Source organism: Amphiura filiformis, chromosome 3 (genome assembly GCF_039555335.1).
Source record: "Amphiura filiformis chromosome 3, Afil_fr2py, whole genome shotgun sequence".
Classification (NCBI taxonomy): Eukaryota; Metazoa; Echinodermata; class Ophiuroidea; order Amphilepidida; family Amphiuridae; genus Amphiura; species Amphiura filiformis.
Genome location: NC_092630.1, coordinates 3,392,802 through 3,504,180, shown reverse-complemented (window position 1 = coordinate 3,504,180; position 111,379 = coordinate 3,392,802). Strand labels below are relative to the sequence as shown.

The window sequence follows — 111,379 nt, the reverse complement described above, 5'->3', positions numbered from 1 at the left end:
TTCTCTGTAATGACGGCACATGAGTACATACACAAATGGATTTATCATCGAATTAAACAGGAGAAATACGTTCCCGACAACCAAAACGAATGTCTTCTGATAACCATTCAGTAATCCAGCTCCGAAATAATCAAGAAAGTCCTCCAAACAGTACAAACAATATGGAAATTGGCTGAGAAAAAACAGAGGGCTCGGGCGACTTGATTCCGGATGCGGATTGGCGATGACATCTGAGCAATATCGCCAACTTCACGATGGCTACGGGCGAAAACGATCCGGGTGTAAAGGATGACATTTATAATCATCGTAAGGCTTACGAAAGCCGATATGAAGGCTTACGAAAGCCGATATGAAGGCTTACGAAAGCCGATATGAAGGCTTACGAAAGCCGATATGTTGTGATAGTTGTCAGCAATAGGGCCAAGATTATGGCACCGAGCGATTGTGCTTGGTAAGCCTTGAAAGTCTTCTCGATCCGGCCACAATATGCAGTATTGTTTGAAGTCAATATATTGTACAATTAAACTTGCACTTGCTGCCAAACTATTAACCATAAATATCGCTGATAGCAGTTTAAATATTACGCTTCAAGCCTTTCAACGTCATAGCTTTGAGAGGTTTGCAAATGACAAAGTATCGCTCTATCGAGATCAGAGTAAACAATCCCAAAGACGCAAAATACCAAAGACGCAAAATACCAGATATTACCGAAATGCACGCGCCCGCACATCCCCACACGGAGTTGTCATAGTATGCTATGTTAACCGGCCCAATAATTTATAACCACCAGATACATACTATCGCAAAATGCAAGGACAACGAGGTATATCGTCAGCGTGGAACGCATTTCTAGGTAAACGAAATACCGCGAATAGAAAGGCCAAATTCGCTAGCCATCCTATGGATGAAATAAGAGGCACCAGGACTTTGAGCAAAAATATGTCGCTACTGGTGTACAAGTACAAGGAGGCGTATGGTGAATATCGAAGATCGTAGGTACCGTCCAGAGGACAGATGAACGTATCGTTATTAAAACTTGCGTTGGTATTCATTATGGCTAGTCAAGATATTTTTCTGTTATTTCGACAAATTAAGCAAGACATGAAATCCGTGTTAGAGCATGTGAGTAACTTCACATCAGGTCTCGAAGGCCGAGGCTTTCCGTTATTTTGTCTGATGTTTCTTCTGCTTTCTTTTATAGACCTAATCCAGAGACTGTGTATGATTGTCTGATTCTAACTGGTGTTCATTGTCAAATAAGCTGACAAGGTTGTAACTTTTCGCACTAGGTCACTACTTTTTAGTGGAAGTCATTGTTTACTGCTTTAAATGTGTGATTATACCGGTTTCAACATCACCCAAGGTTTGTCACTATGATGCAATGTTGATTGACATGTTGAAGATCGTTTAGGCGAATGAAGCAACTTTGTCCAGTCGGTTATTAACTCACTTGGACATTGTTGGAATTGACAGGTAACCTTAACGTACATACTGCACTATGTCCTTGCACTTGAATATACATGTTGAACACATATGATAGTCGTTAGCTAGCGTCTTGAGAAAGAAGCTTGCGTCTTGGCTCAAAAACTGACAATAATTCTGATTTTATATGTGCAGAATTATATAGCGCAGTGTATAGGTCAATCGTGGAGGTAGTCTAAAAGCAGTGACCTATGGCGTACCATGCTAACTCACACCATAGATTTTTGATAATCTATGCTCGAGGTCAGTCACCGGGCTATTGTCAGTAGCCTTAGTCGGATGTCCTTCGGCCCATTATGCGTCTCAGAACTATTAAACAGGTCGGAACAAAATGGCCATGCGTGGCGGTGGATTCAACCTACCATGGCGATTTCTGCCATGAAGATATTGGGGCGATGACACTGTGTGAATTAAACCACGTTTTGTCCAGATCCTTTCCAGACACAAATTATAATTCAAACAATTGAGGTTTGGGGCGTACACGTTAATGGTGATCTGTGTGCAACTGATGTAAAGCAACGAAGATGGGAGTTTCTTATCTCTCGATGATGATTACCGCTTTCCTTGATCAATGTATGTGTGGCCCAGTTCGATGATCTCTAAGCCTGTAATGAGGGATCGATCCCCATTGGCTCCAATCTTTACGCTCCCATAATTATAATTTATTATACGTCAGTTCGCATGGGCTGTTCGTTCTATTTAAATAATACACTTATAATATTAAAAGCTGATCTGCAGGTACTTTCTTAATGATGTCACTTTGAGACTGTCGCAAGAGACGATGATTGTTTGTTATCGTCGGGTTTTTGAGAACGTCGACTACAAGACAGACCGAACGCCTTCATCATGCTGCGCCTGTAATGTTGAGAGAGGACGTAGATGAATGGGTTTATTATCGAGTTGAGCAGGAGAAAGAAATTCCCAACAACCAAGAGGATTGTCTTCTGATAATTATCAAGTATTCCAACTCTGAAATTATCAAGAAAGTCTTCAAGATTGTACAACCGATATGGAGTTTGACAAATGAAAAACACAACGCCGTTGCATATGAGGGTTCGAGCGACTTGATTGCGAACGCGAATTGCCGATGACATCTGAGCATTATCGCCAACTTCACGATGGCTAAGTGCATAGATTATCCGGATGTAAAAGAAGCTGTTGATCACCATCATTGATAGTAGGCTTAAGAAAGCCACCATATTATTAAAGTTGTCAGCGGCAGGGCCAAGATTATGGCACCGAGCGATCGTGTTGGGTAAGCCTTGAAATTCTTCTCGATCAGGCCACAATATGCAGTATTGTTTGAAGTCAATATATTGTACAATTAAACTTGCACTTGCTGCCATACTAACAATAAATATTGCTGAGAGCAGTTTAAGATTGCGCTTCAAACCTTTCAACATCATAGCTTTGAGAGGTTTGCAAATGGCAAAGTATCGCTCAATCGAGATCAGAGTAAATAGTCCCAAAGATGAAAAATACCAGATATTTACTGAAATGCATGCGCCTGCACATCCCCACACGGAATTGACATAGTATGCTATGTTAACCGGCCCTTCAACACCATACCAATAATTGATAACCACCAGATACATAATATCGCAAAATGCAAGGACAACGAGGTATATCGTCAGCGTGGAACGCATTTCTGGTACACGTAATACCGCGAATAGAAAGGCCATATTCGCTAGCCATCCTATGGATGAAATAAGAGGTACCACGACTTTGAGCAAAAATATGTCGCTACTGGTGTACAAGTACAAGGAGGCGTATGGTGAATATCGAAGATCGTAGGTACCGTCCAGAGGACAGATGAACGTGTCGTTGCTAGATGATGCGTCGGTATCCATGAAGAGTTAGCAGGTTCCGTTATAATATGATATTCTATTAAATGTTACAAGATCTGTATGTCTTTTAGAAATATGTTCGACGGGAGGACGACTGTTTGGTGACGCACTAACGCTTTGCTCATCTGAAGTTTACTTTAAATGTTTTCCTCTCTCTATCTCTGTCTTTCGCTCTTATTTCATTTTAATATACGGGAAACGCATGAATAGTTTGCACGATGGTTGAATTAAATGTAGTTGAATTGAAACATCGATATATCTAGGCAACTAGTTCTATACTGACTTAAAATTGACTGTGTTTTCCCTAACTGACGCTTTGCTTATCTGAAGTTTACTTCATATGTATATGTTTTCCTCTTTCTCTTTGATTTATCATGTTTTAATATAGGGGAAACGCATGAATAGCTACGTGATTTTGCGTGATTATTGGTTTTAATAATTTTGCTAAATCTTAAATTTGAGCACCATTTAATTATTTACTAATTCTTCTATTTCAAAGGAACCATTGAACAATATTATGAATGTGAATGATAAGTTAGAACCTCTTTTTGTGGCGCCCTCTACGGAGGGGCCACAATATAGGCATGACTTTGTGAACGGCTTCTAATTTCACTCTTGCTAGATTGCCTTCGCAATTGTTTTGCTAAAATTATGCCCAGCTCAGAAATAAAACCACAATTTGCTTGGATTTTATTTTATTATTGTTTTCTGATATGCACGGGATAAAATGGTGAGCGTATATTCTTTGTTTAAAATACAAAATTAGGATTTATAAAAACACCAAATAAATCCTGACCTTTGTATGCGTTCAACCAGTTTACCGTGTGCCTTAGAACCCGATAGACGGTGACATTTGACCACATACTAGGATCCACAACATGCTCATCTATCATGGGAACAGTTCTTAAACCCTAATACATTTGTACATTCATCCTTTGTACACAAACTCATACTCTGCAACTTGAGGTCAAATTTTGCACTATGATTATGTAATTGAGGTTATTGGACTATGCCATTGGGATGAGACTCTTATGGTCCATAGTGTTAAGATCAATTAACGAGCTTTCTTAAACTGATGGCTTTTGTTTGCTAATTACCATAGAATCTATATAGCGGTTACTCCATGATTGGATTAAGTAAATAACTAAATCCTGTTATCTATCCAGCAATGTTTGCTTATCTTAATTATTGTAACAAACTGTAGTGTACTAAATGGCACAAGACAGAAAAGGCAAACAGACTGAAATTTAAAGTTTTAAATTAGAGAGTTGACAGGAAGTTGTAAGAGTTAAATTGTTATGGATATATGATTGGTGTAAGCGCGAAAATGTTGAATGTCATATCAAAGTCATCCGAGGTGAATTAAGTAATGTCAATCACAAATTGTTACAGGTCATTTGAGGTGGACTAAGTTTATATTTGGATTGTCAGAACACCTTCCCCAATCAAACACATTTCTCTTGCATTTGATCATCTTCTACTCTTCCCTAGAAAAATCATTATAATACCAAATCTACACACCATGGAATTCACCATATCACGTCCAAGTTCACATTGGGCACCACATTCCTTTTTTAAAGGAATTTTTATTAATCACTGTGCTGGGCCCTAGTTTATCGTCACTATTGAACAATATTTTAATTATTTACTAATTGTTCCACTCAAGTTCCCAATTAACAGTAAATATTTACTTGCTTTTGTCAAGGAAAATGGAAACGTATATACTGTATTTAATCAGGAAACCTAATGAATCTGTTCAACGAATATTATTAGGAGAAGTGTAAACGCTAGGCCCTAGTTCATGTGTCACTAATTAACACTATTTTAATTAACTTTACTTCATAAATTCTTCCTAAAATGTAGTCAAACAATCGATATATCGAGGCACCCAAGTTCTACTGACTATACATGAAAATTTACTTTATTACATATTTTATTTTATAGCCACTCATACAAACTACAATCCCGGGGAAATGTATGATATTCTTTTCTTTTTTTTTAATGTCAAAAGTACTTGCAATGTAAAATTATGAAACATGATCTGCATCCATGGCGTTGTCTTTTTAAAGACATTTCTTGTTTAATGTCAAACATGCATTTCTAGACATTGACAGCTGAAGCCGGGGAAATGACGCTGACGGAAACAACCAGGCCATTTCACCCGGGGTCGCCGGGTCAGGGCATTTTTAGCGGACAGGTAGTTGTAGCCGACAATCGGGCGTTATCCTGATCGGAACCGACTGTAACGAGGTCTTTATCATGGGTCATCTACCCTGCCTTTTCCAGATGAGCCATGCGGATAGCGGATTTGATTTGATTTTGTTTTGGTGCTGTGGAACTTTTGAATCCGTGGAACCTCTCGCACCAAAGGCAAATACTTTATCCAGTGTGGCACGCTGCACTATCGACGTTACATAATTGATTTCTGTTGGCGCCTTAAGTGCCTTACCTTTGTGAACTGGATTCAATTACAGTATACGAACTAACTTAAAGTCCGAAGAAAACAAAACAAAAACAAAAACAACAAAAACTTCAAGTCCGAAGAAAAAGTATAAGTTGTTTCCAAAACATGGATCACAGATCTGACATGATGCAAGTCCTAAATGTACAGCTTTGATTTTCATTTGCTCTACAACTTAATCGTTCTCCGAAGTTGAACACTATCAACAATCACGCGGTTAAACTTTTGGCCAATACGGAGGAATATATACGAAGACCTGGAAAATGACATCAAATTCAATTACTTATTGATGGTCACGAGAATACCTGGGGGAATCAATTAATGTACTACTCACTAGTAAATATTATGTCTATTTTGAGATCAAATAATATATATCGCAATATATATGTCGATACGGATTCTTTCTACTGCGTTACACCCAATAAGAAAAACAGCGGGTTTTACAGGGGGAATTGGGTCTACACATTATTCTCGTGTAATTCAAGGCAAGTCTATAACATCATAGACGCAAGTTGCAACTATGGTGTTTTGTAACTCGGAAAAGATGTTGGCGTTTTAAGGGCTGGGGTATGAACGTTTGGACAGTATTTATTGTGGGACATTAGAGCACATCAGACATATCGAATTGCATTCTGAATATGAAGAATGTCATTCTGATATCAAATAATTTTGATTTTTTGAAATTCGCAATGTAATACACATTTTATGGCAAATCATTAAAAATTGATATTTTTGATATTTAACAGTACTCAAGTAAACTTTATAAATCTGATGATTTGTACTTAAAGTGTATGTAGGTGGGATGAAAAGCCGACGATCAATTGAAAAATTTGACCTTTCGTATTGAAGATATGGATTTTTTCCCAAAACACACAAAAAATTAGGTCTTTTGGGAAAAAATCCATATCTTCAATATAAAAGGTCAACATTTTCAATTGATCGTCGGCTTTTCCTCCCAGCTACATACACTTTAAGAATATATCATTAGATTTATAAAATTTACTTCGAGGACTGTTATATATCAAAATTTGAAAAATATCAAATTTTAATAATTTGTCATAAAATTTGTATTATATCGTGAATTTCATAAAATGAAAATTATTTGATATCAGAAAGACATGCTTCGTATTCTATTCAGAATGCAATTCGATACGTCTGAGGTGCTCTCATGTCCCACAAAAAATACTCTCGAAACACCATAAACGCTCATTCTAGATCCCTTAATACCATGCGAGTTTAGTGTGAATCTCACCAGTTTTGTACGAACATTTAAATAACGACCCGTTTCGTCACGTTGTCAAGCGATGTTGGATGTGTGTATAGACCTTTTTCCCTCTTTCCCATCATGCACTATTCCAGGGGGGTATGAGTGTCGCAAACTACATCATCTCCCCGGGGGAGTACAGAGTTAAGTTCATTACATTCTGGAATACGGACATTTCGGCTGGTGCCTTCATCACAAAAAAGGAATTCCCGATAATCACGATAATGGCGCCGCCATCACTAATACCTTTCGGGGGCAAAAAACAACATTTTTATGCCTTATGGACATGGTGCCATCAGCCAAAAAAGTTTCCTGCTATTGATACCTAACTTTGTATACATTTTATAGACCTAATGGTAATAAACTAATGACGGGACACGCCGTGATATTTTGTCGGTGTCCGTTTCACTTTTTTTTCGGAGATGAAAATAAAATGTAAACACAATCTCTTACACAGATGTTCTGCATCGCTCCGTAACTGCATCACTCGTGTATTCAATAATTGCATAATTAGTAACATCGATGGCCTTCACGATAATCCGCATATATGGGATCAGTATGCCCATATTAAGACAAAATAATTGCAAAGGTATGGCAAAGACCATCGGATGCACACGATCTATGAGGTTGATGAACTACGTCATACCCCCCTGGAATAGTGCATTGTGGGATAGAGGGAAAAAGGTCTATTGATGGGAGGGGGTTGGCTGGATGTATCTACAGTGTGGGAGGTGATGTAGGAGAGCAGGCGGGAGGGGGAGGCTGGAGGTGGTGGTGTATAAACATTTTGTCGCTATCTATAACGGGTATTTTTGTGTGGCGATCCGCAGCAAGGAACGTAAACATTAGAACTAGCCCTGTTCCACAAACTGCGACGCCTCTCGAATAGCGAGCGAATATCTTGGGTTATCATAGGTAGAAGAGTACAGCACAGAGCCTGTGCTAGTAAACATTAGAAGCATCAGGTGCTGTTTTGTAAATCGGGAAAGATGTTGGAGTTCACCGTGCGAGTTTAAAGTGTGTCAGATGATGTTTGGGGTATGTGTAGGGGTGTTGGCGGTCCGGTTGGCGGGTGGACCCCGGGCCCGGGGGGGGTACTCAAGTTTGGTTTTGGTAGGGTGTCGCTGAGAATTTGAAAGTGGACCCATAAATATACCAATTTTTCAAGAAATTTGGACCCATTGATGTACCAAAATTCAAAATTTTTGGCCAAATTTAACCCAAATTTTCCCAAAATTGTGGGAAAATTTTGAACATTTTGCCTAGATTAAGGAAAAATTGGGCTATTTTCCAAAAAATTCAGAAAATTTTGAAAAAATGACCCATTCATATCATAGGCTTTGAAAAAGGGGATCATTGATATACCAAAAGGCTGAAAATGCTACACATATTTGCGGCACGTCCCCGTATGGTCATTTGTACTGAGTCCCCCCCCCCGGGGCCCCGGATGGAAGCTGATGGACGTGGTCTGTGAGACTGTGCATTGTTTATAAACTCTATAACGGGTGTTTTGTGTGGCGATCTCAAGTAAGGAAAGTCTACATTATGATTTTGTCATGACATTTATCATGCCATAGTGCACTTACGTCCACGGCGAATTCACCGTGACCTTTCCAGCCATAAACCCGCTTATTGAAGATTAAACCGATATATGCAGTACTAAACTATTGTATAGTAATCTATTGTCCAAAGCACATTTACCACCTGATAATATTGATCCAATGAGCGACCGAATTGTCCGCTACGGACGACTAATCCAATCGATAATGACTCTATTGACATGTACAAACGGAGCCCCACTGACCGAGTTTTGAGATATTTTTCACTGGTTTGCAGCTGTTTGCTGTCATTTACTCATCAAGGCGGAGTACCGTTATTATAAGGACTATGCCAATTATTTAAAGATTGACATGTAGAGAATAAGCCATAATTGATTGACAGAAAGTACTAAATTTGTATCTATGACGGTTTTATGACGAATCTTCAAAATACGATCAAAAAATGGCTGCCCGGTGAAGTAAAATGTGCATTGGAATAACACGGCGAGTTTGGATAGATGGTAGGATTTCTTTTTAATAAAAATGTATGTTCCCCCGTTATTAAAGCTTGTACCGGGTTGAAGATTCAGATATTTGGAAAAGAATAAGTAATTGAAACAGAGAGAAAGTACTAAAATCATAGGTTTTATACTTTTTGATATATGATACTAACTAGTTCATCCCCAATAGCTACGATACAGCGCTACCAGTAGGGTTCAATTGCCTATTGTGAGTGCCCCTGTGTTGTGTGCATACATGTAGTTAACAATAACTGCATGATGCGAGTTTAGTGTGTAAGGTGATATGGCGTGCATCCTTCAGTAAAATCAAATCAGAGCTAATCTTTTTCTGCATCGATACAGTTACGGAATAAAGTCTGACACAGAATCATGAATGCCGCCGCCGCTTTTATATTTTAGGACAGCGCTCATATGCTTTGCCATGCACAGGCGCTAATACAATAATTCCGGGCAATAATTTCGTTCAAGTGTTTGATTTTTCGTTTGTTTTTATCATTTGCAATTCCATTGAATGTGATTTGCAGCTAGCGTAAGTATCACATTCCGAACGACACTTTCATAAGCATGTAAACAGTTTGGTCTGACAACTAATATAGTCTGGAATTTGTAAGCCCTGCGTTTTACTTAAAAACATAAAAACATTGTGCTAGGGAATTGAAAAAAATCCATTGATTATTATTTTTGTTCACGGAGTGAACTATATTATAATGCCATTTGAACGCATATCTCATTAGGCATAGTTTATCTCTTAGGCCTACATACCATGTGTCTTGAATAGTTATTGTAGCCAACCAAGAGGTTAGTAAATAATTCTTATATCTCATACACGGTTGTTTGATGTGATCATTATAAATTTTTCTAACAAAAACATTATATTGTTCAATTCTAGACTTGGACAATACCAACAGCTATCACACTAATACACATATATTTTATAGCAATTTTTAACATAGATTTTCGTTTCTATATCAAATTATTCAAAAATTTTTTTGGTTTTTTTGTGATAATTTTTATTCTAGAAACTGTACATTTGTGTGAAAATTGAGGGCGCTATTTACATAAATTTTTAATTTAAATTAGGCAAATGATATGGGTTGTACCTTTTAATTTCATGATAAAAAGTTTTACAAAACAAGTTTCTAAACAAGAGATTTTTTCACGAAAGAGACGAGAGGCAAACACCCGCCACCAAAACATTATTTGGAGTTTAAACAAGTACGGTATATGTGACCCGGCAGCACAAATGAGCCGTAAATTCCCTAAATTGTATTCTGAGTTACGGTGTAAAATGTGTACGAAGGTCATATTCATCGGAAACTTAAGCTGGCCCGACATCCGTCTCATTTCGATAGTCAAAAACTAATCAATAATCCTATTGTTGAAGTGGATAATAAGCTTCTACCTTAGATAGTTACCAGGCATTGTATTTTGTACAGGTATGCATAACCAACAATTAACAATGAGAGAACTTTCTTAAACCTCGTTGACTTGGGGATGATTTGAAATGACCGCCAATTATGACTGTTTGATATTTATTGCCAACAATGTGGAAAAAGAGACACATGTAAAAACGTAAAAAGGTATAATTTTGTTGAAAGAGCAAAGTTTAACAAACCATAACCCCGCTTCTGGATATCGTTTGAAGTCAAATGATATACCATTTTTAAGTTTATGATGTTTATTTTTAAACACGAAATAAAACAAAATTGACCGGGGAGGAATTTACGGCTCATTCGCCGTGGACGGTCACATATTACTGATACAAGCCGCTGTACAAACACGTGTTGTAAGAACAATATATTGTGATGTTTTTGTGGAGGGTATTTCATTCGCCTGTTTGTTACAGTACGAATTTGAACGGCAAGGTATGCAGCACAATGCACTATATTGTTCATGAACACGATGTTGCTTGATAGCCCTTTTGTGGAAAGCTGAATAAATTACAAAAATCTTGGTTATTTATATTATGCAAATTACTTAAGACTTGAACCGAACCTATTATTTTGCTTATGATCTGTTGCGATGATCTTCATAGTTTGAAACTATATGTAATACAATGTGTTGTCAGTGGTTGTTGTTGGGGCGACAACTTTATTTTTAATCATTACAGGCGTAATTAGTAAGTGTGAGACACAGGCATGATGCAGACCTGGGGATCCAAAACATCGTTCCTTGTAACACCTTTGTAATGTGCCCTGAATAATTTGATTTGATCATTTATCTTTGTTTACAATTAAAATCTATTTCATGAGACATTTTAGGGATTTCCCTTTCATGCATCAAGTTGAGCAACAACAAACTGAATCATTTCTAATTTTGGATAGTTGGGAATTCCCCTGAGATTGTAAACTGAAATGACATCATGTTGGGAAAAACCCGTAGGAAGTGATGTAATGTGAAAGGTTAATTGTTATAACTATTCTTGGGAATTTCCCAGATTACATCATAATTGTGAAGGTAGTAATAAAATATTGGCTATTAACAGAATGGGATTTTTCAATGCTTGGTATATAAGAAAATGTAAACATAATGCGACAGTTGAATGTTGTTGTGGGCTAGCTAATATGCTTACAGGCAATTTCCTTCAAAGAAAGGAAATCGCGAACCAGAAATATTTTATGTAGTCAATGTACTACTAGCCAGTAATGTTGGAAAAGATCTAGTTTACGTCAAACGTCAAAGTGCGTACCTCTTCCAAGAAAGGAAATTGAATTCTTCTGTCGACTTGCTGAAGTCTGGTTTATGACACAACACATCTGTCAATGTAAGTGGAAGCAGGGGGACTGTGTGCGACACGGGCCTGTTTCCTGAAGAAATTGTGTGAAAGGTGAAAATAGCACCATTTTGGAGATAGTCAATTGTGCGAGGATTTTATGCAAAGGATATGAAAGTCTTCAGTGAACTCGCTGAACAGTGATCTTCGCAGGACAAGTGAATCATGATATACATCAAGAATAATAGAACTTGAACTTGGTAACCAACAACAAGAAGAAGGCTGCTGGATAAGTAACATTGTGATGTGCCCTGAGTAATTTAATTTAATTTAATTATTTAACTTTGTTTACAAGCTGAAAGTATTTCATGAGATGGGAAACCCCTTGTATTTTGGAATTCCCCAAATTATTGTAAACAAAGTCAGAGCTATGTTTGGAACTTGGAAAGCCCCAGTTCATTATTGCACCATCAGGAAAACCCCCAGGAAGTGATGTAATGTGAATGTGTATAATTAATCTTGGGAAATCCCAAGATTGCAGCAATGTTGTGAAAATGTGATTGAAGTAATGGTTTATTAATAGATGATGGGTTTTTGCATGAGTACTGATATAAAAAGCTGGAGGTTTTTGTTGGGACTTTACAGAATGCCATGGGAGATTGAAAACTCCACATGTGTGTGATGGTCTTCGTGCTTCAAAAAAGAAGTACATTCTAACCAGTTTATATAGCCAATAATTGAGCTAATTTTAATACAGCAACGAAGAAGACAGCGAGCACACAAAAGTGCTCTTCCTCATCAAAGGATTAAAAGTTCTTCTGTCAAATTGCTGGAGTTTGCTGGGTTTGTGAAGGCCACGCATCTGTCAAAAAACAGCGGAGCTGTGTTAAAGAAACCTGTTCCCTGGAGAAAGAGAGAATGGTGAAAGAAACACCATTTTTGGAGAAAGCAGCGCAAGGAGATATATTTGTGGAGAATGCAGCGCAAGGAGATATATTTGTGGAGATAGCAGCGCAAAGGAGATTGGAGGAAGCATCATCATTTTCGTATGAGGATTTTATACGCAAGGATTTATAAATGCAAGTGTACTATGGACTTCGCTGATTTTCGCAGGACAAGTGAATAAGGATATATTACATCAGTCGTCCAGAACATTGCAAGAACTCTAGGATCACCAACAAGAAGACAGCTGGTTAAGTACTGATATAGTAAAACTGTCATTGTGTGATTTTATTGTATATGCGATTCTGTTATTATATGTACCAATCATACTCTGTTTTCAATTAAAGACTTAGATTTTGTTAGCTTAAACAAACAGTGTATTTGTGTTGTGCATTCGTGTGAGTTCGGGAAAAAGGTGATTTTGGCCTTGAGTCAAGTTCGACTCGTAACAAAAATTGGGGGCTCGTCGTCCGGGATATACACTGTAAAAAAGTTAACATTAATTTACTAAAGTCTTGAACGTGAAAGTACAGTATGGCAGAGTTTAAAGCAGAAGAGTTTCTTGAAACTATAAATTGGGAGAAGTTTGATGAGTTGAAGAAGCCTGATTTATTAGCATTCGCCAAACATTATAACTTGAAAGTAAAGCAAGCTACAAGAAAGCAAATAATCAAAAATGCATTGATTGATGTTTTGGTCAGGGAGGACATTTTGATGAATCCTATTTGGCAGAGAAACTTGACGTAGAAACTGAAATTGGTGGGGACTCAGCATTTAAATTGAAAGAGTTGGAAATTCAATTAGAACTGAGGAAAATGGAAATGGACCACAAGAAAATAGAAATGGACCAAAAAGAAAAACTGGAAATGATCAAGTTAGAGAATGAAAATAAAGAAAAACAAGAACGGCTAGACATTGAAAAACAAAAACTAGCAATGGAAGAAAAAGCACGCCAAGAAAAGATGGCGCTTGAGCACCACAAATTAGAAATGGAAGAAAAGGAAAAACTAGCAAAAATTCAAATGGAAGCACATTTAAAAGAAAAAAGAAATTGAGTTTGAACAAGAGAAGTTGGCTAAGCTAGGTGACAAATACTCATCAAGTTTCTCCTCAAAGTCAAAGTCAGGCTTTGATGTTACAAAGTATGTAAAGCTTGTGCCTAAATTCAAAGAGAAAGAAGTTGACGAGTACTTTCAACATTTTGAAAAGGTAGCTACAAATTTGAAATGGCCTCCAGAGCATTGGACCCTACTGTTACAAAGTAGTTTTGTGGGGAAGGCCAGGACAACTTACTCAGCTCTACCAATAGAGAAGTGTAATGATTATGAAGAAGTCAAACAGGCAGTTCTCAAGGCCTATGAGCTGGTGCCTGAAGCATACAGACAAAAGTTCAGAGATTCAAGAAAGCAATCAGATCAAACCCATGTAGAATTTGCTAGAGTAAAAGAACAAATGTTTGACAGGTGGCTTGGTTCAAAAGAAGTCAAAGATGATTTCGGCCAACTTAAGCAATTGGTTCTTATAGAAGAGTTCAAGAAATGTGTCCACGTTGACATTAAAACCCATTTGGATGAAAGCGCTAGCAAAATTAAGACGCTAAATGAGGCGGCGACAATGGCGGACGACTATGGCTTAACTCACAAATTGAATGGGAGTAGATTTGGTCATAACAGAAGTTATTCAAACAGGTTCAGCCATAACCAACCTAGAATAAATCAGGGTGGTACACAAGAAGGGAGAACTCAGTCTAATTCACAGCATAGTGCTGGTGGTAGAGGGACCCCAGGGAGTTCAGGTAACAAAGCAAAATTTGGGACTGAATTTAAATCCAAAGTAACTTGTACTCATTGCAAGAGACCAGGGCATACGATGACCCAGTGTTATTTCTTGAAAGGCAGACAAGACGCACAAAAACAGCAGCAAACTGCTAGTAATACTGTGGGATGTGCAGTGTCACTTGAGTCAAAGAAAAAAGTCAGTCAAATCAAGAAACAAGAATTCCCACAAAAGGGAGGTGAGACAGACAAGGTGTGTGAAGAATTTGAACCATTTGTGTTAGAGGGAGTAGTATCACTTGGTGAGAATGGTAGTCCAAAGCCCATTAAGATTGTGCGAGATACGTGTTGTGCACGGTCTATGATTCTGGAAGGAACTTTGCCCTTTAATGAGGATAGTTCAGCAGGTAATGCTTTGATCCAGGGTATTGGGATGGAAATAATTAGTGTACCTCTCCACAAAGTTAACTTGACATCTGACTTGGTTTCTGGTCCGGTAACCATAGGAGTTAGACATGAATTGCCAGTCAAAGGAGTGTCCATGTTGCTAGGAAATGATTTGGCAGGGGGAAGGTGTTTCCTGACCCAATAGTTACAGATAAGCCCTGTTTACAGGATGATAATAGTGAGGAAGAGGAGATATTTCCTGCATGTGCAGTGACACGGGCAATGAGTAAGAGAGCCTCATTAGAAACAATTGAGGACAACCAAATTGATGACGGCTACAATTTGGAAGACACATTTGTGTCACAGTTGAATGAGAAAGAAGATAAACTTCCTTCTCCAGGGGATAAGAAGACCCCTCAAAATGACACAGCCTCTGAGCATGAACAAATTGGGGAAACCATGAGAGACCCATTAAGTCATGACAAGCTGATTCTGGAGCAACAAAATGACCCAGAACTCAAAGAGATCAATCAAAGGGCATTGACCCTAGAAGAAGCAGAACAAAATTCTGTCTGTTTTTACAAACAAGATGGTGTGCTAATGAGAAAATGGCGCCCCTTGATGCACCTGCCGATGAAGAGTGGAAGGTAGTGCACCAAATTGTGGTACCAAAAGTCTACCACACTGAAGTTATTAACATAGCACATGATAGTCCCATGGCAGGGCATTTGGGTGTTAAGAAAACTCATGAAAGAATTCTGAGACATTTCTGGTGGCCCACTCTCAGAAAAGATGTTTCTGAATATTGCAAAACATGTCACATATGCCAAGTAGTAGGGAAGCCAAATCAGAAAATACCTCCTGCTCCATTGAAGCCAATTCCAGCCTTTGATGAACCATTTAGTAGGGTTATTATTGATTGTGTAGGCCCCTACCAAAGACTAAGTCAGGTAATCAATACCTTCTGACAATTATGTGCGCGTCAACACGCTTTCCTGAAGCCATACCCTTGAGAAATATTAAAGCAGTGACTATAGTGAAAGCTTTAACCAAGTTCTTCACATTTGTGGGGCTCCCCAAGTCCATACAGTCAGACCAAGGATCAAACTTTACTTCTGGAGTATTTCAGCAGGTCATGTATCAATTAGGTATAGAACAGTATACCTCAAGTGCTTACCATCCAGAATCACAAGGTGCACTAGAAAGGTTCCACCAAACATTGAAAAACATGATCAGGACATACTGTTTGGAATTTCAGAGGGACTGGGATGAGGGAGTACACTTGTTGTTGTTTGCTGCTAGGGAAGCTGTTCAGGAAACTTTAGGATTTAGTCCTTTTGAGTTAGTGTTTGGACACACAGTGCGCGGGCCCTTAAAGTTGTTGAAAGAAAAGTGGCTCAATGAGAAATCAGATATCAATTTATTGGATTATGTCTCCAATTTTAAGCATAGGCTTAACAGAGCAACTGATATCGCCAAGGAAAACTTGAAACAGGGTCAGGCCAAAATGAAGCAATGGTATGATAAACATGCCAAAGAGAGAGTGTTCAAACCAGGTGGCAAAGTTCTAGTACTGTTTCAAATTCCAGGACACCCATTACAAGCCAGATATCATGGCCCATGTGAGGTAGAGTCAAAAGTGGGTGAAGTAGATTATATTATCAAGACTCCTGGTAGACGCAACAGCAGGCAGGTATGCCACATAAATATGCTCAAAGAGTATGTTGAAAGAAGTGACAGTGGCATTCCAAAACCTGTGTGTACAGTAAAACATGCTGATAATGTAGACAAACATGCCGATGTAGACAAAATCGCCAATGTAGACAAGAGTAAAGATGACAATTCTGATGTCACATTTGACCAGGATAAAGAGCTGGAGCACAAAGAGTATAATGTAAAATTGAACAATTCTGATGTGCTCACTAATTTGGACTCAAAGTTAGGTCATCTTTCTCAAGATCAACAAAGTCAAATTGCAAATTTGATTCATAAATTTGACAATATATTTCCTGATACGCCAAGTAGAACAAATGCTGCATTTCATGATGTAGATGTTGGTGATACAAAACCAATCAAGCAGCATCCTTACAGAGTCAATCCATTGAAAATGGAACATCTCAAGAATGAGATCAATTATATGCTAGACAATGATATCATAGAACCAAGTAGTAGTGAATGGAGTTCACCGTGTATACTTGTTCCCAAGCCTGATGGTTCATACCGATTGGTCGCAGACATGAGAGCTGCAAATGTTCATTCAAAGACAGACTCGTACCCAATTCCAAGAATTGATGATTGCATAGACAAAATTGGGAATGCAAAATTTGTTAGCAAATTTGATCTTTTGAAAGATTTCTGCTTTTTGTACACCATTTGGTCTTTACCAATACAAAGTTATGCCATTCGGGTTGAAAAATGCGCCAGCAACATTTCAGAGAATGGTGAACCAAATTGTGGCAGACATAGAGGGATGTGAAGCGTATGTAGATGATTTGATTGTTTACAGTCAAACTTGGGAACAACACATGGAACAACTCCATCAATTGAGAAGCTGTCTGAAGTACAATTGACAGTCAATCTGGTAAAAAGTGAGTTTTGCCATGCCACAGTCACATACTTAGGATATGTTGTAGGTCAAGGTCAGGCGAAACCTATCAAAGCCAAAGTTGAAGCAATTGAGCAATACCCCACACCTGTAAACAAGAAGGCACTCATGAGATTTCTAGTAATGGTTGGCTATTATAGAAAGTTCTGTCCAAACTTTTCAGAGATAGCAAGTCCTTTGACTGATTTGTTAAAGAAAGATGCAAAATTCATTTGGTCAGAACAGTGTGAAAATGCTTTTCACAAAGTCAAATCTATACTCATGAGTTCACCAGTACTTACTGCACCTGATTTTCAGAAGCAGTTCAAGTTGACTGTTGATGCCAGTAACATAGGCTGTGGAGGTGTTGTGATGCAAGAGGGTGAAGATCAAATAGATCACCCCATTTGTTACTTTTCAAGGAAATTCAACAAGCACCAGAGAAATTACTCCACAATTGAGAAGGAGTGTCTAGCATTGCTATTAGCATTGCTACATTTTGATGTGTATTTGGGTACCACAGTATACCCTGTGCTTGTTTTCACAGATCACAATCCCCTCACCTTCATCAACAGGATGAAGAACAAAAACCAAAGACTGGTGAGGTGGAGTTTGACCTTGCAAGAGTACAATCTGGACATCAAACATATTAAGGGAAAAGACAATGTAATGGCTCATGCCCTGTCCAGAATTGCATAAGAAAACCTGACAAACAAAAATTTCCTTTAAAAGGGAAGTTGTATGTGACAAGTAGTCACTGTGTATGATGAGTTAAATACTCAAAGTTGATAATATGTTGAAGTTGATGTAAAAGAAGAAAACATTTAAGAAAGTTTTCATTACATTCGAACTTTCTTCTTTTAAGGGGAGGTGTGATGTGCCCTGAGTAATTTAATTTAATTTAATTATTTAACTTTGTTTACAAGCTGAAAGTATTTCATGAGATGGGAAACCCCTTGTATTTTGGAATTCCCCAAATTATTGTAAACAAAGTCAGAGCTATGTTTGGAACTTGGAAAGCCCCAGTTCATTATTGCACCATCAGGAAAACCCCCAGGAAGTGATGTAATGTGAATGTGTATAATTAATCTTGGGAAATCCCAAGATTGCAGCAATGTTGTGAAAATGTGATTGAAGTAATGGTTTATTAATAGATGATGGGTTTTTTGTATGAGTACTGATATAAAAAGCTGGAGGTTTTTGTTGGGACTTTACAGAATGCCATGGGAGATTGAAAACTCCACATGTGTGTGATGGTCTTCGTGCTTCAAAAAAGAAGTACATTCTACCCAGTTTATATAGCCAATAATTGAGCTAATTTTAATACAGCAACGAAGAAGACAGCGAGCACACAAAAGTGCTCTTCCTCATCAAAGGATTAAAAGTTCTTCTGTCAAATTGCTGGAGTTTGCTGGGTTTGTGAAGGCCACGCATCTGTCAAAAAACAGCGGAGCTGTGTTAAAGAAACCTGTTCCCTGGAGAAAGAGAGAATGGTGAAAGAAACACCATTTTTGGAGAAAGCAGCGCAAGGAGATATATTTGTGGAGAATGCAGCGCAAGGAGATATATTTGTGGAGATAGCAGCGCAAAGGAGATTGGAGGAAGCATCATCATTTTCGTATGAGGATTTTATACGCAAGGATTTATAAATGCAAGTGTACTATGGACTTCGCTGATTTTCGCAGGACAAGTGAATAAGGATATATTACATCAGTCGTCCAGAACATTGCAAGAACTCTAGGATCACCAACAAGAAGACAGCTGGTTAAGTACTGATATAGTAAAACTGTCATTGTGTGATTTTATTGTATATGCGATTCTGTTATTATATGTACCAATCATACTCTGTTTTCAATTAAAGACTTAGATTTTGTTAGCTTAAACAAACAGTGTATTTGTGTTGTGCATTCGTGTGAGTTCGGGAAAAAGGTGATTTTGGCCTTGAGTCAAGTTCGACTCGTAACAACATTCATAATAGATGTATTTGATTGTGCATGTATTTAATGTTTATGTATCAAATCATAATAAATCATATTTTACTTTTGATTAAAGACTTAGATATTGTTAACTTAATCATACAGTGTGTTTTGTTGTGCATTCTGAAGTGAATTTGGGAAAAGGATATTTTGGCCTTGAGTCATTGAGCGACTCGTAACACCTTACAAAATGATAATTAAAATGCATTTGAAATGTCACGTGTCAGTAAAGCTGCAACTTTCATTTTTGGATTTTAGAAAATTCTAGAATATGATATAAGCTATGATACAAGCACAGGAAAAAAACAAAACCAGTGAATTCATGCAGCTATAAAGAGAACACGACGTGTCGGACGTGTTCATATAGTGCTCGCGAGAGGTATAGTATGCTGCTATATATTTTTAAGTCACTGTGCGTATCCACAAGTCAGAACATCGAGTTGTATATAATGCGTGTCGTGAAGATAATTAACTCCCGCTCCGTAGTTCACTTGGTTGGATGACTGAATGGCAATTTGCTTGGATGTAATAGTCATCCCATCATTTACATTATTGTTTTCCTGCTTGCAACAGTGCAGTGGTTCCATTAGAAGCTACTTATATCATCATCATCAATCGTGAGGAATAATATATAAATTCCTGTGTGTGATGCAACATGGAAATGTTTGCTAAATGTGCAGTTCGTATAACAGATTTATTTTCTGTCGAAGACAATGCAGCTAATGAGTGGCGACGACAGAACGCTGCTTTTGATACCAATCCGATGTATCAGCTTATATATCTAGCTGGAAAAGGACGTCTTGTAGAAGCGTATGAAAAAAGAGCTAATGATGCCGAATTTAGAGAGGAAATAAGAAAAGCTGTACCGGAGTTTTTATATAATGGTGGTGAAGGGAAACTTATTACGAGAGTGGAATTTGCTCACTTTAGAAAGCACTTTGGCGCAGGTGTCGAGGTAAGAAGTTGACAACTTTCTGTTAATTTTGCGTTTGTTTAATGATTTTATACGTGTTTCATACATTAAAAGTTCAGCATAATATCCTTCATGTATTGAACATTTGTAAATTTCTTCTACGGTGCTTTTTAAAACGATTGAAACTATTGAAAGGAGGAAGGAAGAAGCAACACATCTGACATTGTATTATTCATATACTGATTTTATGTTATAGGGAGTTTGTCGCGCTAATTAGTATCAAGTTAGCGCAAGTAATCAAGTTAGCGCAAGTAGTCAAGTTTGCGCAAGTAGTTAAGTTTGCACATGTAGTTAGGATTGCGCAAATAGTCAAGTTTGTACAAGTAGTCAAGTTTGTACAAGTAGTCAAGTCAAGTTAGCGCAAGTAGTAAAGTCAAGTTAGTGCAAGTAGTCAAGTACTCGCAAGCAGTCAAGTTTGCGCGCAAGTCAAGTTTGGAGCCGGGGGGGGGGGTTCTTCGAAAAATTTTGTACGGGGGTATGCCACGCATACTTTCGGATGCTGACTTTCTCTATACCTACTTTTTGCTGTTTTTGCTACCCATCAGTATACCAATTTTCAAGAAAAAACACCCAAAAAGCACCCAAATTTGCCATTATTGGGCGCTTTGGTCTCCACTAAAAACCCACCCATTGATATACCAAAATCGCTGAAAAGGTACCCCAAAACCGAGGCACATCCCCGTATACCTTCAACCAGGAAGAACCCCCCCCCCCCGGGGTTTGGAGTTTGCGCAAGTGGTCTAGTTTGGGCAAGGGTCAAGTTTACGTAAGTAGTAAAGTTTGCGCAAGTACGAATTTATAGCACGCATCATATTCAGTGCGAGAGGTCCCACGAATTCGAGCCCCGGTATGGTTGGGAATAGTCTCGTGAAAATAATTACGCTTATCTTAAAATGAACTAGCTACATAGTTGTCTCGGCTTATACCCGTATACGTTATTTGGGGAGCTGACCCTGGTTGCAATGGTTATATAATGTGGTAGACTGCGTCAGTGCGCCTATATTGAGCTGCGTCCCTGAATGTTTCATGATGGTTTATCAGGTGTATCATGGGCTACATTGGTCAGCAAAAATCCGGAAAGTGTCCAGAGCTAGAGACTGGGAAAGAGGCTTGTGGGTTGGTATCACGCACTACAAAACCCCAAATTTATTTATTCCGATCGTAATCGTTATTAATGCACTCTATATTTATTTCATTATAACAGATGAAAGAAAGGTGTGACAAAATGACAACGCAACAACTACTACGTGAATTCAACCGCATGCAAACTAGTGATATTCAACAGTTTCGTGAACATGAAGCATGCTGGGATCTTGGTAAACGAGGCGAAGCTGGGGAGACAATCCTACACATATGTTATCTGAATAATACGGAGCCATACTTTGAAATTGCACGACTCTTATTAGAAGAATTCCCTAAATTGGCACTCGATATCTATGAGGGAAGGGAATATTACGGTAGGTTGAACTCGCTAACACTCACCACTCGGCACCCCCCCACCACACACACCTTCAGACATTGACTTTTACTGGAAACACCAACGCTTTTGCATCTTTTCTACCACCTGGGCCCATTCAGTGATTTCTCATCGGAGGATCATAAAAATCATCAAACTTCAGGTTTTGGCACATTTTTACTGATTACAATTTGCAAAACACCATGAGTACAGCTTTTACTCTAATTGCAAACTTTCCTTGTTTCGACCTCCACACAAAATGTCAAAACACACAAACTCAATTTCTCTTCTGCCATGCAATTTTGGCCTGAGTAGCATACTGCAGTTACTGTCCGTTTTCCTATACACAATACACAGTGCTCTTTCCCATTGACGCGTGACCTCTACAAATAGCCCTACGTTAAAAGTATGGGGATATGCCTAGTTAACGTCGCTGTGTGAAAAATAACCGGCCAATATTAAAAGTACTCTTCTAAAGTTCTAGACAATATAGTTTTGTAACATGTCCTACATTTTTAGCTAATTTAGATGTTTGGAAATATGCGTACTTTGGTGTTTTAGTTAATGTTATAGGTAATAGTACATTGCCTAGTTAACGTCGCTGTGTGAAAAATAACCGGCCAATATTAAAAGTACTCTTCTAAAATTCTAGACAATATAGTTTTGTAACATGTCCTAAATTTTTAGCTAATTTAGGTGTTTGGAGAGGGTCGCACTTTTGTGTTTTAGGAAGGATATGTAAACGACAGATAACACCAAAAATATGAAGAAATTATTTCCAAACCGTGTTAAGTCAACAATCATTATGTTGCTCATTTTCAAGAATGCTGGTTTACAAAAAGCAGGCCATTGTCTCATTTCGTGAACAAAGGTACACATACCATTGTTTCCTTTCGTTTCCTTTATAATCGGTTACCCAACTGAAGCTATAATACCAGCTTTATTGCGATATCGCACATGAAAACAGACACATGTGCACAACCAGAGAAGATCCGATTTAATCAGTTGAGCTGTTTCAATGAGTGTTATCTTGGTTTAATAGCTTTTAATGGGGTTTAAGCCCTGCAAAGGTCGAGATGAATTCTACTGTAGACATGACTGCATCATGGCCTGCCTTTTCGGAATAATGTAAGAAACAGTTTGCTGACATTCTGTATGATCTTACGCCTCGAGTAGTATACATGTGACAGCGTATACCCAATTAGCTCATTTAATTAAATAATTTAAAGACAAATCATATTAAAAGCCATCAGCCTGTTGCGCTTCACTCAGTCGTGACAACATTGATCAGAACCGGCAACTTTTAGATTGATGAACTCAAGAAGCTGACTGAGAGAGCAACATTTTGGAGAATGCAATTCTTATTCTTGGTAACTACATTACACTCTAGGCATTTAAGGCGAGTCAGTGGCGTAGATTTCTTTTTGACATTGGGGGGATGGAGTTGGAAAAACATTCTTGTATATTGAATGAAGCATCTTTTGACGACATATAAGTTTATTTTATATTATGTTAGATTATATTATGTTTTAGGGGATGATTATGTTTTAGGGGATGATCACGTCTGGCCTTCATGGCCTTTTGATCATCTCCTCCATGTCATATTCTTGCTTGTTGTTTAATGTTGTTGTTAATGTAGATGATGTGGAAAATAAAGACTTATTATTATAATGTAAATGTGCGCGAAAATGTTTGGCATATTGAAACTAAACTGGTAAAATATGGTACAAAAGTGGAATAAATATGCGTAAAGCGCGAAAACAAATGACACTTATTTGGCTAAAATGGCTAAATATGAGGTTGATTTGGTCAGAAACCCACATACAGGCGTCAACAACTCGCCTTAAGGTAATACACTATTTTAAAGTGTTGCGATTTGGTAGTTCACAACATCTTGCGAATGGTAGTGAGCTTTGGCAAAAATTGCATCACTCATTTCCCTGCGAGCGTGTAGAACTGTAGAAGAATTCAAATTTCACAGAAATACTTTTGTAGGTCCTGTGGTTCTTGAGTTATGTTGTAATGAGGGCTGAAACAACAACACTTTTTGTAAAATGTACATAACTCATTAACAACAATAAATTAAGCAAGTTTTCAAAGTATATGATTTGTAGAATGAACTTTTGCAAAACATCAAAGTGTTATTTTTCAATAATATATTGATTTAGACAATAAAAATCGATTTTCGGCTGCTTCGACCAACAATACCGCATCTACCCTTAAAAAGTTATAATAACACGAAACTAAATACAATCATAGTTACAATTTGGATAATTGGTGATGGTACATGTATATATTGTAAGTCATTGTTTACCATCATAGGTTCACCATCACTCAAACTCAAAGGTCAGCTGGATAAGTGTCAACCCTTTTTCACAAGAGTTCCTTTTATAGTTATATTTAAAAAAAATCTTGTAATGTTCACGTATCCTGCATATTTACATACGCACATTATTAAATATGCCAAGATTGGTTCGTAAAAAGAAATGTTAAAATCTTTAATCTGTATGTTTTCTTCCATTTCTGCTCAAATTACCAGAAACATAAGTTCAACAAATCTGAAATTATGGTGCCGCAATATCCCCGGGGCAATTTCATAACAGAAATATACTACTTTACTGTCATTTAATTTCAATACTCAAAACCATCGATTTTACGTAAGAAGTGTTTATAAAGAAAACCTGACCCAACTGCTAAATTCGACACGAAACTGTTTTCTTCATACATTTTAAAATGAAAAAAGAGAGAAAAAAGCTGTATCAAAATAATTGGAACCGGCTTGTCATTTTTACAACCATACCAGTTTTAGGCTCATGTTTTTATATTTGAAATTGTAGAAATTTTATCTTCTGTAAGAATTTTAGGTCATAAAGACAAATTCCTTTCAGAAGGTACATGCTTTTAAGGAATATGATAGCAACGTTAGCACAGTATTTTTTGTGAGACCCGAGAGCACAATACTAGACACCAAATTGCATTTTGAATACTCGGAATGTCCTTTTGATCAAATAATTTTGATTTTTTTAAAATTCGCGATGTAATACAAATTTGATGGCAAATTGATTGATATTTTTATATTTTTTACATTTAAAAGTCCTCGAGGTAAACATTATAAATCTAATGATAATGGGAGGGCGAGTTAGCGCAGCGGTAATTCCCTCGCTTTGCACCACTGAGGTCCCGGGTTCAAGCCCGGCGCGGCCCAAGGACTCATGTGCACTTGGTTTATCCCGATTCCATGCTCGCTCTCGCAGGTTTTCTCCGGGATCTCCGGTTTCCTCCTGTATCGCAAAAATCGGTGATTAGTTGTTTGGTTATCAAAAACATCCTTCACCCAATGGAATTTGGGGAGCTGCACAGATAATTGGTGGATGTTACAATCTAAATGCGGATAGGTGTGCGCCGTTCGGCAGCAACCTAGTTGATGCGATCTGATTGTGATGATTCACCATTGCAGCGAAATTACAGCGCTTTGAGTCCTCTAAGATCTGGAGAAAGGCGCTTTATAAATCCAAAATTTATTTATTATTTAATGTACTTAAAGTGTATGTAGCTGGGAGGAAAAGCCGAACATCATTTAAAAATTTTGACCTTTCGTATTGAAGATATAGACCCCCTACATTTTGCCCCAAAGATCTAAAATATTTAGGTTTTAAAAGCTTTTCAATAAAATTTGAATCTATTTTGCTGGTAAAATGACTGCATATCCCTTTAATATTTTGATTTTATTTCACACAATGACAATGAATGCATGTCATAGGCGTAGATCCCGGGGCGGCGGGGCGGGAAAAAAAACACCCAATATTTTGCCAGGAAGGGATGGTCCATACAATCATCCCCCCAATGTTGACGCCTGTATATGGGTTTCTGACCCCATATTTGGCCATTTTAACCTAAAAAGTGCCAAATTTTTTCTCGCATTTGTACCATAACCTTATTTTGTCGCCAATAGGTGCTGACTTCAAGAAATTTTTTCCAACCCATCCCCCCACCCAATGGCGAAAAAAATCTACGCCACTGATGCATGTGCATCCTGGTTGGTGACATGATACTCGATGCGTTCTGGTTGCTGTATTCCATACTTGTAACTTGTAATTGCCTAATAGGTGATCCAACACCAAACTCATTTGTTATAGAAACCACTTAATGTCAGGACTAATTAGCGATGCAATAAGTACAGTATTTCCTGCGTGATAACGTTATTTCACGTCCATAGCTCGCCTTTTAAAGGTATCATATTGAGCTCAAGCATATATATAGATGCTAACCTTCAATTAACTTTGCAGGTTACGTGCACTTTGCTGACAGGTGTGTGATGGGTGTGGTGTGGGTGGTGGGGTGTGTGGGTGTGCGCAATGGTGCCAAAATGGGTGTGTGTGGGTGGGACGGGCTGTGGCTGTATGAGCCTGTATGTACTGGGGGGGTGATTACGTGTAGAAAGCAACGTGCTATTGTTTTATGACCCATCATTGAAAATAAATACGTTTCCTCAACGATTTGACCATTTGGATCATTTTTGACAAGCATATAAACATTGCCTTGTCTGTGCTCGTCTATTTAGTGTATTGTGGTTTGTACCGTATCTCGCCCTTGATCTGTTTATGTAATGTAATGTAATTCTGGGGTGCCATAAACAACACGCACTGAGTTTATTATAGCATCCTCATCTCTTCTAAAATAATTCTATATTTCAGTTCTCATTGTATCATGATGATCTTATTACCATTTTCTTATACCTGATATCATGTGCATTGTATGAGATGATAACAAATACATTGAATTGAATTGAATACTGTTACTCGACCACTAACTAGGTGAATGGTTCATAATGCATACCGCAGCTGGAAGTGGAAAGACTACCTTAGATCAGGCCTGCCTAGAATCATGAGAATCGCGTATAATTATTGTACCGTCTTTCGGTTTGCAAATCCTCATTTCTCGAAAAAGGGTCAGATTTTGTGCAAATGTAATAAATTCCAATTATCTGAATTCAAACCACCTAATACGCCCTACACAGCAAACAAATTATTTTACACAATTCGGGTTGTACAAGTTGTTTAGCTGTCACTTACACAACCCGAGTTGTTTAAAATTTTCAAATGTCAGTTGTTTCAAATATTTTTTGCAGTGTACATAGGTGTGCAACTGGCCAGTTAGACTATCATGAAATTGTCAATGAAAATATATTTTCTTTTCACTTATTTATTTATGTGCTTATTTATTTATGTGGATCGGATTGCAACGTTTGCACAGTAATTTTATGGGACCTGAGAGCACATCACATCAGACATACCAAATTTGCATTCTGAATACGAAGAATCTCAATAGGTCTTTTGAGGGGGAAATGTATATCTCAATACAAAAGGTCAAAACTTTAAAATGATGGACGGCTTTTCCTCCCAGCTACATACACTTTAAGTAGGCCTACGTATTATTAGATTTATAAAGTTTACTTGGAGGACTGTTAAATATCAACGGTAAAAAATATCAATTTTTATATAGGGGCCTAAAAAATATCAATTTTTAATAACTTTCCATAAAATTTGTATTGTATCGCGAATTTCAAATAAATCAAAATTATTTGATATCATCAGGACGTTCCTCGTATTCAGAATACAATTTGTTTTGTCTGAAGTGCTCCCAGGTCCGACAAAAAATACGGTGCAAACGTTGCTATCCGTCCCCTTAAAGAGCGGAATATAATTAGAACTAACCTTTACATTTTGGATTAGTATATTATATAGATACCTGTAATTTATGATACGTCAAGTAGATATATGGTTAAAACATGTAAAAATAGAATAGAAATAGGTTTATGGATTCTAGGTACCACGCATAACTAATAAATTTAACATGATTTCTACTTCAGGCGAGAGTGCACTACATTTTGCTATTATCAACAATAACCTAGACGTAGTTAAGCTATTGGTAGATCGTTTCAACGCTAAGCTGGATCAACGAGCTACGGGGAAGTTCTTCCGTCCATGCAATCAAGAATACATTGAAACGGACTCAGGTAAGTTGAAGCTCCCTTAAACAAATGGTCATTTTTCACCGTCAGTTGTTGCTGGTATAGGCCTACTGCTTTAACATTGAGACTGATGAGCTGCTTTTTAAATAGGACAACTATAAGTTGCTTTGATTGAGATTATAAAGGACAGAGGATACCTTACAAAACATCAACTGAATGAGTAACCCAGGCAAAAGAAGAAATAAAACAAACAAACAAAAATAACGCCATGACGTAATGTTGCATCTGTCCTGGTAAAATAAGGGAAATATTAAAAGACATTTAAAATGCATTTAACTTTTAATTTTTTTACACACGCACATACCCTCAAAACAAGATGTTTATGAAGGTGCAATACAAAAGCAATTTAAGAAAAGCAAATCTTCGTATTATTAAAGATAAAATAAAGATAAAATAAAATATAAAATAATTTCAAAAAGAAAGTAGACAGTAGCTCATCACTATACTTCAAAATTCTGCAAGAAAGAAAATTTTTAATTCAAAAATGTTAACTCTCTCCATGCCCGTGGGTGTCGACTGTTTTTTTTAAATCAAAATTCAAAAATTTCATAATTGTACATTTTCATGACCATGTTTGGAATCAGCATGAAAAACGCATTACAATGAGTACAAACAAGCCTAGTATTGGTTCAGTGGTTCTTAAGATAGCTCTTGATATGTGAGAAAATAGCTCAAAACTGTATGAAAAACATCAAAGTATATGATATTGCATTACATTTAAAGTGTTCACCTCATTTTTAAATGTTCACTGTACATCATAGATTTGATCATTAGGTAATACATATACAGGGGCGTAGCAAGCGGGGGACAGGGTGGACGAAGTCCATGGGCCCCGCGGGTCCAGGGGCCCCGAGCACTAAAGCAAAAATTAAATAAGGGCTGATAATGGAGATGATAAAAGCAGACCCAGATTTACCATTGGGCCAGATGGGCCCGGGTCCAGGAGCCCCTAACATTTTGGAGCCCCAAACTTGTTCTATGCATCTTTCTTTTAAACCAAATAACAGCATGTTTTTTGGCCAAAATTGTCCGCGCTTCGCGTGCATAGGTCATTCAAATAGCAAAATTCATGTTGATGGGGCTAATAGTCTGATATTTAATTTTTTTTTGCGTGCTTGGCCTCTAACTTTCCAGGTCCCCCCAAAGGGTAAATCCCACCCTGGTGCTTGTCCATGGGCCCACGATGCTCTTGCTACGCCCCTGTACATATATAGTACATCGACAAATAATGCGTAGGCAAGGATGGGTGAGCTATTACAAATAAATGCAACTTCAGCTTCATTCTGATATTCGAATTAAACCCACGTAAAAAGCAGCTAAAAGCGTAGAGTTCCTTTATGCATTATCGTAGTTACTTAAAATGCTTTAACAAAATACACGATGTCCTTTTCCATGATAGATATATACTTTAATACATCAACAGCAAAATATCACTTACAACTAATCAATCTATTAAAACCCTTCGGCCATCAGGCCATAAACTACTCGGACTGTACTGAATCGCTTATCTAAATGTTGACCTGGTTGTCGCTTAAAGACACAAACATGAAAACATAATTGTCCTCTAGACATGTAGGGGCCACAGCTCTAAAAAAAAAAACCTGCAACAGTTCTCTCATTTTTCTGTGAGTTGAGTTACAACCTCGTAATTAATTAGAAATGTTTGACATGAGATTTAAGCGATCCATTGGGACCTAGCAGTTTTCACGACTTTATCTTTTAGTCTTAACAACAGCGCAATATGTCCCCGTGCGATTTCGTTTTTTTTGCGCGCAATGAATTTTCTCATGCTAAATTCCAGCAAGTTTTTATAACACAAATACGTAATCTCAATGCAAAATATCTTGTAAAAAAAAATTAGAGTGTTTGCGGTGTCTGTACGTATTACGACAATTTGACATAACATACCCATTGGTGACCAATCCCCTCGCTTGAATGGAGATCTGTGCTATCTACTGATGATAGCAGTGTACAATCTATCTAATTGTTGATATCAATGTGGTCTTTACTGATGATAGCAATGTGCTATCTACTGATGATAGCAATGTGCTATCTACTGATGATAGCAATGTGGTCTTTACTGATGATAGCAATGTGCTATCTACTGATGATAGCAATGTGCTATCTACTGATGATAGCATTGTGCTATCTACTGATGATAGCATTGTGCTATAGCAATGTGCTATCTACAATGTTTGTCGAACTGTTTATTTCGCCATAATGATACTTTAAAATTATTTACAGTTCTCCCGAAAGAAATTACTCGGGTTACATTTAATGTCATTTCGTACATGGCACTTAAACATTAAGGAATAGTAATGCATTTTATATCAAAGGGAAGAAAGAGTAATTGGTTCTCGCCAGCAAGCTTTATTTCTAGAGCATTAAATAATGTACTATCACCTAATGCATTTGACGAACACTAGAAAGGTGTTAAACTCAATCCGTGCCTGAGTCGTTCTCATACCTTTGTCTGCAGCCGTCTATAGATGAATTATTAATAATACTGGCAATGGTCCACACATGTTACTGCTGTGGTAGATTACGAATTACGCGGAAAAGACGCAGAAGGCGTGTATTATTGTTACTGATATCTTTCTTATTCATGTATTTGACAAAAAAATTTCTCCATCAAATTGAGATTTTAGTATGAATCACGGTGGAAAGCCCATATTTTTCTCATTGGACTGAAAGATGTTTTGTTTGAATTTTGTGAGGCAAAATGTGTCCTGAGTGGGTTAAAGCGGCCCACGATACACGTTCAATTTTCTTGGGCAATATCAAAGACCCTAAAATCTACCATTGTGCACTATTAATGATCGTATGTACAGATTTTGTATCTATGGTCTTTGATATCGCCCAATAACGACAACTTTACCCACTTATTAATAACAGTATTCTGTGGGTTCTTTGTTATATCAAAAAGGATTGATAAAACTTCGTATGTATAGGGAGTGGGGAGGGGTGAAAATATCATATGATGAAATTAGACCATCCTCTCAACCTTTTCACATAATCAGTAATTATAGGCCATTTCGGACATTTTTAATATTCTGTTTGTTTATTTACCCTTACGAGTTTCGTCCTCATTTCCTTACCCTGGTTACCTCTAGGTAAAATATTTAACCTCGGGTAACCCCGTTTTTACACACCGTTGGAGAAGTATTATATGTGACCCCTCGGCACAACTGAGCCCTGAAGTCGCCAATCATCATTTTGGAGATATTCAACCAAAATATTCTGCTTGAAATTAGCTTTAAAATGATGTATATCATGTCTATAGTACTTGACATTTAAGTAGTGAAAAATCAATAAAACAGTCAATAAATCCTTTGTTTCCTATTGTTTATTGTTAAGTTCGATGGAGCATATCTCAATAGTGGCACTGGCGACATCCGGGCTCAGTTGTGCCGAGGGTCACATATGATATCGTATTAGAGAGCTTGCGAAATGACGTTACTTTAACTTTAACTTTAACGTCTAGAGGATTATAGAGGATTATGTATTCAAAACCACCTTGGTTTTGAATACATAATCCTCTATAATCCTCGAAAGTTAAAGTTAAAGTAACGTCATTTCGCAAGCTCTCTATTATTATGAAAATGACGTCCTTGGCTTGGCAGAGCACCCTTTTTTTGGTCTATATATAGAAATTTGCTTTGAGAGACAACGGTCCCCAAGTAGTCCCGGTTCGATCCTCTATGCGGTCCTTTTTGAATATAACTTTATATGTTTTCTTATTTTTTTTTCATAAAAGATCCCAAGATTTTAGTTCTATTGGCGTTTATATCACATCATAAACAACCTTTGAAAGATAATTGGGTTTATCCATTGCTGCAAATTCATTTTTGTATTTGAATGTCGTATCAGCTCAACAAGTGCAATCCGTTTAAACGTTTTATAATAATATTCCATGCATTAACCATTACAACATAATATCCGTATAGTCAGCTGTACATTTCCGATTGGACTCAAAGTCAGCAATGCAATTACATTAGTTTCAAGATGCTCAATGCAAACATATCTTGTTTTCATAGTTTTCATATAACGTTTTACATTTTAGCCTTAATGATGATATTATTTACTTAATGCCTTGTAGCAAAATGAATCGCTATCCTCTAGTCTATGCATGTTGAATACAAAATATTTGTTGCTTTATCAGCAGTATTTACTAACCGAGAGGCCTTACCCGATTAGCAAGGAAAAAACTTTATTTTGATTGTCAGAGTTTGCAAGAATATGAATGAAGATTATTTATTAAAGAGAGTGCAGGGCAATGAAATGAAATGAAGTTTTGTAGAGCAATAATATTACAGTCTATATACAGGCTGTAAACTTTGAAACGATAAATTATATTTTGGTCTAAACATTTTAACTATTGAACTTTATATAAGCTATAAAGTGTATTTCCCCAAGTAATATTTTAATGCACTTTATAATCAAAGGGGTTGTCGTACATATAGGTTGTCACAGAATAATTATAACGGTCGATGGCTAATATTTTTACACAACGATGAAACCTGGGATATTTGACAACTGTACTGTAAAAAGGAATTATCAAGCTTTAATATAAACTTATACTTCATTTCAATCGGGGGTAAAAACAAAATATATTCTTCGTCAAACAAAAGCTCCAAAATCGACTTGGGGATTCTTCATTCAAAGGGACAGATGCATCAATTAAAAGAACTATAACTTCCTAATTATTCATGCAAGATGTGTAAAAGTTTATAAATGTATTTTGGGGAAAGGAATTAGTCAAGAAATCTTAATATAAGCACAGATTTTATATAAAAACAATCAATTTTAGAGAACATCACAAAAAACGATGAAAAAAAATCGGGAACTTTTATGACAAGTGACAGATCGCGATCCTGTTATTATGAGGAAGCACATTCGATCTTTATAATACTGTCGCCTGTAGATGTTGTGTCATGACTGTCATCCGTGCTTCAGGAAAAGGTGTTGAAATTACACCCTGTCATACTTTCGTGAATAATGCTTACATGAATTCATTATAAATGAAACCACATCAACTCATCATGTAATTTGGATACAACAAGTTGCATCTGTGATTATGCATGTTTTGATTGAAGTTATAAGGTAAAATCACTTCACTTTAGCAGGCTGTATTAAATTGATTAAAATATTGAAATCTTCCGATTTCAGAAACACAATAAGAATATTTACATCGATTCTTTACGTGCTTTTTCAACATAAGAAGTATAAGTTTAGAGATATTTTCTCAAAATATCAAGAGTTATCTCAAGAACCACCAAACCCAATACCAGGATTGTTTGTACGCATTACAAAATACATTACAATTCGTACAAACAATACCAGGATTGTTTGTACGCACTGTAATATATTTTTCATGCTGATTCCAAATATGATCATGTAAACGTAGGCCTATATTATGAATTTTTTAATTTTTGAAGAAAAAAAATTAACGTCTGCATTCGACACCCGCGTGGGGAGGGTAAATAATGCAATTAAGTTAGTATCATGCTTTCATGCTTTGTTAATTATACATGGACTTAATCATGTTAATTTCTTTTGTTTTAGCAATTTGGTGTTAACATTGATTTAATGACAATCAAAGGAAACGTAAGCTTATTATCTGCCATCAGGAATAAGTACTCTATGTCAGGCGGATGCCAGCGAGACTTAATTTTTGAACATATTATTGTATGGTTTATATTACATGATTTTTCATTAAGGCGAGTGAGATGACAGTTTGACCCATTTAACTAAAAAACTGCAGTGTAGGCTATGTCTACCTCTTAATATGAATACACTGACCTCATAATGACATTATTATTTGAAAAAATGACAGCTCCTTGTAATATAACAACAGCGATTACTTTCCTGTACCGGGGTCCCGGTCCCCGCATTCCGTGCATCCGCGGGTATTCATGCTCGTCGAAAATTTCGCGAAATAAGGTGTGTTTTCAGATGAATAAACGCGATTCGCGAAACACACAAAAAAGAGGGGTTTTTTTTCAAACCACGTGTTCTCGAAATTGAAAAAAAAAGGGTATTTTCATCGAGCAGCCTACGCGTTTTTGCCAGAAAAGGGCAATTAGAAACATCGTTCGTGTTTTAGCGAAAATAGGGGTATTTTCGAAGGGCAAATAATTCGCGAAATCGCTAAAAAAGGGGTGATTTTCCCTAAAAACTTCGCGAAATGAGATGCAAAAGGGGGTGTTTTTAAAGTTCACCGACAAGCATGAATACCCGCGGATGCACGGAGTGCGGGGACCGGGACCGGGGTATACCTTCATTATACGATTCCATAGCACTGAGTCCACCCCGTCAGAAATTTGGCTCTTGGAATGAAACATACTGAATTTATCAGGATTGTGCGAAAAATAGCATGATTAGGCCTATCTGAGAACATTCAAAACCATTACAATCACGAGGAAAGTGAAATTATACTTTTGTCTATAATCAAGGTCGATTTAAGGGGGTACTACACCCCTGACCAATTTTGTGCCTATTTTTGCATTTTTCTCAAAAAATTATAGCGCATTGGTGACAAGTAAGATATGTATATTATAAGGGCACAGACTACAACTACATGAAAATTCAGTAACTCAAGGCAAGTAGTTAGTGATTTATTGATCAAATATTGGTTTTCCCTCATTTTTGACTGTAACTCCACAACTGTTGTCTGTGCTGAAATAAAATATCCAGTGCAGTAGTTGTAGTCCTTGCCCCTATAATATACATATCTTACTTGTCACCAATATGGTATAATTTTTGAGAAAAATGCAAAAATAGGCACAAAATTGGGCAGGGGTGTAGTACCCCCTTAAAGTAATTTGATTTTGATTTTACGTGGTCAAACTCCCCGCCAAAACAGTTAGATAGAAGTAGGACATTTTGCGGAATTAAGCTTAAGTAGATAAATGCATTTCGCGAAAAAACTGACAAATTTTGTTGAGCATGAAGTAATGGGTATAATGGTTGGTCGTTGAACATTATTGACTCTCTGGCTATGTCAAGCACACCAATTTGACTCTACGAAGTGTTCCTTGCGCCTCAAACCAGAGATTTCAAGTAGCAAAAAACATAACCGGCGTCAAAATATACTAGCCTTATACTGGAGCCATACATCTTATGATATCCCAGTAAACACAAAACGTTTTCGACATCATTCGCAAAAGGTTATAAAAGGTTGTCAGAAAACGTTTAAATGTCGGGTTATATGAAGGGTATATTAAGAGTATAAAACGTTTTCATAACCTTAAAAAACATTGTTTGATAATCTACTGCTCAGCAAACAAAAATGTTTTACAGAAAACGTTTAAATGTCGGGTTATATAAAGGGTATAAAAACGTTTTAATAACATTCCAAAAACATTCTTGAAAACTTGATACAAAACATTCTAAACAAAATGTTATTTTGGGGTTGAAAAAATATTTTGCGAAAAATGTTTGACCAAAATATTTTCAATAACGTTTTAAAAACGTTTTCATGACCTTTATATAACCCGACATTTAAATGTTATTAAAAGGTTTTGAAAAAAACATTTAAAAAACATTTCTGTGTTTGCTGGGTTCAAACATTTTAACATAATGTTATTTAAGTATTGACACAATATTTGGCAAAAATGTTTGCAAAAATAGTTTACAATAACATTTTTGAAAACATTTAAAAATATAGTGTGTTTTCATACAAAACGTTTTAAAACATTATCATGACCTTTATATAACCCGACATTTTAATGTTATTAAAACCTTTTTACCTAAACCAAAAGCCAAAATATAACTTATTTAAAACGTTTTTAAAACGTTTTTGTGTTTGCTGGGATGCTATTTCAAGGTCTCGATTAACCTTACGCCTTCTTCTTACTTTCAGAAATGCAGCAAAAAGTCAAATTAATAAAAGCATATTAAATATTTAACAAGTAAAAATATTTAATATGCTTTTATATGTTCGGACTATAATGTTCCTTCCAGTATAGAGAGTAGCTCTATAGTAGAAAAGAAAATCATTCATATCCATTACTCATTTCATGTAAAAGATTCAACACACACAACAAAGATACACATAATATATTCCATTACTTCAATCAAATAATACTGATATAGAGACTATTTTTTTCCAACTTACATATTTCTTCTACATTATAATGTGGTTGACTTTCATAAAAGGAACTACCAACGATGCCAGCGAAAACGTAAAACAAATGTGAATAATTATAGCTTAAAGGAGCTTGTTTATATTACGTTAATAGCGCTTTTTGAAAACAAATAGTGCTTTTAAACACAAATAGCGTTTTTAAACACAAATAATGTTTTTAAATGCGCTTTTCAAACTCGCTTTTCAAACATATTTTTGTGTTTGCTAGCAAACACAAAAATGTTTAAAAAATATTTTTGTTTTTGCTGGGCATTCACCATTAGGCCTACAAAAGTGTGAAAATATGATTTTTTAATGATTGTTAGATTCTCTGATTTAACGAATGATAGTGCCTTTAACTTTATGCAGCCTTATAGGCCACAGGGAGGATATGTAAGGTAAGGATGTATTAGACTAGTCACGTGTATTATCATTTATTCCAAGATGAGAAAATGTGCAATGTCGCTATTTGCTTTTAATCTACAACAAGTGTTGTAATATTGTTTGTTTTTCTCAGAGACACCCAGCAATGAGAGCCATTCTTACTATGGCGAGTACCCCCTGGCATTTGCAGCTAGCATGGGCAATACAGAAATATACGACTACTTGATAGAGCAGAGTCTAGGTCTACTCACAAATGGTGGTGCCGAGTCATCCCGGGGGAGCGTAGATCCCAATGCACAGGACTCCTATGGCAATACTGTGGTGCATATGGTCATTATACATAATCAAAAGGTGGGTCATCATTACCCCGGGTTGGTCCGTCGAGAATGGACCCACGAGCGCGTTGGATTGTTGTTTATCTCGTGGGTCCTTCTAGATGGACTACCCTGAGTACGTGATACCAAAGTTATCTATATTTGGTTAAGATTTTATCCAATTAACCAGTATTATTAAGAATGCAAGAAAGTAATAAATATGATTGTGTTATATAGCCTTGCTTAACTTAATAAAAATTCCTTTAAAAGGAATAGGGTGGGCAAATGAAAAATTGTCAAGAGAAATGAAAGGATGAGTAAGTCAAGTTCACAATTAAAAACAGGGAAAATATGACACAACATCGATTTCCAATAGGGGAATAACACAAAACGTATAAACAAAGTTAAAAGAGTTTTATCTTTATACGTTTATACGTTTGTTATTCCCCCATTGGAGGTTGTGTCATATTTTCCCTGATTTTAATCTGATCTATTGCTTATCCTTTGTTCTCTGCTGGTCAGTTGGAACAGATTTTCCCTGTTTTTATATTAACCCTTCACATCATAACACAAGACGTTTTATGTTAACATTTTATATAAAACATGGTTATAAAACTTTTGTAGATAATAGTTATATTAGTTAAAACATTTTCGTAATCATACCTAGAGTGTGTTTTTTTTTTCTTCAGATAGAAAGACTTCTGCTCATATTCTCTGGTGAGACAACAGGGCTGGGGTATCTTTTCATATCAAAGTTTAAAAATCTGTCATATCAATTTCCTCAATATGTTGTATTGCAACTTATGAGGGGAAATGTTTGATTTTACAATATTTCGATATTATTTTTTAACTTTGTAACTTTATTATGATTAACATAACTGTATTTCAAGGCGTCAAACTATATCATTATTTTGTCCCAACAAAAATAATCCAGGGAATAAAATATTCATTCATATGTTTATTTATTTTATTCAACCTGGGCCATTTCTACTGGTGCACATGCATTCTAATAATTTGTCTATACTACCTTATACAAGCATCATCAAGCACTATTTGTCACAAGATTTGAAAAGTAAATAGCCTATGTACACACTGAACACAATGCACATACAAGCTGTATTTAAGTACATGCCGAAGCTGTCAGTATAAAATGATATATATGACCTTCACGATGCTATTAATTTAGCCCAAAGATTAGGAAAACTAGCAAAACTGGTGAACTGGTACTGTTCAAATAAAAACATCTGCAAATCTTGCTGCAATTTCCAAATAATAGTATTTCTATTACTTAAATAATTATTTTTGTTATTTCTTTTAATACAAACACATTACTGCCTATGACGACTTTATCGTATTACTTACATATCAAAATCAAGTAATAATTACAAAACTCGCCGTAATCTATCACCTCTGTGGGTGTTTGGGATATAACCGGCACGAATATTTTCTCAACACTGCGGCATGTGAAAAAGTAGGTAAATAGTCAGAGAATACAGGGTGGGTGCGGCACGCCGCACCCACCCAAAAACGAGAGGTTTGTGCAAGCTCTTGGTTTGGGCCATCATTCTACAGGTTCTATTATATCAAGATGATTTTATATTACCCATTACTATACATAATGCCGTTACGACACATTAGTCACCTGGGAGGAGAGCGACAAAATAAAGGGCATTGTGGCTTATAACAGTACGACAGCAACTTAGCTCACTTCCGGTAATTTTTACCGGCGTGACCTTTGCTGTTACGTAACGTAATGTTGTAAATCAGGTGGCAAATACACTTTTTCAGAAAACATCAAAAAAATGGAATACACGAGTGGTTTCTCCCTTCATTTCCATATTGAGCCCATAGATAAGATATGAACATGAGTATAAGGCAAACAGTAACGTGTAAAAGTCCAATTATTGTGGAGAAAATGAATGTTTATTGTGCGCAAAGTAGCCTAAAAAATGAGAAAAATGCATGTCACGATCACCAAAATGGTTATATCTGCAACTATGCGCCAACGCCGGTCGTATGCTTTTCTGTAATGATAGATATTAGCTAACTTGAGCTTGTATTAAATTTTCAGCGAAAATGATTGGTGGAACAATCGAGTCGTAGGTTGGAAAGTTGCTTTCAAAACGGCTTCCCCTCGCAATCGTGCGTGACCATAAGTGACCAGTGTCAGCAGCAAAATTAACAGCCGGCCTTGTCCATATAATCGATTAATAATTGTCAGGATCGTCCAGTTGACTACAGTGATATTTATTTATTCATACAAAATACTGCCCTGTCATACAAAATATCGAAGTCAATATAAAACGTAATTTCAAGCCATTTGACTGAACTTACAAACAGTTTATAAACGATTATTGTTGAACGAGACACTGAATTAGAAATAACATTGCAAAAGGTACGAGAATAAGTTAGCAGGTTGTGATGGTCTAGTGGCTAAGTCGGCTCCTGAAGTGCGTGAGGTTGGAAGTTCGAACCCTACCATAGCGGGTTTTCTTTTTTTGTTGAAAATATTTATGATATTAGTAAACAACTTTCAGGAAGGGTTTCTCCCGGGGGGTTTCTGATCATTTGAAGCAGAAATAATGAGGTAAAATGAAAGAAATCATTTTTTTATCTTGACCGCTTGTGGTGTTCTATTGAAGATAATTAAAGTTACTCTAGACAACGAAACGCTGATTCCAATTATGTGTATGTCTGGGTATGGTGTAAGAACGGTGTAAAAATATTAAAAATATTATTCCAAAATATCAGGTTTGAAATTCGTAAATTATGGCTGACGCTATCTTATTTTTTAATATGTAAAACATTGCAAACGTGTTGCATAGAAATATTTTAATTGATCAAAATACTGACGGGCCTACACCATAGGCCTAACTGAACAAGTGAGAAAAAAAATCGAAATGCTGTAGGATTCGAACCTTCAACCTCTCGCACTTCAAACCACGGCGTCAACCACTAGACCATCACAACCTGCTTGAACATACTCGTATCTTTTGCAATCTTATTTCTCATTCAGGGACTCGATCAACAATAATACTTTTAAAACTGCTTTTAAGTTCAGTCAAATGAGGTGATATTACTTTTTATATTGATTTCAATATTTTGTAAGTTAATGCAGTATTTTACTTGAATAAAGAAATATCACAGGAGTCAACTGGACGATTCTGACGATTATTATTCGATATAATGACAAGGCCGGCTGCTATTTTGCTAGTGACACTTGTCACTAACGGGACACGCACGATTGAGACACGGGCCGTTTTGAGAGTAACTTTCCAACCTACGACTCGATTGTTCCACCAATCATTTTCGCTGAAAATTTAATACAAGCTCAAGTTAGTTAATATCTATCATTACAGAAAAGCATAAGACCGGCGTTTGCTCATAGTTGTAGATATAACCATTTTGGTGATCGTGACATGCAATTTTTTTTTTTTTTCCGGCCACTTTGGACATGTTCAAGCTTCTTTATTTTCAATATTATTCAACTTTTACTCGTTTTTTTTTTTTTTTTTAAAATATGTTTGGTATCTTATCCGTGATCATGGTGCACAATTTAAGCAAAAAACGACCCTTGTCTCCCATTTCTGGAGCTATTTCGCTAAAACATGTTTGCCGGCCAAATTTTCAACATTTAGTTACGTAACCCGTGTTCACCAACCCGTAAAAATTTTCTATCGAACAAAAGAGGTCACGAAGTTGCCGTCGTACTGATAACACGATGGCACCGCTGGGGTTCGAACCCGCAACATTGCCATCATGAGTCATAACCCGCTACGTCACCACTTATATAGACACGATAGAAAGAGAATTTACAACAAATACACAGGTTTTTTTTTAATGAATTAACACTTCCAATGTTTTATTGCAATTCTATAGTTATTCATTCAACACGAATGTTTTCATATCGCGTTTCAATATTTCATAACTATATAAACATTGTCTTTCATGTAAGCCGTTATTCACAATTCATAACTTCATACTTGATTCATATTCGTAAAAATAATACATGATATATGATATCACTTCCAGAACAGATATTGTCTTTTATGAAAGCCGTTATTCACAATCATAACTTCATACTTGATTTGTATTATGCACACGATGTTAGTTCACTTCCAGAACAAATACGCAAATCACCCACTCGATCTTGCTCAATTCAAATCGCAGCTAAAACCCAACCTGTACAGAATTGCTTTCCTTTTGTGTATATTTTTCCACATTGCGCATCTACGATCGTATTCTGAGTTCAATTCGCAACAACAACAAAAATAAACTTGCCTAGATAACAAATACATTGGATACAGGTCTATTCAAATGTGATGATTTTCTAATTGTTCTTATTTGGATTAATTTTATCTGCCATTTACTTAACATTCCCGAAGATATTAAAAGAAACATAAAAAAGCGTTGTGTATAGGCCTATATATTGGAGAAAAATGTGGAATTCACATCATTTTTTAAACTGCTCTTCATTTTTTCTGGGCTTCATGGAAGAAATGAGGGATCCCCATGCAGGTTAAAGAACAAAATAGACAAGACAAAACAATACGTATTGTAATTTATAGATGCAATCACTGATGTTCCTTATGCAACTCAATGCATCAAATATCTATGCAGACAAGGCTGTAAGGAGTGTTAAAAACGTCTAACAAAAGGTACACTGAACTCTTCCAAATGGGCATACTGACGCCTTACTGACAGTCAGTGTGGTGAACTAACATGAAATAACACTATCAATTACAATGGACTAATAAGGAGTTGCCTATCAACAGTAGTAATTATTATAAGGAGTAATGTGCATGCAGAAGATTTCCGATACTTCTTGAGTCTGTCAATTATTCAAACCCTTTTCGAGGCCCTTTTAATTAAAGCTAACATATTTTTCTGGAAACAAGTTACATGTTATTTAATATCCTGAAGTCATATCTGAATTCCTTGTTAAGTTGATGCAATCCTTATCAGCACAGCACATAGCCTGCGGTTCAACCTCCAGCCTCCTCATGCATGTCAAGCAATTTCGTATTACGTTTTGAACATTGCCCTAGAGTCAGTTATTAGATTGACGTTGATCGTACGGATATTGAATTTGATGTGGTATAGATTTTATATGGATATCGTCGCATCATTGCTGGTACACTTTTCCACTTGCATGTCTTAAAAGTAAAACAAAAATGATCTACAGATGTCAAGTGGTTGCGTACATAATGCAGATTCCCGTAATACCAATATACAGGGTGATCCGAAGATGTGCTGTAAACTTATTGTATAGTTTTGTATGTAATAGGCCCTGTAATAGGCCTATGCCCAACTGTTTCACCGAAGATTCTTTAATATGTTAGTGGGATTATTATGCATGATGCAGTCATGTCTACAGTAGAATTCATCTCGACCTTTGCAGGACTTAACCCAATTAAAAGCTATTAAACCAAGATAACACTCATTGAAACAGCTCAACTGATTAAATCGGATCTTCTCTGGTTGTGCACAAGTGTCTGTTTTCATGTGCGATATCGCAATAAAGCTGGTATTATAGCTTCAGTTGGGTAACCGATTATAAAGGAAACGAAAGGAAACAATGGTATGCGTGGTTTTGTTCACGAAATGAGACAATGGTCTGCTTTTTGTAAACCAGCATTCTTGAAAATGAGCAACATATATAATGATTGTTGACTTAACACGGTTTGGAAATAATTTCTTCATATTTTTGGTGTTATCTGTCGTTTGCATATCCTTCCTAAAACACAAAAGTGCGACCCTCTCCAAACACCTAAATTAGCTAAAAATTTAGGACATGTTACAAAACTATATTGTCTAGAATTTTAGAAGAGTACTTTTAATATTGGCCGGTTATTTTTCACACAGCGACGTTAACTAGGCAATGTACTATTACCTATAACATTAACTAAAACACCAAAGTACGAATATTTCCAAACATCTAAATTAGCTAAAATTTAGGACATGTTAAAAAACTATATTTTCTAGAACTTTAGAAGAGTACTTTTAATATTGGCCGGTTATTTTTCACACAGCGACGTTAACTAGTCATATCCCCATACTTTTAACATAGGGCTATTTGTAGAGGTCACGCGTCAATGGGAAAGAGCACTGTGTATTGTGTATAGGAAAACGGACAGTAACTGCAGTATGGTCAAATTTGGTGTCAAAAAATTGCCCGAGTTTCCTCTTTCCAAAGATACCTTCACTTTTGTTGTCGCGTTAGAGTTATGAACGTTTAAAATGGTATCGAGACTTTTTGGACACCCTGTATGATCTACATATAAGCCACTTTTAAGATCGATTTATGTGAGTCAAATGACACATTTGAGGCGAGTCAACCAACTCATTTAGTGGGTAAAGTGAGTCAAATGACACACTTGAAGTCAATCAACTCACTTATAGGAGCACTCAACACTCAACTGTCAATATTGAGGTTAATTTTATGCGGTCCTCAATAACCCCTATTTTTATGAGTCGACCAAGATACCCCTATTTCTTAACCACCGCCCAAAGAACCCATTATTTGCACCTCATAGACCCCTTTTAAAACAAAATATACACACTTAAAACTACGGGGTCAAAAAATGACCCAAACGGGGTCATTTTTGACTCCAGCATAGTTATCAACTAAACACCATACCACTAACGGGGTCATTTTGACCCCATTGGTCGGGGTCATTGCAATGACTACGTATTTGGGTCAAATAGTAACCCCCATTGGGGTCAAAATATTACCACATTTCGGGGTCAAATGAAATGACCCTTCAAAAGGGTTGCCTTATTGGGTTACTTAATGACCTCATTTCGGGGTCAAATGAAATGACCCATTTGAAAGGGTTGTTTTATAGGGTTACTCAATAACCACATTTAGGGGTTGTTTGGATTTTTTTAGTAGGCCTATATGGTCATGCTGGTCCCACCAGGACATAAGTGTGTTTCTGCACAGAGAAAGCATTACATAAACTGCAAAATGCATCTGTGTATCACACTCACACACAGTCAGTCATCGCCTATGGCAGTTCACGTAGGCCTATATTATAAGCTTACATGATATAAGCTTATAACAACTGCAGCCAAGACACCAGCCACGACAGCATGAAATTGGAATGAATCTGCGTGCATAGACAAGGGTCTATGCATCCTTGCAGTCTCACTTTTCAACTAACTTTTCATATTCCATCATGCAGACAAGCACACACGACAATCCGCTGAGCTGCACAATCAGAACAAATATGGCGCTGATGTGACCACGTGAGCCGATGCACACCGTGTGTGCAAATAGTTCCGAAATGGGTAACTTCGGTCAAAAAATTAGTTTTATTTATTAATCAACAAACATTAATTGCAGCTCATGTTTAAACTCATTTATGAATTGAGATTTTCAAAGCGGAAGATTGAAACTGATATCAATGCGCGACGGTATCGGCAAAATGACCACTAAGTTTTTGACCACGTTCGTCGTGGCTGAAATGACCTCGTGAATGTGGTCAAATTAAAACAGTACAACCCCCTTGAAGGGTCAAAACAACCCCAAACGTGGTCAATTCAAAATGACCACGGAAAATATAACCCCGTAGTTTTTAGTGTGTAGTGGGTCAGTGAGTCATGTGACACACTTAGTGGATGATGATGTTACGGCTTGACCCACCTTGAGTTGATCACATGACACAGTTGGTTGACACACTTCACGTGCGTCATTTGACTCACAAAATCATAAAGGGGTACACCAGGCAGACAAAAATGAATATTCACGTATAGGTAAGTCAAATGACCCACATAAGTTTTGTGTGTAGCCTTTAAAAGTCACTGCTATCTACAGTAGATAGCACATATATTTAAGAGTTTGAAAGAACAATCAGTGGGTGGAATTTAGAGATGATTGAACCCTGGGGTTGAACCCGGGACCACCGATTACAGAATTGTTTGTAAATTTCATTAAATGAAATATGATATATGTACTTTAATTAGCATTGGGTTCGATGTTATAGTTCCCTTATTAAGTAAAGATAATGTGAATTATACGAAATAATATGGTTTATGCACCCGGTGCAGTGTCACAACACGGTGTTTCATGCACAGCAACCCTCAGGTGACCGATTACCAAGCACACACTACTTCTGTTTTACACGGCTTGATGGTCTGTTGTCATGCCTACATTTACTAATGAGCTCACTTCTTCTATTTAACAGGTCCTTTGATACGTTTTTCACACAATATTATAAACTTCTCCAAACACAAATTACAATACCTGATTTCCTCTTGAAAGTATTTGATTTTCTTACAATTAAACAATGTCCCAATTGATTGCATAATCTACCTCATTATCATTTAACTTCCATACATACTCGGATAAGTCAGTTTCTTTTCTGTATTTTTCTGATCTGAATGACTTTGAGTGGTTGTTATACCTTTCCTTAAAAGTGTTACCTGTAAAAAAAGTACTCTTTTGTTACATTTTCATATTTCACAGTAGTCTTGTAAACAACTGATTTACTTTTAAGCATTTCCCTTTTAACCCTAACCCGCCAGGGGCTTTTTGGCGACGGGAAGGGAAAGAAGGAAGGAATAAAGAGAAAGAAGCTGTTTGCTCTGGGTGGGATTCGAACCCGAGATCCCTCGCATGCCAAGCACGGGATCGGCCACACTTTGCCACGGGTCTTGGGCTTCACTGGCCAGCGAAACCGTGCCTATATATCACTTAGGGCGATTGCGGCATCACACCACGTGAGATGCACGCACGAACAGCGCATTTATCAAGTAGTATTTTGTAGTACTCGGGCGTGTTAGGGTTAAGGGGCAACTGTCCTTTTTCCGGCAGTTACACATTTTCTTTGGTGTTTTATTCAAATTGCTTTTATTAATGCGCGCATAATGTGAATATAATATATACTTATTTATATGCCTTTATATCTGTCCATTTACCATATTCAGCATATGATGAGCCACGTAATCAACCATTCCAAGATGCCAGCCCGATATGACATCTATAATGAAGCAGGTTTAACACCACTAGAATTATCCTATCGCTTGGGTAGGGCAGATTTGTTCGCTACTTTACTTGATTTAGGCAGTGAAACTCAATGGCGATATGGCAACGTAGCGGCTGTTGTCTACCCGTTGCCAGCCATCGATTCTATTGGGCCCAATGGTGAACTCAGTAAGTCACTTCTTGGATTCTATAATAATTCATAATTTACACAATGATACCAACGTATTCCTTTTTTCTGTTTAATAGTAGCTACAAACACAGATTGAGAATGTGATAATTTCACACGGAAAGACGGAAGGACTGACGGCAGCGTTTTTACTGCCATTCCATAGCGTAAGACAATTATACTCGGTAATCATGCTATTCCAGTTGACTCCAGGTGATTCCATTTGAAATTCACACCCCCTGTATTAGCGAGTAAGTAAGGTAATGTCTTCCATAGGGGGGTGTACGAAATATTTTGAACTGGAATATAGCCCAATCAATTTTGTTATCAGCGTTGTCTTTCCTGCAACGGGCTCTCCGCGCCAAAACACCATCATTTCTTATATCCATACGTAGTGGTAAATAAAATGATTAACGTATTTATATTGAACTTAAACTCTTTAATCGCCATAATTCGTACTTCGTTTCCTATGCAATAAAGTATACAGTGAAGTGTTTGCTTTTAAAACAAGGACATTCAGTGACCGAGACTTTCGAGACAAAAAATAAACACGCTTTGCGTAATGCCGAAGACTATAAAAGTGCGTACTCCTTGAATAAGTTTATCAGAACAGCTATATTTCATACTAATTTTTAAATTGTGTTTAACGAGTAAATTACGTACCCTGACAGCGTATGGTTTTCAAGAAAAGAAAACAAGACAATTTCTATCAGAAATGGTGAAATGATGAATCTCGTCTCATCTTAATACTAATCACAGAGAGTTTGTCCGTCTGTCCGCGCGGACGCGCCGCGTGTGTAATTCGCACTATGCCATCGCGCGCGTCGGCGCCGCGTGTGTAATTCGCACTACGCCATCGCGCGTGTAAACGACGCAGAGCCACGTACTTACGTCCCAGAGACCAGTGGACATGATAATACGGAAAGGAAACAGAAAGGAGGACAAACTTGAAAGAACATGGGCGGGTTCACGGCTACGGGGTTTGTAGGTATATGGGTAATGGGTGTTGGGTAATTAGAGATAGGCCTATCACGAGAACCGCCCAACCCGAGAACCGCGAAATCTAGTTTCGTATATTGTTGAAGTCTGAAGAAGTTATATTTTTCTTGGATACGGCTATATTGCGCTTTACTTGAAAATATTGAAACTTAATTACGAGATCACCTTGTACAGGACGTAGTTTGAGACAAACACTCCATTCATTCTTACGGTGTTTACTAAACTGGCCTCAAAAAGAAATATACCATTTTTCACAAGGCCATATCTTAAAATTACACAAGGATTACTTCAATACTCTACTCTAGCACATGTCAGTAACCAAGCAGTTGCCCAACTGACACAACAGCAAAATACACTGTCATGGAACAGCATCCTGGACCGTCCACATGTCAGTGCCTATTTGATGTGTGTGTAAAGCAACTGTAACAGCAATGTGGACTTTCCTGTCTCATGATTGCCTCACAAAAGAACAAAAACTCACCCCAAGATAGGCAAACACGGATACATTATGATACCGTTTGGATATTGACATCCATATCATTTAGAGTACTGAAGTAATCCTGTGTGTCTAATTTTTGTTCATTTTGATGGACATATTTTCAAGATATGACCATGTAAAAAACTACAGTTACTTTTTGAACCCAGTTTATATATTCAACGATGCATAAAAATTTATTATCAAAGACATTTTCTCTCCAGTTGACACTATACATGCGTTATTATTGTTAAAGTGAACTATTCTGTCATCGTTGTTGCTTTCGTTGTTGTTGTTGATGTTGATCACGATGAGGTTGATAATGATGATGATGTTGTAGTCGTCGTTGTTCTGTTGTTGCTTCCTACAGATAAACGTTCTGCATTACGAATGATTGTCCAAGGAAGCAAGATTCAGCATTTAAAGATGCTTGAAGGTCAGGTTATCCATAGGCTACTTGAAGAGAAATGGAACCGTTATGCAAAGGTAACTGCTGTTACCAGGATTTATTTTGGGGGCTGATTTTGAAAAAGTGGACCCTTTTTTTCAAAATTTGGACCTTTTTGGACTGGGCGGATTTTGAAAAAGTGGACCCCCCCCACCCCCAATTTCGGCCTGCCCCCCCTCGCGGTTACGGGCCTGTTTGAAGGTCTTGGCATATATAACATGAAAAGGAAAGTAGGCCTACATTTCTATGTATACGAACTCCCCCCTAGAGCCTTGAGAGACGGCTGTTTTTATTCATCTTTATGACCAAATATGAGTTTGTTTAAAATAAAATCACGTGATTCGTGCTTGAAAATTATTTTTCCAACATATAAGATTGCCAGAGACACCCTTTAAAGATATATCATGAATATGGAATATTGGAAGGTAATATCACGTAGGTAGGCAATATAAAAATAACAAGTGTTTAAATTGCACACAAACAATACTATAAACGGTGCTCTCAACCTGAGATATATCTAAGAATTAATATCTTAAGACTGCAGTCAAGTACCTAAAGTAAGTTTTTTAAAGTCTTGAAATGCAGTGCAGCCTAAATTTATCTTTACAGTTTATTTTCTTTAACTTTGATCGTTGTTTCTAGGCCATTGCAACCAACCAACAAACAAACTACTGCTATAGCAAAGTGGCGTGGCAATTGGACATTTGGTTGCATATATTCGCGATTGCACGCACAGCATAATTTGTTGGGACGCTCATAATGTCAGCGAGCGTGATGAAAATATAAATAGTTGGCTTCCTAATGGTATGCTTCGTTTGACTCGTATTTCGAAGCTCTTAAAGCAAATTTATGGATTATGATGTTCAATTTGCTTTGCAACTTTAGCAATAGTTTCATGCTATCTACTGATGATAACAAACAGTAATTTCAAACAATAGTTTCATGCTATCTTCTGATGATAGCAAATAGTAGTTTCATGCTATCTAGTGAAGATAGCAAACAATAGTTACATGCTATCTTCTGAAGATAGCGAACAATAGTTACATGCTATCTACTGAAGATAGTATACAAATATTGACTGCTATGAGGGGCATGGTTAAGATTATAGGCCCAAGGTGATCTCAAAACCATGCTATGACCCGAGGCGCAGCCGAGGGTCACAGCATGGTCTTTGAGATCACCGCGGTCGTATAATCTTAACCATGTCCCGAATATAGCAGTCAATATTTGTTTTATATACCGAATGGATACGTGGATGTTGCGATTGCGCAGTTTGATCGGGACGCACGTGACCGGTCCATAGTTCATTTCCATGGACCGGTCCATAGTTCATTTTGCGGGCATAGTTAATTCAATGACTGCGCTTTCAACCAATCAGATGACAGGAATCTATATATGAGGTATATAACAAACAATAGTTACATGCTATCTACTGAAGATAGCAAACAATAGTTACATGGTATCTACTGAAGATAGCAAACAATAGTTACATGCTATATTCTGAAGATAGCGAACAACAGTTACATGCTATCTCCTGAAGATAGCAAACAATAGTTACATGCTATCTTCTGAAGATAGCAAACAATAGTTACATGCTATATTCTGAAGGTAGCAAACAATATGCTGTCTACTGAAGATAGCAAACAATAGTTACATGCTATATCGAAAGATTTAAACTCTTGATCTCAATACAAAATATTTACCTCCGTAATTTTCAGCTGTTGCTACTACAGCCTTCGTCAGCGGAATGACCCGATCGTGCACTCTTGAAGTGTGACGTAATGACCGGGTCATAGACCTTTGGTAACTTGTAGCGCCCTCCGTCTTTGTTCAGAGATGGTTGGTTGGCCCTGATGTGGATGGCCTCCTTGACTCCTCTCTCAAACCAGCGAGGTTCCCTATCCAAGATTTGGACTTTGTCCAGGTCAACGTGATGGCCCGGTGACTCTATGTGGATATGTTTGGAAACCTCAGACGAAGTTGTGCTAGGACGTCTATGTTCGAGAAATCTGGTCTTGAGAGAACGTTCAGTCTCTCCAATGTACGATTCTTTGCAGGTGCCTCTTGTAGTCTGCCCCTGGCATGGAATCAAGTACACTGGACCAGTTACGTCCTTTTTCTCAGTTTTGTCTTTTGGCGCCACTAAAAATTGGCGCAGTGTCTGTGTAGGTTTAAATGTTACCCGTATACCGAATTTTTGGAAATTCCTTCGAAGAGCCTCCGAAATCCCTTTGATATACGGTAACACGATCTGTCCTTTGTTTGTAGTACTACTGTCCTTATTAGCGTTTGATTTTGCGCTCTTGGGCTTATTGATTTTGTCAAAGACCCATGGCGGGTAGCCACACTTGGAGAGAGCTTGTGTAATATGCTCCTTTTCCTCAACAACCACTTGAGGGTTGGTGATCACTGTCTCTGCACGATGGAATAGAGTCTGTATTACACCGAACTTGTGTTCTAACGGGTGGTTGGAAGAAAAATGCAAATATTGATCCGTGTGCGTTGGCTTACGGTATATCTTGATCTCTAAGCTGCCGTCAGCTTGGATCACGGTCGAAGTATCCAGAAACGCGAGGGATTTATCTTCCTCTCCTTCGGTGGTGAACTTGATGTCGGGGTCCAGCGAGTTGAGATGATCCGTAAATTCCTGCGCGTGTTCTTTCTTGAGCTTTGTGTGTGTGTCGTCGACGTAACGATACCACCACTCTGGGGGGTGAGGTGCTGTGGTAATGGCTATTTGTTCTAAATGTTCCATGTAAAGGTTACACACAATTGGCGAGACAGGCGAACCCATCGCCGCTCCATGGATTTGCTGGTAATATATGCCATTGTAAACAAAGTACGTACAACGAAGACAAACGTCAAGGAGTTTTACCACATGGGCCGCAGACAACTGAGTTCTTTCTTGCAAGGTGTTATCTCTTTCCAGTCTAGACTGTATAATGGGGAGCGCTTTGTCCACAGGCACAGATGTAAACAGTGCTGTTACATCATACGAACGAAGCTCTTCATCATCCTCAACGCGTTCATTTTTGATGCAGTCAGCGAAATGTTGCGAGTTGGTAATGTGGTGTTTTGTCTTACCAACCAATGGAGATAATATGTCCGCCAAATGTCTAGCACAGTTATACGTTATGGTACCAACACTACTAACAATAGGTCTCAGTGGGATGTCAGGTTTGTGTACCTTTGGTAGACCATAAAACTTGGGTGGAGACTCAGTTACATGCTATTTACATACATACATATACACGATTTATATAGCGCCTTTTACATAAAGATCAAGGCGCTTAACAGTGAATGACAAGAACATACAGAATAGGAAACAAAGCATAAAATTAATAAGCATTAAAAGTGAGATTTTAAAAGTTTCTTGAAGCTTGTAATTGAGCGTGCCTCCTTGATGTTTCGTGGGAGGCAATTCCACAGTGCCGGTGCAGCAGCTTGGAATGCTCTGTCGCCAATTTGAATTCTGCCCACATGAGAAGTGATTTGAGTTTTGTCCATTGATGATCTTGTGACCAGTCCAGAATGAGGTTGTTTTAGCGAAACTAAATCAATGAGGTATTGAGGTGTGGATCCTTCCAGGCATACGAAGATATAGAGGCAAACTTTGAAGTTGATGCGTTCTCTTAAGGGATCTGGAATGAGCGTTTTGAGCGTTTCGATAGTATTTTTTGTGGGACATGAGAGCACATCAGACATATCAATTGCATTCTGAATACGAAGAATGTCTTTCTGATATCAAATAATTTTCATTTTTGAAATTCACAATATAATACAAATTTTATTTTAATTATAAAAAATTGATATTTTTCACATTTTTGATATATAACAGTCCTGATCCTCGAAGTAAATTTTATAAATCTAATGATATATTCTTAAAGTATATGTAGCTGGGAGGAAAAGCCGACGATCAATTGAAAATTTTCACCTTTCATATTGAAGATATGGATTTTTTTCCCAAAAAGACCTAATTTTTTTTTTTGTTTTTGGAAAAAAAATCCATATCTTCAATACGAAAGGTAAAAATTTTCAATTGATCGTCGGCTTTTCATTCCACCTACATACACTTTAAGTATAAATCATCAGATTTATACTTTAAGTACTGTTAAATATCAAAATATCAATTTTTAATCATTTGCCATAAAATGTGTATTACATTGCGAATTTCAAAAATCTAAATTATTTGATATCAGAAGGACATTCTTCGTATTCAGAATGCAATTCGATATGTCTGATGTGCTCTAATGTCCCACAATAAATACTGTCCAAACGTTCATACCCCACCCCTTAAGGGCAACCATTGCAGTTTATGCATAAGTGGAGATGGACTATCGCGTCTTGCGGCAGAGAAAATCAACTTGACAGCATTGTGTTGGAGTGACTGCAGCCGATCAAGATCTTTAGATTTGGCTCGATATAAGAGGGCATAACGCGATAGAACAAGAGCTCTGACAACGGCATGTAGTGTGTCATGGTCAAGGAAACGTATGGGCGGCCGTGAGGGCCAAAAGGGTCTCAAAACCACACAAGGGTCTCAAAAGTACAATAAGGTCTCAAAAACACACAAAGGTCTCAGAAATAAACACACAACATGGTCTCAAAAGTATAATAAGGTCTCAAAAACACAGAAAGCTCTCAGAAAAAACACACAGTAATGTCTCAATAGTATAATAAGTTCTCAAAAACAGGGAAAGGAAAGGTCTCAAAAACAGGGAAAGGTCTCAAAAACAGAGAAAGGTCTCAATACAGAGAAAGGTCTCAAATACAGAGAAAGGTCTCAAAAACAGAGAAAGGTCTCAAAAACAGAAAAGTCTCAAATACAGAGAAAGGTCTCAAATACAGAGAAAGGTCTCAAAAACAGAGAAAGGTCTCAAAAACAGAGAAAGGTCTCAAACACAGAGATAGGTCTCAAAAACAGAGAAAGGTCTCAAAAACAGAAAAAGGTCTCAAAACACGTTATGGTCTCAAAAACACGTTATGGTCTCAAAAACACGTTATGATCTCAAAAACACGTTATGGTCTCAAAAACACATTATGGTCTCAAAATCACGTTATGGTCTCAAAAACACGTTATGGTCTCAAAACACGTTATGGTCTCAAAAATACGTCAAGGTCTCAAACCAGGTATTACAACCGACCGTTATATGTGCAGTACCGCATGCAGTACTGCACACATCAGCTTGCAGTTTCGCATGCGAAACTACACATTCTGTCACGCACTTCCGCATAACTACATATCCCAACTTGCATTTCCGCATGCGGTGATGCAGGTCGGGATGTTTTTGCAGGTCGGGAATATTTTGGTGCATTTTCGCATGGGGAATTGCAATATTTTTGGTGTATTTCCGCATGGTGAACTGCAATATTTTTGGTGTATTTCCGCATGGGGAACTGCAATATTTATGGTGTATTTTCGCATGGGGAACTGCAATATTTTGGTGTATTTCCGCATGGGGAACTGCAATTTGTTTGTGGCATTTCCGCATGCAAAATTAGCTATGCGCATACTTAATATTGTTTTATACCATACTTATTGGTTTAGATGGTTTGTTTATCATATTTATAATATGAAGACCGGTGGCTATTGAGACATGCTGACGATATATACCACTGATTACCGTAAACATCGACCCTTTTCTGATCTCACCGGTGCTATTGATGTGCATCATTTGAGATCTGCGTGAATTGGTAATCGAGAACCGTTGGACCTATAATAGAATGTGGTCACAATGTCAAGTTGATCATTATTATAATCTAATAGTCATCATTAAGAGGCGTGTAAAATTTATTTTAATAAAAATTAATTTCATTCAATACTAATATTATAGGCCTCTATACTAAACCGGCCTTTCGGACAAGACTTTCCAAGATATATTTTCTTTTAATTACAACAAATGAAACGAAAAGTAAAACGATAGTAGGCCTAATATTGAATTGAATAAATTCATATCTACATTCGGACATGCAACAGTAATTATTACATGCGACATTAATTTAATTATTCTCCTCAGCGAGACTACAATAAAAATAAAAACTCTTACCCACTGTACATCTCGTCTTTGTATGTGCAGTTCCCAGTGGCGTAACTAGCGCGGGGGGAGGGGATTTGAACCATTGACCACCCCCCCCCCCATGAAAAGGTAAAGTAGGCCTACTTCTGAGAGTTATTAATTAACCTTATTATTTGGTCATTTTAACCTAAAAAACCCAAATTTTGCGACCTTTGCGCGCATTTATTCAACTTTTGAACTTTTGTACCATATGTCACCAGTTTATCTTCAACTTATGCCATATTTTTTGCGCGCTTCGCTACCATAAACTTCTTTTGTCGCCAAAAGATGCTGGATTCACTATACTTCAAGACAATCTTTCCAACCCCATCCCTCCCATGTCAAAAAGAAATCTACGCCACTGTTCCGGGGACACATTCCAAGCAGATCCCATGACTCTAACTTAGACTCCCCCCCTTCCCCGTGTCGACAGTGCGACATAGTAATTTAATTTAGCATGATGAAATGACGCATAGGCCTATTCACTGCATGTCAAAGCAGTGAATAGTCATTTGACTTAAACTTTCACAAAAATGCAACATAATTTTGATTAATACATCCCATTCGGAAATACACCAAACATATTGCAGTTCCCCATGCGGAAATACACCAAAAATATTGCAGTTTCCCATGCGGAAATACACCAAAGTATTGCAGTTTGTCATGCGGAAATAAACCAAAAATATTGCAATTCCCCAAGCAGTTCCCCATGCGGAACTGCACATCCCGATGTGCATCACCGCATGTGGAAATGCAAGTTGGGATGTGTAGTTCCGCATGCGGATGTGCGTGACGGAATGTGCAGTTTCGCATGCGGAACTGCAAGCGGATGTGTGCAGTACTGCATGCGGTACTGCACATATAACGGTCGGTTGTAATACCTGGCTTGAGACCTTGACGTGTTTTTGAGACCATAACGTGTTTTTGAGACCATAACGTATTTTTGAGACCATAACGTGTTTTTGAGACCTTTCTCTGTTTTTGAGACCATAACGTGTTTTTGAGACCTTTCTCTGTTTTTGAGACCTTTCTCTGTTTTGAGACCTTTCTCTGTATTTGAGACCTTTCTCTGTTTTTGAGACCTTTCTCTGTTTTTGAGACCTTTCTCTGTTTGTGAGACCTTTCATTGTTTTTGAGACCTTTTTCTGTTTTTGAGACCTTTCTCTGTTTTTGAGACCTTTCTCTGTATATGAGACCTTTCTCTGTTTGTGAGACCTTTTTTCTGTTTTGGAGATCTTTTTCTGTTTTTGAGACCTTTCTCTGTTTTTGAGACCTTTCTCTGTTGTTGAGAGATTTCTCTGCTTTTGAGACCGTTCTCTGTTTTTGAGACCTTTCTCTGTATTTGAGACCTTATTGTACTATTGAGACCTTGTCGTGTGTTTGTTTCTGAGACCTTTCTGTGTTTTTGAGACCTTATTATACTTTTGAGACCTTATTGTGTGTTTATTTCTGAGACCTTTATGTGTTTTTGAGACCTTATTGTACTTTTGAGACCCTTGTGTGGTTTTGAGACCCTTTTGGCCCTCATGGCCGCCCATAGAAACGTTTAATGCGGCGTATGTTGCGAAATTGAAAACTGATGGATGATATCATGCTGTTAATATGCGGAGTCATTTATTGACGATGGTTAACATAATATACAAATATTGACTGCTTTTATTCGGGACATGGTTAAGATTATAGGCACAAGGTGATCTCAAAACCATGCTATGACCCGAGGCGCAGCCTCGGGTCATAGCATGGTTTTGAGATCACCGCGGTCGTATAATCCTAACCATGTCCCGAATAAAAGCAGTCAATATTTGTTTTATATACCGAATGGATATACGGATGTTGCGATTGCGCAGTTTGATCGGGACGCACGTGACCGGTCCATAGTTCATTTCCATGACCGGTCCATAGTTCATTTTGAGGGCATAGTTAATTCAATTACTGCACTTTCATCCAATCAGATGACAGGAATCTATATATGAGGTATATAATACGTAATATGTTATCTATTCAAGTTTTACATGTGCTTTCAGGTAAGCTTGCTCTTGCCATCAGCATTATCTTAACAAAAATATGCTGAATTGCCCTTGCAACCACATGCCGTTCGGCTGCAAAGGTCAGCAAACTTTACAATATAAGCTAATATAGAATACCAGATTATGCAGTATTACAGTTACATATTTGTGTCTCTGTCGTTACACTCACCTGTTGTAGAATGTGAAGAATGCAAGCAGTGGTGATGTAACACCCCACTTGTCGTACCGCATGCCATACGACTGCAAAGGTCGACAAACTTTAACAGTAGCGTACCAGATTGCGCAATATACTACAGTTACATCACGTACACACGCACCTGCTGTGGAATGTGAAGAATGCAGATAGTGGTCCAAGCCGTTCGACTCCAAAGGTCAGCAAACTTTACAGTAGAGCACCAGATTATGCAATACCACAGTTGCATCGCGTAAACAACATGGGTGTGGAATGTGAGAAATTTCAAACAGTGGTCCAAGAATGAGACATCCCACACCGCAATGTGCATGATGTTGTACCAAACTCTTTGCTACATACTCGTAGCATAGGCTCAAGACACCTGCATAGGAATGTTGGCAATTGTCCAAGTATGTTCAAGTTCACTGACCTTACTGTTTACAAGTGTGGGTCAATGACCTGGGTCACTGAAACGGTGGTTGATGGCAAATGGGAGGAGCTAAATAAACAAAGTGTGTATGGCGTATTCTAATTCGTAGAAAGTTTGCAATCTCGGTGACCTGTATAAACATGATTGAAGGAGGAGGGCGAAATTACCGATAGAACTCTGGTAGTTTTTACTTTTACTAGGCACTTTATATTCAAAATCACGTAGGAAATGCTTGAACGAAGCAATACAAAATTTGAAAGCCACTTCAATGCTTAGCGAACCAACACATTGTGTGCCAGGTTACTTGAGAACCCGCTTGCGCTTGAGGACGAACAATTATTGTGAGTCATTTCTAAAACTGAATTTATACTCGATCGCTTTTGCAGGAAGTGCGATATCGCTGTCGTTGTTTTACATTGAGCATGTGTACATGTGTGTGATTTGTTTTTCTGCAAAAGCGGTTTAGTATAAATTCAGCTTTACACAATACCTGATTTATAAACGTGTGTGTTCCTGTACTGTTACTTTGACTTTACTTTGGCACAAAGTGGCCCGGATGTTTTAAGACAAAACCTCCCATGAAAAGGATACGAAGAGTAAACAACTAAAGAGCGAGCTATTGCATATTACATACTAAATACTGGATTAAAAGTATAATGTACGTGCTATCTACTAAAAATAGTAAACATTATAGTTACATGCTATCTACTGATGATAGCAAACAATAGTTACTTGCTATCTACTGAAGATAGCAAAAATAGTTCTATGCTATCTTCTGAAGATAGCAAACAATAGTTACATGCTATCTTCTGAAGATAGCAAACAATAGTTACATGCTATCTTCTGAAGATAGCAAATAATAGTTACATGCTATCTACTGATGATAGCAAACAATAGTTACTTGCTATCTACTGAAGATAGCAAATAATAGTAACATGCTATCTGCTGAAGATAGCAAACAATAGTTACATGCTATCTTCTGAAGATAGCAAAAATAGTTCCATGCTATCTTCTGAAGATAGCAAACAGTAGTTGCATGCATCTACTGATGATAGCAAACAATAGTTACGTGCTATCTACTAAAGATAGTAAACATTATAATTACATGCTATCTTCTGATTGTAGCAAACAATAGTTACATGCTATCTACTGAAGATAGCAAACAACAGTTGCGTGATATCTGCTGAAGATAGCAAACAATAGTTACATGCTATCTACTGAAGATAGCAAACAGTAGTTTCATGCATCTACTGATGATAGCAAACAATAGTTACGTGCTATCTACTAAAGATAGTAAACATTATAGTTACATGCTATCTTCTGAAGATAGCAAACAGTAGTTCCATGCGTCTACTGAAGATAACAAACAATAGTTACATGCTATCTACTGAAGATAGCAAACAATAGATACATGCTATCTACTGAAGATAACAAACACTAGTTACATGCTATCTGCTAAAGATATCAAACAATAGTTACATGCTATCTACTGATGATAGCAAACAATAGTTACATGCTATCTACTGATGATAGCAAACAATAGTTACATGCTATCTACTGAAGATAGCAAACAATAGTTACATGCTATCTACTGATATACCTTCATATCTTCCTAAAACTACTTCCAAATTCAAACTACCCAGTCGGAGTTTAGTCAACAAAATCTTCATCATAACATTTTCAATAATAAATAAATACTTTTCACATATGATATCAGTCTTAAAGATTGAATAATATTTTAACAATAGTTACATGCTATCTTCTGATGATAGCAAACAATAGTTCCATGCTATCTTCTGAAGATAACAAACAATAGTTTCATGCTATCTACTGAAGATAGCAAACAATAGTTACATGCTATCTACTGAAGATAGCAAACAATAGTTCCATGCTATCTTCTGAAGATAGCAAACAATAGTTACATGCTATCTTCTGATGATAGCAAACAATAGTTCAATTCTATCTTCTGAAGATAACAAACAATAGTTTCATGCTATCTACTGAAGATAGCAAACAATAGTTACATGCTATCTACTGAAGATAGCAAACAATAGTTCCATGCTATCTTCTGAAGATAACAAACAATAGTTTCATGCTATCTACTGAAGATAGCAAACAATAGTTACATGCTATCTACTGAAGATAGCAAACAATTATTACATGCTATCTACTGAAGATAGCAAACAATAGTTACATGCTATCTTCTGAAGATAGCAAACAATAGTTACATGATATCTACTGAAGATAGCAAACAATAGTTTCATGCTATCTACTGATGATAGCAAACAATAGTTACATGCTATCTACTGAAGATAGCAAACAATAGTTACATGCTATCTACTGATGATAGCAAACAATAGTTACATGCTATCTACTGAAGATATCAAACAATACGGTAGTTACATGATATCTACTGAAGATAGCAAACAGTAGTTACATGCTATCTACTAAAGAGAGTAAACATTAGTTACATGCTATCTACTGATGATAACAAACAGAAATTACATGTTATCTACTAAAGATAGCAAACAATTATAGTTTAATAAATGCTATATATTTCTCAGAAATGAAAGTATGGAGAGTGCTGCCTTTTAGAACAGTAGTAAAACACAACCTTTTAAAAGTAGTGTGGTACCGTAAAATGGGGTAACTTTGGGCACTTTTCAGAGTTTTTAAACCACTGCTTCCAAACAAAACCAATTATATTTCTAATTAACTCTTTTTGTGACATTAGGGCTCCCTTCTACACCTTGAAGTTGAAAAAGATTTTTTAATAATTTTGTAAGGTGCCCTAGGGGTTCAAAATGACCTGACCAAAGTTACCCCGCCTTTGGGGCAACTTTGGTCACAGTATTATATTCCATGACAGAGGCTCCGGAAGATTTTGAATATTGGGGGGGCCCAAAATTTGTGGCCTTCTCCGAGGCGCGAAACGCTGAAGGGGGTGGGTGCGGGAGGGGGTATCGCCCTCCCGCGAGAAGCGCAGAAGCTTTTGACATGCATACATTTTTACATGAATTGTACCTTACATTTTGTATTATACCCTAAAATAATGAATTTTACCTTAAAATTATGAATCTGACCCTAAAATTATGAATCTGACCCTAAAATTATGAATCTGACCCTAAAATTATGAATTTTACCTGAAAATTTATGAATTTGACCCTAAAATTATGAATTTTACCCGAAAATTTATGAATTTTACCCTAAAATTATGAATTTTACCTCAGATTATTGGGGGGGCTATATAGTATTTGCCCCCCACCCACCAAAAAGATTGAGGGGGCCGGGCACCCCAGGCCCAGGCGGTTACGGAGCCACTGCATGAAGGAAAAAAAAATTTAAAAAATGATCTTCGCTGAATATGGGCAAGTTGTTGTTTTTTGTGACATTTGACACCTTGCAAAATTAATCAAACACAGATCCTTGCTCACAAATATCGATTTTTATTTTTTCTGAAAAAATGTAAAAAAATGCTGATTTTTGGTCAAAAATCCCGCTTTTTTCGTAAATTTCAAGGAAATTACACATGAGCGACTATTATTTCTTCCAAACATATTTCTTAACAAATTGACACCAAATATGACTAAAAACAATATTGCTGTACGAAAATATGACCATTTAAAAAAATATATTTGACCGACCAAAGTTACCCCGCTGACCGAAGTTACCCCATTTTACGGTACATAGAGAGAGGTCGTCGTTTGAATGAGAAATCGATATTTAATATTTTCCGTCCATTTGAGGTTGAGATAACTCGCGTAAATGATTCGATGTCTATTTATATAGCATTTTGTAATATATGAAGACCCAGTTCATGATTTTTTGAAATTTTCATACATTTATCATGTTTACATCATGCTATATCAGTCGTCCCACCTGTACGTATGCATACGGTATTGTTGTTTGATTTGCCTCAATTATGCCCCAGCGTACACTTGACTATAACCGCTATATCCCTTTTTTCTGACGTTTTACAACGGGATTTTGACATTAAAGATTCTCTGTAATGAATCTTCCACAAGTCGTTCAATTGTATATTCTGTATTCTAAAAATACAAGTACTTAAATCTCACCGATGAGAAGAAGAATCTCTTTACACGGCAAGGACAACACTTTAAATAATTTATTTGAAATTCAAGACCGAATTTATTTTCCTATATCTGAAATGTCAATGAGCAAATACTGAGGCCAGGGACATATGTATTCACTTAGCTGCGTTTCTGTTTCTGTTTGTTTGTTTGTTATTTAATTTGTTGGGGTTTTTTTTTCTTCTTTTTTCAGGATGCAAAGCTACGTAAATGCCATATAGGCCTAATTCATTTGAACTTAATTAACCCTTATATGGTCAATATCTAAAAAAATAAGGTCAATATCAAAAAAATTAAAAAAACGGTTTTTAGAATGAAGCCTCAAGATTAAGAAAAAAACAAAACAAAAAGTTTTGGAAAGAATGGTTTTTTTTGTTGTGTTGTTATGTACCAAAAAGTGCAAATTTTGAGTGTTATTTTTACACCAAATCTGTATTTATATTAAGATTTATTGATGTCGTGCCTTTATAAAAATGTAGGCCTATACTTTCATATGCCTTGCGTGAATAATTACAAAGTTATGGCACATTTACTACATGCATGTCTGAGAGTACACAGTTGCCTTAAGTTCGCAGATTAAAATCACATGCAGCTATAAGCGCCGTGTCCGCATTTATGATGCCTTGCGTTTTTCTAGAATACGCATCTAACCGATATCACCACATGTGCGTAGAAGATGAACTTTAATGAACTAATTTTACACATAGTTGGGGTTGATATTTAAAAAGTAGTCCGATAGCCATATTTTCTACTTTACCATTACAATATACAACCAGGACCTGAAAATGTGAAAATTAACAAATTATATAAGCAATTTTGTTCAGTAATGAAAAGATTAAGCCTCATTTTACCATAAAAACCTGTTTAGTAAAATTTAGAAAAACGTCATGTTTTGATATGGCAATATTTTTTTAAATGGTAGTTAACCTGCATAATCACAATAGCCCTATTTTTTCAGATTTTTTTTTATCGGTACACATGAAAATAAGTCAAAATAATAGAAATTTTAATGAACGAATTATAATCATACTTCATCCACCTTTACGCTGAATTTACACCCAGTTCCAGAGCGACAACTCAAGCGACTGATCTTTGGCCAATCAGTTTCAATAAAGCAGCGAAAACTCGGTAAAAATTATTCTGTCGCTCGCCTTTACTCAGCTAGCGACCGAGTGTGAATTGAGCTTTATATGAATATTATGAAAATAGAGGCTTGTCAACAAGTTACTCCGATTTGTTGAACCCGATAATATAATTACTCGTGTTCATAATGTCATTATAAAATACCCGTGTTTTGTAAAAGCAGCAACATGTGATATATAACACGATGAAACAAAATAAGTCACTTGGGAGCAAAATTGGTTTGCATTTTTAATGCCATTAAATATTCGTAACCATTTAACCGATCTCTAATATCTGGCCAATTTCACCATGCTAATATTTTCATGTTAAAGCACAGTAGAAATTAAAGAATTATTTTGCCATGACAATCATCATGATCATATATCACATTCAAATGTTTCATTTTTAGGTAATAACGATTGATGTAGTTCGGCTAGCGTTTTGAAACATAAAATCAATCTGTGAAAAAAGTGGGTCAACTAATATAGCGCGATTATATTCAGTACAAAAATATAAATTAATAAAAGGGATATATATTTTTTTAATTGATTCATAAGTATTGCAATATAGGTGTCATCAGGTGCGACATGCATGGTTCTGTAGAGGGGATCGTGCGAATTTGATAAATAGTGATGATTTATGGCGTATTTTGTATCTATAAGTTGAAAAGTGATTGCTTGCAAAGTAGATTTAGATTGAGAACGTGACTATTTTACTTACATTTATAAAAACAAAACACCAAGGTCCTATTTCTCGAAGTTTGGTTAGTGGTCAGGTAGGCTATAAGCCAGCAGGCCAGCCCTACCAAATAGATCCATTTTGATTTATCTTTCAAGGTGATGTATGGTGAAATCGTAAGCACTGGCATATGACTATTGGGCTTAAACTTAATGACTTAGGAAACCTTACCACTAGCCATGCTTCGAGAAATCGGCCCTAAATGATCATTTTCGTTATTTATCTTCAGGGTATGCTGAGGTCTCAATTTTGCTGGACCATTTTGTACCTGATTCTTTTATCGTTGGTGGTGTTACTTCGACCTTCAGGCGAACTGTGGACCCACCCTGACGTAAAAACTATGGTAAATGCGTTATTCCAGTTGAAATCCATACACCCCCCTATGGAGACATGACCTTAATAATATCCCACACAGGGAGTGTGGATTTCAAATGGGGTTACCTAAACACCCTTTATATGACATTTTAAAGTGATGCCTTCCAGGGGGTGTGTGGATTTCAACTGGAATAACCCAATGTGACCCCATCCTGTAAAACGAGGACACAATGTCGCCCAAAATTGTTGGATTTTTTTTAGTTAAGAACTAATTTACCATTCAGTCGTTACATTGTCATTTCGAGGGTTGACAAACAGAAGGCCTTAACTCAAAAAGTGCCTTTTTGAGAAAAATGAGTAAAATAATATTTTGCATTGAAATTGAAACAAAGTATTATTGTGCTATAGATGCAATAGGAAGTTGATTGAGGTAAGGCTTTATCATTTTAAGAATCTGTGGGTATTACAGATTATTTTGGTATACCAAAATCTCAAAATGGCCAAAAGTGAGTTAAGGCCTTCTGTTTGTCAACCCTCGATTTGTCCTCATTTTCGCAAATAATGATCAACGGATTTATGTTGTAGCTTTCCTATTATTGCTAATAGGAGCTTTAGTGATCATAGATTACACATTTTCAATGTCTTGCTTAGTTCCTTGAACTTGCCCGACTTTTCTGTGACAAATCATTGTGATACGATGAAGCAAAATTAGTTAAATTTATTTGTCATTAACGTCCCAAGAAAATTCCTTCGAAAAATGAACTGCATGTGTCATTCAACTCGGCAAAAATCTATAGTAATAAAAAAGTACTTATGCAATTTGTATATGGTAACTAATGTAGACTTTCCTTGCTCCGGACCTCCGCTCAAAAGTATTATTAGAAATTTACTCTATAGCCTACTTTTACCTACACCCGGTACCCCGCACCCCCCCCCCCCACACACACACACACCCCACGCCCACCAACCATTAGTAAACGTACATGTACATGTTAAAGCACTTTGTATGTGGTGACTACCCAGCAAACACAAAAACATTTTAAGAACATTTTAAATAAGTTATATTTTGGCTTTTGGTTTAGGTAAAAACGTTTTAATAACATTAAAATGTCGGGTTATGTAAAGGTCATGATAACGTTTTAAAACGTTTTGTATGAAAACACACTACAACAATATTTTTAAATGTTTTCAAAAAATGTTATTGTAAACTATTTTTGCAAACATTTTTGCCAAATATTGTGTCCACGCTTAAATATTATGTTAAAATATTTGAACCCAGCAAACACAGAAATGTTCTTAAAATGTTTTTTTAAAACCTTTTAATAACTTTTAAATGTCGGGTTATATAAAGGTCATGAAAACGTTTTTAAAACGTTATTGAAAATATTTTGGGCAAACATTTTTCGCAAAATATTTTTTCAACTCCAAAGTAACATTCTGTTTAGAATGTTTTGTATCAAGTTTTCAAGAATGTTTTTGGAATGTTATTAAAACGTTTTTATACCCTTTATATAACCCGACATTTAAACGTTTTCTGTAAAACATTTTTGTTTGCTGAGCAGTAGATAATCAAAAATGTTTTAAAGGTTATGAAAACGTTTTATACTCTTAATATACCCTTTATATAACCCGACATTTAAACGTTTTCTGACAACCTTTAATAACCTTTTGCGAATGATGTCGAAAACGTTTTGTGTTTGCTGGGTAATGTACACTTTCCTTTTCCACATAAAAATATTTTTGAAATTTATTCTAAGTTAACCTAAAAACACGCCACCCAACACTTTAACTACCCCTCATATTTACTCCCCCACTCGACACCCCCCCCCCCAACAAGCAAACAATCACATGCACATAAAAATATGTATCTAAGGCGACAAAAAAAGATAAATGTTCTACGGGCGGAGGAACCTTTCAAGTAGGGTCGGTCGGTCGGTCGGGCTTTTTTTTCCGAAATGACCCAAAAAATCACCAAAAAATGTGTTCCTGAAATTTTCAAAATTTGGGTCGGGTATACAGGAATTTTTTGCCCCAATTTCTGGGTCGGTCGGGCCCGTAGAACAGGGTTTTCTTTTTTCGTCGCCTAATGGACTCTGTATAAATTTGGTGTTCTTTCAGATACGATACGTTGCTGAAGTTGGAGTTGTTTGTGGATGTGGTGCCATAATGTTGTATACAACACTGGAAATCTTTGCCAGGGGATCATGCCGAAGTTACTTTAGTAGTTTAGTAAGACTTTTAACACTAGGCCTATTTCTGGTGTATTTTCTTATAATATATCTGAAATTTATATTTTTTTCCAACGCAAGTAAAAATGTTGTATCTTTCTGTGTCTCATTTAGGTTTCCCATGCACAATTTGCATTAAGGGGGTACTACACCCCTGCCCAATTTTGTGCCTATTTTTGCTTTTTTCTCAAAAATTATAGCGCATTTGGGACAAGTAAGATATGTATATTATAGAAGCAAGGACTACAACTACTACACTGGAAATTTTATTTCAGCACAGACAACAGTTGTGGAGTTACAGTAAAAAAAATGAGGGAAAACCAATATTTGATCAATATATCAATAAATACTTGCTTTGAGTTGCTGAATTTTTCAGTACAGTAGTTGTAGTCCTTGCCCCTATAATATACATATCTTACCTGTCACCAATGTGCTATAATTTGTGAGAAAAATGCAAAAATAAGCACAAAATTGGCCAGGGGTGTAGTACCCCCTTAAACATAATCTCTATCAGTACTTTCCTTTTTATTTCAATTCAGACGGAGTTACCAGAAAAGGGATCACTACTCCTCTCTGTTGTGATGACAACTACTTGCGTTCCATGCCGACTTTTAAATTGGCGCGCAGTTGAGGATATGCTTCTGACGATGTGTGTGCCTTTAGCATGGTCGTATCTTGTGCACTTTTACAGGTAGGCTATAACAAAACTTATAGGCCTATATATCATGAATACTATCAATTTATTTCAAAGCTGGGGTACTCATGCCCCGCTCACGCCACGCCAGACAGGATTTGTGGACGCCGAACGTGAACATTATGACGTTAATTTTGATGACATTCAAGGGCTCCTATTGGTCACAGCGGTTGATGTGACACCAAATTAAAGTCACATGTACACTGATACCCGGAATGGAGTCAAGTGACTCTCAAAGTTGGCAAACTAGCATTGACTCTCAAAAGGAGTCACCTGATTGTCACAAGAGAGTCAGATGACTCTACCCGTGGAGTCAATTGACTCTACCTATGTCTATTACATTTATATATCCATGGATCTCTAATCGGCAATTAACGTCAACATGATAAAACCATTTTTCTCCATTACTTTTCCAGGGTTCACCGTAAACTTGGTCCACTTGTAGTCATGATAGGAAAGATGTGCCGAGGGGACTTGCTCAAGTTTACCATCATGTACGGCATTTGCATCTACATGTTTGCTACAGGTTAGAAACTGCAAAGTTTGTGTATACAGGGGAGAGGGGTGTGGGGGGGGGCAAGACTTCTCACGTGGGTCAGCTACCCATCCTTCTGACCCTCTACCCCTTCTCACGCTCTATAAATCGCTTTTTTTTCTCACCCCCTCTCCCCCACTCCATTTCTCCCTTATACCTCGCTCCCTCTCGCATACCGTTCCTCCTTCCCTCTCTGCCTCCCTCCACCCCACCCGCCCACTCTCTTTCCCGCCCCATCTCTCTCTCCCTCTCTCTCTATCCTACGAAACCGTTAAAGTGGGGACGTCCCCACTGTTTGTGGGCCCAAAAGAGATAAACGGAACCAAATATGATTGTACCTTTGCCACCAGTCTATAGAGGGGCCCTACTTCCATTTGGCGTTCAACATATCTCTCCCGATATGTGTTTCCTTTAAAAAGTGAGATTAAAATAAAGTGGGGTCGTGTGTTGCGGGGGGGCAATAGTGGGGTCAAATTATTCTCGTCCCCACATTTTATTTCACTTTCATATCTCCTACATCTTGCATTTGTACTCTCTCACTCGCTGACAGGATAACGCGGACCGTAGTACTGACCCTATAGGCCCTATAGTCGCCACATTGCAGTCCCTCCTATAATGCATTTATGAAGCTCACCGTAAAAGTGGGGACATCGCAATGTCCCCACTTTTCATTCGAGTCCCCACTTTGACGGTGAAAATCTTACAAATGTCCCCACTTTAACGGTTCGGTAAGACCCCCCTCACTCTCTCCTCCTCTGTTTCCTCCTCTTTCTCTTTCTCAGTCTGTCTCGTCCTCTTTGAGATTAATAAATTGTTATGGAATTTCAGGAAGTGGTAAACTTACCTTACCGGGTTTATTTGACGCGGACAATTACAGTTGATTGTTTGCCCTTTGTTGGTTTATTTAACCGGTCGGTCTGGGTGGACACACGCTTGGGTCCTGATTGGACCAGGTTCAAGCAAAATGTTTAAGCCAAGCCGTAACACCTTATATATAAGCATGCTGGCTTATATACCGTAAACGTTCGCCTAATGGCGCTTTTGGATTCTTAGAAATGTGAGAGCGCCATCCTTGTAAAATCTCAACAGCATTAAGGATACGTGTATGTTAAATTGAGCAACTTGGACATAATGCCTCATAATGCCTCATTAGGTTAGTTGCTAGAGCAGCAAATGTTTTGGGGTTTCTTCAGGTATTCTTTCTCAAAGTGTCATTGGAATTAATTTGTAAATCGATTCATACGTTATACCTAACTCATTTTGGTAAATCTTTTTATAACATTGTAATTTCTTCATATTTTTTTAATATTCTTCAGTTCAAAATTACACCCTTCTATTGTCTGACTCGTTAGCTCAGTCGGTAGAGGGTGCGCCTTGAATGGTGAATGGTACTTGTTCGAATCTTGATTGCTGTCCCCACTTTTATGTGAAGAAGGGTCAAGAAATGTTTTTGGATTTTGTCCCCATTTTACGAAAGAATATTGTGAATTTTTTTAATTTAATTTTTATTTTCTTATTTTTTCAGATAAATAGGCACTGCGAACAAACGGCAACAAAAACCGCTGACAAAATTTGCTCCACCTGCTACCTATCAATGCGTATATATTCCACTAAATTTAACAGTTAAATGACCTTTGAAAAATAGAACGGCATCAATGTTTCAAATTGTGTAACTACATTACTTTATTCATTTATGCATTATAAATGATCAGCTATTTTTCTTTTCTTAAAAGGATCGAACCCAAGTAGATCAGACCATTGATCATATAACTTCAGACCACGAAGTAGTTACGTAACTCCGTGATGGTATCGGAACCAAGCACTGATTATATGGCGATCATTACGATCACGCTATTTTGGTATGCCTATTTTGTGTACTGATTGTTTCGATCGTGGTTCATTACTTAAGCGCGTGATCCCGTTGACATAGTAACATTACGTAACTTCGATACCGGGCTTCGATACTGAATAGTTGTTGAGTGCACATAATATGGAAAGCCATTGGGGTATTGTGTGCCTTCCAAAGCGCCTTATAACATGTTCTCATTGTGTTGTGGAATCCTAACCAGTATTCAATGATAGCTATAGAGGACATGCGTTTATCGATTGGCTCCAAACAAAAGATTTGAACCGGTTTCTTCCCCGTAATCATGGCGCAGTGCAGTCCATTCAATCAAATGTTGTCATCAACCTATTTGATCGTAGTGCATTTTGTTATGTGTGTGAGACGAACTGTCGCGGTAGATGCAATCATGCTTTTATTGAATGCATTTGAGTAGTCCGCCACTAGATTTACGGGATGATACGTCATATGCACAGCCTCTATTCAGTTGGTCGTTGTATGATTTTGTTCGTTCACTCATTCAAATTTTATTTATATCATTTGAAGACTGAGCCTATTATGATACATCCTCCGTGGAAAAGTTTGAAACAAATATAGCTAGGGATTATTGGGGCAGAGGTTATCTTTTGAATCCTCTTAGAGGGCTATCATTTTTTTCCGGAAGGGGGGTCCCAAATTTACAAAAAGTCTGCGTCAGTAAAATTGCGCACCCCCTATTTCGGCAACAAAAATTTTATGATCCCAAACCCCAAAATTGTATTGAAATCAGTCTTTTTGAATAAAATAACACACTTTCTGTGGTTATCGTGTACATTTTGGTCATAACAAATTTTATGACCCCCTGCTATTATTCTTTCCAAGACTTTATGACCCCCGTATATTTGGACCCCCCCCCCCCTTTCGAATAAAATGATATACCTCTTATGACCACTGATGCATAGGCAAGGACACTCGCGCGAATTGAAAGACTTGTCGCACGCGACAGACAGTTCGTCTCACACACATAACAAATGCCTATACAATCAAACAGGTTCATTACAACATTTGATTGAATGGACTGAGTTACTCTAAAATGAAACGAAAAAAACAAAAAAACAAAAAAAAAGACACATACAAGATAAAATAATAAAATTATATAAACAATGTTAAAGATAAAATCAAGAAAATAGAGAATAAAATTTCCTCAAATCTGAAAAAAAAACACCATTGACAGACATCATAATCTGTCAGAAATTACTGCATGAGATTCGAACCATCAATCTTCTCCACAAGCTCTGTTTATCCTCGCACTATAGTCTAATGCTCTGCTCACTGGGCCACAACATCAGGTGAATGATTACCGCATTATCATGAACAAGTTTGTTCGATCTTGCTCATATTATTGTATGTGTCGATAGGTTTCATCCATTACACGTACCCTTAATGATCAGTGATAATAGTCGGCTTTTACAGGGATGGCGCTCTCTCATTTCCATGAACTCCATACCGCCATTAGGCGAACGTTTACGGTATGACATATATGAAGAGAAAAGAAAGAAACAGGATTGAGGAAAAAGAACAAGGAAAAGGAAGGCCACTCCCAACAAATCAATTGTACGATTTTGTTCTCAGCCCTTGGGTCGAGAAATAAGAAATTGGGAATTCTTATTCCATGCCCGAAACAAAGGCTATTTTGGAATGTAGGCCCTACAGATTCAAGTTCTTCTTCGTGGGGTTGAATTGAAATTTCTACGTTTATCCCCTTTTTTTTTTTTAATTTAATCTTTACATGTCTCTGTTGAAACATTGAGTAGTATTTGACAAATGAAGCCTACATTTATGTATATTTCTGTGTTATAGTCTTCTACTACGGTATGCGTGACGTTGAGCGATCACACTTTACAACATGGAAGAGGGCGATGGAAACAACATTCTATATGACTTATGGACGCTTCCACGTGAGTACACCAAACATGGGTCATAACAGAAACTTCACCTTTCTCCCATCTTATACAGTGGCGTAGCCAGTGGGGTAAGGCCGTCGGTAGACGGAAGGTGTTAGTGAAAAAAAATGGGATAACAATAGGCTATTATTCACCCAAGGTGACCAAAAAAAAGGGAGAATTATCAAAAAATGATGAAAAATTGTGAATGAAATTAAATTTTACATAAAAATTGTGTGTTTTTATGTTGGTATCGCCTATTATCCTTTGGGTCAACAAATCACAACTTCCGTCTGCAAAAAATATTTCCGTCGGTACATTTACAAGTTGTGCCCCCTCGGTTCATAAATCCTGGCTACGCCACTGATCTTATATTATTTCCCACAAATGTGATATGCGCTTTGAAGGAAGAATGTTCGAACCGTTGAAGCATTTTTTCGTACATCATTTTTGTAAATTATTATCCGTTTTACATACAGCACAGGAACTGTATACCCCATTCAGGACTGTCTCTATCACATTATAGCGCCATCCTTTGCTGTCTTTTAAATGTGTGTTATAATAAAACAAAAATAAAATATTTAATATAGAGCAGATAAAGGATTTTTTTTTAGCAAGCCTCAGAGGGGAGGCAAGCATTTTTTTGCCCGGGGGGGGTCTCCCTGATTGAAGGTGTGCGGGGATATGTATGCCACACTGGTTTAGGGTACCTTTTCAGAGATTTTGGTATATCGACGGGTGGGTTTTCAGTGAACGCATTTGGACAAAGTGCCCTTTTGGGTGCCCTTTTTACCCAAATTGGGTGCTTTTAAAAAAAATGTGAAAAATTGGTATACTGATGGATTGAAAAATCAGCAAAGGTTTTCGAAGAACAACCCCCCTGATATTTTGGCAGACTGAAAGGGAGAGCAATCGATTTTTGGCACAGCAGAGTTGGACCGATATTACGCCCTGAAAAGCGTATAGGGATATAGCTTACACCTTCGTCGTTCAAATATGCAGCATCCTGCTTGTTTCTTAAAATGATATTAAAAGGGCATTTCGTGATCCACAGCCTCATCCCCCACTTTTCTCAAAAAAGTTGAGATTTTTATATCACTGGAATACTCTGGCTACATAATGTTTATGTACAAAATATTTCTTGCAGATTAATTCGTTTAGCAAAGATAATCGCGAAATTTGAATTTCGTTCTGGTGCACCAGAACGAAATTACAACGTATTGTCTATGGAGCAGTGTAATACACATAATCATGCATAACTCGCAAACGCAAAATCAGGATCAACTGAAATTTTGGGAATATGCTTTTTCGTGGATATGTACTGAAAAATGTCATAAAAAGAGGATGCTAGGATCACGAAATACTCCTTTAAGACAATTTAAGGTTTTAAATTTGTGTTCTCCAAAATTTGGGAAAGGAGTCAAAGTGCTTTGGTAAGGAAAGGAAGCTAAATAAAGAACTTGGCCGGGGAAGGTACGGTAAACGAATTTGGGCAGACGATGTTGAGAATTAACAGCATATTAACGACAATATCATTATGGTCTATATAATTTTCATAATGTCAATGTCTCTTAAGGGATGAACTCGACCGGCGGTTGACCTCCGCCCGGTTCCGTCCGGTTTCCATATAGAACAACAACCACCAGTCTAGTTTTGATTTCATTCCTATGAGAGCCTACTTGTTGTTCACATTTTTTTGTATTTATATATTTTTCTTATCGTCGCATTTAATTGTAGCCTGACTAGTCTCAGGCATATCCTGATATGCATGAATGGCATCACTCTGAAATATTACAGGTTGCATGATGGTATAAAGTCAATTAGGTATGCAAAGGGGCTGTTCAATTATTATGAGCCCTCATCAGGAGGTTAAATGGTGGGGAGGGGGGGGGGGCAAAAAATCTTTTTGGGGAAGCCAAAAGGTGGCAGGGGCAAGTAATTTTTGGCAAGTCGAAAAGCGATTTTGGCATATATTTACGGAGTAGGACTACCTCTTAATAACACTCTTTATAAAATGCTTATACACATATTTACACTAGCATAGCCTAATATAGACCATTATAGGCCTAAGGGATGTAAATTGGGAACCCAAATATATAGCATGTGGGGGAGAGGCAGGATTTTTGGCAGGCCAGGATAGGGGGAAGCAAAGCAAGCGGTAGGCCGAGACTCAGAGGAGGAGTGAAGTTTTGGCACGCCGCGGTGTGCCAAAACTTGACATTTTACCAAGGGGGTTCGTAATTATTGCACAGGCCCTAAATGCTTGTCAAATTTCAAGTTGATATATATATATATATTTGTATAGATGCCTCACCTTTTATTGTCATCACAATCTGGTGATCAGTAAATAATAAAAATTCCCTTTAAAAGGGAAAGCCAGCTTCAATGCAGAAGAGGTCTTGTAATTTAGTTTGGGTGGAAGGCATTTTTAGGATAACTCTTTTTTATGATCCATCATGTTTCATGACAGTCCACCAAACCATCAATGATGAGACATGCACACAGAAACAGCAAACCAAACATTAACTCCTATAACGTCCTGTCAACTCTTTAATTAATTACTCCAAATTGTTCTGTCTTTTTGTCTTTTCTGCCTTTTAGGCTACCCTAAGCTCATTATTAATATAAAGAAATACACTGCAGTTTTTAGTTAATTGGCTAAAAACTGCCATCCTATACTTGCCTTATACATGCACATTAATTTTATATTAATTTTTATATTAATTCGCAATTTATACTTAAATATAGCACATTATAAACTGTATAAAGACTGATATTGTTCAATAGGCCTACACGTAGGCCTATATAAATTATACCCATATCAAAAATAGGCCCTGAAATTGCATCAAATTTTTCCCGTTGAAAAGACAAAACTGATGTTTAAGATATCAATTATTTCATAATGACATTTTGAATCATTTTTATCCATAAAACGATACAGGATATAGGATATTTTTAAGAGTTGACAGGTTTGCTGTTTCTGTGTGCATGTCTCATCATTGATGGTTTGGTGGACTGTCATGAAACATGATGGGTCATAAAAAAGAGTGATCCTAAAAATGCCTTCCACCCAAACTAAATTACAAGACTTCTTCTGCATTGAAGCTGGTTTATGGCAGGGTCGTCTGATCTAATTTAAGCATACTTTTATCAATAATATTATTGAAAAATAACACTTTGCAAAAGTTCATTCTACAAATTATATACTTGAACATTTGCTTGATTTATTATAGTTAATGAGTTATGTATATATGTTTTACAAAAGTGTTGTTGTTTCAGCCTTCTTTGCAACTTAACTCAAGAACCACCGGACCTACAAAAGTATATCTGTGATATTTTGAATTCTTCTACACACACTTTTGTCAAAGCTCATTACCATTCGCAAGATGCTGTGGACTACCAAATCGCAACAGTCTAGTTGCTAACCTTAATGAGCTGAATACCAAGCATTTCAGCCTATCATCATTATTAAAATTCTGTCTTGTATGTCTTTACTGCAGCATGCTGATATGAAGTTTTTCCGTGTGCCGATCACAATCACTACCGTCTTCGTCATTTTTTCATTGTTAATACCTGTGTTGTTACTCAATATGCTTATTGCTAAAATGGCGAGGACATTTGAGAAAATAAAGGATAGATCACGCATGGAATGGAAGAGACAGGTTTGTAAATAATAATATTTAAATAATAATAAATAATAATAATCTTGTGATCAATTGGGCTTCGGTATTTCAGTATTAAATTATGATTGAAAACCGAATTAAAAAGACTAGTTTGCATATATATGACGTCCTGTCAAACGGACCAAAAATCAGTGGCAGTGCGCAGGTCAGTAACCAATCACGCCGCGCCTTTGCCCTGCACATCAGACGCAAACTAGTCTTTTTAATTCGGTCTTCAATATTATTGTAGATGTATAGAACGTGGTATTCCATTTAAAAAAACCTACACCCCCTATGGAAGACATGGTCACTCCCAACAAAAAGTTCAGACATGCCACTGATTTCAGTCCTTTACTATTGGGCCCCAGGATATTTTGCTGACAGGGCCCTTTTCCTTAAATCCGCCACTGCAAAAGATCGAAGAACAATGAACATCAATCCAGATGTCACTTCCCTGTCACAATGTCAACACAAAGGCCATTCCGGGAGCCATTCAGTTTTGTAAAGTTATAAAAGGACTCAGCAGATGGCTTCGTTATCAATCCTTTTGACTGAATCGGAAAAGATATGTCCGAAACTTCAATCGCTAAAAGAAGGAGAATCACTCTTTTTGATTTATTAAAAATATTGAAAATCCAAATCATGTGACCTCATATTCACTCAAAAACGAATTGTTTCTAACTGCAATCGACAAAAGATCGAAAAAAAACCCAATCTTTTTGATTGAAAATTCAAATGAAAAAATAAAGAGTAAAGTATTGCACTTTGGTATTGCAGGAATTGGTAAAACAACATTGATATCAATTTTGGTTACACGTGTAAATGTTCACCGGCTGTATATTGTTCTTTCCAGTTAAGGGATCTGGAATGAGCGTTTTGAGCGTTTCGACAGTATTTTTTGTGGGACATGATAGCACATCAGACATATCGAATTGCATTCTGAATACGAAGAATGTCTTTCTGATATCAAATAATTTTAATTTTTGAAATTCACGATATACTAGTAATACAAATTTCATGACAAATTATTAAAATTTGATATTTTCACATTTTGATATATAACAGTCCTCGAAGTAAATTTTATAAATCTAATGAAAAGTGTATGTAGCTGGGAGGAAAAACCGACGATCAATTGAAAATGTTGACCTTTCATATTGAAGATATGGATTTTTTTCCCCAAAACCCCTAATATTTTTTGGTGTTTTGGGAAAAAAATCCATATCTTCAATACGAAGGGTCAATATTTTCAAGTGATCGTCGGCTTTTCATCCTACCTACATACACTTTAAGTATAGATCATCAGATTTATAAAATTTACTTCGAGTAGGCTTACTGTTAAATATCAAAATATCAATTTTTAATCATTTGCCATAAAATGTGTATTACATTGCAAATTTCAAAAAATCAAAATTATTTGATATCAGAAGGACATTCTTCGTATTCAGAATGCAATTCGATATGTCTGATGTGCTCTAATGTCCCACAATAAATACTGTCCAAACGTTCATACCCCACCCCTTAATGTCATGAATTTAATAGTATGCGTAATTATGCATTTTTATACAGTGGGCAATGATTATTCTCAATCTGGAGCGATCTCTAAGTCAAGAAAAGCTTACAGAATTCCAACGTGCATATTCTACTGAAGTCCGAATCAAGAAATCTCCCGAAGTCCGGACAGTATTTACTAAATTACCACCAAAACGCATGCCAACGTGGAATCGGCGATCATCAAGCAAAGGATCGAGTCGCAGGTTGAGATTCAGCTTAAGGTGAAGACAATTGGGGAGAAAAAAAAACATTTTCGTTGTCTGTCAGTAAATTTTTGTAAATTATGCAATGATACCGTAAAAACTCGATGGTTAGCATATGTGCTTACTATCGAGCGCTTTTGAAAACATTACATTGGAGTCCAGCGCTTTACCAACTGAGCTAATGGGGTTGAGACACACATTTGCAGGTGTACTTGTTCATATATAACTATGTGTATCAATGATTTACTCAAAACCCTTTACACTTTTGTGGATGGGCTCTTCATGTTTGCATGTTTTAAAAGCGCTCGATAGTAAGCACATTATGCTAACTATCGAGTTTTTACGGTATGTCATAGATGGTACAACCATGCATTTTTTGATTATACACATGTACAATATTCTTCGTATTCAGAATGCAATTCGATATGTTTGATGTGCTCTCTGGCCCACCGAGCCCTAGATACACAATAATAACCATGCTTGCAAAGTGCAAAACATTAGTAATTTTACATTATTGGCACAAAGTTGAATTTGAACATGTTGAATCAAATTTAGTCAATATCCAAATTACTGTCAAACTATATCGCTGATCAAACTATGCGATTGTGATATATCAATATAACATTTCTGCATGCAAGGTGCATAAGTACAATAAATGAAAGAATGTGCGTACGTGCGTTTTGAATTGATTGTCATGCGACGGTGGATATGATAATATGGTATAGGCCTAACTATTATGTCCTACGCGCAAATATGGTACATTTTTGTGATATAAATTGACATGTTTTTTTAGTGAATTTGGAGCATGTTTTATTTTTGCCCCCTATATAAGCATGTAGGGGTTTAGTGGTCTTTTTAAGGGTCACGGGGTTCCAAATTATATAGCTTGGCAGCCAAAGGTTTTGAATTCAGCATACCCGAATTCGCCAAATTGATTTGCAGTGGCTCCGGAACCGCCGGGGCCTGGGGGGGCCCGGCCCCCTCAATAATTTTGGTGGGGGGGCCAAGTACCCTAGAGCCCCCCCAATAATCTGAGGTAAAATTCATAATTTTAGGGTAAAATTCATAATTTTAGGGTAAAATTCATAATTTTAGGGTAAAATTCATAAATTTTCGGGTAAAATTCACAATTTTAGGGTCAAATTCATAAATTTTCAGGTAAAATTCATAATTTTAGGGTCAGATTCATAATTTGAAGGTAAAATTCATTATTTTAGGGTATAATACAAAATGTAAGGTACAATTCATGTAAAAATGTATGCATGTCAAAAGCTTCCGCGCGAACCCCTCCTGCACCCACCCCTTCAGCGTTTCGCGCCTCGGAGAAAGGCCACAAATTTTGGCCCCCCCCAATATTCAAAATCTTCCGGAGCCTCTGATTTGGTTGCACATATTTCCAAAATAGAACCAAAAATAGAAATAGAATAAGGGTTATGGAATCAATTAAAATACTTATTCCGGAGGGTGTGTGCTTTGCCATCTCCCCCAGAAAATTTTCATGGATAAAATGGGGACGGCAGAGTCAAGTGTCATTAAAATGACTAAACATGGGGAAAAATTGACAAATGGGGACGAAAATTTGGCTTTGCCTTTTCCCCCACCCCTACTAAAATGCTGGCTACGCCACTGCTATATCATTATTCACAAATATTCTCATATTTTTTGCTTATGAATTTCAGCAAAGATTCATCCAATTCGGATAGTATTCCTCCCTCTCCACCATTCCAACTCACTTCATTTGAAAGCGTTGACGAAGTAAGACCAGAGTTTTCTTGGCGACGTGTGTCTATATTCCCGCCTCCGCCTCCGCCAACCGTTGGTGGAGAAGAATCGTCTTCACCGAAGGGTGAAATGGTTGATTGCCGGGCTTTGCTCGTTATCAAAGCATTGCCAAAGGCATGGCTTCAAACTAAGAAGGAAATTATGCACAAATGGAAGGTATGTTTCATGTTTGTTTGCTTCTCGCACGAGATATATCGCCCGAAAAAAAGAGTGATGATAATGATGAAGATGATGATAATTTTTCTTATGTTGTGTGTAAACTTCTTCCTGAAAATAATACAACGGATAACTTTACCAATCTCCAAGTTTCCTCAGAAAAAGAACTCTTCAATTAACTATTTCATTCATAAATTACATATAATAAAAGGAGGACGATGACGTCATTTTCATATCTCACTTTTGTTTCAGGCTTCCAGCGCCAGATTTCTTCATCATCACCATACGACTCATGCACGTCCTGCCTTGACTAATTCAAAATCATCTAAAGTCGACGAATCGCTTGTTTGAATTGCCTGTAACCATGGTAACTGAACAGCCAGAACAGCAATTTCATCTGATGACACAGAGCAATTTGAAGCGCAGTCTCAGACAATCAACACATAAAGTCATGTGGTATCGCAATTTTTGGCACCACACTTTTAAAGTTGTATCGTAACATGCGAATTTTGGAATGCAAATTCCACACAGGAAATGACAGGAAAATGGGATCGTTGGCTACATACCAAAATTATACTTATCAGAAAACACGAGTTGTATTATATACTGCGTACAAAAAGTACTTAAAACAAAAGCAGTACACTATCCCTAAATTACCAAAATAAATGAATCAATAGATCGATAATTTTGTTCTGCGTATGTTGACACCTCATTCGATACAATGCGACTTTATTCCCGAAAGTTATACCAATTTAAATGAAAAAAGAGAGCGTTTCAAAAGTGACACATCATTTGGTGTATTCCTTCAGGATAATATTCCCACCGACTTCTGTAACGGGCTCATTAAATTAATACAGCCTGACAGACCAACACTTACTCGCTGTGCTCATACTTGGTGTGGAAAAGTTTTATTAAAATATTTGACACTTTTGAAATGCGCTCTTTCCTCATTCAAATTGGTATAAATGTGAAAAATATAAAGTCGCATCGTGCCAAATGAGGTGTCAAATGCGCTGAACAAAATTTAAATGCTATGGCCTCATTTGAGATTTTAAACATACCATCGAAAAACCTGGTTTAAAAAAAACCTCGGATGATAAACCTGGATTTTCGATGAAAACTTGGTACAGGGTGTCCCAGAATGATTTATACCGGGAAGGGCATTAATATTGGAAGTTTTGTATTAAATTCTCAAATTTACATATATTTAGCTTTCTTGGGAATTTTGGATTTTAGAAATTGGACGTTTCTTATAGAAGCTACATGATATGCGTAAAATTTGTGAATTCCAAGTTTTGACAAAACAACCGATTTCGAAAAAATTACAAACTGTTCAGCACAAACGTATTTGGAAAATGTTATGCAGGTATAGTCATTGTTGTTTCCAGTCCTACATCTATAGAATATTTATGATGTTACGAAGCAATACTTGTATGAATAAATTCTTTGTTACGCTTGAGTGACCTTGTACTATTCTTTCTTTGGCGGCAGTTGTGAAGGTAATTATTGCGGTGCGTGAGTTTCTTCATTAATTTTTTTAAATGCTGGTAGAGATGGATTTATAAAAGTTTAGAGAATGTTTTTCCATAGTGTTGCAGCATTTATTTATGTCCACAGTATATTGGCAAAACCACAGCTACGCAAAGGGGAGGGTTGAAATTTACTACGGAGGATCCTTGAGGACGTTAATATCCTCTATAATAATGACATTTTTGGGTAAAAAATGTGGTAAAAATCATATAAAAAGTATGTTTTTTTAACCCAAATATCTGAAGTCTTATTGAAATATTTCACCTAGTCCCATATCATGAATAATTCAGCGTTGTAAGCACTACATCTGTGCCAAAGTTGGTGTAGGATTTCTCCAATATATTGCAAATGTTCCAATATCTGTGATTGCACAGTACGGCTGGACGATGGTGATAAAGCATCCATGTGTTACCATGCCTTTGTGCTGCTGTAAATTACACAAATGCAGTTTTCGCCCATTTTCAGTAATATCAATGTCACGCCAAAACGTATCAAGCTATTTCTATGAAAGTCACAGGATAGTAGGAGACACGTGTACCATTGCATTGCACATATTAAAATTAGAAACAGTGTTGGCTATATATTTTTAGTATTTGTTTCAAACACGGTATAGATCATTCTGGGACACCTTGTATATCACCGACAAACCAGGTTTTTCGATTGAAAGACCTTGGATCCTCGATAGTGAGCAAGTTTTTCGATCGGTTTTTCAAATAATTGGACATTTTGCTTGCCATACACCATATGCCCAATAATGCAGTTTAATTTGTACATATCAAATGAAACAAAAAATTATCCCTGCTGCTGAAATGGAATCGCCCTCGTGATGTCACGCGATGTTTCCATGGGAAGCCAATTGGGTGCCTTGTTTGGTATCAGGCGGGCCAATCACGGGCAGCCTTGCTTGGAGCCGTCGGTGGCCATTTTGTTGGCTAAGGCCATTCTCTGTCAGTTTTTCAGCAAGAACGGATGCAGAAATTTTTTATCCCACCCACCACTCCCCATATGTCATAATTGATATCTGTTTAAAATTGATTTCAAGAGTTTGATAGTGTGTCATAAAATTTGAGTCTCACAGTAGTGAGACAAGTACATATAAAGTGTCGGTCTTCAAATTAAAAGGTAATGAGGAATGAGATGAAATACGAAAGAGAAAGGAAAATATATTCGATTGAGAGTTCTTTGAATTTGAATAATATTCTAATTACATTGAGGTTTTTGAGTTACATAGGAGTATGACTATTGTACATGTATACGGGTGTGAGAGTGTGCGTGGGTAGATCACTTTAGGTTCAATTTCTATTTCAGCAACACATTCTATTCTGTTGCGCAGTTGTATTTTCTGAAATTCTATTTGCATAGGTGTGTTCACTCTAGTGTGTCTTCAGAAGCATTAACAAAATCGATACAATTGGTACCACTTTCAGTCTTAGGTGGTAATGCCCTTCAGTCTTAGGTCGAGTAATTGTATTTATAGCAGGAAGGAAGGAATTAACACCAGGTTGGCATGGGATAGCTAGACAGGGGCCAAGTACTATGCCCTCAGATTTTTCTTGTTCATCAAAGTATAAATAAAAATGAAATATTGGGTTCAAGTTTTTATGAGGTTGCGCAGCCGGCTGGTTATCGCCTGTTAAAGGCTGCCTTTTGTATTAGACATGATATCCTAGTTATGTATTCGAATTCATAAATGTGCAGAGCATGGCACTGTGTTTGCTTGGCGTTGGCAGCGAAAAATAATGGGTTTTGCAATTAACTCCTTCAACATGTTCAAACAAAAAAAATCGGGTTAATGGTCCACTGTGGTGAAGAGGCCTCGACCGTAAAATTCAGAGGCTCTTCAAATAATCACAAACGTGGATCTTGCGGTATTTATGATGTATGTATGTATTATTCACTGAGCGTGTTTGTAGAGAGCCAGCTTATCAGTTAGGCGCTTATCACCGTAGAAGTACTTCAAGATCATTTGCCAGTGCAGTGTGGTATTTCCGTGATAAACTACTACAAGCACGCTCGTAATATCATTATGCATTTAAAGTGCATTTTGGTCAATCATACATAGTAATGTTATTCTAATTTAATTATATTGATTTAATTGTTACTGCCTAAATGTATTGAGATTTATTTATATACCAATCACTCTTGTTTACATTTAATTTTATTACTTTGTTGAGCTATTAGTATCACTTGTATATTGATGTTGATGATTGATGAAAATGAAATATGAATGAATGAATTTACTAGCAAAGGAAATGAGGGGATCAGAAATAGCTTATTCCATGGTACAGGGTACGGATGTTAACAAGTAGTCCTTGTGGCAGTTTTGGATCATTTTCTAAAATGATCGATTTAATGTACAGAATTATACATGTACTACATTAATAAATTCGATTTAGTAGTTCCAATATCCGGAGGTATCTACCTACTGGGTATTTGGCATGGGTATATTTACCGATGTCCACTATGTAATCTGAATATGAATATAATAGGAAAATGAGAAAGGTATCAGCCATTTAATTTCTTTTGACGCGCTAGATGACTGCCTAGCGAATTCATGTAAGTCCGCGGCATTTTATATTCTCTCCATTGGTATTATGGAGCTTTTTATTTCCTCCTCCGAGGAGATATCGTGTAGAGGATTGCCTAGCGAAATATTTGTCCATTGGTATATGGAGCTTTTCCTCCTCGATAAGGAGTTGATCGCTAGATGAGTGCCTAGCAAAATAGTTCCCAGTGTGTTAAGGGGAACTCTTGGGTTATAGGCGCAACAAGCTTCCCAGTAATTGTTGGGAGGCTCGGTCGGGTATTTACTCCGTTCGAAAAAGTTGTCCAGAAATCATTATTATTTGGCTGATTCCTGGAATTTTCTAAAAACATTGCTTGAATAAATTATGCGTTCTTTCTGAATGGCTGACCAGAGGCCCAAATTTTGGCGTAAGTGTTTTCGTCATTTCAGTGTCTGGGGATAATTCAAAAAGCCCGTTTTTTCAATCGATAAACCAGATTTCTCACTGATAATCCTGGTATACTGATCTTAAAAAAACATGGATTCTCAATGAAAAACTAGGTATATCGGTCAAAAAGTTTTTCAATCGATAAATCAAGTTTTTCGATTGAAAAACCTGGCCGATATACCAAATTAACTGCCTAATAACACGAAAAAAAACCAGGTTTGTTGATTAAATAACCTGGTTTCTTGTCATAGAATATGGCATGAAACCTTTGTGAAGATTTCAAACCTTTATCAAAATTTAAAACCCTTATGAGGATTCGAAACCTTAATGAATATTTGAAACCTTAATGGACATTTGAAAGCTTCTTAATCATGTTGATGATTTGAAACCTTTATGGAAATTTGAAACCTTTTTTTTATAATTTGAAACCTTTATTAAGTTTTGAAACAATGAGGAATTGAAACCTTTATGAACATTTGAAACCTGTTTGAGAAAATGAAACCTTTTTGAGAATTTGAAAGCTTTATGAAGATTTGAAACCTTTTCATTCAACATTTGAGACCTTTTTCGGTGTTTGAGACCCTTTTCAGCATATAATACCCTTTTGGCGGATTCGGCTGCCCATAGACATTAAGGGGGTACTACACCAGTAGGTGGGGCGTCTATGGGCCATAATCCACCATAATCCATCGATTAATCGATTAATTGATTAATTAACCTTTGACCTCTAATTAGCATAATTGCATAATTAACCTTTGACCTCTGATTAGCATAATTAGCTGCCGATTATGTGACGTAAGCAAAAAAAAAAAGTACTTAAGGTCTACGTCATTATAATGATAGATCGAACATGTCAGAACTTGTGGCGGTATAAATGAGTTATAAAAGCGGGGGTCCTTTGTTAATAATAGAAACCGTGCGGTGTGTTCCTTGTCACTCAAACCTGCCTGGGGTTTTCTATAATTTTTCTTCATAAAACTAACATTTTATTTATCTTTTTATTTTTTTAAAAAGGTTTCATTCTTTTTTCTTTACCATTTTTTTTTTTTTTTTTTAAATTCAAATTGCATTTTATTTTATTTCTTTCTTTCTTGTCTTATATGTTGAGTTATTCTGACTTATTTCACCCCTTTATATCAAACATGTTTCATTTTTTTTTTCCTACATGTTATGACAGACAAGATCGTTGCATATGTCAGATATCATTAAGTATTTTCCCGTCTATAAACCCTAAATTAGGCTTTTTCAAGATGAGTGGGTCTTCAAATTTACAGACGTGGGTAAGAGCATCTGACTGTATTTCGTTTCTTCAAGTGCGTATTAGGCACTTCTATTTCAACCCCCTCACATATTCCAGACACTCTCTAGAGTCAATGTGTCGACAGTTGAAGTATTAAGTATTGTCACCCCCCAATTTAGGGTTTAATATTATTTTTTCAAGATGGGTGGGGTAGGCCCCTATTCAAACACGCATACAGTTGTAAGAACATAATATCTGTAATTCGTTTCTTCGAGAGCATATTAAGCACTTCCATTTCAACCCACCCATATTCTAGACACTCTCTACGGCCACTGTGTCGTCAGCTGTATTGTCACTTCCATAAACCTATTTAGGGCTTTAATTTTCAAAAATAAGTGGGGTGCTGTAGTCAAATTCACAGACGGTGGCAAGAACATAATGTTTGTAATCCGTTTCTTCGAAAGCATATTAAGCATTGATAAGTGTGTTCTCTTTTTGTTACATATAACCTATACGTCTGCACTTCAAGATTGCTAGTTCAGAATTCAAAGGCGGATACTGTTTGAAGAATATCGTACGCATAAGTACGTTCCATCTCTTGAGACTTTTTATCCGCGGTGTCTCTCAAGACTCTATCATCTGATAACCGGTACCGAGAACTGTCTATCATGCTGACAATGACAGCTAATGACAGTCGTAAAAATTCAATTGAAATAAATAAATCGAGATACAACCAATACAAGAAAAAAAAACCAAACAAACAGACAAACAAAAAGAAAGGAAATAAATTTAAGAAAGCATACACAAACTTTCAGAATATTAACGATAATACATTAGGCCTACACTAACATATAGGCTACAATTGATAAAAATAAAAAAAATAAAAAAACCAAACCCAAATATAGAACATTACAATATTTGTAGATGCTTTATACGTTAACTTTACTTGTTTTAACATGTTGCGTATATTTAGGAATTACGTCACAATTAACATGTTTTAACATGTCCGAATCGTTTAGATTTTCTTCGATTCAGTGACGTCATTAAGTAGTTTTATTGTTTCGCTATTGTTCTTTACTTTTACTTGTTTCAACATGTTGTATGTATTTAACAATTACGTCACAACTAACAGGTTTTAACATGTCCGAATCGTTTAGATTTTCTCCGATTCAGTGACGTCATTAAGAAGTTTATTGTTTCGCTATTGTTCTTTTTTCAAGTACCATTTAAGGGTTTCTTTGTGTTTCGATATTCTTGTCAGAACATGTTTCGAAAAGTATACGAAAATGCTATATAAAGTCGGAAAATATCTGAGATGGTATCATTTCTTATTCGTTATTTATACCACGTTCATCATGGAGAACTTCTACAGCAAAGCTTTACCTAGTACAGACATAGATCTACAAGATTCGTTAGAACTACAAATTATTGATGATCCTCTACACCAAGCTTTTAGCGCTATAGCAGAAGAAGAGAGGCAAAAACAGATAGATGCATTTACAGCGATGATGAGAGAGAAATCACAAAATGGAGCGCCTACAGAAAATAAAGCGCATAAAACCCAGACCAACCGTACCAAACCGTATCAGAAGGACACCAAGAAAGGCAGCCCTGCAGATGCTTCAACATCCGAGGAAGCCAATTGGGAGAAAAAATTTCTTCTCAATTTGGAGAGTGGCCGATACCTGACTGTCTCAAAATGGAAATCAACATATCGAATTCATATTCGTGATTTCTACCAAGACAACTCAGGAGTTATGAGACCTACAAAGCGAGGTGTAGCTCTAAGCATAGATGAATGGAAACAACTTCAGATATTCGCCACGAATGTCAACGAAGCCCTGTGTGGAAATGATACACAGTAAGAACAGTAGAGAACATTCAGAAACTTATTTATTTATTTATTTATTTCAATTGTACATATGTATATATATATTTTTTTTGGTTTATCTCTCATCTACCTGATATGTCAATCACCCTCTTTCAAAAATGATCACGTGGAGACATTGAACATCTTTGACGTCACTGTCCGACAACTATTGTATTCCTGCACTTCAGGTATTGTTACGTAGAGCATCAAAGATAGTACAAAAGAAAAAGTACTTCAAAAATGACTTTGACACTATAAAGCCAATCGAAAACCCTTCTTCATTTATTGCATTGCTTCTGCATCGTTCACGCAGGCCGCATCAACTTCTTTCTAATTAAGTTTCAACGTAAAGTTACATCTCAACATGAATCGGAAAGAAGATGAACTTGTCAACCTGACGGGGAACCCAAAGATGAACATCAAATTGTGTTTCGCCAGGGAAGATGAAGTACTATCTCCCACATTCTTGTCCATTAGAAGTTGTTTTATATGTAATGGAGGAATTGGAGAAGGAATATGGGAATATTGTTCAAGAGAAGACCATCATGGACGGCAGGTAAGTTGTTGGATTTTTTTTTTTTCTGTTGTTTGTTTTAAGAAATGTTTTCGCGTTTATGACTTATAGAAAATGTAAATATGAAAGTTTTACTGTTCTTTTGAACATTTGAATATATTGTAATCCTTCCAAACTAAGTGTTGTTGTTTTCTATAAGTTATATGTCCGAAATATTTTCATGTTCGTGAATTATTGAAAATGTAAAATATAAAAAAAAAAATGTTGGTTTGAATGTTTGAATATTACTGTATTCTTCAATTGAATAGTCAAATTTATCTTTTTCTTTTTTTTTTTTATGTCCGATTTAAATTTTTTTTTTTTTTGAATGCTTGATCATGTTATTGGTGGGTAATATATAGTTATACAGTTTATTTATTTATTTTTTTTTTTGATCTTTCGATATTGAATTTATTCATAGTTTTTTATTTTTCTTCAGAGTGAATGTTAGCAATATTTCTCGTTCATAATAATTTACATTGTTCTAGGAGTTTTATATCGTAAACTCGACTAAGAAATACTCCAACTATAGTGTATATTTTGTCATGTGAATGCGTTTAGTTGTAAGTGATTATGTCCACCGTGCGTGCGTGTATACCCTGGGGCTGCTCTATATTTTAAACACGCTTTTTCTTTTGGACGCATTTTATAATAAAATGTTTCAATTTGGCGTATTCAGTTGAATAGTCAAATTCGAATAAAAGAAATACGAATAGAAAAAACAATTTAATGATTAATGTCCCCGTTTTGTTTGTTCGTTGTGTACGTTTTTGTGTATGCTTACAGTTTCTGGTTCAACACGAAATATTGGTTTTGGGAACTGTCGAAGAAATTGTCCGCCATCTTCCCGCAGTTAGATTCTCGAATTGTGGAAGACCTGGTTAGACCTATGGCAGAAAGACTTCAACGTGTCTTCGGCAGAATACGCAAAGTACCTTACATGAACAGCACACCACCTCGGAGACCTGAGAACTATTTGGGCAGTATGGACTATGTTGAACCGGGACCCTCGAGTGATCTAGGTAGGAATATAAATATCTATGTTTCAACTTTTTTTTTTTTTTCATGCAGATCTACTTCTTTCACCCGAACTATATACTATTTATTACGATATGAAATATTCAATATCTCATGTATTCATTTGCATTTATTTTATACTTATAGTGATGGGTACGCCGAAGAAACTTACCAAACTGAAAATCCAACAGCAGCTGGAGGTACAAGGGGAAGAGGCTATGAGTGAAGGGTCGGAAGAGGATGAAAATAGCGTGGTAGACCTATCTGGAGAGGATGAAGAGTGTATGGAGGATCAGCGGGAAAATGAAGAAGACCAATATGAAGGGGGTAAGACAGATTGTGTTGATAGTAATGTTGATAATGCTGATGATGTAGGGGACATTTCATGGCCTAATTGGGATTCACCAAATGATAACGGTGGACACACACCTTCTAAAGATCAAACCAAAATTACCGATTATTTTAAACCACCTCAGGAAGATAAACACAACGAGCGTGTCAAAGAACAAACAAAATTAACCGAGTTTTTCAGAACCCAACACGGAGGTAGACCTTTCGTAACACGATATAGGATGAATCCAAATAATACTCCTCGCTCGAATCCAAATAACAACCCTGGTACGAACTCAAATAATATCTCTGGCACGAAGCCATGTGACATCCCTGGTAGATCCGCTGACTCTGAGGCGGAAAAGCTTAAACGGGCTGAGAGGTTAAGTCATAATTCTAAAAAACGTAGCATACCTCCAGCTGAGGAGCCTCCTGCGAAACGTAAGTCACCGGAGGATCCTCCGGAGGACCAAGATAACACGAGCGATGATGGTGATGAGGATACGGATGAGCGTTTTGGGTGGGCCTTGGTTAACGAGAAACGATATAAGCGCTTTGATTCTGCCGAGAGATCGTATCATCTCACTCTAAATCGTGGACATTCAGTTAGGGGAGGGTAGCGACTATGCTTGAGTCGATAGGGGACATTTTGGGGAAATTTTTAGACAAACTAAAACTGTAGAAAAATGTCCCCCGTGATTATATTAGACTTGTAATTCTGTCTCCAGAATTAAGAGCCCCCATCGCCATTCCGTACGTATTGGTACAGGATTGGTCCGTGGAGGCAATATTAGAAATGATTGAGAGGGTGTTACAAAGCAACCAAAACTTTTATTTACATCCCGGTGTTACTTTTGTGGTCAATTATGTGCGTAACCCACAGGGAGGGAAGGGGAGATGCTAATGTAATCGTAGATAGTGATCTGTATTGTAAGAAGAAGGGCTGTATTATCAGGGTTTTGAACAAGAATGACGAGATGTGTTTTTCCAAGGCAATCATCAAGGCCGTGTATTGTAAGAGTGGTCCTTTGGATCATCCAAATCGGACCTCTATCTTAAATGAATGCAAAATTTTAGACGAACTAGCTCACGAGTTGCACGACAAGGCTGGAGTTCGTCCAGGTAGGGTAAGTTCGGAAGAATTTTCCAAATTCCAGAACGTTTTATCAACAATTCAAGTACGGTTAATAATATATAGCATGCGATATGAGAATTCTGTGATTTTTGATGGTCTCAATTTCGTAGAGGACGAGCATGCTGACTCATGGAAACCAATATGTTTGTACCACTACGATGACCATTTTAATGTTATTACAAGCATGAAAGCGTTTGTTAACCGGTCATACTTTTGTTACAAGTGTTTGAAGGGGTACGACCATAAACATAAGCACAAGTGTGAGGGATTTTGTACTCAGTGTAGGACGTTCACGTGTGATGCCAAAACAACTGATATAAATGAAGACAAGTCTTTATGGAAAAGATGTACAGAGTGTCGTAGGTCGTTTAAAACCGACATATGTTTTCAGGCGCACTTAAAAGAGACGTGTAAAAGTATTTTCTTTTGTACTTCTTGTGAGAGTTTTGTTGACAAAAAACGTTTGCCAAGCGGTCAAAAAGAGCATGCCTGTACCGATTTTTATTGCGTCACTTGTAGATCTTGGGTAGAAGGGTCCCATCAATGTTTTATGTTACCCGTATCTCTACCCGATGATGATGATAATGAGCCCGAACAGAATATTCCCGAGATATATTATTTTTATGATTTTGAATGTGAACAAATTACTGCGGTGCATAGACCAAATTTGGTCGTTGTTCGATGGATATGCACTGATTGTTTAGACATACCAGAAAATGCAGAAAATAGACAGGAAGAATTGACCAGTGTAAACTTTGTGGTGTTCCCGAAAAGATCGGGAAATGTCTTTCAAAGGCCCCGATGCAGCAAAGCTTTTGTGTCAGTGGCTCTTTGCACCACAGTCTGATCAGTACAAACTAAACAAACGTGGACAAGTAACAAGCACTCCAAATTTCCGCAGAACGGTAATTGCTCACAATTCGCAAAGTTACGATCTGTACTTTGTTCTGAATTATATGATCAAAAATGGCTGCAGACCCGATACTATCATTAGGAAAGGTGGAAAACTTTTGTACATGACCAAAAATGGTAACTGTATCAGATTTATTGATTCACTCAACTTCCTCCCTATGTCATTATCAAAATTGACTTCAGCCTTTGAACTTCCCGCTCCTAAGGGGACATTTCCACATTATTTCAACAAACCCCAAAACACAGGGTATGTAGGGCCTATGCCCGACCCTTCATATTACGGCGTCGATCGAATGATGCCTAAAGCTCGTGAAGACTTTCTAAAATGGCACGCTGAACAAGTAAAACAGGGCCACGTGTTTGATTTTGATAAGGAATTATTTGAGTACTGTAGGTTAGACGTTGAAATCTTACAGCAAGCATGCATTAAATTTCGTGAACTGTTCATGAGTCTTACAAGTATGGAGAACTATAAGGGTATAGACCCCTTCAAACACAGTGTAACTTTAGCCTCAGCATGTAATCTGGTATATAGGTCCATATATTTAAAAAGAGACACAATAGCTTTGCTTCCTCCACAAGGGTTTCAACCCAAGAAGAGGTATTCAAAGAAAGCGCTACTGTGGTTACATTATGAGAGCGTCAAGAGGGGGTGTCACATACAACATGCGTGTAATGGTGGGGAATTAAAAATAGGAGGACACTATGTAGATGGGTGGTGCGAATCAACAAAAACAATCTTCGAATATCAGGGGTGCGCGTTCCATGGTTGCAAGTGTATGGGGGCCCAGAGTAAAAATAATATTACTCAGAAAAGCATGTCCTCTTTGTACCAAAGTACTTTGAGAAAAATGAACGAATTAAAATCAATTCCTGGAATTACAGTGATTGAAAAATGGGAATGTGAATTTGATAAGGAGTTACGGGATAAAAAGTCCGACGCACGGGAAATAGTTGCCGAAGCCAGCACAGCGCCTCCACTCGATCCAAGACAGGCTCTCCACGGGGGGAGGCGTAATGCTCTGAAATTATACCATGATGTTAAAGAGGAGAACAGATCTTTTATTATGATTTTTGCTCATTATATCCTGATATAAACAAATACGCTAGGTATCCTACGGGGTACCTACAATAATTCACGACAATTTTGACGAATCCATTGACAACTATTTTGGTTTGATTCAGTGTGATGTAGATCCTCCTACAGATTTATACATACCAGTTTTACCTTGCAAACCTCCTAGCGGGAAGTTGACGTTTGCCCTATGCAGAACTTGCGCCGAAACGGAGCAGCAAACTCCCTGCAAACATGGAGACAAATCTAGGTTCTTTAGGGGGGTATGGGTCAGTGAGGAATTGAAGAAGGCAGTTCAGATGGGGTATACTATAATTAAAATCCACGAGGTTTGGCATTTTCAAGAATCTACTCAATATGATACAGAAACAAAAGAGGGTGGACTTTTTGCGGATTACATTGATACTTTCCTAAAAGTAAAACAAGAAAGTTCTGGGTGGCCAGATGACGTTAAAACAGAGGAGGAGAAAGAAAACTATCTCAAGGAGTACGAGCAACATGAGGAATAACCTTAGATAAAGATAAAATTAAACCTAATCCAGGGCTTAGGACTGTCTCAAAGTTATGCTTAAACACACTTTGGGGCAAATTTGGTCAGGCCGAAAACATGCCAAAAACTGAATATACAAACTCTCCAGCTAGAATTTTGGAACTTCTAGGCAGTAGCAAATTCGAAGTCAATGACTTAATTTTCCACACTGAACATCTATGCGAGGCTCACTATACCCTCAAAGACGAGTTTGCCGAATCTGCCATAAATACTAATGTAGTAATTGCAGCATTCACTACAGCATGGGCAAGACTTAAACTTTATTCTGTTTTAGAAAAGTTGGGTACAAACACTTTATACTTTGACACAGACAGCGTAGTGTTTGTACATAGGAAGGGGGAGTACTTACCCCCCTTAGGAAATTATTTGGGGGAACTCACCAGTGAAATAGAACCTAAAGATGGAAAATATATTCAAACGTTCTTAAGTGGGGGCCGAAAACTATGCCATGAAATATGATACTGGAAAAACCACAGTTAAGGTGCGCGGGATTACACTGAATCACGATGCTGTCCAGATAGTCAATTTTGACACATTAGATGAAATGTTAAAACCGAATTCTACTTTGGAAAAGGTAACAGTGCCTCTTCCAGGCAAAATAACCAGGGATGTCAAAAACAAAGAGATCGTCAACAAAGATACGCATAAAGATTATAGAGTTGTATATACGAAACGTGTACGTGAACCTAACGGTTATGAAACACTCCCTTATGGGTATCGTAAATAATTTATATTTACCCCCTACCCCTCATTATACTGTTACCAAGTTTAGGCCTATCCTTGTTGTTTTAGACCTTTAATGCATTTGATTCGCCAAATCGTCAGGTTTGTTTTCATTGTTATTATTATTATAATTGCGAACTTCTTCATAAATTGTTGGCGATATAGTTGCAACTTGTCATTTCAGCTTTGATACTCGAAGGGGTACATCTTCATAATCATGGAGAGAGAACAGCGTTGTAGTCTGCCATTAACTCTACAAAATTTAAAACAAAACAAGCCGTTCATAACATGCGTGCTGGTTGTGTTCATCTTAACGGGGGTCTACCTAGGGATTCCTTTGGCGGTGCTTGACAAAGCCACCTCATCTTTAGACAGCAATTTTAACTTTATGAAAGAAATGTTCGATTCACCATTAAATGCTACACAAGAGACAAAAAAAATGTGTCATTAGTTAAAACAGCCCAGTCCATCAAATGGGGGTTCGATTCTGTCACACCTACAGCATGCTTGGCAGATCATGTTATACAACTGAGCGAAGGAATATTTATAAGTGTCTGTAATTACAAGGAAAAATAATCATAGATATACGTAAATTCACGGAAATTCCAAAATTGGAATCACTCCTACCATCGTAGGGATCGGTCTTAATATAGACCAGTGGGATGTATTAACGCAGTATATCAGCATTATCAATCGTTACATTCACGATCTGTCTTAATCCTAATCAACAGGGTCTACATGTTTAATTATGCTTTTGTTATAACTTTTTTTTTATGTTTTCATATTCATTTTACATTTTTTAAATATCCTTGTTTATCTCAATTAAGGTACATTTGACGAAGGTCTCTCAAACGACATGGACGCTCGGCTCTCTCATCCTAGTAGTTATATTATCAGCGGTAGTAGCGGTTGTGGAAAAACCCAATTTACCCTAAAACTTTTAAAAAATTGGTCCCAACTTGTAAACGAAGGTCCTCCCGAAAGAATTATTTGGCTATACGGAGAATTTCAAACGACCTATACGGAAATCTTAGCTATATTCCCTCAAATTGAATTTATTCAAGGCGTCCCCGAAGATGTTTGTAACATGTTTGATGCACGTACAAGAAATTTATGCATCATCGATGATTTAATGCAAGAATGTTCGGGGGATAAAAACGTTTGTAATTTATTTACCAAAACGTCCCATCATAGAAATTTGAGCGTCATTTTCATCACACAAAATTTGTTTTTTCAAGGAAAAGAGAGCCGAACCATAAGTCTTAATGCACATTATATCGTATTTTTTAAAAATCCAAGGGATAAAACAGTAGTTATTTCTTTGGCAAAACAAATGTATCCAGGAAATGTTAGATTTATGAGAGAAGCTTACGAAGATGCAACAAAAGAACCATTTGGTTATATTTTCATAGACTTAAAACCAGGAACGGAGGAACAATTACGGTTAAGAACACGTATATTTCCTGATGAACAACCAACCGTAGTTTACATTCCTAAAACAGTATCAAAACGTAGATAAAAGCGATGAAAACTTTGTAGCATCTTCATTCTGTAACCATGTCTCACAACGTGAGGAACCACGCCGACTTGCTTAAAGTCTTGGCACGGTGCAAACCTAAACAACGTAAAATTCTTTTGCAAAATGCCAGCCCAACTCTTTTAAAATGTTTGTGCGAGTGTTGTCTTAATGTGTTAAAAGGGAATGTCAAGCTCTCTGCTAGTCAGAAGAGACATTTGCATCGTCACAAAAGGATCTTAAGAACCTTAGCTGACCGTAAAACTCCAGTCAAACGTAAAAAACAGCTACTCGTTCAGAAAGGAGGTTTTTTACCAGCTCTACTAACACCTATACTGTCGACTTTGGCTGGTCTATTTTTAAAATAGCATCATGCAGCACGCTCAAAAGATGATCTTAGTCAACCCCGAGACACTCTCATCCACAGTGAAAGATAGACCTACATCTTCAGAAAGTTTGACGAGGTCCCGACTGGACCAAGAACTTAAAGACATTTTAGACAGGACAGACTTGGATGCTTACGACAAACTGCAACTTTATAACCAAGTTTTGCAGCGATACTTGACTTTTTATAATAGGACTTCTACTAAACGACCTATGACCGTGAAATTGCTGCAAGACACACCTCCCGTTGACATCCCTCTTCCAGACCATGACGACGATGCTCAAAATGACCAGCCTCAAGGAGCTGCTGCTGCACCTCTCAATAAAGCTTCCAAACTTATGGCCAACTTTCCAGTTACATTTAAGAAAAAAGCCGATACTCTTTTAGATATGATTAAAAATAGTCAGGGTGTACTAGACTATAATGAAGGGGGTGAGTTATTAGTAGACGGACACGTCATTTCAGGTAGTCATGTTTCCGATTTGATTTACGACGTGTTATTGGGAAAATCGGGGTTTGAACCGAAAGGTTCGGAGCAATTTTTGAAGGGGTTGGTACGTTTGAATGTACCGGAAAGATTAATCCGAAATAAAACCAGACGTTTATCTATGCGTCGAATGAAACAAAGTACGGAAAAGTATAAAACACATTTCCAAACGAAAAAAGAACGGTTCACCTAAAACGAAAACAGTCAGATCTAAGAGAATCGGTTATCTAAACTGGGAACCTTATGAATAAATCATGTTTTATTTATGTTTACTAGGATTTTTTAAGGATGTCAAAAGTTCAACTTAAATTGACTGAAGTGAAACGTTGACAATAATATAACGCGTGATTATTATAACTATTTATCGAATTGATTGTTAAAGTGTCAATGTGTCAAAGGGTGATCATATAAGATATAGATGTAATTTTTTTTTTTTTTTTTTTTTTTTCTTAATGTATAATGTAAAAGAAAAAAGACAGAATTCTATGTAAATATGTTTTTGTATCATTTTTAATATAATATAATGTAAAAGAAAAAAGACAGAAGTCTATATGTAATAAATACACAATGCACACAATATTGTATTAAACTTTTATATAATTTTTATTTATGTAACACCTTTAAATATACATGTACAGTAAAGCAGAAAGACACTGCTTGGAATTAAATAAAAAAATAAGTTTTTATAATTATGATGAAAAAAAGAAAGAAAAACTATTATATTTTTGTACTTGTCTATACTTGTCTACTTTTCATTTTATTTTAGCTATATTAACATACATAGAGTTACCAGGGTTATTCTAGGAATTTATTAAATAATAATAATAATAATAATAATAATAATAAAACTTTCGCTTTCATCTTGATGCAAAATATTACGACTAACGTAACAATGTTTGAAGAGCACGAGCAATCTGACTTTGGATAAAATCCTTATCAGCGATGGTGGTGTCGAGGTTAAATCTTTTGCTGATGTAGTTATTGACGAAAACATCGTTCAAAGTATGGTCGTTCGTAAACATATCTTGCACAGATGAAAGAGAAATGTGACGAAAACGGTGAAGAAGATAAAACAAACAATAATGTCCACACACGCTAGAAGTCCCGCCTTGCAGGCGCTTTTTGTTAAAAGTCCAAGAAGATGTATTTGATGCGAGCCATTTGTCAAACTTGTACGTTTCGGGAGGTTTTCCGTAGGAACAAAAGAAATCTCCTCTACCTCTAGTGTCTATAAATACCGCCACCCAATGTTGCCCCTCTTTGGAGATAGGATCCGTGTTAATGATATATCCACTAGGATATTTTGTCACTCTTTGTTCTAGTATCTGATCAGCGGCATATACGCCTCTAAAATATAAGTCACCCAATCTGTCGCTTTGCATAACATCCCTTAGTTGTTGAGAATCCATTGTACTTAGATGGAATAATCAAATATGATGTTTCTGCTTTTGTCCACCTCCAAGATATTTTGATATTCTGCATACACGAGAATCATTACAGTTTCAGTAAGTGCATTTTGCCATCTTAGCTCCATGCGAAGGTTGCCTTTCTTGACTAGATTTAGATGGTCTCCCGTATTCAAATCAGGACTCAGATCGAAACAGTAAACACTGTATCCTTGGGCGAATTCCTCCAGACTGATAAAGTTACCCGTATCCTTGTACATTTTATTCAACCCCTGAAAAAGAGATTGATAAGCCAAGGTGTACGATTGGCCATTTTGCTGGGTGTATTTAGGAACGAGCGGTTGCGTGCTTGGAATCTGTACACCGTCCAAGGTGAGGCTTAACATGTTCAGGTTTCTATGTTTGAAGTTGAAGGGGATTTCCGTACACTCCATTGAAGCTGTCGGCGTCAACGCACGTTACAACTAGACGATGAGGCAATTGTCCTAGAAATAAGGAATCCTTAGATATAGCCATAGACCCTGCGGGAACCGAGAATGCTTTAATTTCTGACCTCGTTAATGGGTATATGGCAGGACCGTGCTCAATGCCCTTGCATGTCCCAGGGCTATACTAGGGTTAACGTGAACTCGGCGCACCAAAAGTGCGGCGTGAGTTATGACCACCTTATAAGCAGCATCCTGTTCCGGAGACACGAGACAAAACTCTGGTTTGCTAGGCGTGAGTTTAACCTTGATATCGATCCCACTAAGAAGCATCCGATCTTGCATGAATATGTCAGCGTGTATAGGTCCCGTCATGTCAAGAATCTTGCTGCGCGATGAAAACGTGTGCCTCTTTTTCAAGCCTTCATTTCCAGGATCTGCGGTGACATCTACAGTGTCGTGATGACCAGCTGTATCCTTGTAAAACATAGAGGCTGTCAGTTGACTCTCTTTAGCTTCTCGAGAATAGTTGAGTACAGTCTCCAAGTAGGCCCTGTAAGGGTAATTTGTACTCGAGGGTGATACGAGTCTTTCATTCAACGACACTTCACATTGATTGAACATGGTTTGGAGAAACAAGTTGGTAGGCCCTACATTGGCTCCGGCATTTAGGTTAGAACCATCGGCATTTGTAATTTTTGCTTTAATGTGCAGTTTGGTTTGAGCTAGGTCAACATATTCCTCAGGCGTGCCTGCCACGTGAAATTCTATAGGTGACCCGTCCAAAAGGTTTGATATGGGGTGATAGGCATCCCAGGACCCTGACACTATAGAGACATCCGAGGGTGGGACGGTAAATAAATCCAGTTGAGAAGATGTACAGTGACAAGATTTCTCATGCATTAAGGCCATCTTGAGTTAAGTTTATGAAAATCCTCCGAAGATATCGCTGTGCGTCTGTCTCCTCCGCTTGCTAGCCCTGAAATGACCGTCCGAGTGGCACAACTCCTCTTTTTACCTTTTTTCTTTCCAGAAGCTGGTGTGCGTTTTCTGGTTGATCCTTTACCCTTTTGAATTTTGTTTAAAACTTTGGTCCCCATGTTCCGCCCTGCCGTTTTCAATCTTCTTTTTGCAGCGGTCTTGACGTTTTGACCGCTCATCACGTCTTGGGCGATATCGATACCCGTTTGTAATGCTTGTTTGCCCACGACGGCAGCCCCCTTTTTCAAAAGGGGCATGGCGGAGCGAAAAAAGACCACCCAGTAATCCTCCTAACCCATAGCCTCTCTGAAGAGCCGTTGAACCCCTATACACGGGTATTCCAGAACCCACTTGATTCACGTAATATCTCTCGTAAATATGAGGGGCGTGGTAAGGAGTATTGTAAATTCTAGTAGGCCTATACATCGTCAACGATTTTTTTTTTTTTTTCAAATCAGATATGGAGAACGCTTCAGTCTAAAATGAACCTTACTTATGACTTGCCCAGACTCAAATGGCAAAAATGCTCCAGAGTCGAGCCTTAAATCTACTCTTATGGTCTCGATGTCACTTAACTTGACCGGAACGTAGTGAGGACTGCTATAATTTCTGCACACCATACCTCCTATACTCGTATGATCCACTTCGACAGTTCTTAACAGTGGGGCTAATGTGTCGCCTACATATTGGGAGGATACAATATCACTGTAGACGTAAAAGGTGTAAAATCCTCTGTGAATATCCACTGGAAATGTGCCGTACGTATCTTTTTGAATGAACACGTTTTCTTCAAACCCTAACATGCGTGACAGCGTCTCGTTAAAGAGGAGTCCCGTACCATTAGAACAATTCATGACAAATTTTCTAGATTGAGATTTTATGTACATTTGGAGATCTTTCTTTACGTATTCAGGGAGTACCCGTCTCAGTTCGTGCAGAATTTCTTCCGGAGATTCATAATAACCAGGTGATAACATGGTAGATTCCATCTCTTGATCGTGTCTACTTTTAAAATTAACTTTGCACGTATCTCCAGCCACATTATACCAGGTTCTCGGATAATTAATTTCCACCAGAGCTACTTCCCAATCTCCTTTCAATCTCAACGGGGTATGTAGTCGCGTGGTATAAGAAGAGAGTTTATTATCGGGGAAATAATGAGAAGAACTAGTACTGGGTAAAGTAACGTAGAATTGCGAGGTAGCCATACTGAACGTCCCACACGGTAGCTGTATCTATTCACAAATGTTACGCGAAAAGGATCGAAAGAGTTTTATATAGGTCCGACTTGAATATCCGAAACCCAGCTGTTAAATTTACTGGGATAATTCTTCCAGGACACGAAATATTCTGTTTTGCCGTTCCTTTTCTTCTCTTTAAAATCTTATCAACCTGATATAGGTCGGAATCCGATTTATCAACTTCTTGCAACTCCGCCTCGTAAAAGGTACCTTCCAGTAACTCCCCAGCTAAATCCCTTATCCTATATACAGAAGGTGTTCTGTTTATTCTTTCGGCTATCGTGAAAATCTCTTCTGTCCAATTGGGACGGTAACCTTTTTCGAACGTCATCTTGTTTTTACTTATCCTTACTTTGGTACCAACTCGATATTTAAAGGTGACCTTTTTAGGAACACGGGGGTCTCCATAGAGTTGGCTTTTCACAGCCATTTGATTGTGTATGTTAACGTCAGAAGGTGGCATTCCTATACTACTGTGATGAGCATTGTTATAGGCCTTGACCATGGAAGGCAACACATCGATATATTTGGAAGTATTTTTGGCCGTGAAATATTTCCACATTTTAGTTTTGAGAGTTCTGTTGAATCTTTCTACGAGGCTACATTTTGTTTCGTTATTTGAGGTGAAATAATGTATATCTTGAGATTTCAGCCATTTTGGAACGGACGATTGGTGAATTCCGTTCCTTTGTCCGTTTGCAAAGCGATTGGTTTTGACCCCCACTCGTAATCTTCTTGAAAGCTGCGATTAAAGCGTCCCCAGATTTTGTTTTGATCGGCACGACATAGGCGAATCTACTAAGAACGTCGATGCATGTCAGCAAGTACTTGAAATTTTGTTCCATTTTTGAAGGGAGGATAAATCAACAAGATCCGCCTGCCATTGACTGTTTAACCCAAACACCATGACTTTATTTCTTTTAAATTTTCTTCTAGCGGGCTTATGTAAAGTGTAGACATCTTGTTTCTTTAACCATCTTTCAATCTGTTTTCTAGAAATACCTTGCTCTTTGCTAGCTTTAAAAAGTACATTGACGTTACTGTAAGCCGCTGGATGTGCTGGATCATAAAAAATCTGCCGGAGAACTTTATCTACATTCTTCCTTGACATACTTGTGCCTTACTGAACCTTAACCGATGGTTACACTCTTTAATAAACACGACAAATGACAATCTATACACACTTATTTTATGTTTCAATTTTTCATGTACATTTTATTTTATTCATATTTGCATTTTCAATAAACACATTAGAGCAAACGTTCCTATCCATAGCCCGTACTTGAAGATGTAATTGTCCTGAACGGGTTTCACACGACTTAAAACTGTCCAGTCTATATGCATATCTTCCACGGTGCTGTTTAAAATAGTTTCAACAACTCTCTTGAGTTCATCATCTTTCAAAGCTAGATAAATGTCCGCTGCAAATATCAGTAAAGTCAAAGTACGGAAACACTTCCGTTTTTTGTCGTTGGGGGGTAAGCTACCATTTGTAACCGTTACCAGAGTTCCAAATTTTGATGCGAAATTAGACGTATCCTTTAAAATATATCTTATATTATCCTTCACTGAACCGCTATAGTCGTTAGAGTTCCTGATTTCATCCGCAAATTCCAGCACAACTGAAAGTGTCTCTTCAGTTTCAGCATCGTAGATTGTCTCTCGCTCTGTTAGTCTTTCAAAGAGAGCCGACTGAAACGTTCTGTCAGACGGTCCACTCTCACTCGAGCTACATTCACTGCCTCCGCTTCTGAGAAGTATGGTCTTAAGTGACTTCCAATAAGTATAAACCGCATTTGTGCAGGCCCATCCAAAGGACCCTCGCCATCTCGATACTCCTTGTTTCCCCATTTTGCACGAACTTCTGCCACGGACTCGTCGAAATCAATTATTCTAGGATCTATCTTCAAGATGGTTGATGACTCCAAAAATATAGCTTTCACGTAACACAGATCAAGTTCAGCTAGGGCTTCCTCGTAGGCCAAGTCCCGCAACGGTTCCTCACTATCTGGATCTATACAGATATGCTGCAATTGACTAGGATGATCTATTTGACACCCTACACAGTATTTTTTCATCAAATCTCCTGACTTCCGTTCTGTTACGTCGCAGACTATATAGCTAAGCACGTGTTGTAGTATCCGTCTCCACTCCGCAATTTTTCTTTCTTTTTCGTCTTTCGACTGCTTGTCTTGCCACTCGGAAAACGCAGTTTTGCTATCGGCACTATCCATACTAGGTATACTTTCTTAGATGACTGCGGATATTCAACTGTGAAGAATAAAATGGCTTGTAACCTATTTATATATGTCTTAAGACAACATTCACCAATCAAAACTTAGATTTATATGACGTCGACATGACAGAAAGGATATTTTTAGACTGCGTGTTGAAACATGTTAGACCTTAAGTACTTTTGCTTACGTCACATAATCGGCAGCTAATTATGCTAATCAGAGGTCAAAGGTTAATTATGCAATTATGCTAATTAGAGGTCAAAGGTTAATTAATCAATTAATCGATTAATCGATGGATTATGGTGGATTATGGCCCATAGACGCCCCACCTACTTACACCCATTGATTTTTTTTTGCATTTTTTGCATTTTGTGAAGAAATTACAAAAAAATTGGACAAAGTGGTATGCAAAATGAAGGGCAAATCTTCTCGTTTTATTGGTGGCATCGGTATCAATGTAGCTTACATGCTTTTGAAGATAGAAGCCAAAAGGAGGTACATCACTGATGATTTAAATTCACTTCATTTTGGAAAGCTTACTATCAACGGATTTCGTTAAAATTTTGGATATGTGTTGCTAACACATTAGGGAAATAAAGTTGATATGTAAAATGGGAATAAGTGGTTCCTGATTTCTTTTATGACTTCATGAACTTGGTGCTCCACAACTATCAAAAAGGAACTGGTTAAAATGCTTCTATTTTCAATGTTGAGCTATATTTTGTATTTTTAACTTGCGACATTATTTCACTAAAACCTAATTAAGCCATAGGTAACAGGTTACCACAACCATACTACAGCAATGTTGAAAAAAATTGTATTTCTTGTCACCTATACCACCATATTGGGTAGTTTTCCGTAAGCTTAACTTTTGTGATTTTGGTAACTATTTTCATATTTATTTGTGAAATCCGTCTCAACTAGGCATTCTAAATTGTACTCACCATTTACATCCCAAGGTATATTAGTATATCCACCTTGCACTTCTCGATATATATCCAGTTAAAGACAGAATATCAAAATTATCCCTCATTATGATAGCACAGACTCTCACATGTGTATTCAAAATTGATGCTTAAATTTGACCTGAACCAATTGACCTATAACCTGACATACGGTGACCTAATAGCCTTTTCTTCTCCTAACAACACATTATATTATTAAATTGACTAATGACTATGCATCCATTGTATAAGTGTTTATTTAATTTATTCAGTGTTATATCATGGTTATATTTTGCATGCACCACTAGATTTTCTATAGAGAGTATAACAAAGGATTTAATGTATTCTATTCATGTACTCTACTTGAACATGTTCAATAGAATAAATTATGGTTTGTTATGAAACACAGATCTGAGTTACTAGGTTACAGTAAACAAAAAATATATAGGGCTAAAATGACTTACTAAAATGATTCAAATGCACTTTGTATGTAGATATATTTTATAAGTTCAGGACATGAGGTGATGAACATATTTATGTACGTCATAAATTTGCAAGAAAAAAAAGAAGAGGGGTACTGATGAAAATCGGGGTGTTATTCCCCCTTAAAGCACAAAATACACAATAGATTTGTACTTAAAATGGACTTCATTGATGGCTGACCATGCATACAAAGATTTATTTGTTACTTATATGCATGGTTAGCAACTGAGATTAAAACCAGACATCATTATAATAATTATATAAGAATAATAAGATATTAGCAGTGGCGTAGCCAGGATTTTCACCAATTTGTCATTAGTCATTTTAAGGACACTGTACTCTTTGCCGTCCCCATTTTTAATGTTCCTGAAAATTTTCGGGCGGGGGGGGCGGTTTTCCCCGGCTACACCCCTGTATATTAGCATTGAAACAGGGCTTCAGCCTTTCTCCTTCTTCTTGACATTTTTGGTACTTTCCATTTGATCACTATCCCAGCTAACACACTACGTTTTCACGACGTTCGCTGACGTTGGACTTAGGTTGTCATTTACGTTGTAAACACGTAGATCTGTGAACTCGTATTCGTGTAGTGACAACGTTATTTTCGACGTTGATTTTTGGACGTTAATATAACATCATTATGACGTTTTAATGAAGTTATTTCGACGTTGATGCAATGTTTGACCAGACCTGGTGACAATGTTTGAATAATACGTTCAGAAAACGTTACACAAATACGTATCTGAAAAATAGTTTAGATGTAGACACCATGGAATGTAAATTCTTCCATTCCAAGGAGATTGTTGTCCAGCCAAAATTTTTCCATCGTGTCGTCTGACGATCGCCTTTAGGCGTTGAAACTCAAAGTAACGACTTCTATTCCTGAAGTTCTAAACTTTGAATTTTTATACGCTCTCCCTTTTTGGGATTGAGCATCATTGTTGCCGGATGTTAATATGTCATAATCACGTTGTCCCGACGTATAAAGCACGTGGTTTAAAAGTCATGAACTGACCCAGATACAACGTCATCTACGGACGTCGTTAGTACGCAAATTTATGACGTTGTTTCGACGTATAAAGCACGTTATTACAACGCCGTATAAATGTCATGGTCTGACCCCGATACAATATAATCTACGGACGTCGTAATTCCGTTAATTTGTGAACTCGTATTCGTGTTGGGATTTTCGGACGTTGATATAACGTCATAGAGACGTTGTTTCGACGTTCACAACTTGACGTTGAAACAACGCCATAATGACGTTACATTAACGTTCGGGAATAACGTTGTCACAACACGAATACGAGTTCACAGATTTACGTACTTATACATGAGTTATACATGGCATATGGTGGTGTCATACTATTGATATTAATTTGTTAAGCCCTACACCTCGACTTATCTGTTAACGTGAAAGATGCGTAAGCTGATGAGTTTTTTGTTTGTTTGTTTTTGTTGTATGTACATGTATGTATATGTGTGTGGCACATGCGTAGTGGGAAAGAAACGTTACCGATCTATCGCATTTTTGCCACGAAGCCTGAGTCCCTCGGCTCCTCTTTCGAAAGTTTTAAACACGGCGCGCCGCCGCGGCGGAACAAAACGGTCATGCGTGCTGTTGAAGAACTAGTGGATTTGGCCTACTGCCATGAAGATATCTGGGCGATGACAGTGTGTGAATTGTCAAGAGTGTATGTACTTGCCCAAAGCGCAGGACTCATTCATGCTGTTAATGCCCGCGAAGGTTGAATTCAAATTCCAAAAGCATGGCAAATACATACTATAGTAGGGTGGTCACTTCCAACCGTTCTTCACGTGAAGATAAAACTTGAATAAAACATAATCATTTAGTCATGTGTAAATGTTGAGCCCATTTGAAGGTGTAAAATTACCAGATTTATGACCGAATCCATCGTCTCCACTTTGCCTGCAGTTCACGAAGGAAGGAACCGAGTTCCAGCGCCTCGATACTCGCACACGGCTTACCCGCAATTTTTGCATTAGTTGCAAGAGAGGGGCCGCGGGACTCGGGCTAATCCATGTAATCGGGTGCCCCGGAATGTACATACGTATCGCTTTCATGGTCCTATAGTCAGGAAGGGACAAATAGGGCCATGGTGTTTCGGGCTAGGTTTGGTTTGGTTGGTCCGAATGAATCATAGCTCTTCCATAGGATTTAGGATTAAGATGGGATTAGACTTGCGACGGCTTAATTGGCTTACGATGCGCCGTAAATATGTGTGATATCCACACAGTGTCATATAAAGCACAAAACAGTAGTTAGACATTTTGCGTAAACGTAAAAAGAAGAGCAAAGCCCGAATAAAGTTCATTTGGGTGGAAAATCGCAACGAAGAAGTGAAAATTACGGTGGCTGGGCTGAACAGTTTTCCACTCGGTTACTGTCGATACCTACTTGCCCATTATCATTACAAGTCCTGGGGGGCACAGGTCATTGACAAGGGGGTATCATGCGTGGCCACGAAGTTTCAAATAGCACCCTAAACAAGTATTTACGAGGTCTGAAAATGCACCCCTAAACAAGTATGACAAGTGCAATTTCATACCCTTAATAAGTATTGACATTATTTTTGCCCCCATTAGAAGCAAGTAAATCAGTCATATTTTGACTCTAAAACCCTTCATGATAACTGGGAAAACACAAATTCAAAAGTTCATAACTTTTAATCTTTATTGCATACTACATTTGTCTCAAAGGACCCTAAACACTGATTTATTGTACAAGGTATACCCTTTTTCTCAAATTTCCTTGTTTTAGATACCCTATTCACGATATGTAAGTATACAGTGCCTGATCATGAAAAAAGACCCTTTTTACTTGAATCTTTGGCCACGCATGATACCCCCTGGTCAATGACCAGTGGCCCCCCTAGGTTACAAGTTTGTACATAGCGTTGGTTAGTTGACGACGCGACGCTTAAATCTAATGGTTCATTGCAAGACATCAATTTACCGTTCTGTTCATAATTTTGCCCGATTGCGGGTGCTGACTTACCGAAAACCGTTACCCACGTTTCTTGAGTTTCAGCTCCTTCGTTTATCATTTGCGACATACAACCCGTTTCATTGCGATTGAGATTGTCTAAAGCAGAATGGTTTATCACGCGTGTAATACCTCCATTCTCGTGGCTTTGGGAGCGCTCAAATTCGCATGATGATGAAGTAAATGGCCTTGATATGCTAATATTTTCTTGCGCATGTGTTACAGTTGACATTAATGATTGTGTTTGAGTAAGCGATCTTTGTGGCAGTACCTGTCGTTGCATTTGCAGATTGCGATCATTACCAGCTAGTATTGCCAGTGTGGGCTCACCATCAGGACTCCGACCATGTAGATTGCGATCAGCTAGCATTGCAAGTAGTGATGTGGTCTCGCCATCAAGACTCCGACTATGTGGAATATTGTGTTGATCTATGTCTCCGTTTGGAATAACTTCGTCAAAGCTCGTATTTCTAAAGGAATAGTTCCCATTAGTATCATCAGGGCAAGAAGTCTGCGAATAGAAATGTTGTTCTTTGCATTGTTGTATTGCATCACCTCTTTGATTGGGCTGTTCTGACTGCATCTGGTGTGGGTTAATGTTTGCCGCTACTGAATTGATTCTGTTAACATACTGCTGCTGCTGTAGGTCCTGATGTTGCTGCTGCTGTTGTGGGCCTTGTTGTTGCTGCTGATGTTGTTGTTGCTGATACCGTTTTTGCTGCTTTTGATAATGATGATCTTCGTTGTAATGTCTGTACGCCGTGCTGTCTATTCCAGATGAATATTCTTTATTTATGGCATCGGTGTGGTGTTCCAGATATCTAAACTTACCAGAACCCAGATTTCTAGCCTGGTTATTATTGATGTCACATCTAAAAGACGTTATTCCATCGGTGTGGTGTTCCAGATATTTGAACTTACCAGAACTCGGATTTCTAGAGACTTGTCCAATCTGATTGTTATTTATCTCAGATCCAGGAGACGGGACAATTTCGAAGCTTGCCGATTGCAGTGGATCACGTCCGATGAAAAAAGCTATTGGAACGAATTTCCCTTCGTTTAAATAGACTTGCATGGTATTAGTGGCGCGGTTTTTATCATACAATACAGGATAGCGTAAAGTGTCGTCAATAGACATATGTTCTTGAAGGTTATCATAAGTACCACCACCATTCGACTCATGTTGATGAAATGTTTTACCGTACTGCTTTTCCACTGTTGGTGTACGTGTTACGGACTCTTCAGTCTTACTGCTTTCCCGACTACAATCATAACCACTATATGAGCTGATTTCGACGTTACTATATTGCTTTCTAACATCAGAGTTGTATTGTGACGACACTGACTTACAAAACAAGAAATCATCCGCGGCGAATTGTTCATGGAGTGGTGACAAAGATGTCGGCGTTTTGGAGAGTGAAGTTGTGGCTGCCATTTGTACCGATGCGTTCGCGTTTAGCTCCTTTGCAACTTTCATATCCGTTCGAACGAACGTATCATAATTTTTTACTGCTGGATGTTGATCATTGTTGAGTTTTTCTACTACAGGTTTTGAGTCAGTGTTGGCTTCTTTGGTGGCTAAATCGATCAGCGTTGTACATTTATAATCCGTGTCTCCATGTTTGATAAATTTCTGATCATGAATGATTTCCTCAATCTTGTTATCGTGTGGTGTCATAACTGTTACTTCATTGTTGCGCTGCATCAGAACCTCATGTATTAAGTTGACGCTTGTTTGGTTCTCTGTTTGCGTCTTCTGTTTTTTCATCTCATAACTCACACGTTTCTTTTTGGAATACTTAGGATAGTAGCCGACATTGGGTATTCGTCCACGGCGCCGTGACGGTGTGCTCACGTAAGACACAAGCTGATCCATAGGTAACCAGGTCGTAACGTAGACACGTTCAGCGATGTATTAAAGTTTAGTTGCAATTAAACATACGATCAGTTGACACGATTATTAAATACACTTGGAAGTTCATGCATCATCGCGTTTTACTACTGCTGTTATTTGCGGGTATTATTTTGATGGGTTATTCTTAGTATTAGTATTAGTCTAGCAGGAAGAAATAGTCTGGCAGCAGCGCCAGGTTTAAAGGCGCATTCAGTGAACCCTGCGAAAGTGTAAGTCATTAAAATTGTCACTGAAATGAAAAATTGGGGAGTGGGCAAAATATGGCGACAAAAGCCGTATTGAAGCCCCAGTCAAAAACATGTAGCTAATTTTATACAGAAATTACAGATTCAGGTAAGATGTATCATTTTGTCTTTAATACACGGCTTTCGACTTAAAGGCCAGCTAAAATATCTTGAATTTTACTATTTGAATATAAATTTTAATCTGGTGGTATTACTTTTACGAGGGTAGATTAATGACTGCACCATCAATGCAAATTGACTAAGGTGACTTTCAAGTGCAGATGGTGTTTACATTCTGCATGATGGGATCATCAGGATTTAGATTCCTTGTAGGTATATTATGTTACAACTTTCCCGACAAGTTTGCCTGGTCAACCGGACAGGCCTTCCCACTAGCTAGCTGGCTATGTTAGCACATCTATGACACTAACAAATGTGGCAATGAATTTTTATGATTTTTACGATCCTTTGGGTAAGTAAATCACTGAATATGCCTATTAAATTGTCTAACAAAACCTTTTATAATGTTCAATTCTTGACCGGGACAACACCAACAGCTATCACACCAATAATATACGCATGTATTTTTTAGCGTTTCTTTAACAACTTATTGATCTTTTTCTGGTTTTTTTAGTCGTAAATTTCATCCTATAAACTATATATTAGTATTTCTGTGCAAATTGAGGGCGCTATTTAGATATATTATAAATTTAATTTAACCAAATAATAATAAATAAGTTATTCCTTACATTTCATGATAATTTTTTTTAAATTTCCTTGCTATTTGTTACTCTTATTCTCATGTTTTAATACCATTATACTAGTGTCTTCCTCTTGTAAAGATGAAACCATGATTTAAGATAAATAGCGCCATCAGTGTTCACCTTTACTTAAAAATGACGTAGTTTTACATGAAACCAAACAACCGTGTATGGTTTACCCCGCGCACCTTGTGTCACGGTGTGTGTTAGATTAGAGTAGGGGTAGTCATGGTAGTGCGCTGGGTATTCCAGAATCATTCCAAACTGTATTTTTTTGTTTGTCAGACAAAAATCTATATCAAAAAATAGCGTTACCTTAAAGCTAGCATTATAAGTGTCTCCTTAAGGGCTGGGGTATGAACGTTTGGACAGTATTTATTTTGGGACATTAGAGCACATCAGACATATCGAATTGCATTCTGAATACGAAGAATGTCATCCTGATATCAAATAATTTTGGTTTTTGAAATTCGCAATTTAATACACATTTTATGGCAAATCATTAAAATTGATATTTTTGATATTTAACAGTACTCGAAGTAAACTTTATAAATCTGATGATTTATACTTAACGTGTATGTAGGTGGGATGAAATGCCGACGATCAATTGAAAATTTTGATCTTTCGTATTGAAGATATGGAGTTTTTTCCCCAAAACACCAAAAAAAATTAGGTCTTTTTGGGAAAAAATCTATATCTTCAATATGAAAGGTCAAAATTTTCAATTGACCGTCGGCTTTTCCTTCCTGCTACAAACACTTTAAGAATATATCATTAGATTTATATAATTTACTTCGAGGACTGTTATATATCAAAATTTGAAAAATATCAAATTTTTATAATTTGTCATAAAATTTGTATTATATTGTGATTTTCAAAAATGAAAATTACTTGATATCAGAAAGACATGCTTCGTATTCAGAATGCAATTCGATAGGTCTGAGGTGCTCTCATGTCCCACAAAAAATACTGTCGAAACGCAATAAATGCTCATTTTAGATCCCTTAACTAATAACAAAAGGTGCCCACTGGTATCTTGGAGGCATTGTCTTTTTTAAAGACATTTCTTGTTTTGTTTGTTGCTCGTTGGATGGTAAAGAATTGCTGGTAAAATGTTCAAATGTGGGTAATTCGAGAATTTCAAGGTCAAAGTTTGCATAGGAGTAAATATTCTAATCTGATCAAATTGAGTTCTTCCCGAGTTATGGGAAAAAGGGTCAAAAGTTTAATTTTGGGATATTGATCGTAACAGACACAATGCTTTCATTTTATTGAAAATTGTTTGTTCCTCATGACCATTATCTAACTGGCTCATACCATGGTAACACAAAGAGATATGTTGCTGCACTATATTGATGTTAACCTACAGTGAGTTATGTTACCAAGGCAACAGCGCAGTTTGTGCAAACTATTCTACTTCTTTTCTGTTTTGACCTTGGTATAGCCCACAATATAACTTTGGACCATTTTGCTTATAACCCTGGAAGTATCGCTACCCTTCAAAATGTCACCGTTTTACGGTGTTGTTATTTAAGGGGTATACGCTGGCGAAATTACGTAATAAATCGGATTAACTACCATAGCAATAGATTCAAACAATTTTGAATATATCGCGCAGCACTTCAAGCAGCTTGCAATCATCACCTGCACCTGTGTCTGTCTGCAATCATAGATTGAATACAATACCGGTCTTTTCAAAGATACTAATCTTACAGGTGCAAGTGATTAACATGATATGGTTCAATACAGACCTCGTGAACGTACCAGCAAAGAGTGCAGCGCGGTATATTCAAAAATTGTTTGAACCTTATTGCTATGGTAGTTAATCCGATTATTACATAATTTCGCCAGCGTATTGGGCCCATTAATAAAGTTGCTGGATGCACCACTTTATATTGCGAATTTTGATACCTCATTTGCCGGGCTCATTTGTTGCTCTGCGATCTCATTAAAAAAAGTTACAAGCATTAGCATGATAAAGGGCATAGGTTTCTAGGTGAGTATCCAGTGCTTGCTTTATTCCGCGCACCTTTTTCATTCAAATCAAAATCATTATGATTAATTAATCGAAGAAAAGCAATGACAATAAAACAAAATGTGATCAATGTCATTGGGGAACAAGAATCAATCTGAATTCGCACTAAACACTACAGAAGCCATCACATGCAATAAAAACATGGACATTCAAGAAGCAGGGCACACCGACATCGCCTGGTTAATAATTACTTGGTACAGCAGAGACACTAAAATCAATACCCGGGATCGATACACGTGAATGTGCTATGCACGATTTGATATTCAGACGATAAATCTTTGGATACCGGGGTAGAAAATTATGAATATCTCCCGTAATTTTTTTATTCTGAAGAAGCCATAGTTTTATGCTTGCACTTGAATATGTGTGTTGAAAGGATATGATAGTCGTCAGCTTGCGTATTGCGAAAGAACCGTGCGTATTGAGCTCAAAAACTGACAACAATTCTGATTTTATATGTGCCGAACTATAGCGCAGCGTAGGTCACTCGTGGAGGTAGTCTAAAAGCAGATGACTTATGGCGTATACCATGCTCACTCACACACACAGAGGTCAGTCACCGGGCTATTGTCAGTAGCCTTAGTCGGATGTTCCTCGGCCCATTATGCGTCTCAAAACTATTAAACAGGTCGGAACAAAATGGCCATGCGTGGCTGTGGATTCAACCTACCATGGCGATTTCTGCCATGAAGATATCGGGGCGATGACACTGTGCAGGGAATCCCAGGTTTCGATGGCAGGATTAACCAAACATCAAAGAGGACGCAGTGGCGTACCGTGGCCGCTCCTACCCCGGGGGGCTGAAGGAAATTCAATTTTGCCGCCCCTTCCTCAACTGCCCGAAAAGGTTGACCCTGATTCATTGCATCTTTCTACTGTGGAAGTAACGTTTTACATCATTTTTTTAAATTTAAAGCGATATAAGAAAAAATGTACACTCTAAATTTCAAGGGTTTAAAATAAATCCTAAAGGATTGTGATCAGGGACCAATCAAGTATTAGATTTAAAATTAAATCTTAGGCCTACAGATTTAAAATAATTTTAAAAATCTATTTTACCTATTCCTCTCCCCACCTTTTTTTTTAATGCCGATTTTTTTTAATCGCGCCGAGTAGCCGTGCGTTGATTTTTTCGCTATAGGGCCTATCTACATAGCATTTAGAATCTCATCCCGAGTCATTGCATCTTTCTATTCTAGAAGTAACGTTTCACATTTATTTCTCTAAATTTTTACTTCATCATGTTGCGGCGAATTTTTCTTTCTAATACATCAGTCCCGATCAGAAAGTTCAAAGCGACATTAAATATTCATCACTTTCCGCATCTGCCTGTTTCTCTATTTTTACCTCTTTTTCCTCCCTTTTTTAATAGTGCGCCGAATGACGATTTTTTAAAAATCACGCCGAGTAGCCGTGCGCGTTTTAGGATTTTTGTTCGCTATATCTACTGAAGATAGCATTTAGAATCTCACCCTGATTCATTGCATCTTTCTACTGTGGAAGTAACGTTTTACATCATTTTCTCTAAATTTGAAGCGATATAAGAAAAAATGTACACTCTAAATTTCAAGGGTTTAAAATAAATCCTAAAGGATTGTGATTAGGGACCAATCAAGTATTAGATTTAAAATTAAATCTTAGGCCTACAGATTTAAAATTATTTTTTTAAATCTATTTTACCTCTCCCCTTTTTTTTTTTTTAAATAGCGTGGCATTAGGCTGAATGCCGATTTTTTTTTAATCACGCAGAGTAGCCGTGCGTTGATTTTTTTTGCTATAGGGCCTATCTACTGAAGATAGCATTTAGAATCTCATCCCGAGTCATTGCATCTTTCTACTCTAGAAGTAACGTTTTACATTTATTTCTCTAAATTTTTACTTCATCATGTAGCTGCGAATTTTTTCTTTCTAATACATCAGTCCCGATCAGAAAGTTCAAAGCGACATACATATTCATCACTTTCCGCATCTGCCTGTTTCTCTATTTTTACCTCTTTTTCCTCCTTTTTTTTTTTAATAGCGCGCCGAATGACGATTTTTTTAATCACGCAGAGTAGCCGTTC

At 37.2% G+C, this 111,379-nt stretch overlaps 3 protein-coding genes across 3 annotated transcripts; 2 read left to right on the top strand and 1 right to left on the bottom strand.

The window, feature by feature from the left end:
• Positions 1 to 19,916: 19,916 nt before the first annotated feature.
• Positions 19,917 to 78,694, top strand: LOC140147884 (transient receptor potential cation channel subfamily V member 5-like). The gene is made up of 15 exons (XM_072169662.1): positions 19,917 to 20,445; positions 21,668 to 21,920; positions 27,789 to 27,935; positions 36,596 to 36,813; positions 45,708 to 45,933; positions 47,776 to 47,891; positions 62,719 to 62,832; positions 64,923 to 65,033; positions 65,572 to 65,723; positions 66,143 to 66,252; positions 69,944 to 70,041; positions 73,527 to 73,688; positions 75,255 to 75,460; positions 77,122 to 77,380; positions 77,633 to 78,694. The coding sequence occupies exons 1-15, from the start codon at positions 20,146 to 20,148 to the stop codon at positions 77,729 to 77,731; spliced, it is 2,571 nt and encodes an 856-aa protein (XP_072025763.1). The 5' UTR covers positions 19,917 to 20,145; the 3' UTR covers positions 77,732 to 78,694.
• Positions 78,695 to 85,418: 6,724 nt separating this feature from the next.
• LOC140147604 (uncharacterized) lies at positions 85,419 to 87,502 on the top strand. Its single transcript, XM_072169379.1, has 3 exons — positions 85,419 to 85,530; positions 86,314 to 86,549; positions 86,692 to 87,502. The coding sequence occupies exons 1-3, from the start codon at positions 85,469 to 85,471 to the stop codon at positions 87,492 to 87,494; spliced, it is 1,101 nt and encodes a 366-aa protein (XP_072025480.1). The 5' UTR covers positions 85,419 to 85,468; the 3' UTR covers positions 87,495 to 87,502.
• Positions 87,503 to 95,620: 8,118 nt separating this feature from the next.
• On the bottom strand, positions 95,621 to 96,400 carry LOC140147018 (uncharacterized protein F54H12.2-like). Its single transcript, XM_072168790.1, has one exon. The coding sequence runs from the start codon at positions 96,398 to 96,400 to the stop codon at positions 95,621 to 95,623; it is 780 nt and encodes a 259-aa protein (XP_072024891.1).
• Between the last annotated feature and the right edge of the window lie 14,979 nt (positions 96,401 to 111,379).

Coding starts and splice junctions, on each gene's coding strand:
- LOC140147018 (XM_072168790.1), bottom strand. CDS start 96,400: ATGGCCTTAATGCATGAGAAATCTTGTCACTGTACATCTTCTCAACTG.
- LOC140147604 (XM_072169379.1), top strand. CDS start 85,469: ATGGAGGAATTGGAGAAGGAATATGGGAATATTGTTCAAGAGAAGACC. Junction 85,531..86,313: donor AAGACCATCATGGACGGCAG/GTAAGTTGTTGG, acceptor GTATGCTTACAG/TTTCTGGTTCAACACGAAAT. Junction 86,550..86,691: donor GGGACCCTCGAGTGATCTAG/GTAGGAATATAA, acceptor TTATACTTATAG/TGATGGGTACGCCGAAGAAA.
- LOC140147884 (XM_072169662.1), top strand. CDS start 20,146: ATGGAAATGTTTGCTAAATGTGCAGTTCGTATAACAGATTTATTTTCT. Junction 47,892..62,718: donor AATGGAACCGTTATGCAAAG/GTAACTGCTGTT, acceptor ATTTATCTTCAG/GGTATGCTGAGGTCTCAATT. Junction 70,042..73,526: donor TGACTTATGGACGCTTCCAC/GTGAGTACACCA, acceptor TCTTTACTGCAG/CATGCTGATATGAAGTTTTT.